General features: G+C 40.6%; 4 protein-coding genes across 4 annotated transcripts; 3 read left to right on the top strand and 1 right to left on the bottom strand.

Moving 5' to 3' along the window:
* Positions 1-24,464: 24,464 nt before the first annotated feature.
* On the top strand, positions 24,465-27,629 carry LOC147889190 (pentatricopeptide repeat-containing protein At1g03540-like). The gene is made up of 2 exons (XM_087391146.1): positions 24,465-24,642; positions 24,729-27,629. Exons 1-2 carry the CDS (start codon positions 24,526-24,528, stop codon positions 26,910-26,912), a joined length of 2,301 nt encoding a protein of 766 aa, XP_087247272.1. The 5' UTR covers positions 24,465-24,525; the 3' UTR covers positions 26,913-27,629.
* Positions 27,630-49,933: 22,304 nt separating this feature from the next.
* LOC147889189 (pentatricopeptide repeat-containing protein DOT4, chloroplastic-like) lies at positions 49,934-52,937 on the bottom strand. The gene has a single exon (XM_087391585.1). The coding sequence runs from the start codon at positions 52,443-52,445 to the stop codon at positions 50,214-50,216; it is 2,232 nt and encodes a 743-aa protein (XP_087247711.1). The 5' UTR covers positions 52,446-52,937; the 3' UTR covers positions 49,934-50,213.
* Positions 52,938-73,204: 20,267 nt separating this feature from the next.
* On the top strand, positions 73,205-74,054 carry LOC147889188 (uncharacterized). The gene is made up of 3 exons (XM_087391999.1): positions 73,205-73,596; positions 73,718-73,780; positions 73,861-74,054. Exons 1-3 carry the CDS (start codon positions 73,524-73,526, stop codon positions 74,052-74,054), a joined length of 330 nt encoding a protein of 109 aa, XP_087248125.1. The 5' UTR covers positions 73,205-73,523.
* Positions 74,055-82,858: 8,804 nt separating this feature from the next.
* RFC3 (replication factor C subunit 3) lies at positions 82,859-93,550 on the top strand. The gene is made up of 9 exons (XM_087391610.1): positions 82,859-83,286; positions 83,595-83,811; positions 85,403-85,482; positions 85,572-85,731; positions 85,848-85,929; positions 88,573-88,702; positions 89,761-89,824; positions 89,908-89,976; positions 93,035-93,550. The coding sequence occupies exons 1-9, from the start codon at positions 83,103-83,105 to the stop codon at positions 93,132-93,134; spliced, it is 1,086 nt and encodes a 361-aa protein (XP_087247736.1). The 5' UTR covers positions 82,859-83,102; the 3' UTR covers positions 93,135-93,550.
* Positions 93,551-123,405: the final 29,855 nt, after the last annotated feature.

Here is a 123,405-nt window from a genome sequence, read left to right as displayed (position 1 = left end):
TCTCTCTCTCTCTCTCTCTCTCTCTCTCTCTCTCTCTCTCTCTCTCTCTCTCTCTCTCTCTCTCTGTGGCCCTTGTGCCTTCTGTCACACACTGCACTACATGGCTTTCTGTCACTCACCCCGCATGCTACGCAGCCACGTGGTTGATGATGGGATCGTTTAGCTCTCTCTGACTTGCAGTTACGCTGTGTCGTTAGTCGCCACATGCGTGTGCGTGTGCGTCGCCCTACCCCCTCATACACGTACCTTCCTACCTCTTGTATACGCGTCGATGTGCATTTACTCCCGCCTGCTCTGGTTGGTGGGCCCTCCAAATCTCTCCTTCGCATTGTCATGTGGCTGGCCACGCACTACAGTTGTTTGCCAGCGTGTCCATCCATATTTGTCTACCAAACTGCTGCCACTTCAGTAGCCCCATAGCACGATGACACATGATGTGATTGGAGTCACCGCTGGCACAAATTGTAGTGTTGCTACCGGTTCCCGTCACATGGGCCATTGCCCATATATCTTGTGCCCACACCTTTGCATCACTGTGCCACATGGCATTTTCATGGCAGTCACTCATCTCTGTCTCCATGTGGCACTCTAGCCCTCTTCGCCTATCTCTGTCTTGTGCCATGTGGCACTTTTGCTAGCCCCCTAGTACTGAGCAGATTGGCGGCGTCAGACATACCAGTTCTACGTGTCAGATTGGCGGCATCAAACTGCTCAAACTGCCCTCATCACCGCACATCCTCGCTCCACATCAGTGCCCTGCCTCTGTGACATGGCTACTCGTTTGCGCCACCACCTTCAGCATCTTTGCCCTACGTTTGCCACGTGTGGCACTCACCAGTCTCGTCGTTGTGCCATGTCAATAATTGCACCGTGCCCCAGGGGCGACTATGGCGATACATTTACTATCCTCTGTGGCGCCCCATGCAATCGTGCCATGTGGTGTCGAGTCACGTCAAGCCAACAGTCGCTTCCACCCTTCAGCCATCGTTCATTTACTCACCCAGTGTCCTCTATGGCGCCCCTTTGCCATTGTGCCAAGTGGTGCTCCAATGTTCTCTCCTTGAACCTCCTTCCTCTGCCTCGAACCTCCTCTCTTGTTGTCGAGCCTCCCTCAAACCTCCGCTTCATGCCGAGCTGCCTCTGCCAAACCTCCCTCCTTGCCTGTCTCGAATTAGCATCCATATAGAATAGAATAGATGTGTGATAAGAAAGGAAAAATATGTATTTTAAAGGCATTTCTTTTTAATTTAAGGTGATTGGTCTATGTATGCTCCAGTAAATTGTTTATAGGCTGTTTCAATGCATGTATTCAGTGACTCAGTTTTCTTTGGCCTACCCCCCCTTCTCTCTCTCTCTCTCTCTCTCTCTCTCTCTCTCTCTCTCTCTTTGTTTGTGTGTGTGTCTCTCTCTCTCTCTCTCTCTCTCTCTCTCTCTCTCTCTCTCTCTCTCTCTCTTCTTCTTCTTCTGCCCGAAGGGGAGGTCTAATTGGAGATGAGAAGTTAATTCCATAATTGGAATTATTGATTTTGTTGAGTTTTTTGAGGGCCTTCCCCCGTTTTCTCCCCCTTTTTTGGACCTGCCCTGGGCTACCCTTTTTTTCCTTCCCTGGGGAGTAGGCTATAGGCTTTTTGATTTGGAAAGGGAAAATATGGATTTATTCTGTTTGCATTCTTCATGAATTGTGATTGGTGTTGCATGCCTCTTGCTTAGAGCGCCGTGTGGCATCACACGTTGTGACTCCTTGTGGAATCTTTCAATTCCACCGACTTTATGTCTGGTTGTGCATTCATGCATTTTTTACGTTGATGTCACTCGCTTCCAGGTTTCATTATGTGTACGTGCGTTTATATTGAGGCGGGTGCTGCTGCAGGGCATCAAGATCATTGGAGGTCTCCGTGATTCTCTTTTGGCATACCTTATCGTGCGGAAGTAAAACATAGGCATCTCCTCATGGCAACGCCGTGCTGCTGTGATGACACTCAAAATTAGAGGCGAGGGAAAGCATTGTTTCTATTTGATGATTCTTATTTGTAAGACCTTGCACCCAGAAGTGCAGTGGAGCAAGCTCCTGATGCCATCGCTCTGCTGTTGCCTCGGTTGCCCTCTGCATGTAGGTAGGGGAATACTATGCGCATATTTCTTGGCAGAATCATGGTGAACTCCAATTGTTTCCCTTTTTGGTCGTGTCATCAATTGGTTACGGATTGTGCTTGTCATTATGGATGCCTTTCGCAAGTGTCCATCCTCGATACTCCCATCTGCTCTATAATACGCAGTCCTCCTTCTGCTTTAGCCATGCCTTTTGCTCTTGAGGTCTACATTGAATCCATGGAGACAAGTATCATCCACCTCAAAATTGGGCAAGTTCTTAGATCTATTGCATGTAGCACCGACTCACGGAGAGTCCTCATTTGTATGCCCTTGTAAAACTAAATGTTTGAAAAATTCTCCAGGATTTGAAACTTTTATGTAAAAAAATTTAAAGTCTCACCAGGATTTACATATTTTAATTCAAAATTCAAAAGAAAATACATAGAAGTGTAGTACATCTTGTCAACTTTGTGAAACTAAAAAAAAAAGTTTGATAAACTTTCGCCAAGGTTATATTAATATATAAGCATAGCTTTGATAAAAACATCCATGGAGCTCAATGCTTACTAACAATCTTCCAAACAACATCACTTAAAAAGAATAGCAACAATTAACATTTGCAAGCAACCAACAACAAACATTAACATTCTACTAAGAAACCTGCAGACACTTATTAAACAAATAAGACCAAAAATCCAATCATACACCATCGATGACTTTAACATAGACTTCTTTAAAAAAAGCAAACAACTTTCCAATTTACAAGAATTCATGGACAAACAACACATGAAACAACTGATTACATCACCAACTACAATACATGACACAATTGATTACATCACCAACTACAATACATGGGTCAACATTAGACCACATATGGACAAATAATCATTTGCAAAGTGATTTTAATGGGACAAATTTTATTTACAGAAGTGACCATTCCCTTATTTATACAAGCACCTTTGACACACTTTGAATGTTCAAATACTTAGGGCAGGCCAAGTGAATAAAATTCACCTTGTTCTCTGTCTCTGTCTCTGTCTCTCTCTCTCTCTCTCTCTCTCTCTCTCTTTTTGTGAGAATCTCTCTCTCTCTCTCTCTCTCTCTCTCTCTCTCACTCACACACACACACACACACACACACACATTGCCTTAATTGTAGCATTGACCATTTTGGTAAAGGTTGAAGCAATATGATGTTTGGGATAGCATGGTAATTTAAGGATAGCCTAAAAATAGGTTGTACGAGGCCTTCTATTTGAAGGGAAATTACATTTGCAAGTCAAGTTTACATCGATCCTTTTGTAAAGATAAGTTCGAGAGGGTATTTGGAAAAGAACACTTCTCTTGATAGGTGTGTGATAAAACGCCTAGCGTAGAAGCTTGCGTGAAGTAAGGCTAAGATAGTTTGCTTCTATTTATCTTCGAGTTTTATTCACCACTTTTGTGATCACTCACAGTGATGTTATATGGTGAGTTTCTATATTGAGAATACTTTGCTTATTTGAGGCTTATTTAGCCTGGTCATTCCAACCTATTAGAAAATCATTTGAAGGTTTCCTCCCGCTATATCCTATAAGCTATATAAAGACTCTATTGCTCATACTAACTAGTAACTACAATCTTTCCAACATCAAAACACCAAAAGTGTGGAGATAGCTATAATGAGTTGATAGAAGAATTGAGTGATTGTTGTATCTGTGAATGCTCGCAATCAGATAAGCACTTCCATGACACTATTGAATTTGATAGTTTTCTTTCCATCGACCTTGCAAAAAAGAAAGCCATGATTTTGCAAAAAGAAAATTTGCTTGCTTTCAAAACAACCTACTTCCACGACAATGTCTATGCAAATTTTACGCTCCCTTTGCTATTGTAATCTACATATTCTTTTGCATATTGAATGCTGTGCCACGGGAGGCAAGATATACCAAATTGGCCAATTAAACATAGGGTAATGAGCGACGAGTAATAACATGAGAGAAGTAGTGCTCTGTTTCACTTGCTCTAGACAAATGACTTGCAATTTATATTGATTTGTAATGAGTGGCATATGATGAAGTAGTAGATGTTTAAATCAGTAGTGGTTTTGGACAAGTGTTCTCCTTGAAGTGATTTGTTGCGCGGCTAACTTGTGTACAGGCTTGGATTCTTACAACGAAATGTGCTATGACCTTGAAGAATGTAAAGGAAATATTGGTGAAGTTACACAATGGCCTTCAAATTTTCAAGGAGGAATTAAAGCATAAATGCTCCCTTTTTTATTAGCATCAGGAGCTTATCTTGACGTTGGAAAGGCAATGTTGAACAAATATGGAGAGAGGAGAGGAGAAGAGTGAAGATGAGGAGAGAGGGCACAACTAGAGAGCACACCACAAATGACTAAGTTTACACTAGATTTAGTTGAAAATGATGAATATATAAAAACCCCTTTAGGGTTAGGGTTTCTTATCCTTTCCATCACACATGATGTTGAGATGAATCCTCAACACCTGCCCTCAAGGTCAACATCATGAAGTAGTTCCCTCCTACAGGCACTTTTCCTTCTACTACAGCAACTCTTTGCTCTCCTACAGGAGCTTTTTTCCTCTTTCTTTTCCTTCTCATATAGGATACAACTGCTCTTTCCTCTCTTACAACTATTGTTTTCCCAACAGGCATGGTCTGGAACACAATGACACAAGGTGGTAATGTTGTGAGCTCCTGTGTTCTGGAGGCATGGTCAGGAAGAAAGTGACACAAGCTGGCAATATTGTGAGCTCTAGTGTGTTATAGAGGCATGGTCAGGAACAAAGTGACCAAAGTGGCCAAAGATGGCAATATTGTGAGCTCTAGTGTGTTCTAGAGGCATGGTCAAGAAGAAAGTGATAGAAATTGACAATATCACAAGCTCTAGTGTGTTCTAGAACATGAAAAATGCATTGGATGACTTGAACTTATAGTTTGACTAACTAGATAGTCATGGAAGGTTTTGCCAAGGGTCCACATAAGCTTCCCAAGAGGAGGGATGTATTTCTTAGACTATGTACCTTCCTTGCCTATCTTCTTTACAAGATCCTATTTCAACATAGGAGTGGGAAGTAGTGGAATCTTTGATTTAACTGAAAGAATACCATTTAGTCATGGAAAACGAAATGTATAGTCCTTTAACTTTACTTGAAATGGTGAAATAGTAGGCAAGAATCTAGAGAAATGCATGAAAATGTCCATTTTATCCCTCGTGCAACATCAAACAATGTGTTTAACAGTACAAGCTATCCATAAATTGTAGGTTGGGCATTTTGGAACTTGCATAGGTTTTCTTCATGACTTGGAGGACATTAAAAGCATTGATCGTTTTATTGTGTGGTTTCAGGTCCAAAGTTTTCAGGTAATATGTATAAAGTTTTCATGCTTAAAGTTTTCATGTCTAAAGTTTACAGATTATACCTATTTGCCTTGCTTGCATCATTAAAGGAGACAATGCCATGATGGTAAGCATCATATGTATTGATTTATATTATATGGTCTTTTAATGTAATGTGCTTTGTTAGGTCTACTAATGTAATGGTTGTTGAATTGATGCAAGAGGCATTTGAGATCACTTATTGGTGCACTATATTAGTCGAGCAGGAGGATACGTTGTGGTCTTCCACATCCAATTTTAAGAATGGCCTACTTAACTACTGAAGTGCATCAAAGTATTGATAGCTTGATCATTGTGCATCACATGGCTTCCCCTATTGCATTGTATCCCATTGGCAATGGTGTAAAAAACTTTGTGCTTGGCTACCCTGAGAGGAGAGCGTTAATGGTATTAGTGTTAGGATCTTACTTGGGGATTTCAAAAGCCTCTTTTTTCTATGTATTAGTGGTAGTAAAGAGGAGGTACAGGCTATGAAGAGTCTTTGTCTTTGAATGGAGAGATTATAATACAAAAATGTACATTTTATCACATTCTCTTCCTTGCAAGATACCATGTCATAAGCAATAATTTTGATTGAGTCATGGTTGAAATTTTGAATGTGTTGTTAATTCAATATAAGGTAGTGTCACTTTGAATTGTACAGTATTGAATACACCACCTCCAAATTTGTTGTGTGAGAGGTGAACTTTTAGATGCAAACTTGTCCCTTTTCCTTCATTTGTATCCAAAGTAATTACAAATTTATGACCCCCTCAACTTGTGACTGATTTTCGAAGGTCTTCTACATTGAATTTGAACATATGGGGAAAAATACCTATTTTCCCAGTCAAATATCATAGAGCTACTCATGCTCTTGATTTTGAACTAAAAAGATTTGCAATCGGAGTTATAGCTATTTTACTATTCTCTTCATATTCCATGCAATAAAGTTCTATTACTTGTATATATATTTTTGTAAAACTAATTTAGGAACATATTATGAATATTCCAAGTCAAAATAATACTCTCGACCAAGTTTGGTAATTTTGGTGACCATTTTTGGCAAATGTAGGAGGAATTTGACCATGGCGCAGAAGGCAAAGTTGGTCAAGACATCATGGGGTGTCCAAAAATGCACAAACCCCTGCCATGGTGTGAATTTGGCCATCTGGAGGCAAAGTTGGTCAAGACATCATGGGGTGTCCAAAAATGCACAAACCCCTGCCATGGTGTGAATTTGGCCATCTGGAGGGTCTCCAGATGGCCAAATTCACACCATGGCAGGGGTTTGTTTTTGGACACCCCATGATGTCGACCAACTTTGCCTTCTGCGCCATAGTCAAATTCCTCTTTTATTTGCCAAAAATGGACATCAAAATGGAAGTTGTCAAACTCCTTCATCTACCTCTTCAAAATCTATATTTCTTCATAAGAAATCATGAAGTGCATCAATCCTTTACAAGGTGATATAGTAGTAGCAAACCTAAAAATTAAAATAAAAGATACATGGACATAGCCAACCTCCATGACTAAGAAAACATAGAAAATGAAAATTTTAGATTCCTCTTCAAAATATATATTTTCTCATGTAATGCATCAAATTATTTCAAGGTGATTAAGTGATATGAAATCAAATATTTCATTGACATAGCCAACCTAAAAGGTGGCTCCAAAGGCAAGATAAACAAAGAAAATGAAAATTTACAAGGTGATGTAGTGGAAGATCAAAGTCTTATGGATTAAATTAAAAATTACATTGACATAGCCAACCTACAAGGTTCCTCCAAAGCCCAAGAAATTATATAGAGAATATATTGCCTATACTAGAGCTGTGCTACAAGGCACATAAGTTGTCATATTGACCAATCGTCATTTGCTAAGTTACTTTGTAAATATTTTCTTTTCCATGTTTATCTATGTTGAAGTTGATGCATCTATAAAGACACATGGATTTCAATTAGGTAGATGAAGGAATTTGATAGTTTGGGCCATTCCAATGTTCATTTTTTGCAAATGTTGAAGGAATTTGACTGTGGCACTAAAGACAAAGTTGGTCAGATTTTTGGACACCCCATGATGTCTTGACCGACTTTGCCTTCTCCGCCGCGATCAAATTCCTCCTACATTTGCCAAAAATTGACATTGAAATGGCCAAGGTTGTCAAATTTCTTTATCTACCCCTTCAAAATCTATATTTCTTCATAGAAAATCATAAAATGCATCAATCCTTTACAAGGTGATGTAGGAAAATCTCAAATTTTGGTTTTTAAACACTCCATCTAATCAATGTGGTGCCATGGTCAAATCCCTTCTACATATGTATTGGAATGGCCAAACTTGGCAAACAACATTTTATTGACTTGTAAGTTACATCAAAATGTGATATAACTTTTGTGTGCAAGCTGATATAAAAAAAGATGCAATATTAAAAACAACAGATAATTAAAATACACACAACAAAAGATTCACCATTTGGCCATAGATACATGAAATTTTTTCGCTTGTAAGAGGTGTTTGTATTTCAAATTGTATTACAAAGAGGCTTCATAGCTTGTTTCTCTTCTTCACTCGTAAGTTCTTATAATCTCATGTACAACACATTGGAATGGATCACGTAGGTTGCCTTGGGATGATACTGTGAATTCTCCATGCCTTCTTGTTCCAAATGGATAGATTCTCCATTCCTGCTTGCTACTACACACATAAAGAAACATCATTTTAGAAATTTAAATTTAAACAGATGTAATGCATGATGTGAATTCTTCTTCTTTAATAAACTTTTGAGCTTCAAGACTTACATTAGCAGCATCACAAGCTCCAGGCATCTCATTTGCATCACCATTCCCATCAAGTCCTGCATCACCTCCAAAACAACTTGCTCATGCATGACTGTGTCTTTCGATATGAAGAGTCCATATCATCCATGCCCACCATTCTCATATCATCCTCCATGAAGGTCCTGAAAGAACAACTAAGGGAACCTTAGCAAAAGCAATGCACCACTGTGGATAATCCAAAGTAAGAAATTACATTGAAACACTATGAAATCAGCATTTTATCTCATATTCTTCTCTTTAGAGCACCTACTGAGGTTCAAGATGCTTCTTTTCTTGAAAAAAACAATCAGGGATCACATATTGATCCTGCAACTGTATGGTCACATGGTAACATGGGAGATCTCCACAAATGGTGCCATTAGTAGTCACAGAGTTTACAGAGACTGTGATAGGCCATGATAGAAGGTAGGTGATCTTTGAGGAGGGATGAGAAGGACCATGAATGATTACGAGGGAGGAGAAGCAAGCGGAGGACTAGGTGTGAGGATGAAGGCAAACGAACACACGTGAGTAGGAGGAGTAGAAGCAACAGGAGCAGGCGTGAGCATGAGGCAAGAAGAGCTTGCATGAGTAGCAGGAATGAGGAGTAGGCATGAGCATGAGGGAAGATGAGAATGGATGAGCATGAGGGAGGAGGAGGAGCAGGAAAAAGCAATAGGGGGGGAGGAGGAGGAAGCATGTGGGAGGAGGGAGGAGGAGGAAAAAGCAGCAGGGGGAGGAGGAGGATGCATGTGGGAGGAGGGAGGAGGAGTCGTGTGGAAAAAGGGAGAAGGAGGGGGGGAGGGAGGTAGGAGGAGGGAGGAGGAGGAGGAGGAGAAGGAATGGGACGTGTGGAAGAGGAGGAGGAGGGAGACAAGGAGGAGGATGGGGGGAGGAGGAGGGAATTCAAATTCAAATTCAAAAGTTTGACTTTGGAGGATGGGGGGAGGAGGGAGAGAGAGGGAATTCAAATTCAAAATTCAAAATTTTGACTTTGGGAAAAGTGCCCCTCCTTGGTGTAAGAGGTGGCCCCCTCCTAGGTGTAAGAGGTGGGATCAACTGGGCTTAACCGACCTAGGTAAGGGGGTTAGGACTCCCTTGGACCCCACAAGAGGACTTACATTAGGCCTAATCCATTTCTTAACCCATTCCTTATGAGGCCCTTTTGAGACCCCAATTCTCCCCTAATGAAGGTCGCACAATTCCCAAGTGTTGTTTTTGTACAAAGCTTCCATTTCTTCATTCATAGCAGTTTGCCATTCTGGCTTGTCAACTATGTCTTTGAAGTAGAATGGCTCCTTTGTACCCATGATGGTAGTCATAAGAGCATAATTAGTAGTTTCAATCTGAATTGCTTTGTGTTTCTGAGCATATGTCAACCTCGCTAGTGGTCTACTTTCCCTAGTAGATTCTCTGAGTTGCTGTTCTTCACGGGGTGTTTGGCAATTCTTGTTCTTCTTCCTCAACCTTTTCAATAGGTCACTGAGTGACAAAATATGAAGAGGGGAGAGGAGAAGAGTGGAGATGAGGAGAGAGGGCACAACTAGAGAGCACACCACAAATGACTAATTGTACACTAGATTTAGTTGAAAAAATAGAATATATACAAACCCATTTAAGGTTAGGGTTAGGGGATCTAACCCTTTCCTTTATAGCACTCTATAAGGTTAGTGCTATGCACATATGAGCACATGATGGTGCTATGCACATGTGATCACATGATGTTGAGCGTGAACTCTCAACACCTTCCCTCAAGATCAACATCATGAAGTAGGCCTTTCCTCAAGATGATGATTCTGGGGAATCGAAGAAGGACTGAGCATTACATTCCATCACACCCCTTTAATGGGAATGTCCTTTCTCTGCGTCAAACCAAGAGCTAGTTGGTGTTTCTCAAATAGCTCTTTACCGAATGGTTTGGTAAAGATGTCTGCAACATTTTCTTTGCTATCACAATGCTACAGTGTGATGTCACCAAGTAACACTCTTTCTCTGATGAAGTGCTCTCTGACATCAATGTGCTTTGTCCTGGAGTGATATATTTGATTCTTGGCCAATGCTTGAGCTGATTAATTGTCACCACCTATAGTGAGTGCTCTATATTTTGCTTCAATCGAAGACAAAGAAATAGTTGGTTGTTTGTTTGACAACCATGATATAGCACCTTGACTAAGGAAAAATGCATATCCCTGTGTCGATCTCCTGGTCTCATGATCTTCGACATAGTCATTGTCACAATATCCATGCAACCGTGGATGACTTCCTCTGTATTCTATCCCATACTGTCTTGTACCTTTGATGTATTGCAAGACTCTTTTGGCTGCATTCCAATGAGACTCTTTTGGATTTGCCATAAACTTTGCTAGTGAGCTTACTGCATAGCAAATATCTGGCTGTGTGATTGTCAGATATATAAGAGATCCGATGAGCTGCCTATAGTATCTATCATTTACTGTAAGCTTTTCTAAATCTTTAGTAAGTTTCAAACTCTGTTCCATGGGAGTGGCTACAGTCTTGTAGTCTGCCATATGAAACTTCTTCAGGAGACTGTCAACATACTTGAGCTGACTCATGAATGTGCTATTTGAATCTCTCCAGAACTCAATTCCAAGACAATAGTGCATAACTCCAAGATCTTTCATGTCGAACTCTGCAGATAAGTCTTGTTTCAGTTTTCTGATGAAGCTATCCTTGCTTTCTGTCACAATCAGATCATCTACATACAAAAGTGCAATAGTAATGTCTTCCCCTTGAGCTTTGTAGTAGAGAGTATGATGTGCATTGGATTTCATGTATCCCAGATCAGCAAAATACTTGTCAATTCTGCTATATTAACTTCTGGGTGCTTGCTTTAAGCCATAGAGACTTTTCTTGAGATGGCAAACCTTATTCTCCTTTCCTGGTTCAACATAACCTGCTGGTTGTTGCATGTAGACTTCCTCATCTAGATAACCATTGAGAAATACATTCTTGAGATCAAGCTGATGCACATTCCATCTACTGAGTGTCGCTAGTGATATTAAGAACCATATGGAATCCATCTTTGCTACTGGAGCATAAGTCTCATCATAGTCCTGACCATATTGCTGTGCAAATCCTTTTGCAACTAGTTTGGCTTTGTATCTTTGAATACTTCCATTTGGATTGTACTTCACTTTGTATACCCATTTGTTTGCTATGGCCTTCTTTCCTGGTGGAAGGTCGCATAATTCCCAAGATTATTCTTATACAAAGCATCCATTTCTTCATTCATAGCAGTTTGCCATTCTGGCTTGTCTACTGCGTCTTCGAAGTACACTGGCTCTTCTATAGCCACGATGGTAGTCATAAAAGCATAGTTGGTGGTTTCCACTTGAATTGCTTTGCCTTTCTGAGCATATGTCAATTTGGCTGGAGGTTTTCTTTCCCTAGTAGCCATCTGAGCTACTGTGGCTCTGCTTGGGGTGTTGTTGGCAATTCTTGCTCTTCTTCATCAACCTGTTCTGTAGATGATTGTGAGTCGATGCTTCTATCTCCTGTGTAGGTGAGGCTTTCCATTATGATATCTCATCAAAGATTACATCTCTGGAGATAATGACCTTGTGGTTGATGGGATCATACAATTTGTATGCTTTGCTTTCTTCACTGTAGCCAACCATGATGCATTTGCATGACTTCGCATCCAATTTCCTATGATGATCATCATGTATGTGGGCATATGCTATGCAACCAAATATGCAGAGATGCCCAATGTGTGGCTTGTGTCTAGTGAATGCTTCATAAGGAGTCATACCTTGTATCGGTTCGGTAGAAAGTCGATTAAGCAAGTAGTTTGCTATAGCTATTGCTTTTGCCCAATACTAATTTGGAAGATGCTTTTCACTAAGCATTGCTCTAGCACTGTCTGCTAAAGTCCCATTCTTCCTTTCAGCTCATGCATTCTGCTGAGGAGTATTTGCACATGTGAATTGTCTTCGAATGCCATGATTTTTGCAAAAGTTCATGAATGCTGAAGACATGTATTCGCCTCCTCTATCTGATCTCATGACCTTGATCTTTCAGGCACCTGTCTGGTTTTCTACCATGGCTTTGAATTCTTGAAATCTGGAAAACACTTCAGATTTCTCTTTTAGAAAGTAGATCCAACAGTATCTACTGTAGTCGTCGATGAAAGTCAAGTAGTAAAGTGAACCATTGATGGTGCGGCTCTGGGCATAACCCCATACATCTGTATGTATCAAATCAAGAATACCTCGTGCACGAGAGGTACTTTTGCTAAAGTTGGTTCGCTTTTATTTGCCGAAGCAGCATGCTTTGCAAACCTTTCCAAGAAACTGTAGCTTCAGAATCCCAATTGCCATATTCTGATTCCTGAGATCTAACAAGTACTTGAAGTTGACATGACCATATCTCTTGTGCCATTTTGTAGATAGTGGCATCTGTTGCAATTGAGCTGACATGGCATGCTTATCTGGTACTGTAGCTAGCATTATGCATAAGCGTCCTTCCTTGACACCTTTTGCTACTAGTTGACATCTTTTGGATTTGTCTTTGATAGTGCATTCATCACGTCAAAGATGACTTTGTAATTGTGTTCCGTCATTTGACCTACTAACAAGAGGTTCTTGTTGAGCTTCGAAACATAGAGGACATCTTTCACTAATCCTTTCGTACCAGTGAAATTGTTCATAGGGATAACACATGTCCCTTGAACTGGATTCGGTGTATTGTCTGCTGTGTAGATGACATTTTTCTAACCTTCTAATGGGTACATTTCTGTGAACCATTCTTGATGATTTGTCATGTGAGATGATGCACCGTTGTTGATGTACCAAGGATCCTATTCCACTTGGTCGACTTGATAGCTGAAATCCTCTTTGGGATTATAATTAGTGTCTGGGTACACTGTATTAGTCTGATACATTTCCTCACTTGCAAGAAACATATTTCCATGTTCATTTGCAAAATGACTGTGACTAGAATGTCCATGATGATTTCCTCTGCCTCGGAAATTCCCTCGATTAGTGTTGGATTGACCGCCTTGGTCGTACTACTTCTTGCGGCAATCTCTTTCATAGTGTCCAAAATTGTGACAGTAGTTGCACTAATGTTTGACACGTTGGTGGATGCATACCCTCGTCCTTGAAATCTTCCTCGATTGGAATGATTTCCTTTTTGCTAATTCTGATGTTGTTGAGGATGATGCTAATGTTGATGTTGATGCTGACTTTGATTTTGTCGCTGATGATGACCACTTTTTTGATATGATCTACCTCTGCCTTTGCCTTTGCCTCTGCTTCTGTCTAAAGCTGTGAATGCCTGATCATTAGAATGACCTTTACATGCTTGAATTGCCTGAGTCCCGAGTTCTTCACCAAGTAGGACTGACTGAAGTTCTTCCAATGTTGGAATTTGCCATTGAATGGCAATACTCTAGACTAGATTCTCATATCCCTCTCCTAGTCCATTCAGGATTACTTGAACCATTTCTGCAGGTTCATAGTCTCTCCTGATTGTTGTAGGCTTTTATGTGGAGTACATAAGCATGACCGGTTTCACTGTTGTTGTGGAAACTTTGGTTGATCTGGTTTCTTAGGGTGAGAATCCTAGATGTGTTCTTGGACTCTTAGAGAGCTGCGAACATATCCCATGCTTCTTTTGATGTCTTCACTATGTTGAGCTATCCTAGCATGACATCTTGCACATTCTGCTTAATCAGATGATAGGCGTACTTGTCTTTCTTGTCCCATTCTGCCTGAACTCGGGCAATGGCAAGATCTGCTACTAGTGCAGAAATTATTTGTGTAGCTATAGATCCCGTTGCTGCTGCTGTGACAATAGATGGAGTAGAGCTACTTCCAATGGTCTAGGTGTAGACCCATCGACATACTCCCATTTGTCATGAAGTATAAGAATGGTCTCCATTTGGTATTTCCATGTACCATAATTGGAGTTGTCTAACGTAGTAGATGCCTCCAGATTGAGGTTGCTAGTCGTAGACATGGTGCAGGAAATGTACTCAAAAGTGTCGTGAAAATCTCTGTATGAATCAGCTGCAAATACACTGAATATGCCAAGTGAAATCTCTAAACTGTCGGTGAAGATAGAACTGCAATATATAAAATCTGATCTGTATTACAAGGCTTGTGGCAATGATGTCGGGAATAGCCAAGAGGCTTTACAAGGCTAAAATGATGTGCACGATGCCGTGAGATAGCGAAATAGGCTTTATAATGGTGGCATGTGTGTGTGAAATCAAATGCTATCTGCCCACTAAAAAAATATGCAATGCCTCTGTACTCTCTGAAGTCTGCTCATCGAACTAATGAACATAAGGTTTTAGGTAATGTAATGATGTGAAACCGTATGTGAGTGTATGGACTGACTCCGAGAAGGTACTAGTCGGGAATTTTGGGCATGGCTTAGATTGGCAATTTGGGGAAATTCAAAGCATCCCCTCTATGGTGATCTAGTCTACTTTGATCTAGATCTATACCAACTATCGATCGATGAAAGAACAACAAATAATTCCTTTTCTTTTGTTCTTTTTAAGTGCTAGGTCAGATGCGTTGATGTAGAGGCAAATGTGCGGGAAGGAAGCGGTTTTGTCGGCAAGGCTCAAATGTGAGTGTAACTTGTGCCAAAATGCGCACGTAGAGCATAAAAAAATGAGCGACTTTCCTTTTTGGAGCATCCTCAAATTCTTCCTGGATCAAGAGATACGACTTGATCTAGATGGAGGGACAAAAGGAGTGCAAATGGTGCTCCATGATGATGTGTCACTGTGGGTCACATACAATGATGATGTGGCATTATGCCTGGCAAGAGGTATGCTAGTGAAGCCCTGTGCTGAGGTGGCAAGAGTGGTCACATGCAGTGACTGTGGAGCACTATGTGTGCCTGCAGAGGTCAGTGCTGATTGGACAGATGAGGTGGCACTGATGATGATGTCAGGAGATGATGTGATAATGATGATGTAGTAGCTGACATGGGCTGACATGGCACTGATGATGTAGCATAGGTGATGTGGCAGGTGACATGGTAGATGATGTGGCAATGATGATGTGTCCCTGATGACATGGTAGATAAGATGATATGGCTGATGTGGCAATCGTACCATGTGTCAAGAATTGAGAGGCTTATCTGCCATGTGGCAGATAAGATGACTTGGCATATGACTAGCTGATGTTGACGTGGTATATAGATAGGATGTGCCACGTGTTGTGATTTGGCTAACCAAAATCTTTTCTAGATTCTGATGGAATCAAGAAGATTCTATCATCGAAAGGCTTGAGCATAGATTGAGCGTCTTGAGTCTCCAAAGAGACATTTTGTCACGACGGTGGCATTGAAGCTTCAAGTGGTGAGGCTATGAAGACTGCCCATCACGAGGGCTGCTATGGAGTTAGAGGGTCGCCCATGAAGCTGCTGTCACTGAGAAGCTGCCTTTGCTCATGAGCTCATGCTGCAGATGTTGTGTGCGGTACTGGAGAGGCTGTATGCCTTGGAGGTTGTAGAGGAGTGCGTTGGAGCACAGGAAGCTTGTATATGCTACACACGGGCTATTGGAGCACTACTACTATGAGTTGTGGGTTGTAGAGAAGGGGTTGCCTGCAATGGGTGAGGTCGTCTCTTTCCTGTGCTGTGAGCCTCTTGGAGCTTGATGCAGGTGCACTGGTCTAGTTGGAGAGGAAGCATAGTTGGATGGCTTTGCAATAGCCTTAAGGTATTCTCATTGTTTGCTGGAGGCGTAGGTCGTGATGGTGAAGTTATCAGACTTCGAGACGATGCCACTTCCTTGCAATCTATGGTTTCCACGATCCTTCACAAGCTTGGAGGTCCGTCTCTTGGAGGTCACGTCGACACAGTAACTTCTCCAGCTTGCAGCTGTAGATAGAGCTCCCTATAGACAGTCGCTGTTGTAGAACTTTGTTGATGGCAATGAAGGCCGTTTGAGTCACTTTCTTGGGTTGCAATGCCTTAAATAGAGCCGAGCCCTTGAGTAGTTGAGGACTTGTAGACTTGTTGCCTTGGCCCTTGGTAGCTCATTATGCTTGAGCTAGCCTAGAGCTGGAGCTGGCCGAGAAGCTACAGATCTCATTTCTCTCACTTACACTCCCTAGAATCTCTTAAAGATAGATTTCCTCTCGGAAATCTCAGGAACTCTCCCTCTCTTTCTCTCAGAAAACAGATCTCGCAAGGTGCTGAATACCTCACAATCACTCAAAAGAAATGAACTCACAACCCTCACAACTAAAACCTTTCTCTCTTTCTCTTGAAGAATGAATAACACTAGATATCTCTTTGTTACAATATGGATAACCACTCAATCGCTCAAAAAACTCTCAAGAAAATGAATGGACGGAAATTCATCTCAAATGGATGGAATTTTTCTTTCAACGGAATGAATGGAAACTTTTCTCTACAGAAGTGAACTCTCATAAGAACACTCAAGAAGCTCTCAATCTCTCAATCTCTCTCACAAGAATTGCAATGCCTCAGCGGAAGCCAAGGGAGCTCTGATACCATGACAAAATATGAAGAGGGGAGAGGAGAAGAGTGGAGATGAGGAGAGAGTGCATAGCTAGAGAGCACACCACAAATGACTAACTGTACACTAGATTTAGTTTAAAAAATAGAATATATACAAACCCATTTAGGGTTAGGGTTAGGGGATCTAACCCTTTCCTTTATAGCACTCTATAAGGTTAGTGCTATGCACATATGTATGCTTGTGCAATCATGGGCTTTCTTCCATGTTATCTCCAAACCATGCAAAACATCAGTGGCCACAAGATGATCAATATAGCAAAGCATTGGATCAGCGGCTATTGCATAAAGAAATGCACTAAGAGAGCATCCATGTCTCACGGAACGAAATAAAGTTCATTGATTAGAAATATCTCCAGTTAAAATGCAGGCTGCTTTACTGTCACTGTACAACCAATAAATAACATGTCGCATTCTATTTTCAAATCCCAAGGATTGCATGGTCTGTGAGATAAAATCCCATTGTACATTATCAAAAGCTTTAGTGATGTCTACTTGCAGTTAGAGTACATAATTTTGTTTTTGAACAAGAAGTTTATTATGATAAGTTTGACAGACACATGGTGTCCCAAAAATATTACAAGCCAAAAAATGTGGCTTATGTTGCAAGCCTAAGGGCAGGAGTCGTCTCTTCCATAGGCCTCATAGCCAATTCTCCCTCACATTCTACTCTCTTTAAGATATCAATGGTCTCTACAAGTGGCTTTCTCTGATCAGCAATGTGATGCATCATTTGTTCATGCGCATGATGCTTAATGGCATTAATGACAGGAGAGGGAGGCATTTTTCAATCATTCTCAAGATAACCCCAAGCATCTTCAAAAAATTGAATCATCTCAACAATGATCCATCCCAATGAATAGGTATCTACATGGCATGTATATCTGCCTCTTAAGGCTACTTCTTGTAGCTTGGGTGCAAGCCACTTTTTTCGCCCTTGCTCTTCCTCTTTCCTGTGAACTTTCTCCGCAAAGTCAACCTCTGTCTCCAAAGACTGCTTCTTCATATGCTTGAATGCCTTTTGACTCTCCGAGAAGTCCATGGACATCCGCTAGTATATGATGCCTACTCTGCATCTAGAATTTCCAACAAAATCCAATAAGATGTTGCCTGGGTGTAGGTCTATGTGCATCCACCTTCTTGCGTGCAACCTTGCCAAACCATCCACATGTGCATGGATGATATGGAGGAGATTCTCACAAAAGACATTGATTCAAGCAATATCTTCCTTCTCCAATGTAGCTTAGACTTCCTTGCTTACTGTGGCCATCAAATCCGCTCCTCTTAGAACATGGTAGAAGTAGCATGTGAACTTGCCTTGGTCCATTGGCAGAATTTGAAGGAACTGCAACAAGCTACCACCATTAAAGTATGGCATGATGGTCCACAGTGGCTCTTCTCGGGTTGTTGTGATCACACGTACAAGGAATGAGTGTAAAATTTGCATGAGTTGTTCTCTCCTTGCTTCTCATGTTTGCATCCCAATATTGCCCTTGGACTTCTTTCCGGCGTATTCCACGTGATATGGCAACCCTGCAGCTCCTACCAACTGCACTGCCTTATATTGACATATAAATTGTTTTGTAGGTTAGTGGAGTGCTTTAATTCACTCGCAGCTTGTGGAGTACTCATGTGGTGTTTCTGCTAGCACCCGCATGAGACGAGATCATCACCGACCTTATTGCTACGCTTGCAACCATGTGCAACCCGTTATTCAGACACCTTGCTTGATAGGCAAGATAGTGCAGTGTGTATGTGATGACATTGCCATCTAGTTGTGTGGGTCGCATGTAGACACTATTCTATCGTTGGAGGCCCCTTCTTGGACCTTCATAATGAAAGTGTTCTTCATGTATGATCAATGCTTCATTGCATTACGTGTAGTGGCACTTTCACTGTGAATAGATTTGGCCATGTCCTAGGTTTCAAGAGAAATGTTTAATTGTAATAAGGCTTTCGTAATGCTTTATCATTAATGAAGAAAATGCTTTAAAAGACATCATTGCTTTGGCCGTTCAAATAAAATATCCGTCTCTCTTTTATTCTTTGTTACAAAAGAAAAGGACATCTCATTTGAAAATCAACTTCTTCACAATCTTAATGCATTTGACCTTGCTTCTAACCTTGCTTTCTTACAATGGCACCCTCACAATACATACATTATAAAATGTCTAATTGACCTTATTCCTTCACAATCATATTCTTCTTTGTTAGAAATCCTTACTCAATGCGTTCAAATAAATGCAATCTTTGTCAAATCTCCTTGAAACATTCTTTGCAATGTTGACATTGACTAGAATAATGACGTCACTCGTGTCGAAGAAGTTAAGCGAATGGCAACCACTCTTTCAAGCTCGAGGTCTTTATTATATAGCTTCTTGACTAACTTCTATGGGCAGTTACATTGCTCATTCAAAGTGATTTGTAAAACTACTACACATGCATACAAAAGTTTCCATGTCTGCTTTGTCGATAATATTGGATTGCACACAATTTTACTTGATGAAACTACCACACCAATGCAAATTTCACCTTTGTTTTAAATTCCACGTAAATGAGCATATGTTCCTTGGAGTAAAGAACATGAAATCCAACTTGCATTTGTTCTTGATAACAACTTTCACTTAAGTGCTAAGGAAGTTGCTACCATATTCATTGAAATGCACAAGGAAGCACCTTACACTATGCAGTCCATTATGCGAAAGATATACAGGATGAAAGATGCAAATGTAGTAAAATCCAATACCTCAAGTATTCAAAGTACAATACATGACATACAAAATGATATAAGAGAAGAGTGTTGTCTCTCAAAGCAAACAATAATGCCTGATTCAAGCAATAGAGAACAATCAAACAAGAGAAAAGCAAGTAATAGTAGTGCCCTACACAAGTACATGAAAACAATACAAGGCACTCCTCAACATGCTTGCAAATGTTGCAAAACTTTAACATTAATCTCCAAGCTACACACAATAAGGCCATCTATGACTACATTTTTGCTTGAAAATGAAATCATTACTTGCGAAGTTCCTTCCAAGGAAAAATGCTTACGCCTCAATTTGTTTGAAATATATTAAGAAAAATGTTTTGCCTACATTTTGCCATATTAACATGCCACTTGCTAAGAAAACAAAGTACACAAGTCTTGTAAATGATATTGAAGCACACCTTATTTCAATTCAAATCCCTTTCGAGCAAATACGTGAGTTAACCTTTGATGGACAATACAGCCTCAAGGGAAGCATTGTGAATGTATTCATAGATGTTGATAGAGCTTAGCGTGTACTACCAAGATTCCTTATAGATGGCACAATAGCCATGGTAGGTATTAAGAGAAGGCTTCAATACACACATTATAATATGAGTGGCTTAGTAAGGCCTACTTTGACAATGCGTGCATTGAAGGAGCTTTTGTCGAGTTTCCTCTACAAGGAACAAAAGGTCATGTTAAACCACAATTGGATTGAACACACTGAGTCTTTGCCAAAAGAACAATTAGAAGAGGACTCATCAACAACAACCTTCATAGATTATGAAAATGACAACTTGGAAAGTGAGACACTAATACATGGGATTTACGCTAGCCAACAAGTCGTTCACTTCGAAGACAAAACAATAATTGTTGCACCCTCTGAAGGCTTTTCACCTTTAAGCATCTTCAAAGACAAACATTGCAAAGAGCTCCGTAACCTCTTCTATGGCCACCATCGCATGCACAATATACTTGATCAAACTTCCTACCAAGAGATTGCACAGTGGGAACTCACGAATACTGATCAATGCTTCACATTCTCCATAGAAAACCTTTTTTTTAAACTATGAAAGTATTGGTTCGCCAAGTTTTGTACTCTAGGTGGGTGTGCATGCGTAAAGCACAATTGTGAGCAAACTACAAGGTGAAATTGCAAAAAATCTATTTCCCATGGTAAGACAAATAGGGCCCCCAACTTTCTTTGTTACTTTCTCAGCTGCAGAAAGACAATGGGAACCTTTGCTCCAATGCTTGCAAACTCTTCGTATGGAATCGATAGACAATGCACAAGCTCCTCCTTCTACGCAAATACGAAACTTGATTCGAAAAGACCCAATAACTTCTGCTCAATATTATGTCCATAGATTCCAAGCAATTAAACTATCGCTAAAACAAGATTCATCTATCATAGGAAAGGTGATGGGATTCTTCTTTGTCACCGAATTTCAAAATGGTGGTAGCCAACACGACCATGGATTGCTTTGGATCAAAGACGCACCTACATATGCTACTCACCGGAAGAATTGCCAACAAAGAGGTTAAAAATACCGTTTCATATTTCCTCGTCCACCCATGTGCAAACACAGCTATTAACTCAGCTAAATAGAGAAGAGATCGTAAGTACTTCAAAAGAGAAAATGAAATGTATCACCACCCTTTTGGAAAACCCATCAATATATCAATAAACATTTGATGAGTACCTCAAACAACTTCATATTATTGAAGAAGAATACCTTCTAAGACTATGCTCAAACATTAATCAACCTACAATACTTCTAAAGCGCAAGCCAAAGGATGTCTTCACTAACAACTTTAACCCATCAATATCCAAATTATGGGGAGCTAATACTGACCTTCAATTCATTCTAACTCCACATGGAGCAGCATCATACTGCACTTCATACATGACAAAGGAGATAAAGAGACACTTGAGGCTGTTCAAAAAGCATTTACAAAGTGCAGGCAATCACGTGTGCCTACTAATGAGCGCTCATGTATGCAAGGTTGGGAATGCAATATTGAACACACAACATATAAGTGCTCAACAAGTTGTGTCATGCTTGTCCCTGCCTCTAACTTCCAGCACAAGAGAATTCTCCTACATTAACATAAGCCCTGCAGATGAGAAAACATTCCTATAGAAACGAAGACAAGACTTAGAGAAGTTAGACCCTGAGAGTAATGATATCTTGTTTGCAGATGTTGTTGCGAAGTACTTACTACAAAATGCAACCATGTATGATGTTTGATTGACGTCATTCATTAGTGATTAACAGGGGGAACAAAAATGCCACTAAGAAATGCAAACGCAAGATAATTATACGTTTCAACAACTATAATAAGAACAAGGACACATAAAAACATGACAGAGAATTATGTCTATTGTACTAACAAGAAGATATAGAAAAAAATCGAGCCCTATTTAACAAGCTAATACCATTGAAGGCAACATCTTCAAATTCTACTACCACAAGTTCCACATCATCGTAAAACTACAAACACCCAACAACAAACCAAGAATTTGACTTGCAAGTTGAGCTCACTACAATGCAAAAGCAAAAGCAATTCATTGACAATGTACTTTTCACATACAAAGCACAAATAAATGATGAATACCACTCTAGAATTCGAAGGTTGAATTCTAATCAATGAGCAATAGACTCTGCTTATGCTAGTCCAAGCATTGCTAAGACATTACAATCATAACAAATGTTACTTTGCTAAGAATTCTTGTCCGTGCGTACACTGGAAAAGCTCCATTCAATATAGGAGGAACAACCATACATTTTGCGCTCCACTTGCCTCTCAAGACTTCCACACACAAAACTCTTACGTTCATTGTAGCGGATATGCGCATGCGTGAGATAAAACACAATCACTTGGAGCCATTTGGCCATGTGGACTTATGCCAAGCAAGTCCAACAAAGGATGCATGGATCTTTTCAGACAAAGCTACAGCCGTATCTATGGTACGAAGGACCACATAATGTACTATGAGCTAAAAGAGCCAATGCGCCAAAATGACAATAACTTCCTTAAAATATTGAATCACATACGAATAGGCACTCAAACACATAAAGATCTGCAATACTTGAACACTCTATATCATCGGAACAATCAAAACATGAAACTATATACCTCTACTACACAAATGCAGCAAAAGATAAGCACAATGACGACGTCTTTCACATGTTAACTTCTGAACTACACTTCCTTAAAGCAAGAGACATTAGGCATAAGACTTGTAGCAAGACAATCAACCTACCAACAGACTCAAAAAGCACAGGGGGCCTCCATGCAGAGCTAAGGCTCAAGGCTCAAGGCTGGTATGATTGTAGAACTTTGTACATAAAAGCTTGTCATTGCAGACGGCCTAGTGAATGGAGCGGACACAATATTCATGGATTCTGAAACAGAGAACAAAACATTTATAGTATGGGTGGATTTCAACAACGCTACAATTGGTTCGAAAGCACGAAACATGAATTCAATGTTCTACACAAGCAAAACTCATCCTTCATGGACACCAATCATTCAAGTCACTCGTGAATTTCAAATAGGAAAGAATACAGTTTGTAGGCATCAATTCCCTATACAACCAGCACCTGCTCGAACAATTCATCATTCACAAGGTCTTTCCATGGACAGCTTAGCATTCGATCCTACCGGCATAAAATCACATGGCCTTGCTTACATTGCACCCTCATGCGTGCGAGATCCATCTAGCCTCTTCATGTTGCACACTTTAGAAATGAAATACATCAAAGTCGACACGATTGTGACACAAGAAATTGAGCACTTGAAATGTACATGCGCATGGAAATTTGACCATGTGAACCTCAGTCATCAGTAATAAACTAAATTGCCAATTCTACAGTCCTTAAACACAAGAACATTTGATAGACACAAAGAAGACATACTTTGCAACAATGAGAACATTCTTGCCTCACAAATATTTTGCCTACAAGAAACACACTCCAAATCTTGTCATAACTCTCACATTCCAAACTTCAAACATGTTATTGACACAATGGGCGTTAGAATTGTAACTTGCTATAAAGATGAACTAAATCTAATAAACAAAGAATATTACTTCAATGATGGATTCCAATGCCTTCTAAGAGTTTTCCAACATCAAACCTCTCATAACATAGCCATAATAAATGTATATAAGCCTCCAACAACAAAAACCAATCCACTCACTAGAATGCATATTTGATACAAACATTCCCACATATATCTTAGCATTGACTACAAGTAGTAACATGGACAAACTCATCTAAGAACCCACTACAACTCACGGCTCCACCTTGGATCATATTTGGACAAACGATTACTAAACCCGTGCTTTGCACGGGCAAAGATACATGACCATCCTCAACAACTCCCCATATGAAGGTGGATCTCTCATTCTTAAATTGCTAATCAATTCACCTTGCATACTTGGATTGGATTTAAAATTTTTGGCTAAGTCTTAACCCATGGCTCTAAGATATTCCATCTCCTCCTTATATTGCATTAACCTTCATCTCCTCCTTCCTCCGAAGGTGACCTTCCATCTCCTCTATTCCATTGACCTTCTATCTCCTCCTTGCGTGTAAAGAAGCCTCTTGTCTTTCCACCTCCTTCCCAAAGCTTGCCTCTTGTCCTTCCACCTCCTCCCCCCTCCAAGCCTCCATCCAAGAGCTCATTCTTTGTGACATGTCTTTTTTTTTTGGGTGTCTGTGGTTAAAGGTTAAAGATACGTTCACTACTTGAGGACGAAGGTCACGGGAACCCACTTGCAGGAAGGTACTAGACATATTGGTCTGACCATTCAATAAATTTACACAAGCTTGTCACCAGTACTAGCACTGCCCACTACAAAGCACTCGTGCTTGCCGCATGAAGGTTGATCCTCCGCATTATGTTTTGCTAAGGATTCCAGAAAAAGGTTTTTCTGGCGACACCCAATGCTGCCATCTGGCTTTTGTTTGTGGTCGTGCATCACAGGTAGGTCAGGGACCGAGCTCTTACGGAAGGAGTGCTTCACGAGTCCCTCTCAGTTGTGGGACAACCGAGAGAGCAAAGTGAGTGTGTAACAATTCTGGCCTGAATGATTAGCACAAATTGTAGATTGGCTAGTCTGACGAATCTCTTGTGAATCTTATAACAGACAAATCCAAGATCTCCAGATTTCAAGCATAAGTTTACCAAGGCGTCGCAATGGATTAACGGCTCGTACAATCCAGGTTGGGTTGAAGACATGCTGGAGAAAAAGGCCAAAGCGTCCACTGCTCGGCCTCATGACCGTGGCTTGGTAGAGGAGCGTAGCAAGGCTAGCTGTAGATCTAGAGTAAAGGTGAATGCATCTACAGCACAAGCACTGCACGAGAAGAGTTGCTGGGATACACTCAGCTTAGAGGAGGCACTCACGTCGATGGAAGAGAAGTCCCAAGTTCCTTCAGTTCAGAATCTTACCTGCATCTTGCACAAGTGCAAAACATTGAAAAATATAACGTATACAAAGCGTTTGTATGCTTACATGTGCAGAAGTGGGATGAACGATCATAGATCTCTTGGGAACTACCTCGTCACAGTGTTGGTCCAACTTGGGAGCATGCACGATGCTCAGCAGGTTTTTAACAAGTTGGTTGATCGGAATGAGCATTCTTGGACTTCTCTCATCATGGGTTATGTTGAAGGGGGGGAATCGCATTACAGCCTCGAACTGTACCACAAAATGCAAGAGGATTCTGTACATCCTAGCAAATATACCTTTGTGGCCGTACTGAAGGCTTGTGCCAGGCTGAAAGATACTGAAATAGGTCGAGAAATACACGCCGAGATTGCCAGAAAGGGGCTGGAAAGAGATATATTTGTTGGCAGCACCTTGGTGGATATGTATGCGAAAGGTGGCTCGCTTACAGAAGCACAAGAAGCATTCGACAAGCTGGCAGTTCGAAATGAGGTCTCGTGGAACGCACTAATGGCAGGATATGTGGAGCATGGGCTCGGTAAGCAAGCCCTGAACTGTCTCACATGGATGCAACAGGAGGGTCTTTCACCAACTTCTGTAACATTCGTTTGCAGCTTGAAAGCTTGTGCTGGTGTAGAAATCATAGACAAGGGCCGAGAAATACATGGGGAGATTGCCAGAATGGGGCTGGAAAGAGATATTTTTATTGGCAGCAGCTTGGTCGATGTGTATGCCAAGTGTGGCTTGCTTGCAGATGCACGGGAAGTGTTTGACAAGCTTCCAATTCGGGATGTAGTCTCATGGACTGCACTAATCGCAGGATATACCGAGAATGGGCTTGGTCAGGAAGCGCTGAACTGTCTCAAACAGATGCAACTGGAGGGTCTCTCTCCAAACGGTGTCACATTCAATTGCAGCCTAAAAGCTTGTGGCAGCATAGGAGCCATAGACGAGGGCCGAGAAATACACATTGAGATTACTAGAAAGGGGCTGGAAAGAGATCTTTTTGTTGGCAGCACCTTGGTGGATATGTACGCCAAATGGGGCTTGCTTCCAGAAGCACAGGAAGTGTTTGACAAGCTGCAAGCTCGAAACGAAGTCTCATGGAATGCACTAATGGCAGGATATGCCGAGCATGGATTTTGTGAGGAAGCGCTGAACTGTCTTGAACAGATGCAGATAGAAGGTCTCACTCCAGATGCTGTCACATTTAGTTGCAGCTTTAAAGTTTGTGGCAGCATAGGAGCCATAGACAAGGGTCGAGAAATACATGCCCAGATAGCCAGGAAAGGGCTGGAAAGAGATCTTTTTGTTGGCAGCACTTTGGTGGATATGTATGCCCAATCTGGCTCGCTTGTAGAAGCACAGGACGCATTTGACAAGCTACCAGTTCGAGACATAGTCTCGTGGACTGCACTCATTGCAGGATACGCCCAGCTAGGAGAAAGTGAAATTGTTTTCCGGATGCTTGATAAAATGAGAGGAGAAGGGATAAAGCCAGATGGGGTCACATTCTCTATTGTTCTTACTGTATGCAGTCACACAGGTCGTGTAGATAAGGGCCAGAAGTACTTTGAGGCCATGAGCAAAGATTATGGCATTATTCCAACGATTGAGCACTACACTAGCATGGTTGATCTCCTTGGCCGTGCTGGCCAATTGGACGAGGCAGTAGGGATGGTGAAGAAGATGCCTTTCAATCCTAATCTTTTGGTGTGGCATACGGTATTGGCTGCTTGTCGAAAGTGGGGTAATGTGGAGCTCGGAAGACTTGCTTTTGAACATGCAGTGCAATTGGATGAAAAGAATGTGGCATCTTATGTTTTGATGTCTAATATTTATGGAGATGCTCACATGCATGAAGAAGAGGAGATGATTTAGGCAATGAGAGTGAAAGACAAAACTTGGAATAAGCCAGGACAGAGTTGGTGGACCGACATTGGTGGGATTGTGCATTCGTTGTTTATGGGGGATGAAAGACATTCCCACAGAAAAATATACATGCAATGCTAGAAGGTCTCTCCTTCAAAATGACACGGGAAGGGTCTATCCCAGACTTGCATTGGGTGTCAAGAGACATGTTTGTTGATGCAAAGGAAGATGACGCTGAAAGATAGACTTAGGGACAAAAGGGATGAAGATGAGGAAGAGGAGGATGGCAATGAGGGTGGTTATGCCGAGGATGAAGATTAGCAGGATGAGGATATAGAGGATGAGAATCTTCTCACTGGGCGACGTACTACTTATCCTACTAATCAAAAAGGGGAAGAGCAGCATCACGAGGATTCGAACAATGACAAATTTTCCCAAATGGCAGAGGCCAAAAGTTTTTTGCATTTGATATTTTTTATTCCGTCAAAAAAATGAGTAGAGGGGACTTCACGGAGCCCGTGATATTGCGGCCTCCACGGAGTCATCTTCACTCATTTTTTTCGCCCTCCAAAAGCTGCCTTAGGAGAAGAAAATCCCATTACCCATCATCAACTTTTTGGCAAATTTTTTTGCCCCTTTGAGGGTTGGGTCGAATGCTTAAATGCTATGTAAGTGTCATGGTTGGATACCAAAAAAAGAGAAAAGGCGGTCTTTTGTGTAGACTAAAGGAGAACCTTTGAATGGGCAAAAAAATGGGCAAACAGGTCTCCTTAGAAACCGTAAAATCACGACCTCCTTGGAGACCTATTTGCCCTTTTTTTTTGCCCAACAACTAGCCTCCTTGGAGTACTCTTTGGCCATTTTTTTGGCCATTTTCTTGACCTAAAAGAGTTGGCTTTAGCCTCTAAATGAGCCTGACAACTACGCATCTTTTTAATGTTTCTTTCCGTGATTGCCCATTCAAAGCATTGCTCTCTGGAAGCCTCCTTGGGCCATTGTTTTTGTTGCTTTGAAGAGGTGGAATTACCTAACAGAAGTTAGGGTTTGAAAGCCCAAAAAAAAAGGCAAATGGAGGGTCTAAGGAGGCCGCGACATGGCAACCTCCAAATAGCCTCAGTTGGACTTTCTTTTGGCCATCTTCTTGGCCTAACAGGCCCATCCTCTATGCATAAAGGGCTTCCATGGCCTGTTTGCAAGTTGCACATGCATCTGTAAAGAGTCTAGTGGTTGCCAATTCTGCTCTGTTTCCTTTGATGGATGAGGGCTATAGTTTTTTCCACAAGATCGAGATATCGCGGCATCCTAGGAAACACTTTATGTAAATTTTCTATCCAAACAAAGGGAAAACAAAGAAAGGCTCATGTGGATACTGTGTGGAGGAGCTCAAGTTGAGCTACTATTAGGAGTCATTGCAAGTGAACTCCTACGAGTCAGAGGTAGGTACTTAATACTAAACTAAGAGTAACTTAGTACTTAAGGCTAGCTAATAACCTTGTCACCTCACCAATGGAACTGTTCAAAGTTAACTCTTTTGTATTTTTTTGCAAAATTGTATTATATGAAAACATAGAGCTAGGTAAAAATGGTGGTTTCCATGGGCTGTTTTTGCAACTTGTCACAAAGGCATGCCTTGATGTAAGAAATGCTATTGTAAAGCTTGGGGTCTTTATAAGAGCACCTCTTACACTAGGCTACCTCTTTATAAGAGCACCTTTTCATTGAGTACAGCTTCACAAAAAGTACAAGAGCATTAATTTTGAAGAGCTTCTAGTTTTGCAAAGGTACTACTCAATATGGATGGTGGGATAAGTTTATCTTGGATTTGGTACAAAAGCATTAATTTTGAAGAGCTTCTAGTTTTGCAAAGGTACTACTCAATATGGATGGCAGGATAAATTTATCTTGGATTTGGTAGAGTTTTGCAAAGGTACTACTCAATATGGATGGCAGGATAAGTTTATCTTGGATTTGGTAGAGGATTGACAAATGAAAACTTAATAATATTCAGTCTAAATATCTCACCATTGATGCCATTAGAGGAGATACTACAAAACAATTTGAACTATCATTGTACAAGAAATTGGAGAAAGATAAAAATTATACAATGAAACAAATGGTCACATAATAATAATATCGGTTTCTATTAGAGCATGTTCCAAATAAATTTATCTTTTGGGGGTGTCTTGGATAATATTTTATGTTGCCGTGCATTGGCATGTTCCACTCATGAAACAACCATTTAAGAAATAGAATATTATTCATATTTATTGTCTTCTAGCGTGTAGAAGACCAATGAATCTCTTAAATAGTAATGACTTTATGGGTATCTAATTTGTATGACTTTATGTAAATGTTATATTATTTTATCAACTATGGGCTATGTCCTTCTTGATGATTATGAAAAAGTGAGTGTTTATTTTCATCTCTCTATCTATCTAGATCAACCAAGAAAGGACACAATATCCCATAATTGTAGAATGTACCACTCGAATGCTGCTCTCGTTCAAACGTGATCGCTCAATGTTTTTACTTACTCCCATTGTTATGATAGCTCTTATGTCAACTCATATGATAGCTCTTTTGTTAGTTAGTTTGACATTCCTATTTTTGCTGAGCTGTAGTACTACCTCAGGGTTGTATATAGTTTCTTCTTTTTTCTAGCTGTGCTAGAACATTAAAAAAAAAAAGGAAATTGTGTCTTGGGTTGCAAATAGCGAATGCATTTTATGCGTAGAATTAATTTAGTAGTCGCAAAACCACTTAAGGATTATGAAAGAGATGACTTTGCTACTCACAATGGATAAGAGGGAAACACCGGAGTGGGTTGCAAATAGCCGATGTGTTAAAGTAGTCTCAAACCCACTTAAAGATTACGAAAGAGATGATTTCTCTACTGACAAGAGATAAGAGTGGGAAACACTAAGCAAACTGTTATGACCATGGTTACTATGACCACTACATGGATGTGGTTGTCTAACCCATATGGTTAACTTTTATTTTTTTAAATGACCATGAGTCAATTTTGATAACATGAGATGTATTTCCCATACATAATGCAATGTACCTTCATTTGAATTTCATAATGGAATGTACATTCATTATGATCAAGCAATATGTGAAGTAGCACGTGTTGAATAGAAGGGGTTTATTTTCTTGGAAACTTTCATAATAATACAAATATAAGAGTTTGTTTAATTCAAAGAGTGAAAATTTCCATGTAGAGGGGTACTCTCATAATCTCAAAATTTATATAAGTGTGTATATAGGTTATAAAATCCTTAGGTAGGGAGTTTTTTAAATACCCCTTGAATGCGTTCTATATGGGGCTTTTACACAGTGAACACCTTTCATTGCCAATAAAAACTCTTGAGGGGTGGGAATCAATGTCAAAATTACAAAGAGTTTATGGAAGAAAACCCTTGGATCTAGAGTTTAGAACTCAACCCTTTGCTTGAAAGAAACTTGAACTAAATTTTTTGTTCTTCTGGTTTGTCACATGGGAAACAAGTCTACCTAATTGTAACAAAGTTCCCTTACGTTGGTTACATTGTAACCAAAAGTAGCAGATCTGATTACTATTGTTACCATGATCATCTAGTTAAGTTACATTATAACACAAGACTACTCGATTTGATTACATTGTAAGCAATACCATCTAGTTTGAATTACATTATAACCAAGACCACACAATTTGGTTACATTATAACAAGTACCATTTAGATCGGTTACATTATAACCAAGTTCATTTGGTTCAATTACTCAAAGAACAAGTCCCCAAAACTAGGTTCCCAAACCATGGGAAAAAAAACCATGTTCCACATCCAATAAAGATGCACTTCTTAAATTTTGACTGAAGATTTGTTCTCAATTCCTTATCAACATGGACAAATGCATCACAACCAATGTTAACATCCACAGAGTACAGTCGCTGAATGCACGGTAACCAGTGATTAGAGGTGATTAGGCTTCATGATTTACTTCAACGGTTGCAGTAGCCATGGAAGGAGCATAGTACAAGCTTAGGGAGTTTGAGCCCCAAATACCCCCAACGGTCACTAGTTGCAGGTCCCAGCTGTCTGCAAATTACCATAAAATGTGGTTAGTGTAGTTAATTGCCTCATGGGGGTCAAGCCACAAGTAGCCCAAGATTGGCCTCGCCACTCTAGGTTTTGAGCCTCACACAGGGGGTTTGATCCCCAAATAGCTTAGGGCTTAGAGGCACGAGACTAACACGAGTGCTATTTGGGAGCTAGTAAGGAGCACCTCGCTTGTCCCAAGTGCTCTTATATGGTTAACACAAGTGCTATTTCTGACAGTAGGGAGAGATGGAAAGGATAGAAAATATGCCTTGGCACCCTACGGGCCCAAGAGTCTTTTAATATAAAGAAAGGGAGAGTGCTAAAAGGAAAAGGGTTGGCCCTCCCTTCAAAAGGTGACATGTATAAAAGACCAAATGGTTGACTTTGGTCTTTATTGTTGTATGCACAAGTTTGGAATACAAGCTCCCTCTTCTCTTCAAGAGTGTCTTCGGGTGTTATCTTGTCTCCTTCATAGTGCATTTGTGTTTGGCACTCCATCCCCCTTCACTCTCTCTTCCCCTTCTCCTTCTCCTTCTCCTACTCCTTCCCGTCTCCCCTTCTCCTTCCCCTTCTCCTTCTCCTTCTCCTTCCTATCTCCCCTCTCTTCTTCTCTCTCCCCTTTCCTTCTTTCTCTCATGGAAACACACTGCGACAATCCAAAAGCCGCTTGCGTGACACCAGTGGACGGCTCGTTCTTGCGTTGATCTCACAACGAAGTAGCTTGGAGTGGATGCTCCAACGGCATTCCTTCAACATCCCCATGACATGTGAGTCACCATCGAGACCACATTTTTGGCGTCACTGTCGGGGTATGGAGATATGCTTTTTCATTTGCACTTGATTTCTTTCGTAATTTACCCATTGCACAAGGTTCAAGCTTAACTTGGAGCTTTGTTAGTGGAGTTTTAGTTGAGGAATGAGGAAGGAAGTGTGAGTTGGAAGGAAAAGAGACAGAAAACTATCATTTCATGTTGTAGAGCATTTTTGAGCTTAGGAAGCTTGTTTTTGAGGTTTGTTGAGGCTTCCCCCATTTCAGTACAGCATGATAGGAAGGTAGTTTTTGAGATTGCTAAGGTGTGTATGTTGTCAAATCTCATAAAAAGCAACTAAGAATGAAGAATCAAGATGAATTTTGAAGTTGTTTTGTCTGTTAATAGTCACCCCTCAAGAAATCTTTCATTTTGGCACTCATATGTTGTTTTTCTCTCAATTATTTTGCATTGATGAGTAGGTGGAGTAGGTAGTATAGCATCCCCCTAGCATAAAAAAATCTGAACAGAAACTCCAAATCTATCAAAAATCATCAAAAAACCAGTCAGCAACATAGTGCATTTCTATCCCCATGGGTCGGTAGCTTAGCGCTATCTTGTCGATCGTCACCATATCCGTATCGCACCGGTCAAACTTTGTTGACCCATCGCCATAGCGCCTATCCCCATAACCTAACTTTTGACCACGGTTTAACCCGCCATCCTAATTAATGCATGTCAAAGTTAGCTATCTTGCCGGTCTGACAGTCGTTGACTCGTGGCCTTAGTGCTACCCCCATGACCATTGCTATAATAATATCCCGCCAATCAATGTCTTCAGTTATCCCTAAATTCGTGGCCATATTTGTATCTCGCCGATCCATACATCCGACTGACCGGCAGGATAAGCTCATCCCCACGACTGTTGCCATCTTGTTACCCCCACGCTCGTTGCTATACCTATTCTGTCGATCGGTGCATTAGGCATTATCCCACCAACCCCATTATCCATCAAGATGTTGTCTTAGCTCATCCCTACAATCGTGGGAATACCACCTATGTCCTATCCCGTCGAGCACATGGCACTATCTATCCCACCAACTGGCATGTTAGGCACTATCTTGCCGCCTATTGCTATACTAGTATCCCACTGACCGATGCGTTAAGCTATCCCTACGATCGTTGCCATAGCACAATCCCTACGACAGTGGGGATACCTCTAGGGTAGTCTAGAAAAAAATTTATAGAATTACAGTTTAGCCTGAGTGTGCTCTGTTAGAGGTCTCATACATGCACTTGCAGTCTGGAAGAATTTTGTCCAATGATCTTGCGCTTGAAGATAGTGCTTCAAGCTACGCTCATCCCACCTTTCACCCTAGCTAGGGATCAGTCTGATCTGGAAGCTCGATTCCTAGCTCCCACTCCATAATAGGACCCCGACAAGAGGATCCATCTAGATAGAGAGCTTGGACGAGGTGATGCAAGACCTCGGGTCCAAGGGCTTCTGAAGCCCCCTTCACTAGTATGGTCTCTCCCAACTGTCTTGCTTCTTCTATAGCGTCCAGGTTAAGACCTACATTCTCTAACATGTTTGGACGTTTAGGCCAAACATAGTCGGCAGACATCGAGAACCCCTTCACCAGCATGTCAGTGGGAAGTGAAGGTCAGCAAACAACCACCTCCTGAAACACAGACAGGGACTGAAACCACCTTTGTGGACCCACGGCCCTCCTCCTTCATAAGGCACCCTCAATGGGAATGCATGGATGATGAAGATGCATGGATGAGGGACTTGCGAGGACAAGACCCCAACTGAGGAGATGCAAGTGGCTCTCAAGGAGGGGTGTCTTATGAACCCCCAGCTGTCCCTGTGCCACCGACCTTCACCAACTATGTGGCCCCACAAGTTCCACCCTATTGTCCCTTGCATGGAACCTTCGTGCCAATGCCCCATGACCCACCCCCCTCCAGGAGTCTAACTGTTTCCACCTGTACCTATTGCTCCAATGAATGTAGGCCTTGGCACATCCGTCCCAATGCCGCTACCAGCAACTCAATGGATTCCCCCTAGTGCCAGGCTTAAGGCCCCCTCTTAAATTGCTCAGTATTGAACAAGGCCAGGTGGCCGTAGTACCCTTAAAAGTCATCACAAGGATGCAAGCCAAAGCCATAGGTAGGGCAATAAGGAAACAGGCTGGGAAGGATAAAGGCCCCCTACCACAAGACCTTGACGTTCCTCAACATTCATAGACCTGGTCCAAGAAGGCCATATAGATAGATGATGGGTCTAACCAGGTGCTCATCCAAGATGGTTCCGATGAGGAGACAGCCACCCTCGCCATCTCGTCTGCCTCAAAACATGCTTCCACCCAAGGTGACCTAGAAGTACTTCCAAGCTCAGGTGTAAATAAGCCATTGCAAGCCCAAGGCCTAGCACCCCCATCCCCCTATAAGGTAACCTATCCTAACCCAGTCCTAGAGAAACAATATGTCATAGAGTCTGAGAACTTGGTACAGGACTGCCAGGAAAAGTTTGAGCATAGACTCAAGGCAAGCACAGGTTCAGATACCATCCATCCAGCCCACCTAACTAGCCACTAAGGAGAAAAGGCGCTCAAAAAAGGGTGGAAGAAGAGGAACATTTTAGCTTCGATAAGTCAGAGGCTCCAGATCTGATGCAAAAAATGTTCCAGGAGGACCCAGTATTGCAAAACCTACAAGAAGAAGGAGATCTTTACAGTTTTGAGGACTTGCTATCAGTGGGAGGAGAGTGCTCACAGGAACCCTGTGATAGTGCTGGGTTGGTTGCCTTCCTCTTGACCAAGGTAAAAATGCCGATCGTGTCCTTATTGAGAGGGAATTCCATCCTTTGTGAGACCTATCCAACTAGATGAAATGACAATTCCTACCCCCAAGCCCTATTAGCCCTAAGGCCGACCAATCACCACCAGAGGAAGAACAAAACTTACCCAAGGTTCCCATCAATAAGCTAGGCCAATACTTCGAGGGTGATGACACGAATGTGAATGCTGTGTAAAGTGGGGAAAACATGCGCTCGAGCAAACCCATCTAGTGGCAAAATTGGCTAATGGTAAAACTGTAGAACCCTTGGGAGTCCTTACTGGTATTAACATTAAAGTATTCAGATTCATGTACCTCGTCAAGTTCGTAGTCATGGATTTCACCCCCAGCAGCTAGGATATGAGGCTATCCTAGGTAGACCCTTCTTATGAATGTCCGGGCTCGTACATGACTGGCGTACCGATAACATCGATTTGCAGCACGAGGAACAATCATGCGAGTGGACTTGCGCACCTACAAGGCCCACCCATTGTCAGGACACCTTTTTGCCACCACGAAATCTGACACAACTGTCCAGCCTGCATCCCTGAATATGTTCCAACACTATGAGAGGGAAGAGGATGAAAAAGAGTCCGATGAATTCTGGTATGCACCTCTTCCCAAATTTTCTCAGAAGTGGATGCACATCCTAGCCAGCATTGATGTTCCAAAGAGAATAGGGTCCCAAATCACAAACCCCGAGCTCAAGAGAATGACCCCGGTGGTTCCCCTTAGAATGTTTAATATGCTCATTGCTCAAACCCTATGAGGTGAGCAAAGGGATAGTAAGGGTCAAATCAGACCTCCATTGGCTAGCATACGTGGGTGCCATGACCGCTGACCATGAGTTGTCTTCCAATTGGGGAGCTAGGGTGAGCAAGATAACCTCCCCATTGGCTCTATAAGTTGGCAACAAGTACAAGGTGGCATATGGCAACAATAATCAATTGTTGCTATCCAAAGATGCCTAGCACATTAGGCAGTCCACCTTAACATTGCCACATCACCTATCACAATTTTAGATCTACTCAAATCTGCTTGGTTCCATTGTATTTGCTTGAATTTTGCTAGTTTTCTTGGATTTTCTTGAGATTGCAATTTTTTCTCAAATTATCCTAGAGTGTAGCTTTTCCTTGAATTTTCTCAGAGTTGTAGATTTTGCTCAAATTTCCTAGAACTTTCTTAGGTTTACCAGTTTTTCCCGAGCTCATTTGTTTTCTTAGATTTTCCCAAATTTGTTGGGATTTCTTGAATTGCCCAGATTTTGATTTTTGCTAAATTTTTAATTTTCTTAGATTTGGTTCTGAAATGCTTATTTGGATCTAGATTTTCTTGGATTGGCCTAATTTTGATTCTTTGGATTTTCATTAGTTCACACCTACTTTATCTCTATCACTTTTTGCCAGCTCTATTTCAAATAGCAAAGAGCAAGATTCCTCCTTTCTTGGATCAAAATAGCAAGCTAGATGATCATAATTATATGACCTGGAAGTACAAAACAGATAATCTACTTGATCTACACAAATTTATTTACATTGTCAATGATCTTCAATTTGTCCTACAATTTGATGGCTCAAAAGAATTATTTTCAAGCTAGATTTGAATGAAGAATATATGCTTTTGACAAATGCCCAACAACATTTGGAGATTTGTGTCGAACTATCAATCCAACTATCATAGGTGGAAGTTGCAAGATCTTAGCTCTTTCAACATGGTGAAATTGCACCCTACTATTAACCTCTAGTAATTTTGGCTGCCCCACCCAAGCAATCGAGTAACTAGGTACCACCAAGTAGCAAGTCATCGAGTGGCTATGAGCAAGTAAACACCACATAGGTGAGTCAATTAGTGAAGATGGTTTGCAGATGATTGTGGGTAGTTTTGGAAGTCAACTAATATTAGTGCCCAAGTCTGGATACTTGTTTACATTATCTAAGTGTGAAGATTGATTTTGAATAGTTGTATCTGAGTGTTAGATCATAGGCATACTATCGACCCAATGTTTCTTGGGAGAGATAGATTAGTGCCTCAAGATGAAGCATGTGAGAGTTTTGTTGCACTAGCACCTTGTTTCATGAGAACAAATATTGCAGCTACGATTGTTATCAATGTAGAAGGTGCCCCTTCTTTCTTATAGTAATACATCTTCATGCTCATCTCGTTGTACTAGTTGAACTAATCATTCTCTCATCTCCATACAATTTTTGTCCATGCTTTTGCGACCTATTTAGATGATGCTCATTTCCACACATCCAAACATTGATAGGATAGTGAGTGTCAAGAAACTAAGGAGTGCAAGAGAGAGAATCGACACAAAATAAGCAACCTTACAAGCACCAAGCACCAGACATGCTCAAGGGGCAAAGCTATCACATAAGTCAATCATCAGCAGGTGGGGGAAAATTGCTAAAAGAATCATGGTTTGTGAAAGAATCCCTAGAGGTTAAGGATGAGTGTGCACATGGTCCTCATGAGATAAGGCACATGAATCACACATGGGTCTCATAAATGTTCTCACATGGAGCATGCCCAATGTACTATGTGGTGAATAATACAAACAAGTGTGTGGATATAATGGTACACAAGTGTGTGGTGCATAAAACAAATTGGTGGAGCTCTTGGATTTATTTAAGGAGCCTTAGAGAGTCTAACTTCTATAAAGAACTTAACCTTTGTATACACATAGACTTATCCTATGTGGTCTCTATCTCTCTCGTGTGAGTCAACTTCTACAAGATAGCCCTTTCAAGTGTTCTCTCTCTCTCATAGTTGTAGCTTCTATTGTGTTTTACCATTGATGTTGAAACTCCAACATGGTATCAAATCAAAGATCCATGCTTGAGTGTGCGCCTGCTTAGTCTATTCCATAGACTTCTCTTTCCCAAAATTGGTCACATTTCCCTTGCCAATCATTGTGTCCTCTTTAATACTTCTTTTTAGCTCTATAGCCTTTCTAAGTAGCCATAGTGCAAGCTACTTATAGCAACTATAGTATCTATTAGAAGCTTAGAGGCAACTATAGTAGCAGCCTATTAGAAGCTTATTGGAACTATAGTAGCAACCTATTAGAAGCTTAGAGGTAGCGATACAAAGACATAGCAAAATTGCACAAACTCCTCCTTTCCATACTCAATCCTTAATTTTGTTACCATCACATGAGCCTCCTTTTGAACTTGTCGGTAGCCAAACTGTACCTTGGGATCCACTGCCACCATAGTCAAATGTTGTTCTATTGTACTGTCCACTTAGTGACTCTAGCCTACAGTGACCTCCACAAAAGGTCTATTAGCACTACACAATAGGCTGAGATTAAGGTGAGAAGAGGAGTAGCAAAGCTTCAAGCTTGGAAAACCAAGAGAGGCGATTGGAGAAACATGTGCGGAATTATGACTAGAGGTAGAAGCAGATAGAGTGCTTATAGAAATAACATATCCAAGAGGAGAGAAGTGTTAATAAATGAAGCAATGAGCAAAGTAAAAAATTATTAATCAAAGCAAGCAATGCAAAATTGATGAGTAGTGAAAGAGAGAATAAAAGTATTAAGTAATGCAAGCAACATTGAAATGCACAAAGAAGATAAGCGATTCCAATGCCAATAGCTGATAGCATTAAAGAAAATTAGAGTGCAAGTAGAAATTCAAGAAATCCTATAACAAAACTTTGCACAAAGCAAGATCCTATACCACAATGACAACAGTGAGCAATGCTAAGAATAAATCAGCACAATGAAGCACAACAAATAGCAGTGACAACAAAAGAGAGCAGCCCAAATCAAATAGCCAATGAAGCAATTGAATCAAAGCACAACAAAGAAAGAGAAGCTGAGAGTTTAATTGTTTGTTGGGAACTCGCATGTACAATCCACCATTTCTAAATCTATCTATTCCATTGGATCCAAAAGGGTCTAAAATCCTTTATTCCAATCTCAAATCTCTAGTTTGTGAAAGCTCCTGGTTGATGAGAATTTGTGAATAATCCACGACGTGTAGATTATTTTTTAAAATTTTGTGAAGGAATTGCTAAGTCAGAAAGAAAAAATATATACCATTGGTCAGAGAGAAAAAATATATACCATTGATCTAAATTCAATGAAATTCTTACATGTGGCAAGGGGATTTCGTTCCTTTTCACCTCTCCAAAATGTATGCATGTCTTATAGCATATGTCCAAACAGGCATCCACATGCATTTAGGTGACGTATTGAATCTAATGGGATTTGTACTCTCGTACTTCTTTATGTTTCATGATGATGACATTGACAATAGTGCTCTTTATCTTTTTGGATTCAACACTACCCTTGCTTGTCAAATGAGGCAAGAGGTAAGACTCTTCTTTCTATACCGTATAAAAAGTAGCAAGAATCATGTCATATACAAGAGACCAAGTGATGTCAAATAATGAAACCACACCACCCTCAAGTACATCATTCAAACCATAATTGTAAAATACCACCTGGTATATGTCTAAGATATAAAGGCATTAACCTTGTAATCTACATGCATAAGATACAAAGTCATTAACCTTGTAATCTACATATGCATGATCCTATGTAGCTATTGTAACTCTCTCCATGTGTTACATTGAAAGAAGGTGTTGAAAGAATCATGGTTTGTGAAAGACTCTAAGGGTGACTATGCACATGGTTCTCATGAGAAGAGTCACATGAATCAAACATGGGTCTCATAAATGGTCTCACATGGAGCATACTCAATATACTATGTGGCAAAGGATACAAACAAGTGTGTGGATATGGATGTGAAACCAAATGGGTAGAGCTCTTGGCTTTATTTGAGGATCCTAATAGAGTTTATTTTTATGGAGTGAAATACAAAAGAACGTACTCTTTGTATACACATAGCCTCATCATGTGTGGTCTCTATTTGTCTCATGCAAGTTGACTTTTACAAGCTAGCACTTTCAAGTTTTATCCCTCTCATAGTTGTAGCTTCCATTGTGCTTTACTCTTGATGTTGAGATTCCAACAAAAAGGCCATCAACATTTGGCAATCCTACTAGGGATTACTATAAGAATTAGTGGAAGGAGTGAGTGGAATGAGTAATAGTAGTCATTAGACATGAGTGCATATTCACAAGAGCAATTTTAGTTCATGTTAACGAGCAATGAGCTACGACAGTTCCTTGGAATAGCACATTATGATGAACAAGTAATCTGAGTGACACACTTGGAACGAGGCCAACTATATGGGCTAGGTGAGAGGAGCACCTACATCGAGGTGGTATAAGTTGGTGGAATTCAACTTAAGAGCTAGAATGAATTTAGAGCCATGGCTGATGTTAGAGAAAGTAAAAAATCCACATCACAACAAAGAGAACAACAAGTAAAAAGACCTGGCCAACCTAATATATATAAATAGCCCCTAAATTGAACCCATAGTATGCCAAGGAGCTAGCTACGAAAGGGCCATCAAGGCAGTTCCATGAAGGCTCTAATCATTCTTCCATAAAAGGCCAATTTAATGATTCATTCTTCACTCCAAAGAATATAGAGAGACCTTTTGCAACTATATGAATTTGATCTAATGTTCGCAAGTCCTTTCATTTCCTTAATCACATCGATTGGATTGTGGACGATCTGATGGACGTGATGAAAGTGGGATAAGAGCATATATGTGATGCTTGATCCGACATCGGAGATGGATTGCCATGGTGATAGGTTGGTCAGGAGAGCCATTTGATCAAATGAGGATCAACATTTGAAAATAGGCATCGCATGCGAGTCATTGGATTAGGAATCACGATCTACAATGGAAAAATGGCATTCAACGCGAGTGATTTAGTCAAGTTCAAAAATAAGTCAACCCTCATCATGACACGTTAAATTCCCCTTTACCACAAGTGCTCCACAACCTTTTCCCTTAGAGATTCATGCTTTAATCTTTTTCTTGATCTCTCCCTTATAAGGCCCTTTTTGAATCGATATTTCCCCTTATGCATCCTTAAACCAAGCAGTCCTTGTATAGTAGTGGCAGTAGCTAGTAATGCTTGCATTGAAGTCTACAATGTTTTAATATTATAACTTAAAAAAATATGCTCTTTATACAACTTTTGAGTGTTTACTTATGAAATTTCATGTAAGTCAACTAGACCTAAAGATAGAGAAACCATCCAATTATCTTGGCCCCTCCCAACATAATTTAATGATTATAGACATGGTAATCTACCTATAAAATATGTGTGGGATGGCTTGTCACCTTTCCCTATATCTTGCTCTTCCTTGAGTATGCATCTATTTGCACTATGATTATTCACAACATCATGCTCTGTTGATGAATGCCATTATTTCACACACACTAGTGCAATATATAGCAATACCTACATTTATATAGTTTTATACTCTATATATAACTTTTCATCATTACTTGTAACATTTCATGTAAGTCAAGTCAACCTCAAGAATCCTAAACCATCCATTCATTCATTTCTCATCTTTTTTTCATCTTCAAAACACTCTAACACAATTTTGATTATTTTATTTTGAGTTTTGTATCATGCGTCAAAAACCTAAAAAAGCCTATAATTTTTATTTATTTCATGTTTTTTTTACATGCAATCTATATTGCATGTATACTGTAATCTGTATAGAAAGATTGCTTTCTAAACAACTATACTAGATTGTAAAATGCCACATGCAATGTCTGTTTTATAATATATTATCACATGCATACATACATATATATATGTATCTTACATTATACAAATAAATATTGCATCTATGTGTGGGTTATTACAGGTTGGCATAAGCGAACCTCCTAAACAACACACAACTAATGTTTTTTAAAACCATTTTATGTGGATTTTTACTATTAATAATTATTTTGTATTTAAAAAAAATTAATACTATGAATTAAGTGCTAAAATATCAAAGTGCAACATGTTCAACTTATTTGAAAAAAACCTTCTCTAGCTATAAAAGAATTTCAAATTAAAGAAATAATATTCAATTAACAACTAAAGAAATCAAACACTACAATGTACTAACCAAAAACACTAAAATAAGGCTACTTATGTCTATGTGTGGGTTGATACATGCCAACAAAAGTGAGCTACTCAACGAACACATGATACTTTTTATGCAGGATAGAATAAAACTCTTAAGTTCAATTTGAAGCTTTGTTAATCCTTTTTGTGTTTTTTGTTTAGACCAATTTTATTTATGTTTTTTCCCGTTTAGACCATAGTGGTTGATCCAAGCCATTTCCCAAGTTCCTTCTTTGAAAGGATGCATTGTTCTACATGACGGTAACCAAGTAGCCATGTAGCTTCAAGGATCACACATTAACAAGGTGCTTGGGCTCCACTACCCCTTGTTGGACTTCCACAGCCATAGTGTTGTATAGCAATTTGGTTTTTGCTTCTTGAGAAGAGGCCCACCAGTGAGTTTACGATCAATAGCTCGGGGTTTGTGATGTCATTCATAGAGACTGCCTAGAAAGATGCTTTTTCCTCGTGCCACCACTCTATATACATGTCCTACAAAATCTTTGGTTTCCATGTTATCCTCCATCTGACATCATGCTTCCTAGCTACTAGTTAGTTTCTTGCTTTTGTGGATATGTTGCCCTTGGAGATTGCATTGTACATTCCATGCGTAGGCCTAAAACTCTGTTTTGTTGCATATACTTCCATCAATTAAAAAACTATGTACAAATGTTGTGTGATAAAAAATTTTGCCTTTTGCAGGATACCCATGTCTTCAACCCTGCTTTTTTCTACGCTTTCTTTGGGTAAGGTTTCTTGTGTTCTCTTGTGCTTTTATCTAAATATTCATTGCAAAGAAGGGTTACTTTCCCATGTAGTTTGCCCTTACGCAAAGTCAAAATCCATTACTCGTACTACCAAGCAAGAAGCTCATGTCTCCTCCCAACTACACTTGCGTCTTTGTCCATAACCTTTTATGTGTTTTCTCCAGCCCTTATCAAAATCTATAATGTAGTGCAATGTTGCTTTCGAAGGTTTCATGATCCTGCGAAAACGAGCATTATTTTCAAGAAGTGCCACAACACAATCCATAACTGTTGCAAAGGAATTAACATCCCCCTTTGCTCCTAGCCCCTATCAATATTCTGCAAGCTATTTTTTCCTTTTGCTTTGGTCTGCTTGATGGTGCAGGTACTTCTAACCACCTAGATAGTTTGATCCATTCACTCAAGCTTTCTGGATCCACGAATCTTTTTGACACGATAATTTTGGTTCATCTGAAAACTTAGACAACGGACCACTGAGTCACCAAAATGGAATCCACATTGAGCCTAGGCTTCTACAACATAAGGTTGGATGATGGGTTCATAAAGAACCACCCATCAAATATTGATTTGGTTTCTTGTTGTGTCGCACTATATCCTGCATGCACCCACGCCATGATATTTGATACGCTACGATTGGAAGCCATCAGTCATATCAGTGAGAAAAACTTGATGTCAAGGAATTCAAACCATCCAATCGACACTACAAAGATTGATGTTGCAGAAGAAGACATCGTCAACCATGTGCTCCAACATTGTGAAGACTCCATTGATCTAATCTACCATTGTGTTGCAAGACTGTAAGAAACTCTACAAGATTAATTCACCATTCTTTTGCATGATGCACTTTCGATATGCCCGATATTTGATTTACAAGTAGCCAATGGAGGTCAAAGCAGTGTCCTAATGATTGACTAGTCACATGCTCCAGCCACAATCATGCCCCTCTTACATACCCCGAAAAAGAGGGCCTACAACATTTGGACACAGGATGATGAGCTCTATTTGATGCATCTTCTTCAACAAAATATAGACTTGCCAGCAAAGGACATAGTCTTTGAGGAAAAGGGAACAACTTGCAACTTTAAGGCTACGTGTAACAAGATCTACAAACCGAAAGCCACAATGTCCCAAGCAAGCCACATAGCCCTGGCAAACGAAGTGCTTCCATCTATCTAGGAAGTTAGCCAGCAAAGGAGCGACAACTTCATACACCAGTTGCCAAGCCCTAGCACCACTAAAGCCAACCAAAAAAATTGCAAAAGGAGCAACATTAAAGCCCATTGAGCTTACCAGCATAAAATCAACAACACACCAAGTTACGCATGTTGCTCCTACAAGCCCTTGACTTTCAAGTCGAAACTGACATCAACAAACAATGAGTTGACAATAGAGGGGCAAAGGGATGCCAACTCCAACCTGGTGGTAAAATCAAACAAGCTGGTTTGCTCATTGTGTCACGGCTAGCTTTGGAGCAACAAGAAGCCCAAGTTCTCAAAAGACAACATGCAAATGGCCGAGCCACAAAAAAGCATTGTGACTCAATAAAGTCGAAGAGCGGCTGGTTTCAATTAGAATACCTTTCGCACAAATCAAAAAATTGACATACGAACGGCAAATGGGACTGCATGGTAGCATCATTAATGTTTTGCAGATGTTAATAGGGCACAACACGTCCTTCCCCGCTTCATTGTTGATAGTGTGATGGTCACGATCACAATCAAAAGGCACATGCAACATAAACACAACTACATCAGCAGTTTGGTGTGTCCCACCTTGACAATTCATGCACTACAAGAAATGCTACACACTCCTCTTTACTTGTAAAACAATGTGAAAATAAACCAAGCATGGCTCGAGCACATTCACAGTCTCCAATTTGATGGAGAGGATCCCCAGCCAGAGTCGCCCAACACCTATGATAGCCCATCACACATAGATGATGGAACGGACAGTCTTGTTCATCATAGCATTTACACATCCCAACAAGTCATTGATTTTGAGAATGGCCCAATAGTCGTAGCACCTTTAGAGTGGTTCTCCCCACTCAACCTCTTCAAAGATGAACACTGTGAAGAACTAGCTTTCCCAACTCTCTTTTTTGGGTGCCCTCGTGGTGGGTACAACATACTTGCAAGAACAAATTATCAAGACATAGTCAAATGGGAATTGCATAATGAGGATCGGCGTTTTGTGATGTTGGTCAAGAACTTGTTCTTCAAGGCAACGTAAGTGCTAGTGTAGCATGTCATGTCATCTACGTGGGTATGCATGAGGAAAGGGCAGCTACTACAAGGAAGGAGACTTGAGGTGAGAACTGCCATGGTGGACACAAACATCAAGAGACTATGACAATCTAGGATAGGATTTCATGACTTCATCTGCATGAGGACATCTGCTGACTACAAGCTACGGCTCGAGCGACATCTTTTTGCCATGATGTGGCAACTTGGGCCACCAACATTCTTTGTCACTTTGTCTGTAGCTGAGAAACTATGGGAGCCACTACAATGGTGTCTCCGAGAGTTGAAACAAAGCAGCTTCCCTACGGGCAACAATTAAGACGGTTGCAATGTATAGGAGCTCACTAGGTTTGATCCTGTCATGACATCACAATACTATGTACACAAGTTCAAAGCTTTGAAGACATTTTTGCGAAATGATGATACCATTTTGGGCCCAATACTGGATTTCTTCTTTGTGACGGAGTTCCAAAATAGAGGCAGCCAACATGACCATGGCTTAATATGGGTGGGCGATGCGCCAAGTTGCAACATCTATAGTGATAGTGGCATAGAACAATTCATCGACAAATACATCACAACAAACAACAATGAACTTAGCATTGACCAAAAGGATTTGCAAACTCACAAGCACAAGAAAACTTGCAAGAGGAAAAAAAGAGAATGCAGATTTGGGTTTCCACGACTGCCTATGCGACAAACAAATTATCCTTAGGTCCCTACCCAACAAGATGGACAATACCTTGCACAAACAAAAAATGGTAAATGTAGTGCGGAGTAAATAGTGAGCCCGTTTATGTTGTATGCAGCTTTTCTTGTGTAAGCTAACATTAGCACATGTAGTAATTTGTAATCTATGTTTTGGATTGTCTGGTTGTAAAATCACAGTAAACCTTGTATTATGCGCAACAAAAGATATGGTTTCCCTATTCCAACCCCACCTGTTAGGGACAGGTGTATTTTTTCATTTGGTTTAGTTCGTTTTCATATCATAACATCATCAAACAGTTGTCTTTGATCAAAGTTCAATGATCGAATCATTTTGAAGTACACGTCATTTAGTATTTGTTTTTTAATAGGAATGATGAATTTATCATTCAATGTTTTCCATTGTTTTGCTTTCATGTCTAATGCAATGTTGTATTTGGGAAAGTCGTGCTATTGTGTGGGCTCTTTTTTGATTGTTGTATTACCGTTGTTGTCAATTAATAGATTGTCGCTTATATTTGTTGCTTGATTGTTGTCATCGTCTTTTGTATACAAAGTTGTGTTTTGTATAATTCTTTGATATCAAGAATTGTAAGCTTCTTCCCAAGATCCATGTATTGATAATTCATGGTCCCATGTATTGATAATTCATGGTCTTCATCATTCTTGAAAGGATAGTATAGTAATAATTGTTCACGGTAATAATTGTCCGGATCTTTTGCTATGTTGAACTTTACAAATCTTATGGTTCTTGTTTTTTTCATTTTTTTTGATTGTGTTGTCTTTTTGGTTGTATTCTACAACAAATGTTGAGATTGATTTGAAGAAGACATATGGTATATTTTGTGAGAAATGAAGGGATGTGTGTGTTACTTCCCATTTTTCTATGTCTTGGTATGTTAGCTTGACATTTTTAAATTTTCTTTCGTGTCTGAAGAAGAGTGTTGGAAAGTTTAGTTCTTCACTGTGCTTGTCTTGGAACAAACCCAACAGTGTATTATCTTCACAAGGAGCGATGTACCTTATGTCTATTTCGAAATCTATGACTTGCTCAACTGTAATAAGATTATGAATTAGTGTATCTGTGTAGGTGTCATCATTTCCTTCATCATTAACTTCGTTGTTGTTGTTGTCTTCCTCCATTTTTTGGTTATCATGTATTATTTGTTTTGCAAATGTGTAGTCCATTCGTTGTTTATTTCAATGTTGTTAGCTTTGTAAAGTGGTGTTTGAATGAGGGTATGTACTACTCGCATCAAAACATTCGGACGAACTTTTCAAGGAGGTATGTGCTCTTATGTTGTATTTTTTTCTTGATTTAGAGAATTATGGATGAGTCATCGTTAATGAATCGTGGGGTAAGATATGTTGCACTTTAGTTGTGTTTGGATACGACATTAACAATGTTGCCTTGCATGCCATACTATCCACCTAAATCTGGAGGGGGATGAAATATTTTGGCAATGTGTTTGCACATATAGCTTTCTTACACTCTATGCAAATGCGTTTCGTTTTTGCATAAAATGGCATCTCGCACTGTCTTTCAGCCATTATCCAAGCATGCATGTCTTCTTTAACATATAGTGTTTGTTTTTTGAATAGCAAACGCTCAGAAGATATACGTGCATGTGTTGGAGTATCTTTAATTGCATTATTGTATGCACATATGTACTTTGTAGGAGTTTTGAATGTTTCGATGCATGCTTTCTTTTTTTTTTTTTTTGAAGATGTTTCTGTACTCAGAGTTTGTTTTGCTAGTGTTGTTTCTTGGAATACAAGGATGATGCTCAATTTTCTCAATATGGTCATTGTTCTAGGTTTTGGGCTCTTGTGTCAATACCTGAATTGTATCATGGATTCTTTTTTTGATGTCCGAGATTTTACGTCTTGTAATATTGACACGTATTGTTGTTGAGGAAACTATTTGCGTAAGGTAGGCACTATATCATTTGTCGAGGTGGAGATGTTTCTTTTAATAATGTCCTCCGATATAAGCACCATGGCTTCCATCCAACGAGTCTTGTTCTTCTTGATTAGTTGTACCTTGCCTATATAAGTAAACATTTTAGGATGTTTTATTACAACTTGTATTTGTTTTAGTTGCTTGAGATCTTCATAGGTATTGAAGTATCGTAGTTTATTTTATCATGAACATGATATGTTTTGAATTTGAAACCCAAAGTATCGAGTAGAATGTGTTGCAAGAATAGATCTTCAGCATAGTAATAATAACCATCATCTAGCAATCCTTCAAATTATTCTTTAATATTATTGATGTGCAAGTAAAGTTGCTTAAAGAGGTACAATTTGAAGAATTGTTGTCCCCATTTGTCATGTGCGAATGTAGTTGTTTGTAGTAATTTGTTTCCTTTGGAGTAAACCATCTTTTCAGTGCTGCAAGCGTGATATGAAATTGCAACATATAAGATATGCATGTAAATACTCATTTGTTTTGCGGATAAAGCTCATAGAAAGAGTTGTTAATGTGTATTTCTTTTGGAGCGTCGCAGTTGTGAGTACTGATTTGCCATAGCGCGAGCTTTTAATTATAATATGTTGGTGCTTCAGAGTTGATTGTAGATGTTGCGAGATGCCTTCTGTGATGGCTCCACGAATGTGCGTAGTGTCTTTCGAATACTCTATGAAAGCAATAAAGTAAAACGATTGTATTGTATCGTAGCATGCTATTTGAAGATAACATGATAATGAAATTTAATTTAGAAATGTATTGTTGATATATATGTTCTTTGTGACAAAGTGAGTATTTTCTACTTAAAATGTGTAGCAAACTAGACTTCGAGTATAAACAAAATACTGTCGACAAAGCATATAATAGTACGCATTAGAACCAAAGAGGAAATTAATGCAATTATATAAGTACATGTTGCAAATGTTTTCATATGTGGTTATTTTCACTTACGCGTGTTTTGTTATGAAGCACATCTGCTATTCTTCAATTCTGAGATTTACAATAATGTATACGAATCATATTGTTAATAACATATTTTTCAATTTGGTACGAGTGCACAAAAAATGTTTTTTTGTTTCAGTATTAGGTAATTAAAGTGCAATAATCAATTCGCCGATAATATGGTAGGAGTAAACTTTAATTAGAAAACATACGCATGATCTCTTTTTTTATTGTCATCATAGTATAACGTCGTACTTACACTATGGAGTGTAACAATATGTGCAATAATTCTACATGGCTATGATTTTAATTTGTTTTAAGGTGTCGAGGTATTTTACTAGTAAAAAACAATGAAAACACATAATTATTAATTTTGTATGGTTACTTTCAAGCGATTTTTACAATTTCCTTTTAACATGTCGATGTATTTTGCAAGTAAAAAACAAGGAAGATGCATAAGTATTAAGTTTGCATGAGAATGAAGCTCATGTGCTTGTACTAATTAATAACATTATCACTAATTAATGAGCACTTATTGAAAAATCTAACTTCTTAGAATACAAAAGTTACGAGTATGAAGTTTCTATAAGTGCATGATTTAGTATTACGAGAATGAACCATTGTATTTAAGACATTAAATAGGAGACATTTAAGGATAAACTTTATATATTTCCTATGACACTTGAAACAAGAAGAATATACCACCTTTTTCTATATACAATTACAACAATCAGACAAGGGGCAGTAGAAGAGAAGCCAAACTTGATAGGATTTATGTATCCCAAGACCTGATTAGTCAAACAAGCATGATGACAGGTCAAACCTTCTCCTCTCTCTGCCTATCCGATCACAAACCTGCCATGCTATTTTGTGACTTTGGCAGTGGGAGGAGAGCCACTTCTTGACGTTACTATAAGGAGACAAAACAAGGGTTATAGTGGGAAATATTATCCATGTGTTGGTGGTTATAAGGATGACATGAATTCAAGGTAAAATGCATCCCTTGTGGAGGAAAGAGCTGATAAAGAAAATCTTAGGATATGTGTACGGATGATTGAATGGCAGCCAGATCTTGAGAGTGATTATGCGCAACTTGAAACCATCAGCCCCATTAAGGAGTTTCCTAACATTAAGCTTACAAGGATACACTGTGTTACATCTGCAGACTTGTGTTAATATAAATTAGCTCTCATATGCTGATATTCTCATCACTCCTGTAGAAATTATATGGTTCACTTCAATAATTGTATAACACGCATTTAATGATGTCACACATGATTGCATTGAAACATCTTCGATTTCTTTTGAACCTTGAGAAATGTTTCAGAGTCAAAGAAACGTGTGTAAGAATCCCAAAGCTCTTTCTTTGTCACTTTTTCAAAATTTATTTTGTTTCACAGGGGATAACCGACATGCACGTGTGAAATTTTTAGGCTCAATTTGTTTCTATGTTCATCAAAATGTCCTTAAGTTCCTCTTTGAGTGAAATTTGAAAACATCCTTGAGCTTGCTGCTGAGAAAGTAATGTGTAGTATGGTGTTTACGCAGTTATGCTTTTCATGATTAATGTTAAGTTTAAAAAAATTAAACTTCCTACGTTTCAACACTTTCGAAGCTTTGAAACCTACTTTTGAGACCCGATTCACAAAACCCATTTCAAATGGATAATGATGAAAATCACAAGTAAACTATCAAAGAAAATTTGCAAGAAGCACCGTGTCCACAAACATCACCACAAAATCTGCCACTAGGATATGCAGAAATCGGAAATATTTTGAGGTTTTCTTCATTTTTAGAGATCCCCCCATTACAAACCTCACTTGCCTTTCCAGTATCCTAGCAATAATTTTTTACAGATTGAATCGACACTACCACTTGTTGATGCACTAGTACCACTTTTAGTCCCCACAAGTACACTTTCCTACCCTGAAGATACGAAAGCAGTCCCATGTTGGACAGAAATGGTTCGCTGTCTCTATCTTTTAAGTTTTAATGTAAGGGCAGTGGTAGCATGAATCACCAACCCAGAGTTTTTCGTTGCTTAGACACACAAGATAGCCAGCTTCTCACTCTGCTAACATAAAGCATTTTTGCATCCCCAGATACGTCCAGTGACACACAATGTAAATCTGGGAGATACCCTTTCTCCCCCATTTTGAGTGAAAAGTCTTCCAGCTGTGCATATGTATCTTTGCTCTGCAAATGTCTTGTATTGCCCATCACAAAAGTAGGCACAATAGAGTCAACCTTAGTCCAACTCAGCCCTGGCTTCTTCCATGCTTGCCCTTTCACCCTCATTGCATCAACCTTCTCCTCCTGTCGCATGTGAGCACCTGCATAGATGTGAGACATCAAAATATGAGCTGCAGCATCCTTATCATCCAATAGCACTGCATGTTCAAAGGCCCGTCTTCCAAGGTCCACATCACCCCACTTTCGACAAGCACCCAACACCGTATGCCACATTACAAGATTAGGCTGGAAAGGCATTTTCTCCACCATTGCTGCTGCCTCATCTAACTGGCCTGCACGACTGAGAAGGTCCACCACACAAATGTAATGGTCAATAGTTGGAGTGATGCCATAGTCTTTGTTCATGATCTCAAAGTACTTCTGGCCCTTATCCACTAGACCCGCATGACTGCATACAGTAAGAACCCAAAGGAATGTGACCCTGTCTGGAGTTATGCCAACTCCTCTCATTCTCTCAAGCATATGGAAAACAAATGTACTTTCTCCTAGCTGAGCAGATCCTGCAATTAGTGCAGTCCATGAGACTACATCTTGAACCGGCAACTTCTCAAACACTTCCCATGCTTTTGTGAGAGAGCCACATTTGGCATACATATCGACCATTGTACTACCAACAGAAGGATCTCTTTCTAATCCCAGTCTGGCAACCTCAACATGTATTTCTTGGCCCTTTCCTGTGGCTTCTACGCTGCCACAAGCTTTCAAGCTGCAAACAAAGGTGACGGCATCCGGAGAGACACCCTCCAGCTGCATCTGTTTGAAACAGTTCAGTGCTTCCTCAGCAAGCCCATGTTCAGCATATCCTGCGATTACTATGTTCCATGATACCACATCTCTAACTTGCAGCTTGTCAAACACTTCCTGTGCTTTTGCAAGCACGCCACATTTAGCATACATGTCGACCAAGGTGTTGCCAACACGATAATCTTTTGGCAATTCCTGTCTGCAAATCTCAGCATGTATTTCTCGACCCTTATCTATGGCTCTTATGCTGCCACAAGCTTTCAAGCTGCAAACGAATGTGACAACATTTGGATAGACACCCTCAAGTTGCATTTGTTTGAAACAGTCGAGAGATTCGTTACCAAGCCCGCATTCAGCATATCCTGCAATGAGTGCAGTCCATGCAACTACATCTCGAACTGGCAGCTTGTCAAAAACTTCCTGTGCTTTTGCAAGTGAGCCACATTTGGCATACATGTGGACTAAGGTGTTGCCAACAAAAGGGTCTCTTTCCAATCTCTCTCTAGCAATCTCTGTGTGTATTTCTCGACCTATATCTATGGCTCCTATACTGCCACAAGCTTTTAAGCTACAAATAAACGTGACTGCATTTGGAGAAACACTGTCCAGTCGCATCTGTTCAAAACAGTTTACTGCTTCCTCACCAAGCCCGCAATCAACGTATCCTGCAATGAGTGCAGTCCACGAGACTACATCGTGAACGGGCAGCTTGTTAAACACTTCCCGTGCTTTTGCAAGCGAGCCACATTTGGCATACATGTCGACCAAGGTGTTGCCAACAAAAAGGTCTCTTTCCAACTCCTGTTTGGCAATCTCAGCTTGTATTTCTTGGCCTTTTTCTGCATTTTTTAGCCTGGCACAAGCCTTCAGTACGGCCACAAAAGTATACTTGCTAGGAGGTACAGAATCCTCCTGCATGTTCTGGTACAGCTTGAGGGAATGCTGTGATTTCCCACATTCAATATAGCCCATGATGAGAGAAGTCCAAGAATACACGTTTCGATCAACTAACCTGCTAAAAACTAGCTGAGCATCGTGTACACTTCCACATTCCACCAACATTGGGACAAGGTAATTCCCGAGAGATGTATGGGATTCCAACCCACTTATGCATATGCAAGCATGCAAGCGTTTGGCGTAAGCTAGATTTTTCTTGTTCCTGCACTTCTGCAAGATGCGTATAAAGTTCTGAACTGAAGGTAACTGGGGCCACCGTTGTACAGCATTGAGTGCCTCCTCCAACCTCAGCATCTGTTAAAACGTCGCAGTTTAGACAAGTCTTTCCACGACTTTAATTGTGCAAATGGTTTATGAGACTCGTTGCGCACTTCGGCACTTCGGCTGTATCACCACTGGGAGAGATCCGTGAAATACTCCCACCATTTGCCAGAACGCTGAGACGGAACGCGAACGGTTTGTAGCACTTCGAGTAGAGCCAGCCAAAGGATCCATAACCATCGGTGCCTTAATCCAGCCAAGGCCCCTCTACATCTGAAACTGCTGCGCAGAGCCAGTGCCCAGCTGCGTCTGAGTTCCTGCTCCATGCAGATATTTGCTACGCAGAATTGAGGAAGGCTAATTGCGCCAAATCGCCACCGCGTCCACAATTGTTAAGAAGCCTTCGAACTTCCATCTCAACACTAATCCAACTAGTTGGCGGGTAATTTTCCTCAAACGATTGGGGTGTCTTTCAGGAAAATTGCCAGGAAAAATCTATGATGGAGCCAAGCAGGTGGAGATGCCCTCTAGTCTACGATGGGTTAGAGACCGCGCTGCTTGGGATCATACAATGTAAGTGCCTCATCATCTCACATAATCATGGGTTCTCTCTCACATAATCATGAGGTCGACGAGCCCAATGTCGGCAGCCAATGTTTTGATGTCAATCAAAAAGAGAACAAGCATAACGAAATATGACTCCTCGAGCTTAAGCCCAAGCACAGAGTCTATCCATCGCAAAAATATGATTGTTTATTGCATGCTCATCATATGTGTAGTTTGCATGTAGGCAAGTACAAACTGTGGTAGATGATTTGTATTTTGACGACCAATACAAAACCCATGCCGACCATCAAGTAAGGAATGAATATAGCACATAGAAGAAGTGCCATGTAGCAGTGCCAGCATCAAAAAATATATGCTCAGATAGTGCTGATATCACCGACTGAAGGAAAAACTGCAACTATCATAATGAAAGGTTGTTCACGAGAGTAGCAACACCAGCCATAAGAAATCGTAATCAGCATATGAAGCCAGGATTGTGTAAGTATAAACCTGAAAAGAAGGATCGGGTAATTGTCTAGTCAATCATGGGATCGCACATGAAGTATGCATATCCAATCGATAGCCAGCCCAGAGAAGTAGTACACAATCCGTACTTGTATAGTTTGCAATTTTGGATTGTAAAACACATAAGCTTTGTAGGTGCATGGTACCTCAAAGACTTAAAAAGAGCGATGCTTCTTCATTGTACAAGTATTGCGCAAAAGATTCTAGTCAAGGGAGGCTCAGGCTCAGAAGTGTGTACCAACAAGAGGCCGGCCCAGATCCAAAGAGGTGCAATACCGAAACTTGTAGTCAGTCAATACAAGCACATACCCTTTGCAACCACCCAACGTATATAGATTCCTCCCCCTGTGTGCGTAGGATACTAGGTATGGAGGTTTCAAAGCTGGTTACAACTCTTACTTCCTTGCTCTTATGTAGCACAAGCAAGTCGGTTGACCTTCTCACCGACCTCCAACTATCAAATGAAAAGTTCGTATATAGTCGGTGTATTAACTCAGTCAGCCAAACTCAAAACATGCATAAACTTCAGGTATACTTTAAGTATATAAGGAGAACATATATACTGCCAAAATCATGCTGCTATAATAAATGGCTACAATGGTTTCTTTTAGAAGGTGACAAACCATGAGGTCAATCAAGGGGTAAACCATTGTATGGAGCCAGATTTATGCAATATATCCAGTCGTGTGGCGATCCACAAGCTGAGTCCCATGCACTTTATATCACGTAAAAATCTCACACGCAAAGCTATTCCCAGCACGAGCAATTATGTAGGTCTTTCCAAAACTGTGCGTTGGCAAAGCAAGCATCAACGAAGCCGAACAATCATCACCGCCATATAGGAATTCGTAAGCAATTCTCTTGGTTATGGCCAAGTAATGTACTCAGAGCAAGCATTGATTGTAAAGCTGCTTGATGATTTTGCCATGCAAAGCCCATCTTATCTTCACAGGATAAAGCTCGACGAATGAGGATTTAATAGAATAAGGAGCTCGAGAAGTGTCGACTAGTAGCCAAACTAGCTCATAAAAACACACAGGGATTTGACGATTAGTTGCGTGGAGTATCTCCAGGAGCCCAGGGCCAAGAGGTAGATGATCATGGAGCCTGAGTACAAGCAATATTCTAAGGAGACTGGAGCAATGGATTGCAGGGTAAATCGTGAGCTTTATATAGCCATTTTCCTTCATAACAGCTGACTTAGTCGGATATCGTTGGTCTTGAGAGATCTCAACAATGGAAGCGGAAAGAGAGTGAGAGAGAGGGAGAGCAAGGAAAGAGAGAGCCACACAAGTTTTGGTGGGTGCAGAACACCCTAATCTTCTATGTCATCCATATATATGTGTGTTTGAGTATTGTACATAACCAGGGTTAAGGTAGTAGTTGCCTTTAACCCCCACAACCTCCCACTTAAAGGCCAATGTGCCTTTAAGGGAGAACAACCAGTGGACATAGTATCCAATGCCCATCAATACATGACAATACTCAAATTTCTGACTAGGTAGACTCTTCGTCAGCATATCTGTAGGGTTATCATCTGTATGAACCTTGACAAGCTCTATGCGCTTGTCCTCAAGTACCTCCCTGATGAAATGGTACATGACCTCAATGTGTTTGGTCTTTGCATGAAACGGATTCCATGCTAGCTGAATAGCACTCATGGAATCACTATGTAATGTCGGTACACCTGTATGAATCCCCGAATCTCCCACTAGTCGATCAAGCCATATAGCCTCCTTGCAACCCTCTATGGTTGCAACATACTTGGCCTCTGTGGTAGACAAAGCAATGCACTTTTGTGCACGAGACATCCATGACACTCCACCACCTGCAAAGGTGAACACAAAATCAGAAGTGGATCTCCTGCCATGCCCTGCATAGTCTGAATTTGTGTACCCAAGTACATGCATCTCTCCTCTGCCAAAGTAGATACACATCTCCTTAGTACCCTTCATGTACCTCATGATGCACTTAACTACCTCCCAATGCCTCTTTCCTGGATTAGCCATATATCGACTAGCAACTCCCACTACAAATGCAATGTCCGGTCTAGTAGCTATCATAGCATACATAAGACTCCCAACCGCTGATGCATAAGGAACCTTGGCCATCATGGCCCTCTCCTCATCTGATTTGGGACTATCTTTCTCACTCAATTTCACATATGGAGGCAATGGAGTACTTACTACCTTCCCCCCCCTCCATATTGAAATGCTGCAATACTTTTGTAACATACTCCTTTTGTGAAATCCAAAGGAGTTTCCTACTCTGATAACGCATGATGCGCATACCAAGAATATGACCTACATGTCCCAAATCCTTCATGTCAAAGGCCTCATGCAACTTGGCCTTCAATGCATCTAGCTCATAAGTGTTCTTGCTAGCCAATAGCATATCATACACATAAAGTGCCAGGAGAATCAAGCTATTATCCTTAGCCCTTTTAGTGTAGAGACAGTGATCAATCTCACTTCTTCTGAAACCCTAGGATAAAATGAAAGCATTAAACTTCTGATACAATTCTCTAGGCGCTTGCTTAAGACCATAGAGACTCTTTTTTAGCTTGCAAACCAAATTCTCTTTGCCCTTTTCTTCAAAGCCTTCCAGCTGTACCATGTAAATTTCCTCATGCAAATCCCCATGCAAGAAAGTTGTCTTGACATCCATTTGCATAAGGTCCATATTCTCTACTGCCACAAGTCCAAGTACGCATCTAAGTGTGGTCATCTTCACAACCGAAGAGAAGATCTCATCAAAGTCCACACCCTTCTCTTGCTTGAACCCTTTAGCAACCAAACGGGCCTTGTCCTTAGGCACATCATCACCTGTGAGTTTCATCTTGCAGACCCATTTACATGGCAATGCTTTCTTTCCATGTGGCAAAGAAACCAAGTCCCAAGTCTTATTCTTTATGAGTGAACTCAAACTGATTGAATAGCATACTCCCACTTGCGTTGATCCTCGCACATTATAGCGTTCTATAGCAAGAAAGCTCCTCGCAATCAGTAAGCATCACATAGTTTGCCCTGCAACAAATCTCTCAGGCGGTCTAGACACTCTAGATGTTCTTCTCAAGGGCATTTCAGCTTGCTGTCCTGCCTTCATATCAGCCACATTTGGCTCATCATTGCCACTAATAGATGATCCATCATCTGCCCTTGATTGTGTACCTATGGGAGAATCTGGTGGCACCATTTCTTGCACATTCGGTGCATGGACAGCTTGTTGTCTATCAACATATGCGGGTGGATTCACATCCTAGAAAGTGATTCTCCTCATTTTCACATCCCTGATGGGTTTCTTATGCATCTTCTTGTCATTGAAGACCACATCATGGCTTCATGTGATCTTCTTAGCTTTTGGATCCGAGAGACGATATCCCATCTCTCCACTGAAAAATAATATTGAACTCATTCAAGTGAGAAGCAATGGACACCCCTTCCTTCATCTGTAGCTCAAACCACCTTTTCATGAGGTAAACTTTATTAGAGGTAGTTTCCTTGTCATAAGTGGCACATAATTTCTTCCACGAATCTTTCGTAGCCTGCTCATTTACTACTATGAAATAAACTGACTCTGCAAGATGAATTCTAACATTAGACTTTACACCGACTCATTCCAATCATCCTCAGACATATTTGCAGGCTTAGCTCTAATCCCTGCCAAGGGTTTAATCTACGTCTTTTGAATAAGCACATCCATTATCTGATATTTCCACAAAGAAAAGTTTGTCCCATCAAACTTTTACATGCTAAAAAACTCATTTTCATACATGGAAGAGGATACCATGATGCAAATGAAACAAAATCTCAAATGCTAGTGCCTGTAAGAAAGAAATCACACCAAATACCAAGTGCACCCAAATGTGTATGCGAAAATGGAGAGTAATATCACCAAACCTCAAAGGCTCAAAGCATCAAAATCCATATGACTCATGTGCACATACTATGCATCCATATGAGCAATGATTGCTAGTGAAAATAGAACCTGAGATGCCTCAAAACATGGGCGTCACTACATAATTAGACTCAGCAAGACAATCTGCAAATATCTCTCTTCTGCTAGAACTCCAAAATCCTAACCGATGAATGGGAAATGGGGAGTCAACCCTTGCAATTGACCTATGTTCCAAAAATCACCTTTGAATGGATTTTTGACAAAGAAACAGACAATTCGACACCTCAGTGAGATGAAACTTCTCCTAATCTCAACGGAATCGTGCAAGACCTTGCAGGTAGGGGTTTCTGGGCCTCCAAAATGCAATGGAACATACGGTTTTGAAAATCGTGGTCCCAATCACTGAGTCCAACACACAGACCAAAAAATGTTTTTGCAAACAAACCTGTTTGTAAACACCACTGGAGGGCAAATGATGAGCAACATAGAAGTTTTAGGACCTCTTGAGTCCTTCAAACTCGAGTTCCAACACACTGGCAGAAAAACGTTGAAGCAGAGACAATGAGTCAGAAATCCAACAAAATGATGCCAAATTCAAGATTGAAGGTGTTTTTAAACTCACGAAGTGTAATGGACACCAAAATCGGGCAATGGTTGCCTCTACAAGTTATTCTGGACTCTTAGTAGTCGAAACGAATAGGGGAATCATAAAAAAACGTCTTTTTCCTCCAAAACCATCTGCTGGCTTGCAAAAAACCACTCAGAGAACTTCCAAAGGTTTATGCAAGGTCTTTGCACACCAGGATGCAGGTAAAGTCACCAACAGAGATTATCCTTCCTCCCACAGAGCTGCACTAGGAGACTTCGAGCTCCAGGCTCACCCCCGAGCTCAGTAAGAACACCCACGCTTTGATACCCATTGAGAGATCTCAAGAATGGAAGCGGAATGGAAGAGAGTGAGAGAGAGGGAGAGCCACACAAGTTTTGGTGGGTGCAAAACACTCTAATCTTCTATGTCATCCATGTGTATGTGTGTTTGAGTATTGTACATAACTAGAGTTAAGGTACAGTGCACTGCCTTTAACCCCCACAGGTCTACATGCAAGCGACTTTCCAAGTTCCAACCATGTATGAATAACATTACTACTCAAGGTTCGACTTGGTCGATCACTCTCAGTAGGCGTTATTTTGTCCGCCATGGTCGGTTTTCTGATGTTGACATTATCTTTTGAAGGATGGATTTTAATGTCATTTAGGGTGATAGCCATAGATAGTTGGTCAAAGTTCAAGGCTTTGTACACACGTGCCTTAAGTAATAGCCATAGTGTAGGCTATACATGCAAATAATACATAATATGGCCAATAAGGGAATGTGTTTTCCCTACAAATGCTCATATGAAATTAATCCTTGAGGCATCACTTTCAAGAATTGTCAGGGGATAAAAGAATATATACTCAAGGGTTCTTTCGTAAAGCCCTTTTGGAGTCAACACTAATATTGGTATAAAGGGATTTTATTCAAAGGGGAAAAATAAAATTTAAAGAAAATCTATATATATATATTTTAATTAAGTGTATATAATGCCAAGGATGCCCATGTGATGTATTAATCATACAATCACATTGTGTACATACTATATCCACATGACATCTCAATCAAACCTCTAGAGGTGGGAGCAATAGTCGAAGGTGGGAGGCAGGAGCGAGAGTCGGAGTGGGTCCTTGATTCGAAGCGAGAGTTAGAGTTGTTGAGGGTCTTTGATTGGAGCGAGACATCCCAAGAATGTTTCTGAAGGGAAAAAGGGAAAAAAGGAGAACCAAGTTAGATCAGGGAGTCAAAAAGCCAAAAAAGGCCTTGATGACTTAAAGGTCCTATGTGCAACCCTCCAAAGTTGCAGGGGAAAGCGTGTGTGTGTAGAAGACATTACAACACCGCTTTCCATAGTGAAGAGAAGACAAATTTAAAGTAGGAATGAGAAATGTTAAATGACAAACTTTAAAATACAAAATCCACTATGAATGAAGATTTGTTTATGAAAAAAGGAAATGTGAGAAATCAAGCTTTGGTAAGTCATTGGCATCATCATTTTTATTGAAGAGAGGAATATGCCTACCTGCCATTATCCAACAAGGAAAACATGATGAGAACCAGTTAAACCTCAATTGGGAAGATAGGTGTCATAAACACCCCTCCCTTATTATTGGGATCACAATAAAACTAGTTGCTCACACTACAAACTTATAAAGCTAAATTTCGACATTATGCTTTAAGTGTAAAATGAATTGGGGTGTGTTGAAGGGACGGTGAATAAATGGTTATGTAACAAAGAAAATGCTTAATGCCTTTGGGATGAGAGTATAGAAAGAGAAAGGGGAGAACTTTAAAAATTAGAGCATTAAATGTAACCTTAAGACTTCGAGCATAAGGAGGGAGAAATTATAAGAAAGAGGAGGGGAAGACTTTAAGGTTTTAGATCCAATGAATAGTTAAAGAAGGTAAGGTTGGGGGTTAGGTTTGAGATAAATTAATGGGAGAGTATTTTCTTAAATTTTGAGAGGTTGAAAAATATAGAAAGAGAAGGGGCGAAAATTACAAGGTGAGTTTTAGAAGGAAACTATAATGAAGTAAAAAGAGAGAGAAATGGTGGGGGGGGAGATGACAATAAAAAAAGGGGGGGGGATATAAAGGTAAAATTTAAAGGAAAAGAGATAGAAGGGGGGTTGTTTTAAAGGAAAGATAAGGGGAATAATTAAATAAAAGAAGGGGGAAGGAAAATGGAAGTAGGGAAGATGAAATAAAAATATATAGAAGAGGAGGGGGGGTGAGAGATTAGCAAATAAAGTTAGAGTCAATTAAGTGAAGAACTAGACATTAAGAAATTATATAGTACAAAGGGGAAGAGGTAAAAGGACAGGACAAGGGTATATTTAAAAAATTAAAGCTAAGTGGGGGGTAGGAGAGGGGGTCAAATAAGTGAATGTGAGAGAAATGAAAGGGAGGAGGATGGGAAAAAAGGGGGGGGGGGGGCGGGAACCCATGTATTAAAAACGAGGGGAGATCCCACATGAAAAAAGGACCGTCGTAATGAGGCAAGATTGAAGAGAAGATGTGTGAGTCCATCATCCATGTTTAAGAGAGGATTAGATGAAGCGACACATGGTTTGAAGAAGGTCACGGAAGGTGCACGAGGGCCGAGATGTACTAGCGAGAGGCGAAGTAGTCTGCATATCGTAGTAAAAGAGAAGAGGTTGGCCACAAGTGTGGCACAACAGAGGCCACGGGAGTGGCACAGCAGCAGCATCAGAGGGGGTAGCAAATATGTTACGTCAACCGCATAATCCTGGTATTATCTAGTGTGGTTACAGTGAAGCAGGAAACTAGGGGGCTCAACAGTGCTTGCATCAATATGGAGTGCAATATTAAGGTCTAAAGCGCACTAAGGTTCTAAGGTCCTTATTGGACATGTGGCACTCAATTGGGCTCTAAGTGGCAAGCATTGGGTTCAAGGGAGATTCTAGAGAGAGGCTCCAACAAAGGAAAAAAAGAGAAGGAACTCGGGGAGAGTTCACGTATGCAAAAAGAAGAGAGCACTCTGGAATCGTGGCTGGGTGGAAGAATCTTTGATGAGCCCTTTTTGTGGGGATGTAACACTGTTTTAGAGCCAACAATTGTGAATTCATGGAGGAATGTATTTGACATTGCTATCTCTCATCTTGTCCGTCATGCTGAGTCATCTTTTTTCGTCCTTGATCTCTAGAGAAACATCAACTTTCTCATCCTTTTCCCTTGAATGTTCCAACTGCTCCTCTCCATGCTTAACCTCCATAGAAGCTAAGACTTCTTTAAATTCTCCCTTGCCAGGCATAAAATTCTATGTTTTCTTTCTCGCGGCTGCTATAGAAGTTTCAAAGGAAACTAAACTCAGGAAGTGGAGAGTTGGTCTACTGCTCAATACGTCCCATGGTTTTGGGCAGCGGAGACTTCGTTGGCATCAGAGTCACAGAGCTTACTAAGATGATGAGGGTTGATTGGTTTGTCAATTGGACGCTTGAAGGGAAGAGATTCACCATTTTGGCATTCCAATAGACGTCTAGCCAAGCCATTCGAGGACCTGATCATAGAATATACAGAAAAATCTTATGAGAGAGCTTATGAACTGGAGGCCTAACTCAAATAGAATCGGCACGACAACCCCGAAGTTCAGAAGCCAAGATCAACATGGTCTTCAAGAATCACGGGTGCACCATATCCCTAGCTTCTACTCTTATGCGCACTTGTGCAATTGACAAGGAGATTGCTCAAGAAAGTGAAGTGACCGGGTGATGCAACGCAAATTCATGTAGCAGTTCTCGAAAGGGCATGTTTGCAGGCCATGTCATACAAAGGTTCTTAGACTTTGAAGAAAGCCACATCATTTTTTTTCCAAGGTCCCTTTTTTTCTAAGGTCCTAAGATCCTTTTTCACCCCTCTAAGGATCTATATCTAAGGTCTAGCCTCGCCAATCTTAAAGAAAAGCAAGATGGCGAAGATCAAAGAAGGGAATCAAAGATTGCGTTGACGAGTTTAAAGTCGAAAGAAGGGAAAGAGCAGAATTGAAAGGCTAGGACATGAATCAAAGAAAGTGAGATGACTTTCAAGATGAGAATCCAATGCCTCGAACAAATACCAGGGAAGTGGGCATCACATTTTTCTCTCTGACATAAAGCGCTTTGCTTTATAATTTTTGAAAAAAATACGTCTTTAAAATGACAACTCTAGAAAGGGATGGTATGATTAGGGAGGCCGAGGAAAGGACTAGAAAGGGAAAAGTAATAGTTGGAGAGGAAATACATGAGGAGATACAAACTGAAACTCGAGGATAATGTGGAAATGGAGGATATTGATTATAGTGACTATGGAATTCCATATATGGAATTCACTAAACTTGAAACTCGAATGCAAAATATAGAAACATAGCTAGGAGTTATCAATGAAACATTAAAAACCCTAGCTGAAGCTATAACTAAGGTAGCCGATTCTTAATCGGTATCTATTACTGAAAAATCACCGATTCCTCCTAATCAAGTTGAGAGATCCACCTCTCGATTAGAGAAACCTCAAACATCCTTAAGGACTTAAAATCGCCAGTTTTCAATGGGAAAGAAAAGGAGTGTAATAAAGATGCGATTAATACGTTCTTGCAAAAATGGCAAGACTTCAATTGACTCAGGAATACTCCTTTTGAAAATCAAGTCATGGGAGCAAGTCTTTCCCTTGGAAATAAAGCCTATAAATGGTGGATGAGCCTCAGGGAGAGTGATAGAATTCCTAGGTATTGGACTAAGTTTGAACAAGCCTTCCTAAAAGAGTTTTTACCGAAAAATGAATTAGAAAGAGCATGGGAGGCTTGGGACAATTGCACTATGGGTAAAACACTCTAGTCCAGTACATAGCGAACTATAGGGAGGCAGTCCTTAAGCTGAAGGGAATTGATGAATTCCAAAAGATAAGGGGTTTCATGAGAAGTCTCAAAGACACTTATTAGGTTGAGGTGAAAAGAAATTCTCCTAAAACCTTTGAGGAAGCCATTAAGTATGCCCAAATATATGATGATACGATGGGGAAATTCAGAGTTGGAACTTCAGAGCAAACAGGTTTTGTTCCAAAGTTCAATAAATTTCCCAATTTAAAAAGGAAGGGGCACTTTAAGAAGGAGGTTACTCAGGCACTACCTAAGAAACCTCAAACACAAAATTATCCTCTCTTGAAGAAAGAGGATTATGAAAGATCCAAGCAAGAAAATCTTTGCTTCAAATGTTTAGGCAAAGACCATGCTGCTTGGAACTGCCCTAAAAATAAACCAGTGAGAGCTAAAGCCCCAAATAGACCTCCACAAAAACAAGTGCATGTGGTGCAAGTGTTGCCGCTTAATGGTACTAAAAAGTACACTAAGGTAGAGGTCTATCATGAGGATAGCACCCATGTGTGTTGTCTATCATCGGCAATGTGGCAGCCCACCTTTGGTCCTTGTGATTTAATGAGGATGCATGGAAAAATTAAGAGGCAAAGAGTAAGAGTGATGGTCGATGATAGTGCAACACATAATTTCTTAAACTACTCGTTAGTTAAGAAATTAAAATTGCATGAGAGTCCCAATGCCCATAAATATGTGGTCTCTTTGGCGAAGGGCAGTGATAAAAAAGTTTGAGACACCATGATATATGGTGTAGAGGTGGATATTTAAGGCTATCAGGATGCCTTGGATTTCCACATCATGCATCTCAACCGAATAGATGTAGTGCTTGGTCGAGAACGGCTGCACAGTCTTGGGCATAGCTTATGGAGGAGTTATCTTAATAACTCCATTATGTTTGACAAAGAGGGTAGAGTCTTCCAGATTCAAGGAGAACATGATGTGCCTAACTCTCCTCTTATTTGTTCGATGGAATTGGAACAACTACTACACCAAGAAGAATGCGAGGTATATCTTTGTGAACTTACTTTTATTGGTGATTTTATGTCTTCTGCATCAGAAAGAAGTAATGTTGTTTTTGATAATTTTAAAAAGCATAAATCTTCTTTCAATGATTTAATGTTTGAATTTATAGATGTTTTTCCATTTGATTTACCTGATGGTTTACCTCTTGAGAGAGAAGTAGATCATAAAATAGATTTAATTCCTGGATCTACCCCTGTTTGTAAACCCCCATGTAGGCTTAGTCAAACGGAGGAACGTGAGGTCGAAAGACAGTTAACGGAATATCTTTGGAAGGGCCAAATCACAAGTAGCTCACCTTGGTTTGCAACAGTTTTACTGGTAAAGAAGAAGGACGGTACTATGCGTTTATACATAAGTTACCGAGCACTAAATAAAATCACCATAAAAAATAAGTATCCTATGCCTCGCATTGATGAGCTCTTTGATCAATTGCAAGGGGCAAAATACTTTACTAAAATTGATTTAAGATCAGGATATCACCAAGTACGAATTAGGGAAGAGGATGTCCCTAAGACATCATTTCATACTAGGTATGGGCATTATCAATTTAAAGTAATGCCATTTGGATTAACAAATGTCCAGCAACTTTCATGACACTTATGAATAGTGTCTTAAGGCCATATCTAGGGAAATTTGCTGTAGTATTTTTAGACGATATCCTTATTTATAGTCAAACCAAGAAAAAGCATTTGGAACATTTGCGAAAAGTGTTCCAACTACTTAGAGATAATTCACTCTTTGTTAAAGAATCCAAATGTGAATTCTTTGCAAAAAAAGAGAAACACTCAGGACATATAATATCCCAACAAGGGGTTCGTATGGACCCTGACAAAGTAAGGGCCATATTGGAATGGCCACATCCTACAAATCTAGAAGAATTACAGATATTCTTAGGTTTGTCAAGATTCTATAGGAGATTCATTGTGGTGTTAAATTGTTTTTTTCCATTATGTATAGAAGTCATGAACCGCTTGGTCTTATTTTTCTCACCAATAGTTAACCCACATGTTGCTGTGGCATGTAAAAGACACTGAAATGTAAATCCTCCCTTATCTCTATGAATAATCCACTAGTGTCCTCCAAGTTATCACATGTAAGCTTTAAATAATCTATCGAGAATGCAAACGTTGTTCCAGATTGCTTGTTTTGGTAATGATATTGTAGGAGATATGGTCGAATCATGAATTGTAGATCGTTGTTACTCCTTGGAATTGTGGTGTTAGATTTTTTTTCCCATTATGTATAGAAGTGATGAATCACTTGGTCTTATTTTCATCACTAATACTTAACGCATGTGTTGTTGTGCAGCATGTAAAAGACATTGGAATGTAAATCCTCCCTCATCTTTATGAATTATCCACTAGTCTCCTCCCAGTTTCCACATATCAAAAAATCTTCCTTCTCATTGTCCCTAGGTAATAGGTAGAGTAGATAGAGATAGAGACGACATAGAAATAGAGATAGAGAAGACATAGAGATAGAGATAGATTGTTTGCATGAAGTTTAAATACTTGTTAATAAATTCCTGTCAAGATGTTGAAACATACTTCATATTATTGCTAGTTCACTTCTTCATAAGTTTTAATTAAAAATAGCTTAATTATATGATTTAAATTTCACTCAAATTTCATAGGAAAAATTATAGGGCATTTTAGAATAGGTTGCACATGTATTCCTTCCTTGAGACTATCAACAATGTTATAAGGGCCTTCATTCCTTGTGACACTCAAAATCTAGCTTAGAAATGGAATGGAAATTCTCATGTTAGTGCCTCCAATAGCTCTACAATCCACTACAAAACAAACGGAACTCTCTCTCTCTCTCTCTCTCTCTCTCTCTCTCTCTCTATTTTTTGGTGACACACTGACAACTTCTATGTGGTTAGTTATAATGCTTCCACATAGTTTTAAATCCTAGAGCTTCATCTAGAGCTGCCTATTGCTGATAGAAATGAACTACATACTTTGAGACCAAGCTAGTCAAAATTCAAGTCCAATTAGAACTTTGTAGAAGTGTGATTTACCCATAACAATGTTAAATGTTTTTCCCATTTTTAGAGAAACACTGCATTACCAGGGAGAGTTGAGGGAATTTTATTATAAGGTAAACACTACCACCTGAGAACAACACAACGTAATATGACACCTTTTGAGATTGTCATGCTCACACCTTTTTGCATATTACTATGTATTCCTAGAGCTAGGTTTTCATGATGGAATCCTTTTTCCACTACTTCCATGTAGCATTTCATGGATTTGATTCGTGAGACAACTTATCTTTCTGGTCCTCGAAGCTCTTGGTGAGCATCCAATAGAATAGTTACTCAGACCTTTCCTATGGAATGCACTCCATAGCTACAATGATGTAGCTAGTATTGGTTATGACCTTCATTCTTTTGAGTCATCGAGTCTCATTGCATAACATTGCTAGTTTTATACTACTTGTTGAGGAATCATTCTTTTCCTACTTGTTGTGGATCCCTGGCTGCATACTATGTAATGGACCATTCTTTACTCTAATTTGTGATTGCAAGTGTGGATTCTTCTCCTCCACTTCTAGCCAAGTGTGATTTACAAGGGATCTATGCAATAGCCTATAGAAAACTATGTAGACACAATCGAGGCTAGCAAGATCTGAAAATGCAAGTTCCCATGTGTATCATCCATCAAGGACCTTTAGCAGCAGTTGCTGCCAATTCAGTATGGGCACACTAGAAGTTGTCAACTTCAAAGAACAAATTTTCTTTTTATTTAGAAGTGATCCAATCAAACCTCAAGAATTTATGCTTGCTTATTTGCATATATAAAAAATAGTATGGAGTAACATCCCAGTAAGACTTTGGCTGGAGGTTGAACGGCGGCCAAATAGGGATTCCTAGTGTTTGTTTTGGAAGGATTCACCTTGATGAAGACTCCAAATTGATATCTAACTCCCTAAGTTGGGCCATGGAGTTCATCCTAGCTCAGAGTGGGAGGAGGAGGTGGAGGGAGTCCTATCCTCCCAATCAATCTTTGATGCATATTTTTCATCTTTATTTGTTTTTGCATCCCCTATGTGTAATTACCCTCTTTCATCTTCGCCTTGAACTCTTCTTGTTCATCTTCATTCACCAAATCATCATCTTTTAATGTAGCTATCCCTTTAGTATATACCTCATTAAGGTGAGGAGTCTTGCAATGGATGCACAAGACTCAGTTGGAGATGTATCTTGCTCCACCAAATTGCATGTCACCTCCAATTATTTTGCCTTAGCATCATCCATAGTCATGGTGATTCATACTCTTCTTGTAAGTAGGCTTTCCACAAGCATAGTCCCTCTAGCCAAGACATCAATGACGATATTTGACATCATATATAAGCTTGATTGTCTTCTCCTCTTGTTGGCTTGAGGATGGACTCCATAAACTGTGCAATTTTTGAGCTAGCTCACAGGCCTTGTGAATGCTTTCAAAGGTATCCACTTTGCTTATGAAAAGCACCACAACTACAACTTCAAAGGCTTGCACTTGTCCACTTTGGAGTTGCCAAAATCATAACCTCCTATCTCATAATATGGAATGTAGATGCCACTCTACCCATAGCTTCATGAGGCTTCCAATCTATGCATATTCCATAAACACAACAAGCACATATTCCAACTCCACATTGAGGTCATTAAACCCTTCAATGAGGGATTTTAAAGAGTCCATAATCCAGAAAGATGTTTATGAACGTGGATATCTAATAATGATGGAAGCACACAGAGCTGTGGTAAAATTATAGCAAGAATCATAGATCTTCAAGAGCTATATTAAGCACAACAAAGTAATGGAAACCATCTTCTTTTTGCATGAAGAATCTACCACTACCTCCATTCTTCTTCAATGAGGGCATTTTATGCATCTTTCTCTTTGCTTAGCTTCACACATTAGTTGTAGGATTTGTTTATTTTCTTATTCTATGCATTCGGGTTCATGTTTTATGTAGGCCTTGAAATAACTTCTTGCTTAAATATTTATGCAATTTCCTATAGTTTCTTAGAAGGAACAAGATATTAGATGTTCCACGTAGTCCATTAGGTTGATTGTTTCTCCTATAAGGCTTTAACCAACATAGTTATTGATAATAAAATGGATGAATATGTGACCATATTAATTTACATGTAAAGGTCTAAAGTTGGTCCAATTTAGCCACTTTTAGAACTGGATCATTTTGAAAATTGAGAAGATGTGATCCTTGGGAGTGGCCCAACATCACATTGGTTGCTTGCACCAAAGCACATAGGATGAAGTTTTACTCTACCCATGGACAACCTTTGGAAATTTGAACAAACACATCCAAACATTAGAGGTAAACATTTCATAACTTTTCACTTAGTGTCACATTATTTACTTAATAAAAACCCCGCTTAAAGGCCCAAGCCTCCCTTCAACCCTTCACATGGGAGAAAGTAATGTGGTTGAACTCATTGGTATGAAATCCTTAGTAAATTGCTAATGGCCTATACATCACAATTGTTGTTCATGCAAGGAGCAGTAGTGGCCACTTGATCTTTCATATTCCACTTGATCTTTGTATATCCCACAATGATATGTTTGCATGTCACTATCAATTGAATTCATCATTTATGCTCACATGCTCGTATGCTTCAGTTGCCTGCATCAATTGCCAAAAATTAGCATGGCAACCTTAAGTTGCCCAAGTTGCTTTTTCATCTTACTTTTGGCTACTGTGACACTGGATGCTTATGTAGAGTATAACAAGCATGGTGGGAAATGGGGTTGTGAGGCCCTTTTCCTTTCTAAATGGTGGAAAATGGGGTCCCCAAGGTCCTTCCCCTAGTACATGAGAGTGTTTATTCGTTGGGTGCTACAAAAAATGATTGGATGATACACGAGGGGGTGGGGAAAACCGTGGGCAATTGGATCAAAGGTTTATAGTGCTAGTAAATGGGTTGGTGAGAGCACAATTTAAGAATGGTTTATCTAGATGCTTCTATAGTTTTTCACGGGAAAAACGTCATGAGCTACGCATGTCCATCCTTGAATATAAGCAATAGTAAGCTTTGAAGTTTAAGCTTCTTGTTGCATGAAGAGCATCACTAGCTATGCACGTCCATCGCTGAATCTAAGCAAGAGTGGGCCTAGAACTTTAAGCTTCTTGATAATAGATCCTACTTTGAGCTTCTAAAAGATTAGCTTGTCGGTACTGCAGCACATGAGATACATCAGATAGTAAATCTTGATCAAATTTTGGAAATCATTTCAACCCTAATGTTGTTTGTGCCCAATGCTACTCTCTACCAATAATCGATTCACAAATCATGTATTATGACTGCTGCCAATTCATCCATTTGCCACAATATATATATGGTGGATAGGGGATGCCTATCTTGCACTCATTAGACTACCAAGCATACATAGGTGAGCTACTTACATGCACTAGCCCAAGCATTGAAGGACTATAACACCTTTTGTCCTTATATAAAAGGTTTGCAAGGTCAAAGACCATGGCACATGGTTCATGACGTGGGAAGAAGAAATTGTACAATTGAAGGAGATGGCTTTTAAGCATTTGCATTGGAGAGCTTTCAAAACTAAGTCAAGAAAGGATTCCAAACACAACTTTTGTGAAGCCTTGTTGCACATTGGGGATGTCTTGGGCACTTGACTTCCATGGTCCCATAGGCATGTAGATAGAATGTTGATGTATGTGCAAGGTAGATTGGTCGATGGACAAGAATTGGAGATGGAAATGGAGAGGCAGCAAGTGATCACATCTAGTTCATTGAAAGGTTGTATCAGGTCATGTGCTCACTTTAACTGCCTTGCTAGGACCAATCAAAGAAATAGAGTTCATGCAATCCTTCCTAGAGAAATGGTCCCTGTTGCCTTATATTTTATTGCTGTTCCACTATTTAGACACAAACACTAACCCTTAGGAATTAGACTATGTCATGATAGCATCTAGCTCCACATGTTGTAGCTTCATTCCTTTGAACTTAATAGCAACCAATACAAGTGGTGTCTTGAGATTACAATTTGAGTTCCACTAGTCTATTCACCATGGTAGCTATAGAGGGTACTATTGCTCTGTCTCTCTCTCAGTGCATGTGTGGGTGTGCATTATATTATAATATATAAAGTATATAATATACTACATATATAATGTATAATCTCTCTCTCTCTCTCTCTCTCTCTCTCTCTCTCTCTCTCTCTCTCTGTTTCTCACCTTTGCATGAGGTAGGCAAAACAATATATGGCCTATTAGACACAAATTCATAAGTTGTGATGAGGTGGGTGGCACTGGGACATTTCTTGAAGCATGAAGAGGTGGTCAAGCAACACTATAAAGCTTGCCAGTGAGGAGGCTTTAGGAAGAATGAAGCACGCAAATAGCAACAGAAGAGACACTAGATAGAATGACACGTCAATATAAGATTGGCTAGATTTTTAACCGGTTTCACAACCTTGTTGTTAGTGCATGAATGATAGAAATTATGTCAGCCTCCCATTTTATACCATGCAAGAACAATCTTTTGAATTTGCCTCTCACTATGTATGAGTGTGAACCCCAAGGCACATGAGAGATGTTAGTAGGACACGTAGAAGGATTATATCAATGAAGATTTATTATTTCATATTTTCATATTTTCCGAGCTTTGGTTTTTTGTTTGCTTGAAACCTGGTCACTTTTGAAATAAAAAATCTCCATGTCTCTATAAATTCATGATTTAATTCAAGAAAAACTTCAAGCAAGAGCAAAGTTCCCGTTTAGCTTTTTGTTACAACTATCCATCAACTTGAATACGAGTATTACTTATAAGAGGAGCATACAAGCAATCCATCAAAGCTAATCTTTTTGCATCTAAACTAAGGAAAGTAGATCAAAGATCTGAGTAGAAAATAGAGTAGAAAGAAGAGCTAAAACAAAAAATTGATGAGAGAGGGGCACATTCTCTAATATTATAAATAACTAGAGAGGAAGCATTGCGACATCTCCCTATACATCACGTCGTATGCAGTTCCATTCTTTGGTTTTCTTATTTTTATAACTTTAATATTTTTCTCACTTTTTTAAATTTCAAAATGTCACTATTTTGGGTTTTTTTTTAAGGGGAAGGGGCCTTCACCTTCATTAGTTTAATAACTACAGCTCCCTTTTTACAACACATTCATATTTTAATCGTATAAATTTACTATTAACTTAACTAGTCATCTCTTTTTTTAATGCATGTTCTTGACGAACGAGTGAGCGCTAGGGAATCTAAAGAAAGGGCCATTTTGCATGCAAAATCCAAGGCCAATAACACCATCATTCATATGATCATAGTCCAACTCATTACATCTCAAAGGTAGTATTGATGATTACTTCCATGTTATCACAAAAAGAACTCACAAGTTTATTCAAGCAATGCCTTATTCATGTATTTGTTGGGCTTCAATTTTCCAAAAATGCTAATCTTTGTCCATCATAAATAATAAAACTTGCTACCCCTGATTTTTACAAGGATTATTAGCTCACTAAACCTTGTATCATGTCTCATCTCTAAAATTTCCCTATTTCTTTTTCTACCATTTAAAAAATAATAATGATTTAGTATATTTCAAATTAATGATTGTGTGCTAAAAAACAAAACAAAACTATGGGACATCTACTTCAGTCAATAAATAAATGCAACAAGATGCAAACCTATTAAGTATGCACCCACTGGCTTCGTGCTCCATAGCAGGAAAGAAAATATAAAACATTGGTTTTACATTAAACTAATGCAACAACATGTCAATCTATAACGTAATGCACATTGGAGTCACAATTGAGCTACATTTTTACACAAGCAAGATAAGAGGGTTGTAATCTAGCTATCCACCCTGCCACGAGCTTCAGAGATCTCCTTAGGTGGGATGTGGGAGTCATCTTCTTTCACTTTCTCTCTCTTCTAACTTTGAGTTCTTTCTAAAACTCTCCCTCCAAGCCCAATCCTTACAAATGGGATTCTCCTTACCTCCTTAGCCCTTTCATGGGCCTATTAATGCACCCTTACATGAATGCTTAGACATAGGGAACCCACGCCTAGATCTTAGGCCTTGATTTTGCAAGCACTATCAAGCCCTCTGATTTCCCACCTCACCATAACTAAGCCATAGGCTTAATATACATGCTATCTATATACTCTCCATCAAAACTCACAAATAACCCTCGATTCTGCAAGTACTCTTAAGCCCTCTGATTTCCCAACTCACCAAAACTAAGCCATAGGCTTCCATGATTATGACTGACATAATATACATGCTATGTATACTCTCCATCAAAACTCACAAATAAAACTATTAAGGAATGAAGCTACAACATTGGACGCAATGGCCATTCTTATGTAGTATATATATATTTTTTTTCACGCCTACTTTGAAATTCAAAACCATCACCATGTGTGTTTGTTCATAGAAAATATTTTTCTCTACAAATTACAAACTTGGGGTTTTAAAAATTTGACGGTTGTTCTTGAGAATTTGTAGTATTTTCAACTAAAATATGACTAAATTCCCTAAAATTTTGCAAAATTGAGAGAATATTTTTAAAAGGTGAAAATAAGGTTCATTGTATATAGTTTATAGGTTTTATGTGAACACTTTGTGCAACATATATATAATATGTCTTTCATAAATGCCGTCATAATTATAGGTTTCAACAAGTGTGCATTATAAAACTTTTAATTTTATCATTTACAATGTGATGGGGAACACATCTTCTTTTTTAAACCCTTTGCCTTTCTAATTAAAAATTTATTCTGGGCAAATCAGGTCATGTGCTACTATTGTTGTAGGTTCATTGTATTATAGTTTGCACGTTTTTTGGCCTGCCGTTGCAGGTCTTACGGGATCAAAAATGAAAATTAATTTCGGGCATTTATTTGTTGCACCCTTTTATTATTTGTGCATCCTTGTCCAGCTACATTTCTGGTTACGTGTCCATCCTTGGCCACCCACGTGTCTCGCAAGCTAACTTTCGTCGCTGTGTTTTGCATCCTCATTCGCCTCCGCCCTGCTTCCTCCATCTCTCCTCGCCGTCGTCGCTTGTTTAGTCTGGTGGAGGCTTGCTTAGTCCGGTGGACGTGGGGCTGAAGTTCTTGGGGCTGATTCCAGACAGAAGCGAGGCTCCTCCTGCCAGTGCAGAACCGGAGGCTGTTTGGATGCTTAGCCAACCGACGTAGGGCCATGGATTGAGCAGAGTGATTGTCGCCCCTGCATCCATGGAAAACCATCACCATTGATCAAATCGTTATGCAACAATCTGTTCAATTTGTTCGTCACAGTCTACAATTGGTCAATCGTCATCCCTATCTATAGCTGTGTGCATCACAATCTGTTCACAGTCTTGAATCAACTTCGTTAACCGGATGACTCACAATAGCTCGCATGCTGCGCTTAGATCCAAGTTACCCGTTTGGCCTTGCAATTTCCCGTCATGTCCAAATTCTGCGCTGGCGTTGAACAATTCTCCTCCTGGCATATGTAGTATGAGCATGTTGGGCAACGCCCAGACGAGTATCTTCTATTTTCCTCTTGGGCAACGCCCAAACGAGTAGATGCTAAGCTGGTTGTTGTGTACAAAATACCCCAGGTTGCAGCAGTTGACGTATCGTGTTTAGAACTTCATCCTCTTGGAAAATTGTTTTCTCCTTGCCATGGGTAGCTTTGACTATGTGCATTCTGGATCCGATGACTCCATGGACACCAGCAGTGGTGAATTTGAGAAAGGTACCCCTTTATCCGTGCCTCTGTTGCAAGTATTCTGATTTCGTCCAAGTTTCGTGATTCGTTCTTTCAAACTTTGCAATATTTCTCCTTGCCTGCATAATCTTTTCGTGTTGTTGCGTAGGAATGATGAGCATTGCAGAGCCCCACCCTGGGAGCGCACAAGAAGCAACTTCCCATTGCCAAGGTCATAATAGTTCTTCGCTCTGCGTTCAAGGTTGTTTCGGACTGACAATTGCTGAAAATTTGACGGGTATCCTCTTGCAGACACAACCAAAAAATCACGCAACGAGGCAAAAGCCAATTCTATCGCCCACGGAAAACTAAAGATCACGGAGGATAATTTGGTCAGAGCGCTGGAAGCGCCAAAGAACGAAGGTCCTCTCCCTTGCACTGCTTCAGTTCAGATTCCTCGCACGCTTACTTTGCTCTCTGGGTTGTTCCAAGACTCTGAGGGCTGAGTGAAGTACTTATTTGCTTAGCACTCGGTCCTTGACGTACCTGCCAGGATTGACCTTAACAAAAACCTGTCTCCTCCTCTACAAATGTTCAATTCCATGTGTGTCTGTAATTCTCTCGCTTTCTAGCTCCCGCATGATGTCCACGTTTGAACGTTTTCCACGGCAGGTAAATTAGCGGGCCAATAGCGAATCGAGTCGGGACTGTATGAACTTAGGGGGTCAAGCATGAGAGCGTGAAAAAAAAAGTATAGAATCGAGATGAGTTTGGGTTCAGGCCTAGCGTTTCAAAGTATTATAGCTTCTAGGTGACATTTTCCAAGGATAGACTAAAGACTGAGAGACGCTGGACCATGTACCTGCAAATAGCTTCCCTGGAAAGTTCTCGAGACGCCCAAAAACTGCCTGTAGACAGTATATGGCGATGCCTGGAGAGAATCTTTGCCAAATCTTCTTCACTAATTCCGATAGACAGCACAAAACAAATCCGCTCTTGGAGCGTCTCAGACTTGAAAGAAAGCACACGTCCGTAGGTGTGGAAGGGAACTCCGACTAGGTCGAGGAAGGCGATTCTACGGTCAAGGCTAGGATTGGGTTTGCATCAGTGGTGCGTCTGACTGCGTGTTTGTTTGACATATTCTTTTGGGCTTGCGCAGCCCAAACGTTGCATCCTTATTGATGGCCGCACCAATATTCGAGAAATTAATACATTGTAAACGTTTTAGCATCCTGATCCATATTTCAAAATTTAATACATTCCCTTTTAAACTCTATGCCTCTAGTTTCAGATGCTCAATCGTTTTTCCCTTCTAGTGTGGTGGTTAATGGAAACATCCGTGCTCTAGCCAGCTAAGGATTTGTTTCGATATCTAGGGATTGTTTGCTAAAAGCAACAACACCCGGACCGTCTCCCACCGTCGACGTACCTATTGTATTCACAGTAGCAAAAGAGTTTGTAAAAGAGACGGGTCCCTCTTGAAGCTCCAGCATCAAGAAGTTAGCAAGAAAACACTCAAGACTGCCTTCAATGTGGCCGCAAAACTAGCCTACATCGAAGGTAAACGCTCACTTGGCATAAACGCATTCCATACACCATACTCATGGTTTGAGGGCTGAGCCTTTGTAGTTTTAATCATTCAGTCAAGAAAGAGGGGTGCAAGCAAGGATGCCTGCTGAAGATGTGTTGTAGGATCGAGCTCGACATCGAGCCCCTCTTCAAGGTAGACGAAAACAATTCAGAAGACACAACAAGCCACACTAGCTCCACAGTCAAAACTTAGCTAATTCATTTTCTACGCGAGTTGGCAAAATGAGCGCGTGTAATGAAATTTACAACCCAATAGCCAAGGGCAACCGTTTATTTCAATGCATGTTAGCAATGACTAAAACTTGCACGCTTCTCTGCTACTTAAGTAGTCATAATAGCATTGTGGGATGGCAGAAAGAATGCAACACCATGGTGGAGATTGTTTTGAACTTTTATTCTTGCTTTCGCACTTTAGAAGGATTGGATAATCTTGTTAACAACGTTTTAACACTTCATTATGGTTATTGCTACTCTCACAAAGCTCTAATACAATAAATCATTTGCATTGCACTCATACAGCTTAAATTTATCTCATGCAACCATTAATGCACAACAAGACATACGCACCATCGTTGTACGACTTCGACTATTCTCACACGACTACAACTTTTCATTTTCCAGCAAGCTCCTCGATTTCACAAAAGCTAGACAAAATCAATAAAAAACAGCAAGCCGGCCTATCGAACAATGCAAGTGCTGAAGTGCACCAACTTGGAGCAATTGTGCCAATAGAGCTAGCCTTGCCTTGCTCTAGTGCTCTCCCGACTTTTCTCATAAACTCATTGTTGGAGTATGTGCCATACCGTTTTGCCTTCGAGGGCAAGGTGCTGTCAAAGTATGGAATGTTTAAGGCACAGGATGTCTCGTATCCTATCTTCATGCGCGTTGACATGACAAACATGGAATATTGCAAGACCATAACCTTGCACGTCCCACATGCTTACGCGCTTCAATTAAAAGATGTTCTGTAGGTCGATGGCTTCTTTCGGGTAGAGGGCCCTGCCATTGCTAAGCGAGCACTGGGAAAAGGTGGCACTTCTTTCTTGTCTTTGTGAGTGGAAGCCACAAAAACAATAATCAAAGCCAAGCCCTTTGAAGGCATCATATCATTTGTTCTTGAGAAGCCAATACGAATCTATGCACCGTGGGTAGCGAACCAGATGGAAACAAGCAAGACATCGTTCGCGTCGTTGATGGCAACCATAGCTTTCGTCATTGTAAAGGTGGACCTGGACAGACCTCCATTAGACCAAATCATCATTGTGGACGGCTTGAACATTAAAGACCGCCGAGCCACAATAAGCACTAGTTGTTCTAGACGGCCAACCTCCAACTAATTGTTGCTTGAAGATCTCTTGAGTAGTAACAACTTTTCTTGCAGCTAACTTTTGTGGCGAAGAGGAGGCACATGCTAGCACGGTTGGTCGAAGAATTCATAGACGAAGGCATTGTCATGTACATTGCCAAGACACATATCCTTTATGTGCGCAAGGCACGCTCTTGCTGTGTTTAACTTTACTATCTTAGTGGCAGTCCCAGAGGGAAGTCTTTCGGTGGCACTACAAGAAACTTTCATAAGCCAAGTATCACAATTGGGCTACAAAAAAAAGGTGAGGTGAAAATTTCGCATTGAATACCATCAACATAGAACCGTGTTGACAATCTGTCTGTCAATTGGTTAGGTTGTTGGAGTGCTGCACTTTATCGGGCTGAACGGCCCACTAGTCGAGTTCCAATGTGGAGGTTGTGGCTGTGCACGCGTGAGCAGAGAGTCCATTTTGCTACTTCTGTGACTGTGTTCAGACAATCTCGCACATTCCCTCCTTGAAAGGATGCGTTGTGGACCGTGACGGACATACAACTCTGTGGGAACCATGTTGACGACATGTTGAAGCTAAATTGCCCCTTTATAGAGTTTCAGAGTCGTATTATTGTGGCCACGAGGAACATGTTGTTTGACAAAAAGCCTTTAGGGGAGTTCAATGTAAATAGCGTCGAGTTTGTGATGGATTTCATGATGGGTGGTTGACAAGTCTTCCTTGCTTGTTCCGTTGTAAATAGTTCTCAAGTTTTTTTCAAGCATTTCAAGTTTTGCATTTCCAAGCACTCCTCCTGGGAGACACTGCCCTCCTTCCAATACTAGAAATTCCCATTGTAAATCTCACCATGCAAAATAAAACTTCCATTGTACATGCCACCCAAATAAATCAAGACCTCCTTGCTTGGTGCAACTCTTGTGCAACTCATCTTTTCACTCTTACGTTTCATTTAATTTGGTGTCTTCGTGGGCTCTTAGGCTTTGTTTAGAGGTGAGTTTCACTAAATTGGGCGCCCTTAATAAAACTCTTGCTTTCCTTTTCAAGGTAAGTCAACATAGTATACAAGTGATAGCAACATGCCCAAACAACAAACCCAAAAAAACTACCAATGCCCTCACAACCCTTTGTTGGAAAAAAAAATCATGAACACCAACACACCATGGATATACAAGCCGTTATTGCACCATACAATGTTCGCCGATGATGGTTTTATTGCTCACGAGTCACAACCCGAGCAACACAGATGTTCTTATTTGCGTGCTAGCTCTGCACCCAACAAGTAGATATGATATTCTATAGTCCATAATGGAAAGCTACAACGTGTGTGTCAATGCATCCATAGAGCCAAAAAACAAAGCGGTTGCCAACACTAGAGCAAGCGCATGCACATGACAAAGAGTAATCGACACCTTGAGGATTGTCCAACATAGTTTAGGTGGTTCCTTCAGATTGTTGGTGCACAATGGCAAGGAGCTAGCTAAAGAGCTTGCCCTTGGGCATCTAAACGATAAAGGAGGGCATGTAATGATGTTGGATGAAACAACATTGCCATCAACTATTGTCCCATTAGTTCCTTTCAAGCAAAAGCATACCTACAAAACTTGGACAATCGAGGATGAGGTAATACTATTCCAAGTGATGCACTTACATCCAGGACAGCCGGCCAAGACTATTGCATGCGCCTTCGAAGAAAAAATGGGCCATGGGAGGTATGAGGGAGTTAATTTGTGGAAAGATATATAGAACAAGGTCACGCATGGCTACCATACCTACCAATGACCACTTAAATCTCCGCGCTCACAACCCAACCACAGCTCATGCGAGTGCCCTACAGTCCTGCCCTGGCAGCAAGAGGAAATGCACTGACCCTACTATGGGATCAGCCATAAAGCAAAACAATTACTTGGCCAAAGTCAAAGACACACTGAGCTTTGAGGGATGTGGTTGCCTCACGCTTAGAACGAAGATGAAGCTTGCAAAGGACATCCACAAAGACTTTATGAATCGAAACAATCTTTGGGGAGAACAAGTCAAGGTCAACACAATGTGGACACAACATATCAAAAAAATGTAGGAGGATGGGACAAGTGCAGGACTATTTGGTCTTGACAATGAAAATGATGAGGCGAAAGAAATCGAGGGGACAGACACACTAGTGCATGGCATCTACACAGCACATCAAGTGGTGGATTTCGAAGGCAAAACCCTAAATGGTGCTTCGTTGGAGGGGTTTTTCCCAATAGGGCTTCTGTACGACAAGCACTGCGAGGAACTAGCATTCCCTACCCTTTTCTATGGGCAGAAGAGAGAGTACGAGCCAACAACAACAAGAACATACCAAGACATTGTCAAGTGGGAGCTCAGACACAAGGACCGATGGTTTGCACTATGCATCGAGAACTTGTTCTTTAACTCATGAAAGTACTGGTCCAGCAAATTGTATCCTTGAGCTGGGTTAGATTGCACAAGGGACAACTCCAAGGAATTTGCATAAAAGCACAAGCGGCGCTTGTCGATACAAACATAGAGCAGCTGTTGCAGTCAAAAATTGGTTCTGTGACTTTGTTTGCCTGTGCACATCAACCGATTACAAGCAAAGGTTGAAACAAAATGTGTTTGCAATGCTCAGGCAATTGGGCCTGCCAACATTATTTGTGGCATTCTCAGCTGCAAAGAAACATTGGGAGCCCCTGGTCTCTTGCCTGTGCAAGCTCTCTGCAACAACCCGAACAATGGTGGCCACACTGAGGCCATGGATGATCTCCAAAACATGGTTCGGTCAAACCCTATCACAAAAGCGCAATACTATGCATATAAATTCTGAGCCATGAAGACCTTGTTGAGGCAAGATGACAGCATATTGGGCCCCATAGATGATCTTTTTTTCATCACTGAATTTCAGAATAGAGGAAGCCAACACGACCATGGACTTATATGGGGAAGGGGTATGTGGATAGCCACATTTCCACAGAGTCCTCACAACTTCCACTGCATTTGAGAGATATTCAGACGCACTGGCATAGGAAAACATGCACTAAAACAAACAAGAAATGCCGATTCAGCTTCCCTCATCGACCTCTTAGGGAGACACGTGTCCTTCTCCCCCTACAAAGCAACGATCGTAAAGGCAGGCACAGAAAAAACTCAAAGAAGGTTTTTGCAGTGCTTGAAAAACCCCAAGCACAGACACTAGCGCTTGAGGATTTTTTAGCTAACATAGGAATAGCAGAGGACGAATACATACTTGCGTTACGAAGCACCATTTCAGAACCTTCCTTGCTTCTACAAAGACAACCAAAATATATATACACAAACACTTTCAATCCCACAATCTCAACATTATGGGAGGCAAACACAAATGTGCAATTTGTAATGAACCCACATGGGGAAGCCTCCTACTGTACATCCTATATAACAAAGATCGACAAAGAAACAACAAACACAGTCAAGGAAGCAATCAAGCACAGCATCAAGAACAACTTGCCAATGAACAAGCGCATATGAAAAGTTGGGAACACCGTACTTAACACGCAACATATCATCGCACAACAAGCCGTTTACCTATGCTTTTCAGTACCCCTCACAAGCGCCACGAGAGAATTCATCTACATAAACACGAGCGCAGTAGAGGAACGAACACTTTTACTGAAGAGAAGGTCGCAGCTTGAGGGGCTAGAACCAGACATCACATAAGTGTTCTTCGATGACATCATCAACAAGTACATCAAACGGGCAAACAACTCAAAAAACATGTGCCTGGCAGTATTTCCAAGCGAATTTGACACAAAAAGAGGTCGAGAGTGGAGAAGGAAGTGCAGCAAGATAATTCGATTCAACAACTACAACAAGCATACTAAACCGAGGAGCACTACAGAGAGAAATGCCTCCTCTACCTGCCATTTAGAGAGGTACAACATTTGCTGGATAGCATACACCTGACATGGCATGACATGCACTCTGCATGCAACAAGATAATCTTGGAGAATGAGGCTTTGCTCAACAAACAAGGAACATTTCGAGACATCTACGTGTCCAACAAGACTACAGACACTTTGAGTTCAACTGACGCATCAAGCGTGGCGCTTGATGTCGACAAGTTTGACCTGCAACAAGAAATGCGCAACGTAGGCAACATGAGCACACCAAAAGCAACGCAACATCATCCAGTTAACATCTTGACAAACAAGGCATACTATCGAATGTACCACCAAACAAACAAAGAACAACTCGCCATTGTGGATGACATCTTGTTGAAAAAATGGCTGAGACCAGAGGAGAGGTTCCGAATATTCATATCTGACGATGTAGGGTATGGGAAAACATTCATAGCAATGCTACTTGTGCAAGTGTTGTTGCTGCTATACTCACACAAAGAGACAACAAACGCCGACTTGCCAAGAGCGCTTTTGCTAGCTTACACGGGAAAAGCAGCCAGAGGTATAGGCAGAAGCACGATACACACAACCCTTCACCTACCACATCTTGCAAGCAATTACATAGCCCTTTTGGCAAAGAAGCTACAAACACTGTCATCCTTATATAAAAACATCGAGCTAGTTGTCATCGATGAAGTTTCAATGGTGGGTGCAAACACGTTCATCGGCTGCTGATATGTGCATGCGAGAAATACAACACAGGCACAGTGAGCCTTTTGGCGGTGTGGACCTCCTTTTTTGTGGAGATTTCTGCCAAGCAAGCCCCATTAAAGACTCATGGGTGTTCTCCCAACAACTAGCGGGAACTTCGATGCTAGGATTGTGCTGGATGACAAGAATACACTACTATGAACTAAAACAACCAATGAGACAAAACAACGAGCCTTTCCTTGAAATGTTGAACAAAATCCGCGTTGGTGCGCAAACAAATGAGGAGCTCAAGGAGTTTAACAATGCATATTCCAAACAAGCGCGAGACATCGCATCTTTTTTACACAAACGTAGCCAAGGACGAGCACAACAACCTCAACTTCCAAACATTTGAAGGGGACCCGCATGTTCTAACGACAATCGACCACAAACACAGAACATGCAGCAAGAGGATCAAAATGCCTCCAGTCTTGAGAAAAACAACAGGCTTGCATGAACAATTGAGGATGAAACCCGACATGATTGTGGAAATTTGTTCAGGGAATTCGACATAAAGGACGGAATAGTGAACGGAGCAGATGGGGTCTTCAGGGTCAAGACAAGTAAAGCAAACCAGCGATAGCTTGGATTAAACTATTCGATGAGGCAACAAGAGCAAAAGCTTATGCACTAATTAGAAACACAAGGCTTTTGACCATGCACCAATATCATGGACACCAATACTGCAAATAACAAGAGAGTTCCAAATAGGGAACAACTCTTTAAACAGTGTAAGTAGGACACAGTTTCCTACACGGCTTACATAAGCAAGAACTATACACCGTTCCCAAGGCTTAACAATGCATAGGCTAGCATTCGACCCTACTGGCATAAAAGCACATGGCCTTGCTTACATAGGTTTAAACGTCAAGGGCGAGGGACCCAACAAACCTGTACCTCCTTGCCCCTTTACAACGGGAAAATATAAAAGTGGACCCAAGGCTCAGCGAGAGATCACTCGTCAGAAAAAAGAATGCTGGTGGGAGCTCGACGACATGAACCTATGGAGCAAGAAGGACAGTACAAGGGTGGACCTAGTTAGCCTAGGCACAAGGGGATTTAGTAGCCATAGAGAAGAAATCCTGCAATGCTCGTATGTGCTGAACGCAAGCATAGTATGTTTGCAAGAAACAAACGCGAGAAGCGCCGACGAGGCGACATTAACAGATTGGGACAACAGATGGAGTGGGGCTCGCAACATACTACGATAACACTTTCGAACTTAAATATGCGAAAAAAATGAAGGCAAACGGTACAGAGTGCATCGTCACAATCCTTAAAACAAAGGACAACAAAGAACAAGCAATAATTAATGTATACAAGTCACCGTATGCATCGCACAGAGGCTCATTGCAGCACTGCAAAAAACAAAAGCAAACCTTGCAAGTGCAATCCAAACTTGCGCAGCAGTGGGTGACTTTAATATTGACTACAACAATGATAGCAACAGAAAAGAAGCCTCCAAGAATACATGACAACAAGGGAAATGGAACAACTGATCCTTGTGCCACAACAATCCATGGAACTACTTTAGACCACATCTGGACATCATCACCAGCAACGCACACAGACAAAGGAACAAATTTTATATTTTGGTCAGACCATTCACTGACACACCCATCTCTTCGATGATTACTAGGGTATCACGATGTAAGGCAGGCCAAATGAACATCGTTCAGCCTTGTTGTGAACAATGGTGGGTTTATCTAAAATTTTTGCACGGTGGTTCTCTTGTGTGTAAGGCCCACCGAATGCCTGGCTTGCAATAGGGGTGTCTGGCAAAGGTAGAATGAACCCATTGGTTGGTACAGGAGGGGAAGGGCCGCCTCAACTGCGCCAATCGAAACTCGTTCCGGAAATATCCTGGGCCGCGGTGGTGTGAACCTGGGTGTGAACCCGGGTGCACTAGGCTGGGGTTCCCAAATTATTTCCCGCGCACCTTCTCTCCTAAGTCATTCGTGCAATACAAGCTCAGCAACAGCTGATCATACAACAAGCGTAGGCTGTATATACAGGAAGAATGGAAGGCGTCCTTCCCATGGACGTGGACACATTGGCTCCTTCGAAGCTCACAGCTGCCCAGAAGGGAAAAGCGAAATCGCCCACATCGCATGGCTCTTCTGCCAGAGATGGTCCTTGGGTGGAGAAGTATCGTCCCACTTCCCTTTCGGATGTTGCCGCGCACAAAGACATCATAGAGACGAGTGAGTTGCCTTGTTTCCTCTAGTGATTTCATGCATTGTTGAGTGTCCTTTATGCTTACTCTCTTCTCTGGGCAATTCTTGTAAGCGGCGTAGCCTCTTGCTCAACTCTGGTACTGTCAAATACACAATTTTCGCTCTAAGGAAGGCTTAGTAAAATCTTGCACAATTTGATTATTACAGCCTTCTGGACCGTGTTCGGCTGCTGGGAGCTGTTGTTTTGTGTCAGTTGGCTATTTTATGATGTGTGTGTGTGAGAGAGAGAGAGAGAGAGAGAGAGAGAGAGAGATCTCATCAGCTTCTTTGTGCAGTTGATAGGTTGACAGGTGAGAATAGGCTGCCCCATCTGCTTTTATACGGTCCACCGGGTACAGGGAAAACATCGACAATCCTAGCAGTGGCTCGCAAGTTATATGGAAATCAGTTTCAAAACATGATTTTAGAGCTTAACGCCTCAGACGACCGTGGCATCGACGTGGTGCGGCAACAAATACAGGATTTTGCAAGCACTCAGAGCATCAGTTTTGGGTGTGTTTTGGATTTGGTTAGGCTTTTGTTTTAAATAGCAGAAACGTCAAGGGAGTCAAAAGAATTGGCTGGATACTTGCATGATTATTGATGTGCCATTCTTTGGGTTCCTGTTTGCATGACCTTATATTTCATGTCTTTGTGGCTAGAACTCAGGCATTATCGTCTGCATCAGTTGTACACTCAGTGTACAATCTGCATCTTCATCTTTTCCTGGCCTTTCAAGAATTATACTGACGTGCTTGCACAACTGCCACTCACAAGTATAGCCTGCTTGAGTGTGAAGCTATGCCCATTATGCCACGGACTCTTGCCAATCACTTGAAATACTTAAGAGCAGCATGTTTGGCACTTGCACAAGGATCGAGGCTATGGTACAAACTCAACTCAAGCCTGTGCAACCCCTGTGATTCATCCTCTTCTTGATAGGCACCAGCCCAAAAGTTCCATGATGCATAAGCTAAATGGACACAAATCCATAGGCTAGAGTGCAAATTTTATTGTGCCTGGCTTCCTGCATACAATGATGGCAGAAATGAAGGTCTTGGTTGGCCACATTCAATGTAGAAGTGTCTAAATCTGACACGTTGGTAATGGTGGGCCGAGAATAGTGGCAAATCTTGAAGATTTTGAAGGTAGCTTTGATATAATTATTATGTGTGGGATATCCCAAAGGCCGGTCGCCGTGTAAATTGATGAGGGAAAAATCATGATTCCACTTGATGGTAATGCTTGCTCATGCTGTTCCTTGATAATTCGATTATTATCAGGGCTGTGACGAATTGTGGTTGCCACACTTGCATGTCAGAATTTTTCAGAAGTTGAGTGCCAGCAGGCTCTCTTATGTGCATGCTTTTTGAGGTGAGGGGTTATGCTGTTTGTGGATGAGCACACCTTTTGTTATCCATATCATTACATTGTAAATGGTTGATGCCTGAAGTGTCCCCAGCCTATTTTCTACTGGCACACAGGTCAAATTAGGTCCGTGTAGGCCATTATGGGATAGCACAGGTCCAAAATCACATGTTTGCAGTGGGGTGTTGCCATGATTAGATCAATAGGTGCAAAGGGGCGCCTGCCCACGTCCACATCAAAGGTTTTCTTGAAAGGTGCGAAGGAGTATGCTCTAGATCTTGTAAAGATGTTACTAATGCAAATTCAAGTGAACAGATCAAAGCCAGCCTGCCTTAACACAAGAGGACACATTCATATATAAATAGATACAACTTCTAGTGTTCTCAAATGTCTTTTGGATGAGGAGCTATGTCCCACCAGTAGAGGGTGGTAGCCCTCAATGTGCAGGGTTCCGAGCCAAGCATTGGTGCTCAATCGCCTGGGCTCTTCAAAGGTCCTTTTCTCTGTAATTTGGTTATGACAGGTTTTTGGATATATTTCGGAGGGCTTGCAGTCATGATTCAGGCGATGTGTGACCTAATATCATGATTATGAACTTTGATTTACAGATGCACCTTTTCTCTGCCTTTTTTTCTCTTTCATTCACAGTTATCTGGTTGCCACTGATCATGTGTGGTCTTGCCTTGCGTTCTCCCTTTCATTTTAGATATTGTCTCATGATAGATCTTTTATGCAGTGCAAGAACGAATGTGAAACTAGTCATATTGGATGAAGCAGATGCAATGACGAAGGATGCACAGTTTTCTCTGCGTAGGGGTAGGTTCGCTATGTGTCATTCTTTTCTTCAAGATCTATGCATTAATCATAATTACCATAATCGTTAATGCATTGTTTCCTTTTGACAGTTATCGAGAAATACACCAAGAACACTCGATTTTGTATTATCTGCAATTATGTCAGCAAAATAATTCCCGCATTGCAGTCTCGTTGCACAAGGTTTAGATTTGCACCACTAGGTGCAGAAAATGTCACGGAGCGTTTGAGATTTGTAATAAAAGAAGAAGGGTAATCACCTTGTGACACAGGCCTTTTGTTGAGTCAATTATTGTTTTTTCTAGTTCTATACTGTTTGACACTGTTGATTGGGCCAGCACTCAGCAGCCTCATACATTTGTCAACAGGCTCACTGTGACAGAGGCGGGACTTGCTGCTGTAGTGAGACTAAGTAACGGTGATATGAGAAAAGCACTCAATATTCTGCAGGTTTGTTTGTAAATGTTGTTGAATGATAAACAAAGTAAGTAGTCAAGTTTGTTTTTTTATTGATGATGTTTTACAGTAGGCTGCACGAGTAGCTAAATTTTGCTTATACGAAACTCAAAACAGTAGGGTGGATGCAATTACTAAATAACTTACCTTTGCTCAAATCTATACTGACTTGGAGCAGAATAATATGGTAGTGATGCTGCTTCTCTAATTTTACAATGTTGACAAGTGACAAACTAGTGCAATATGAGGCAAATATTGCACCCTTGTAATATTAGATCCACACTTATTTAAGTGGTGCAAATTGAATACAGGAATGGCCTTTGTAACAAGGTGCAGCTCTTTAATGGAATAGAGTGTGCTTATTAGAGTATGCATTTCCATTGGACATATGAAACACAGGACCAAAGACAGTAGCGGAGAGAGAGAGAGAGATAAATGCTCTCAGAGAATGAATACAGTTCCATTAATACCCTTCCATTGAACGAGTCCTTCGTATTTATGTCAGATTTGGGTATATTAAATATTTCTACTAAGGCTCTCGGTAGGCTCTTCTGCAATCCCACAAGTGCAGCCATGGCCTAGACCTACATTATTAATCCATATGTTGAGTGATGTGTAGCTCGGTATGTTTATGTGCAAAACCTACCTCTAGCTTTGGGTGTAACAAATCCTTTAGGAAGACCCTTTTAAGGTTCTTATGCAATGCATGCATGTGCTCCCATCGCCTAGACCTACAGCCATTTATCCATATGTTGATTAATACAAATAACTGAATACATCATAGATTGCCAAGTAAGCCATCATCCCTACTTGTAAAACCTGCCTGTAGTCTACTGTAGTTGAGTACACCATGTTTTGTATCTGTTACCTAATTAGAAAGTCATGACATAGCATGCACACCATCTAAAAATCCAGCTATGCTTACGTGATACCTTCACCTTGGTTGAGCTCCGAGACATACGAGCTTTCTTTGTCTCGCATATAACTTGCATCTATGAAAAGAAACAATTGGTTTGTTCTCTCACATCCTAGATAATTCTTCCAGAAGCTACATGGAGTCTTATACCAATGGTGAATCATATTTAGGAACATAAAGATTGAAAGAAAGCTCTGTACTTGAATTTGATTTATGTCCAAGAGTCAGTTGAAAAGAAAATAGAGGTAGTATTTTTGTGGATTTTAGAGAGTTTAACGATGAGTTTCCTTCATGACTTACGTAAGTCTTTACCTCTCGAGATACTAGAAGATTTAACTATATATTAAGTAATTGGTAGCGATCTGCCAAACAGACCTCCTTATCAATTCAGTAAACTGCAATACTATGAGATTTAGAGGCAAGTCCAAGAATTGTAAAAACATGGGCTGATTAGGCCAAGTAGTTCACCCATAGAGTAAAAGCTAAACATAATACATATGAAGAGTATGCATCAAATACTATATTAAGCCAGCTTAGACTAGTGATCCGGAAGTGATGCTAGAAAACTAGATTGCAGGGAGTTTCCCTTGGAAACAGTGTTTTATATCTTGTGAGGACTCTTATCTTCCATTTTATCTTTTATTTGATGGAGGGCTCACAATAGGAATGTTCCATTGTTCATTCCATGCATCAAAAGCAAGGTTTGAAGATGGATCTTTGTAGAACAATAGATCTAAATGACATATTCGATTTTCTCTTGTAAGGTATGGAGTTTCCAATCACATCGAATTCTTTAGAATGGTGCATGACGAAAAGTTTGATAGAAGTACTTTTGTGAGTGTCACATGCACCCTTGCACTTGGGTGCAAAGTGACACATTGGCTGCATCGACAAGTGTGTAATAGTTCCCTAATAGGAGATTTTTTCGTATGCTGTGACCCCTTTGTGAGCCCTTGTTTAGGGACGGTCAGGCACAAGCTACGTAAGTCGGTCTCTCAGTTTTAGGTCAAGTCGGAAGATCAGTCCTTGTTCACTAGTACCCACTGGAGAAGCGTAGGGTAGTGTTTCCATTTTAGGTTTAGGAATAGGTTTAGGTCCAGCCTAGGATAGGAGCCTTTCTGGGCCCCCCCAGGACTGGAACAAGTGAAGAGAATGGCAAGGGAAGGGCTGCTTTTATAGGCTATCCTGCACCTCTCCCTAGGCTGCCATTTATGGGGCCTAGGGCTGCCTTTATGGGGCCAAGGGACCAGCCAACCAGCCCCAAAAGCCCTATAAATAGGGGGCCTCCAGGCCCTCCTTCCTCATTCAGTTCTCCCAGCACTTCAGCCTCCTACAGCTCCTCCTCAGCCCCCTCTAAACAGCCTGACACTGGCCCCTAGTGGCCCTCTGACCAGCCTCAGCCTTTGGCATCAGTTCAGCCCTCTAGGAAGGTGTTCACGCAGCGCATCAGCGGGGAGTCGGGACAGTGAATGGAGTAAGGTTTGGGGTCTGTTTCAACAGCTGTTTTCAGTTATCTTTTACAGCTTTACACAGCTCACTCTCAGCTCTATATTTCAGTCATCTCTCAGCTCTCTTATAGGATCTATCACTCCTAGCTTTCACTCTCACTCACGCAGTAACAATTTTAATGTGTTTGTTGAAAAAAATTGTAATTCTTTTGACTTCAACATTGCACCCCTTTCCTCTTGTCATGTTCTTGTTTTGTTTTGCTGAATGTGCAGTCTACTCACATGGCATGCCCAGAAATCATGGAAGAGGCAGTTTATTTATGCACTGGTAGCCCAATGCCTCGTGACATCGAGCAAATAGCATACTGGCTTCTTAATGAGCCCTTCACAAGAGCTTATAATTGTATCCTCATAAATTGTAACTTCTCAAATTTTTCTAGTACTTTTGAATCTCTTCAATCAATGAATGAAGGAATGGCTATTGCATGTCTTCTAGATGGCTCTTTTCAGTATTGCTACATAGGAAGGCACGTGCATGTTGAGAAGCTAGTCCAGTAGTGGATGCTGCTAAGAGTTTGTTTGCTTATATTCGTAGCTTGGAGCTTGTGGTAAAAGTTGACTTGTACTTTTTCTCTGTAATTATTTCTAATGCATGAGCTGATTTTTTGATGTGACTGCTAAGTTCACATATGGTTGCCCTTGGGAACCCTTATGTGAGTATTTGTTGCCATTTTCTTTTCCAAAGAAAAGACTTCTATTAAGTACAAAATCAATAGTTTCTGGTCAGAAAGTTCTCTGGCCTGTGGATCAGCCACTCTCCCTAGTACGACAGGGACGACTCTTGCCGATGTCTTTAGGCTTTTTCCGATCCTTAGAATTTCTGGTCCTTCTGGGGCAATCGGCAGCCAGGTGCCCCTCTTGGCTTCCTTTCGGAAGGTCTCGATCTGCTCTGGACTGAACTTGGACTTTCCTTTGTAGGACTTTGATCACCCCTCGGCTTCTGAGGATGAGACTCTTTCTTTTCGAAACAAGGTGGCATAGAAGACTTCTTTCCCGTTCCTTCAGGTACCTTTTTCTTCTTGTTTGATCCCCCTTTCTTGACTTTCTCAAAGGAAGGATGTACATGTGAACTCCAAGTGAAGCTGAATGCATGAGATCTTGGATCTTTGTGCTAGGCAGGATGTTGACGAAGGTTCTTACTTTGGGTGGTAATCCTGCCCAATACTTTCGAAGCTGCACCTCATCTGAGATTTTCGAAGAAGAAGAAACCAGTAGATATGCATCCCAAAATCTCTTGTTATAAGCTTCGATAGGCTTCATCCACAAACTGTTTTGGGAGAAACTATTGATAGAATACTTGAGTTTAGATAAGGGATTTCTTCTTGATAGACTAGTAATGTCTTGTCTCTTCTTTATATGAGTGGTCTGTACTTGAATTGTCCTCTTTGACTTCAGAAAAAGTAATTTCAGAGCTGAAGACAAAGAAGGGACTCGCACTTGTGGACGTGATTAGAGAGCTACATCCGTAAGTAGTGTGCCTTTGTGTTGATTCTCATGTCTTAATACACAATTCTTCATAAAATTTAATTCCATGTGCTCTCTATGCAGGTTCGTTTTCTCTATCAATATGCCTTCTGCCATTCGAATGCAGATTGTGAACTCTCTTGCAGATATTGAGTAAGTTTTGGATTTCAGCACCCAAATTAAAGTTCTTCACCAAGATCTACCTTCCCCATCGGATTCACAAGTTTTCTTTGCTCATTGGTTGTGTGATGTTTGGTATTACCTAGATCGCCTTTGTGTGCACCCCATGACTAGGATAATCATAGACTTCTGCTTAAGGAACATCATGCTGTACCCTATGCAGATCATCTTGGTATTTATATGCATATTCCTCAGTGCCACTTATTATTAGCCTCAGATGAAAAATGATGTCTATTGGAGGGCTACGTTGCCTTTCTTGTCAGGAAATAAAGGCAAGCAGAAAGCTTCTCTTGGCCTTCTCCAGCCCTTAGCTGCTTCTACGAAATGATGGGAGAGCATTGCTATGGATTTCATCACCACCTTACCACGATGCTCTTGAGGCAATGTCCAGATTCTGATATTTTTGCATTGCTTGCAAGAAAAGTGGTCAAGTTCTTGATGTCACTCGACTCTTCATTGTTTTAGACATTACTCTTTCAGTCCTTGGGAACAGCTTTGCTTTTCATTTTTGCTTAACATCCAGAAACTGATGGACAGACGGAACATCTGAATCAAGTCGTCGAAGAAACTCTGCGACATAACACTTAACCGGGGTTCAACTTAACTCCTATTTTCGTAGCATATAGGCACACTCCTTTGGTATCAACTAACTTTGCGAGTAGCCCTTGCTGATCAAGTTTGATCAATTAGTCCAAGATAGGCATGGCATTCTTTTACAAGTTCGGGATCACACGAGTAAAGTGCAATAGCGATATTGCATCACCATCAGCAAGAAACCCGCTGCCGACTTGTGACAAAAATCCTTGTCCAATGGGGAGATCCTTATGACTTTAACACCATCTGGCAGGTGGATGAGGATACACAACAATACCTATGTGAAAGTTGTGCATGTGCGGGAGCATACAGGAGAAAGATAGACAGAGAGGTTGACACAGAGAAATAGGCAATAGCAACGGTTTAGATCTAGGGATACAATTACAGCCAAGGGGCTGGTGAGGAGAACAACTCCAAGTGACCTCCAATGTTAGACTTAAATAATTGTGGAAAGGAGGGCCATGTTAGGTTGGGTAGACCTGACCAGTCAGGTCGGGTAACTTGACCTGGTGGGAGCCCAAACTGGGCCCCAACACAGCCTTGACCATGGGTCAGGTTAGCATGTTCCTGCCCACCTAAAACAGGCCACCAACTAGTCCAGATACCCTCTCTTCCCGCATGCTAACACCTTTGCCTTCCTTTCTTGGGTCCTGCTGCACATGCCTCATCGCAATTGGAGGACTTCTTCATCTTGCCCTGAGATAACACAACCAATTCCTCCTCGAGAAGAGGGCAGCATAGATAATTCAAATCTAGGGGACTTGTCATGACCTGGCACCGCAATGCTCGAGAGACCATCGTGTATTCTGATGGGAGTCTGGTGAGAATCAGGGCAGCCAGCTGAGACGAAGATAAAGGACTAATAGCAAGATGGTTGTGAATGACCTTCACCTTCATTAGGAAGGGTTGCATTTGGGGGAATCTAGACAGTAGAGTTGCCTTTGCAGGGTGACAGCCCTCATGGATGAAGCCCATGCATTGAGATCCTCCAATTTGGACCACACCTCTCTGAGGCACTGGTCAAGGTCTGCACTGCTGGAGAGACCTCTTTCGAAATGGTCCGCACCATAGCAGAATCCGCCTTGGAATGATGCTCCTTCCAGTCTTGTAATTCTTCCAGAAAGGCATCCTTGTGGTCTGCATCCCAATGGATGGAGATCCATGATTGCTCAGACTTTCTCTTGAATCCCTGCACAATCTCCCACAGCCCTTTGTGAATGAACCATAACTTCATGTTCGCTTCCAGTGGGCATAGTTTGTGCTGTCGCGCTTGTCCACCTGGTGAGAGAGAAGAGGCTACCTTGCTGCCTTCTCCAAGTGTTCCTTTCCCCATGCCAGTCCATGCCCTGGAGAAAACTGCTCTGAAACAGCTCCTTAGGCTGTTGTGCCGTCCACGCCTAGGACAGACTGCCCCGAACAGTCCCCTACACCTTCTGCCTCAGATCCCCTTGAAACAGGCCCTGAAAACACTGATCAGCAGCTTGGTTTTCTTCCAGATCTGTGTCAGCCTGCCTGGATTGGATCAGCTCTACGCTCTCCTGGTCCCTTGTTGCACTTACAGATATGCAATCATTGGCCATCCCGTGGATCACGATGTATCTTCCATGGAAAGATGGGAGTGCAAGGAGCACTTCATAGTCAACTGTCCAATTTGTTACAACATCAAAGGGAGATCTCATGAATTTTTATAGAATATAGAGATTCTCTCTGAATCTTTATACCTATCCAGAGCAGAGGTGCTCTTTTCTTGGGGAAGCCTTCCAATACAGGAATGCCTTTGAAAGATGTGATTGGGACTCTTAAACCCTTTATACTACTACTTGAACACAAATGATGATCCCTCAGGTTACTAGACAGCTGGTGTCCAATTGCATCTCGGTTGTGAAGTCTGCCTTGACCAAGCAGACAGCGAATATCCTGCATCAGCAGGGCATATCTTCATCGTGCCACATTAGTTTGGCTTCAAACTCAAAACTCCTCCCACTAAATATAGAGGGCAAATAACACTTGTGAAGGTGGACCTCCCAAAACAGACTCAAAAGCTGAGCTCAATTGACAATCTGCGTAGTCGTGAAGTTTGTTGGAAGAATAACCATTCCCAGCACGAAGGTTAGTCCACCATAGAGCAAACTATCTTTTGATTGTGGCGAACCTCTGCCATTCTGCTGATATAGGGGAGAAACAAGCCCATATCTCACCCATATGATCTTCACTCTGCTAAGGAGTGGTGCCAAACAACTCCAAAGCATTGATGTAATGATGAAATACTTGGTGATGCTAATGCATAGCATCGAAAAGGCATGTAGTGTGGCTCCTGAGATGTTTGTGAGCATTTTAAGCCTCAGGTACAAATTTATGCAAGTCCCTCACATTTGATGTTCTCCTCTCTCATGTTTCCCTAACCTCCTGATTGGTGAAATTATGGGTGATTTTGCAGGTATAGGTTAGCATTTGGGCCGAGTGAAAAGCTGCAGCTTGGAGCAATGACTGGGGCCTTCACTCATGCCAGGATAGCCCTTGTTGCAGCTGCAGTATAAGGCTTTCCGGGAGGATTAATGGTTTTTGTTGTGAACAGCCTAGCTATAAATGCAGGAGCTGAAGAAGCAATTGGTCATTTTATATCCTTTGTCACTACTCACGGCATTTGTATTTCCTTGTTATGTAGTTATGTGCATCCACACTCAGTTGCAGTTTGAAGGGGCAATTGAGATGCAGTATTTGGTGCTATTATTAGGCTCATGTAGCCATTTGGTGTCACTACACGTAACAAGGGTGATGGTGTAAGCACATGTGGACTTCCTGCTAAATAATTTTGGTTTGTGTGCCAACATCAACGATGTAATCAGTGGGCTGTGAACTCTTGGTTGGTCTATTTATATTCACGCTTTCTCTCAGGCCAGAAGAAATTGTATGCATTTGCATTCTAAATATGCTTAGGCAATGGAAGTGTATCACAAACGTCATTATTTTGTAAGACTCGTGTAAAGTTTCTGTCTTTCGTATCTTTAGTACTTGAGTTATTCCATACCCATAAACTTGAGGTAATATACAAATTTGCTTCAATCTAAAGTGTTAGAAATGCAGATGGTCTAAAATATATACTAAGGTTAAGACTAATTAATGCATAAGTTTAATAAATAAATAATTTGGATTAAAAATTATCCTATACCTTGGTCTCATGGGTGCTGATAATGACCAGCGAAACATTTTCACAGCGAAATTATGAGAACACACCAAAGTTACTTTATTTGATAATGTGATAGATCTTAGATCAGCATATCTAATTTCAAGTAGTAGAGGCCATATTGAGACTCAAAATATTAAGAATCATTGTCTATGCAAAAAGTCCTTGATTAAGTTGCATTGCTCCATCAATTTTCCAATTTCATAAATACATATTGATTTTGATTGCTTCATTGCAAATTCAAAATTGGGTTGGCGTTTGGTCCGATGAGTTTAAAGTTTGAAAATGATGATGACAATTCCTAAATGATTTTTAGGGGCATTTGTCATTGTCATGGGTAGACTTGACATAGTTTGTACTTTTAAAAGACATCAATGCTTTAATGCAAAGGTGGCATAATTGTTTGATTGTATTAAATGAGCATTTTATTGTACGGAATCCTCAAATATCACAATGAAAATGAGTGATCGAAACTTCTTTAAGTTTTGATAGCATACTTGTTTTTAGAAGTAAAGGCACACGACCAACGATAGACAAAAGTTAAATAGGAAACAATGAAAGGATGATGCCCTTCAAATATTTATTAGAAGGGTAGTCAACCTTGGTAAAATAGACTAATAAGAAGAGAGGTTTGATGGGAAAAAGAGACATTACTTGTGGGCAACATTGCTATAACACATTCAACTTCCATCTAAGGTGGGAAGAACTATCCTTCAAATACACCTTGAGTAGGATCATTGTAGCTTAACCATAACCTAAGTTGTTAGGAGGCCAATCCATAGAAGACTATCTGTCCCTCGTACCCAAAAGAATAACTCTTTAATTCCCTTTTAGCTTAATTGCATGATAAGCCCATCTAATCACTTTCTACACATGGGACAAAACTCCTATAGCAAAGCATGATCAAGACACATGATCATTGTCATCCTTGGTAACGTCATCCATTGGGCTACCTTTTAGCTTAATTGCATGATAAGCCCATCTAATCACTTTCTACACATGGGATAGCAAAGCATGATCAAGACACATGATCACTGTCATCCATTGGTAACCTTATGCAAAGAACTTTTTGAGTCATCCACTGGGCTAGGCACCCTTTCATTGGAAAGTTTCCACGATTGAACTCCTCCCCTTCCATTTTGCAATTAACCTAGGAACTAACAAATTTGATAGTTGATTCTATTACTAGTGATTGTTGGTTCATCTTCCATGAGCCATTGACTATATAATTAATTTGTTGTCCTTCACCAACAATCTCTATCTTTTGAGTAATCAATTGTAAGTCCTTAAAATGTAGTTCAAATTTCCTCCTCAATGTGTCATGGTACTAGATAGTTAGCTTTCCACTTATCCCAAATTTGCTCCCAACTTGTGATACCCTTCGAAAATTGTTTGGCCATGGCCAAATCAATGATAGCCAAGAGCTCACCCTCCTTGCAAATAGCCCTTCCCCATCGAGATTTCAAGTATACTTGTGTCACTTGTAACACCCTTTCGAGTTGACCACCCAACCACTCCATCGAGTGTCTTATAGGAACCCAACAATCAAATTCAAGCTGTTGCCTTTGAGGGGAAATAACATTAACTTGTCAGCCTGTCTTATTACTAAAGGGCTTCCCACCTTGTGATTCCTTTTTTTTAAAAGCTCTTCAACTCATGTTAGCCTTATGAACATTTTATCAGCCTTCACCATTGACTCTTGCTAAAATTATGTGAGGATGCTACAAAGTGTGGATGTTGCTACTACAAGTTGGATCTGTGAGACTCTAGCATTTCACCCCTTGCCAAGCTTGCATTTCTCCTCAAATTTGTGGATGAATGAGCTAACCTTTGATTTATAGTACCATCCAGTCCCAAGGGGGCACCATGGTAGCTAAAGACAATGCTGCTACTTATCCATTTCATTGACATAGTATTGGTCCAACCTTAGTTATAATGTCATTTGGAAAAGAGTTGAAGAGCTTATTGCTTGCCAGAGGCTTATCCCTTCATGGTCCCATTTTTCATAGAAATTAAATACATTATTGCTAGAGCAAACAAGAAAGAAAAAACCTTACCTTATTGGCTTCTTGAGTGGAATACCTATTAACAATGTTGGGATTTAGGTATGAAATTGTAGCAACATTCCCCATCAAAGCTTGTTACCTAAAGGTCCCCCAAGTTCCATGTGCTTATCTAGATCAAATCCAAATTGTATATAAATTTCCTTGGTTTCAGATGCATAGTATAGGGCTAGAAAATTTATTCTTTCTTTTGGGAAACAATTTTAGAGGACCTACATTCACATTGTCAAAGATAGTACCCATGGAATAGGCATGATTCACCATTTTCATCCTATCAAAATCCCAAATAGAATTCTATTGATATCTGTGATTCAAAATGATAAGAGCTTCCTTAAGTTTTTGTTCACTGAACAAACTAACAATAGAAGACTTGTCAATTATAAAAACCCTCCCTTTTACAAAGTAGAGAACCATATGACAATTCGTCTCCCACATTGCATCATGCTTCGAGAGAGTACCCATGACCATCCTTAGCTTTATCTAAAGAGTTTGACCATGTGCACCCTGTCAATCAATTCCCTTTTGTATTTGTGCTTGATGGTTTAGAAAATAGAGCTAGGAGCAATCATCCTTTTGTATTTGTGCTTGATGGTCTAGAAAATAGAGCTAGGAGAAATCATCCGGGACTAGATGTATTTTCTCTTTACCAATTCCTCCTCCAATTATGGTTTTCTTCGAGCCCCTCGTATATGTAGTAGCTACCTAGGTACCTATGGGTCTTTATGCTTGATAGTTCAGAAAATATTGCTAGGAGCACTCGGCCTTAGGTGACCTCTAAATTCTCCGCGTCCCCTAATTAAAGTCCTTCCCCTTTCACTAGGGTAGTAGCTAGGTACTGGTCTTTAGGGTAGTAGCTAGGTACTGGTCTAAATTCTCCGCCTCCCCTAATTAAAGTCCTTCCCCTTTCACTAGGGTAGTAGCTAGGTACTGGTCTTTAAAGTTTTCTTTGAGCCTCTCACACAACCCTTGTTTAATCCCCTCTAGTTTCTCTCTTTTGCCTTGCCCTATGATTCTTGTCCCACTTGACATCCAAATTGACCATAGCTCTAATGCTTCAATCTCAATGGATGTTCTTTTCCAAGGTTTCTTACAATAGATTCTTTCCCTAAACTAGAAATTTTTGGAAATTCACCTACAAAACTTTGCATCCCTTAGGAATCTATGATTGAACTTGAAAGAACGAAGTGGGAATTTAAAAAAAAAGAGAATAGCTCTTGACACATGGGGAGCTTCTTCCTCCACTATCCACCCTTAGATGTATAAAACTTGTCAATTCTACTTGGTCTAAATCTATCCCCTATTCGTTTAACATTTTATAAAAACCCACCCATAACATCAAGGTCTACCTCAATACTACTCACCAAATCCAAGGACTCCACTAGCTTGTCTCAAATCTTAATCTCTAATGAGCATTGCTATTTCTTTCTATGACATGGTTATGTCCTCCCTTCCAATCGTCTTCAAATCACCAGCGAATGGCCCTTCTCACCTTGAACTTTTATCTTTTAGCTCATGCCACTCTCCTTTGAGCCATTTGAAGTATACATAGAGATCACCTTAAAATCCAAACCCTTAATGTCAGTCTCAAGAGCCACAAAAGCCCATGAACTATCCTTGATACACTCCTTACCCTTAATAATCTCATTGATCATGATGGTGGTGGCCGCTTTACACAATTCATGAAACATTCAAACCAATCATACATCACATCCCTCCAAAAGGCATCGACCACATCTTCTTTCTTCTTGAAAAGATAGAACATTTGGTCTAGCCTTATGATAAGTTCAATGCATATATTCTATTTTCCTTCTAAAACAGTCTCAAATCCTAAGAATATGCAATGATAACATGATTGTTAATCCTAAGAATCTGCAATGATAACATGATCATTACTAGGAAACCTTCTTCCCCCTTTTAACCATTTGGGTTAATTTGATGTTTGTTGCTTGCAAGTATTGTATGATACATGGGGGTCTTCCCTCATGGTACCCCCAGTTCTACCTAAAGGGAAGAGTAGATGCATTTCACAAGAATGGGATTCATACTACTAGGTGCACTTGCACCCAGTTTATGTATTAGGAATCTCTCCATTTGTTTTTTTGGCACAAGTTCCAACTTCCAACATGGGTGGTATGCGCTTACATTTTCTTTTTTGGGCATTCACACAGATGTTTCTTGGGATGGAGCTAGGATGGAGCCATGCATGGTCCCCTAATGCACTTGCACACACATGAGAGATGCGATGGAAAATGCCATAAGAGATGTTACAAATATGATAATTATTGGAATTCAGATTACTAGATGTTCCTTATTAGATGATGAGGGCATGTGATGTTGGTTCATGATTCATGTGATGGGGTTAGGAGGTGTTGGAGATATGCTGATGGGATGTTGATCCAACTAAATGGGTTAATATGTTTATTGGATGGTGATTTGGAAGGTATAGGTTTATACAGGTATCAATTGTGGATACCATGTTGAGAGCTGGTCAGTGGCTCATTGAGTTGCTCACTTATGCCTTTTGGACCTATGTGATCTGAGGTTCCAATGAAGGATTAAAACTTCTCGATAGTTTGATAGGTAGAGGGTTGTATTAACTAGTTGTATTACTTTTCATTGATATGAGGCTACTTGCTGACTCCAATGTGCTTCAAAAAGTGCAATTCATTTACCACTTTTACTTTTGGATGAGATTGGAACATGACACCTTGTTTGTCTAGCATGTTGCTGGTTAACCAAATATGATCCTCAAGTATAAGAGATAAGAAAAAAACGTTAAATGTAGCTAGATGTGTGTTTCATGGTTTTTTTGAACTCACATGGTCTTGGTTAATGCTCTGGCAGCAAACTGCACTTCTACTTTGGGTAGTTTGAATGGGGTTCTCTTTGCATTAGAACTCTATGCATTGCTATCAAGCATTGGAGTTGTTTGCTTAGGCATTGCCTTACTCCTAACCACTATGCGTATGCTTGCATGCTTGTCTCTAGACCCCATTGTACCTGCCCTTCTTTTAATTTCTATTACCTTAAAGGCTTATGCATTGTAAATGCATTGGCATATCCTATGCTTGCATTTCTTTTCAATATTTGATTTCATATTGCAAGGGAATACACATTTTTCCTCATGGATCACATAGCCCTACTTAATTATTAAGGCTCTATCACACTCTATGTGAGGTTATACTATGCTATTAGTTGAGGCCTCACCAATCCTATGTCGAGGTTATACTATGCTATCATTTGAGGCCTTGCCAATCCTAGGGTTGTAATTGTTCTCGGTGCTCAACCTTAAGAGATGCCTTTGAAATGAGGAAACAACTAGCACAAACATGGGAGAGAAGGCATCAGGCATACAAAAGTACTATTCACAACGAACATGATGCAATATTTACTCAATCCAAACTACAGGTTTCCTTAAATCCACAAGGGCCATTCACACTATGACTAAGGTCACTTTGGGTTTCGTAGAATCCTAAAGCTTCCCCTATATTTGCAATATGTTATACCATATTACAAGATTACCTAACTACCAAAAGCTACTAACATTAATAAGCATTGCTAAAGGTACTTTTCGAAATTGTACTAATAAGTGTAATATATTTGTATCATCCTTTTCCGCTATAATTGCTCTATGTTTGGATTCCATGGATGAAAATGTGATCATAGGTTGTTTATTATTACACTAAATGAAACAATAGGATTTAATTAATATTTAGCTCGTAATGTTTTTGGAATAATTTTAGCAAAATAGGCTTTTACCAAAAAAATCTCAAGTCCTAGTGTATTACAATGCAAAATAATAGTATTTCTAAGGTATCTCAAATTCTCTTGGAAAATATCCTATGAGATTCCTTAAATCATGTGAATAACCATAACTACATGTATCAAGTAGATTAGACTTCTCATTAGATGGATATAGAAATATGAATCTACTTTCTATGAAGTGTGATCCTTACTTGCCTTAGTTGGTTTCCATAAGAGTCTCCATGAACATGTCAAGTTTCAAAAAATTCTTTCAATATTTTGTCACACCTCAACATCTAGGAATGAATAAGTTGGAATATTTGAGCTCTTATTTCTAGGAAAGAATAAGCTGGAATATTTGAGCTCTTATTTCTAGTAAGAAAATAAACATGCACTAATATATAAGTTTGTGGAATGTAAACACTCAAAATTTAAGATAGTTAAATAACACACACATATTTAAATAAACCACTAACCGTGTTTGGAGTCTATTTAGTGTTTTAATCTCAATGGAATTATTAATTTGCAAAGGTAGGGAAATGATAGAAGGGTGACAAGTCATACTTATAAAACAAGGGGAAAATTGGGGTATCAAAGCCTTCTTCAGTAAGAAAATCCATACATGGTTTGAAGGCCAAACATCAACCCCTCAAAAGAAGGAACGTTAATGGAAGGTGAAACATGAGTTAGGGGGATCCAAAATCAATAAGAGCCTTCTCCATTTCAAATCTCAATAGATAAGACTTGAGAATACAAGAACCTACTCCATGAACAAAAAGCATACATAAAAATTCATGCCCTTAGAATAAGGCAAAAAGAACATTAATTAATTAGCCCCAAAATCGATGTTTTTGAATCTTACTGACTAAGATCAATGTATCAAATGTCTTCACTAATTCAGCCATGACTTCATCTTGAGGGTTCACTCTAATATAGCATGTGCATTCAAGGAATCAATATAAAGACCCTTATCTTACATAGATGTTCTATTCTAATCCTTCATAAGCTTTATTTCTTTTATGAAATGACATTTTTAAATTCGTTTTGCAAGTAAAGGTGTAAATTATTTAGTTTAAGGGATTGCACATGCTATCTTACATATACCTTTGTCGACCCCACGAGGATTTTATTTAACAAGGGCTTGTCATGGATAACACTGGTTGTTGTTTCAATGAGCACAAGTAAAAATCTACTTCAAATTTGACAAAACCTCTTTTTTGGTGTGCATGAAAATGAAATTCTATAAACTATGACTAGTTAAGATGAAGTCCTATGAAAACCCTCAAATATATCAAGTAGGCATGAAGCAAGCTTGATGTAAGTGGCATGAAGTGAGTGTGAGTAATAAACCATGGTCCCACTCTCTCATGAAAGCCACTCTCTTGGCCACACTATTGCATGTGAAGAATCTTGGACTTTGGTCTAAGTTTCCAAGAGGGCGATATCCCATCAAATCATGACAAGTGATTGGAAGGAAAAATAATAGGTCCCTTCCAAGACTTCAATGCATTTTTATCTCAAAATCTGCTATGCATTGAGAATGGAAACAGCCTTCCAATTTGAGTCTATGGGCGGTACCACAAGTATAGATTATGATTGCTCAATGAATGGACATGCGCTCTTAGCTGGTTCATAGAAGCTAAATGCATCTCTTGTACATCAATTGGGGATCTATGGCTTGGCTCGCACAATCTAATCCATAGGTCTTTTACAAGGGAACAAGTTTTGATAGGGCTTTGCTCATAAGACACATACCATAATGAGCAATCACAATCCCTATGTAGCTTGTCAGCTAGGTCCTCCCATCATAAAAAGAAACTAAAGTTTGCACACAGCCCAAGACCTTGGTTAGTCAGACAATAATTATACCTATAGACTTCCTATTGAGATCATGGATTGAGCTCTCCTTTGTACTAATCACATACTAATCTAACGTGGATGAAACTCAAGAGCAACCATGATTAGAGTAATGAAGCACAAACTCAAGTTCAATTAGTTTAGAATATTGCTCAAGACTGTATTCATAAAGAGACTTTAGTGCTTTCATTATGTTATTCCATGAAAATGATTTGGATGTTTTATAAGAGTAGAGAGCACATGTGGGATAATGCCTCCTTGCCATGTGGCAGCATGTTTTTCCCTTATTATTTTACTCATACCTTGCCTTTATGCTCATGGCACCATAACTCTCAACACCTCTCCTTGGTGCCATGATGTATTGGCTGTTGTTGCAAGGTGGTTAGATGTGAGTATTGATGCATGATGCTTTGTTCTTCATTTCTGTATGTGCCTTAGATGCATTGTGTATGTTATGTGATATGGATATCTCATGCTGCTGTTGCAAGGTGGTAAGATGTGAGTATTGATGCATGATGCTTTGTTCTTCCTTTCCGTATGTGCCTTAGAAGCATTGTGTATGTTATGTGATATGCATTGTGTATGTTATGTGATATGGATATCTCATGCATTACGCTTTTTAGCTGACATATACTGATTTGTGTTTTTTCCATTTGTCGAGCAAAGGCCTTACTAGATACCTTCAATATTGGTAGTGTTTAATTGCCTATAATGATATTGATGTGATCACCATGTATACTCAAAAACTTGATTGTTTTTCCTTTTTGGATTATTTCCTTTTAGGATCCCATTTGGCAAATTCATCATGGATCAAGAGTAGCTTGCCAAAGTTTTGATCAAGAAGAATTGTCCAAATGATGATGTGGTGGTATGTGGGTGATCTCGGAGTGTGTGTTGACATGCTACTTATCAAGGTGTGCTAACAAGGCACTATGTGTGCTTATGTGGCATTGATGATTGGTGACTCATCTAATGACGTGGCAATTCCATAACCTCCTGTTAATTTTTGGGCTTTGGCTGTGGTGAGGAGGAAGAAGATCTGTAAATGGCGTCCGTTGCTGCACCGCTACTTCGAAGTAGGTCTCTTGTTTGCTTGAATCGTCGCTGCCTGTCCTAATTGTGCTCCTGGACCGTCTGTGCATTGTTGTCTACTATCTAGTTCATCGGAGGAGTTCGCCTTTCCTTGTCTGGGTCCTGTGTGGCTCTGTTGTTGCAGCTGTTGGTTGCCAAGTTGTTGTAGATTGTTTACTTGCTGTAATCTCCGCGCTGAGTGTATTCTCTGCTTGTTGCTATGTGTGTGGCAGCGTGGTCATTTGAGTGTTGTCTATCAATTGGCTGTGTTGTATGCTTCCTTACGTGAGTGTTGCGTACTTAGTATATCCATCGGCTCACTACTTGCTATCGCGGTATCTCTCTGGCCCTTAGCATCGCGCGGTCTACAATCCGATGACATTGGAACGCAGTGAATATTATGCCTTGAGATCAGAAGCTACTTCCCTGATGGAGCAATACGTTGAGCTGTGATGGGATTGCCCTGGCTATGAGAAAGTAACATTGAAGAAAATGAGGTTAATGGGCAAAAAGGCGGGCAGGCTGCGCAACGTTATAGTTTTCGGCCCGCATGAAATCAATTGGTCACTCTTGGATGGAGGAGAGTTGTGCTGCTCGTTTGCTGCTTCGTAGATGCCTCAGGAGCTGCGCGCTTGTGTTCACTTGGCTGAAGTAGGACTAGAGTGTGTTGTTTGCAGGAAGCTAGATAGTAAGAAGCTAGATGAGGCACATACTAGGATCTCTCTCACACTCACAAGTAAGGGCTCGAGAGTCACAATCATTTAAAAGGGAGAGGATAGGATAACTCTCACAATGCTCAGAAAGGACTCTCACAGCTAGACCTAAAGCTTGCTGGAGTCTCAAAAACACAAAAAGGATTAACAAAGCTTCAAAATTTTCTATCCTTCATATAAAGTATCATGTATCCGTTGAGTAGCTCACTTTTGTTGGCATCTATCAACCCACACATAGATATAAGTAGCCTTATTTTAGTGTTTTTGGTTAGTACATTGTAGTGTTTGATTTCTTTAGTTGTTAATTGAATATTATTTCTTTAATTTAAAATTCTTTTATAGCTAGAGAAGGTTCTTTTCAAATAAGTTGAACATGATATTTTTGTGCTTAATTAATAGTATTAATTTTTTTTAATACAAAATAATTATTAATAGTAAAAATCCATTAAAAACATTAGTTGTGTGTCGTTTAAGAGGTTCACTCATACCAACCTGTAAAAAATGCAACATATATTTGTATAATGTAAGATACATACATATATATATATGTATGTATGTGATGATATATTATAAAACAGACATTACATGTGGCATTTTACAATCTAGTACACTTGTTTAGAAAGCAATCTTTCTATATAGATTATAGTATACATGCAATATAGATTGCATGTAAAAGAGACATGAAATAAACAAAACCTTTAGGCTTTGTTAGGTTTTTGACGCATGATACAAAACTCAAAATAAAATAATCAAAATTGTGTTAGAGTGTTTTGAAGATGAGAATTGAATGAATGGATGGTTTAGGATTCTTGAGGTCGACTTGGCTTACATGAAATGTTACAAGTAACGATGAAAAGTTATATAGAGTATAAAACTAAATAAATGTAGGTATTGCTATATATTGCACTAGTGTGTGAAATACTGGCATTCATCAACAGAGCATGATGTTGCAAATAATCATAGTGCAAATATATGCATACTCAAGGAAGAGCGAGATATAGGGAAAGGTGACAAGCCATCCCACACATATTTTGTAGGTAGATTACCATGTCTATAATCATCCAATTATGTTGGGAGGGGCCAGAGAATTGGATGGTTTCTCTACCTTTAGCTCTAGTTGACTTACATGAAATGTCATAAGTAAACACTCAAAAGTTGTATATAGTGCGTATTTTTTTTAAGCATAATATTAAAATATTGTAGACTTCCATGCAAGCATTGCTAGCTACTGCCACTACTCTATGTGATATATTGATAGAAAATGATACCTCAAATGGTTATAGAAAGATAGATAAAAAGAGTGGGATGTGGGAAAATACGACTCGTGATCATGTACCTATTTTTATAGGTATGTAGATTACCACGTACATAATCATCCAATTATGTTAAGAGAGGCCAATACAATTGGTTAGTTTCTTGATCTTGAGGTCTGCCTAGCTTACACAGAATGTTACAAGTAAAGTGTTTTAGATGTATGGTGTAGAACTTAATGAGAATGATGTAGGCATGAACATGAAATTTCGTAATCTAGATGTGTTGAATAAAAAATTTTTAGTATAATGAATTATAAAAATACTATTGGCTATCTTCAATAATATTAATTTTTTATAAATATCTCTTTCAACCTTGAAAAAAATCATGGCACCAGAGAGATGAGGTCAAAACTCGGACATGCCACATATGTATATAACTGTAATTGGGTACAATGTGTGGACTTATAACATATTTTATATGCCATTCATAGGATCTAACACAAGAATTTGTTTGCATTTCTTAGGAGATCCTGCTAAGAAAATAATAAAGTGTCATGGGCTAAGAGTCGAGGTAGTCACAGAAGATCTTATAAACAAGAGACAAAATGTTGATAATATGAGGGATGATAATACTATAAATATCTCTTTCAACCTTGAAAAAAATCATGGCACCAGAGAGACAAGGTCAAAACTCGAACATGCCACATATGTATATAACTGTAACTGGGCACAATGTGTGAACTTATAACATATTTTATATGCCATTCATAGGATCTAACACAAGAATTTGTTTGCATTTCTTAGGAGATCTTGCTAAGAAAATAAAAAAGTGTCATGGGCTAAGAGTCGAGGTAGTCACAGAAGATCTTATAAACAAGAGACAAAATGTTGACAATATGAGGGATGATAATACTACGTCGAGAATCCACCATATTGTCAACAAGTTTAGCAAGAAATACTTGATCACACTATTATTCATGTGGCCACCAATGCTAGAAAAAGTATGTTTAGCTAGCTCTTCACAAGAAGTCCATGATCACACTACTATTGGTTTGGCCACTAATGTATGCAACGTATCCAAAGAATTTTGTTTGGGAACTTTACATTTGGTTTGCCCCAATCTTGATAGATTCAGTGGGAAGCTCAATCTCTTTGCTTATTTTTTGCTTGACCTTGATCTTAGAAGTCATGGTGCTCCTCGGCCCTAGGTCATCCTTGTTTATCTCTTGATAGGTAGTTGCCATCAACTATGCATTTGTTCTTGTACTAGCACTGAATGCTATCATGTCCATGTTTGATACAAATTTCATACTATTAGGTGTGGCAATTAATATTGATGAGGCTAGATCTAATGCACTTGTTGCACCAATTTTCAAACTTACACCAACTCGTACCCATATATCTAGCTTTTGGAGAGCATTCTTCACCTTGTTCATCAATGCCTCTTTCTTGAACTTTCAAGAAGATGCTACCTCTTCTTCCTTATCACTATCTTCCATTTTCTTTTTAGCTTTTGGCTTGGCTACATTTCTTTCTCCCAAGGCTATTGCTTTGTTAAGCAACTCATCATAAGTTTGCATGGGGTTCAAGACCAAAGATCCATCAATGCCACACAATAGCCATATTATCATTGTCTTATCTTCTAGAAGACTATCACCTTGATTGAGGAGCAGTCACATTCTTAAACTGAAGTCCTCGATGGACTTTTTTAGGCTCTTGAGTTTTGATCACACATTTTCCTGATTGACCTCCTGGCAAATCTCTTAACAAAAAGTGCTTATCAATAGTCCATAAAGAATTGGTTGAATCATCTTTGAGCCATTTTACTCAAGATCCAAAGAAAATAGAGGGAACATGGTACATTAAGTCTTGTATAGTACCCCCATTGATGGTGCAAAGTCAAAGGAATATTTGGAGGTGGCTATAAGGATTTTCTCCCTCGGCCCCTAACTTATGACTTTAACTATTTGCACTTATTAGTCTCTAGCTTAAGCATCCATACTCATGGCTTGAGGCATTCCTAGCTCCAACCTCTTGGGTGGAAGACGACATGGTGGACTTGTACTCATTGCCTAGTGCTACCTCCCTTGGACACTTGCCTAATAGCTTAGGGGGGTCACTCATAAATATGTAAGCATAGCATATGGATTCAACAAAAGGGGTTTTTAGATCTATGTTCTGTAACTTTTTTGAGAATGGTACCATTTATGATAGAAAAATGGTGTTTTATCCATGAAAAAATCATAGATAAGAGACTTTTATATTAGTCCTTGAACGCTCATGATACAGATGATTTACATATAGTGAACCCCCTAAGCCTACAAGATGCTCTCTTAAGGGCTCTCTTGATCTTTCTTGCAAGGTCTCTTTAAGCTTCCTTGGTCTCGAGGTAACTAGTATAAGGTCACACATATGTCCAACCATGGGAGTCCTCCTATTCAAAATCACATTGAGCCTCCTTCTGCCTTGCAGTACACTTAAATTTGTGCCATTGTCAACTTTCTTTGTTGGTCCAGACTTCCTCTGCACTAGGTTCTTGGAGTGCTACTTGTCAATCTTGCTCCAACTCACTCGTCTAATATTCACCTACGCAGCAATCAAATTCTTTGCTACTACCTAGTACTCCCTAGTTTAAGTGCCAACAATAGCACAATTGGCTTTGCTACTACCTAGTACTCCCTAGTTTAAGTGCCAACAATAGCATAATTGGTGAGAACATGCACATCACATGCACCACTTGGTAAAGTCTTTGGAAGTAGTGAGTGAATCCTAATAGTAGGTATGTCTTGTGCTTGGAAAGCATGGAAAAAGTTATCTATGCACTCATGACATTCTAGTATCCCTCAAGTGATCTCTAAATGTAGTCATTTTTTAAAAATCATTATTTTCCACCTTATCCTCTCTAATGTATGTGCAACCTCACATGCCACACTAGTCATTCATGGGACATTGTGTACTTTTGCACATGGGGAAGGGAAAGATCATTAACCTACTCCATTTTTCATGCTACTGGGGGAGTGTGCAAGCATGCAAAATAACCATAAATGTCAATGTGCTAATTATGAACTACTAATAAGATCTTGAGCTCAAGAAATGAGAAGCAAGGATTCTATATGACTACAAAGTATCATTCTATTAAGTGGGTGATGTATGGGACATACAAACTTACTTTTTTTCAATATGATAACATGACCTATGGCAACATTGATGTGTATGAAACATTAAGGAAAGAGTGTTCAAGGTTCTAGAGTATATCTGAGAGAGAGTGTTTGAGAATTTCCAAGAATGTGAGAGACATCCTAGAGTCCCACAAATAGATGTGTGCTTGTGTGTTTCTAGCCTATTCCCTAGATTTCAAAATCCCTGATGTGGATACAAGGATTGCTTGGTTTAAGGATGCAAAAGGGGAAATATGGATTCAAAAAGGGCCTCATAAGGGAGAGATGAAGAAAAAGATTAAACCCTGAATCTCTAAGGGAAAAGGTTGTGGACCACTTGTGGTAAAGGGGAATTTAACGTGTCATGATGAGGGTTGACTCATTTTTGAACTTTCCTAAATCACTCGCGTTCAATGCCATTTTTCCATTGTAGATCGTGATTCCTAATCTAATGGCTCGCATGCGATGCCTATTTTCAAACGTTGATGCTCACTTGATCAAATGGCTCTCCCCTGGATCTCAGATGCAATCTAAGGGCTCACAGAGAGCACCTTTTATGGCTCATTGGATCCATCCTCCCATCTAGGGGCACACATATTGTGCCACTTGTGGATGGTTGGATCTTAGGCCCAACCAAGGGCTCTCCTTATTAATACAAGGCCCCTCCTCCGCCACGCGGCCTCCAAGACATTATTACCGGACGTAGCCTCTAAGCTCTCCTTAATGCAAGGGCCAACATTCACTACGTGTCTTGAACAACCAACCTGTCGCCACGGCAATCCATCTCCGACGTTGGATCAAGCAACGATCCAACATCACATATATCTCTTATCCCACTTTCATCATGTCCATCAAATCGTCCACGATCCAATCAATGTGATTAAGGAAATGAAAGGACTTGCGAACTATTGGATTAACTTCATACACTTGCGAAAGGTCTCTCTCTATATTCTTTGGAGTGAAGAATGAATCATCAACGTAAGATTGTGCAATCATAAGCTTTCTTCCATGTACCTCCAAACCATGCAAAACATCAATGACCACAAGATGATCAATATAGCAAAGCATTGGATCAGCGGCTATTGCATAAAGCAATACACTAAGAGAGCATCCATGTCTCACGGAACGAAATAAAATTCATTGATTAGAAATATCTCCAAATAAAATGCACGCTACTTTACAATCTTTGTACAACCAATAAATAACATGCTGCATTTTATTTTCAAATCCCAAGGATTGCATGGTCTATCAGATAAAATCCCATTGTACATTATCAAAAGCTTTGGTGATGTCTACTTGCAGTTAGAGTACATCTTGTTAAGTGTACTTCACATATTCTATCCCAAAATAATCATTGGCAATATTATCAGTGATTTGTTTACAAGCTATGAAGCAATAGTGGGTAGGATGTAGACACCTTATAAATGACTGGCATGAGTGTAATAGGCCGACAATCTGCAAATGACTCAAAAATATGCTTTTTGGGATCAACTTAACCAACCCTTCTTCCAAGCATCTAGCATTTGTTGATTCTACTAGGCATTATTAATCATATGCAATAAAACATGTTTCAAGGCATCCCAATATGCCAGGAAAAACTCCACTGTAAGACCATCCAACCTGGGGAATTTCATTTGCCACATGATTTTAAACCATCAAGGAGCTCCCTTCCTTTGAAAGATGCCTCAAGCCATAGAGCCTAGGCAGGGGTAATAATAGGAGAGACATGCTGTAATACTTTTGTCTTGCTAACAGAATCAGCTGTGAATGAGAGTACATATTGCCAAATTACCGGGCAAAGTGATTGACACAAGCTTAAGCGAGGTGTGCCCGCGAGGAAGTCCAACAACCATCAGATGTCCAAACCCGACAAATATTCTAAGCCTAACTTTTATCATGCAAACTTTGAAAAACTCTTTAGAGGAGCAATCTTTGTCTAAAGGAGCCTTTGCTTGGCTTTAGTTTCCCATTTGGCTATTTTCTTGTGGTCATTCCTTTGTAATAGATGCTTAGTGTTGCATAAGCATGCAAGCTCAGGTTGAGTTAAAACCCTGACATGGCTGAGTTCAATCCATGACATGGCTGAGTTCTGTCAAATTTTGATAGTCGAGTTTAGCATCAACAACTGCTTTCCTTAGGTCATGCATATAGTCCTTCCCATAGTCACGAATTACTAATTGCATGCAAGAAGCAAAGGCATTCCAAGCATAATCAAGACTGAACAGCACAACAAAGACTGTGATTGGCATGAAAATGTTTATTTTGCATATTCTGGATGCAATTCTTAGCCATAAGGAGTAAACAACTTGGCTCTATAGCTCTCAGTCATATTACCTTGAGGAACTGGCCAATCAATGGTGTTCCATGCTGGGAGGTCTAGTTTTTTCAACACACCATGTGTGTTTCTAGAGGGGTGCATTGGCGTTACCATCCATTTGCTTATATTCATCATGCTCCAAATAACCATTATTAACTATAAGGAGTCTTTTATTTGGCAACTTGTCATGTGGCATCTCATGAGAAGACCACCTCAACCATAATAGAGCATGATCAGAATGGGAAAAAGTATAATTCACCAAAAATTTGGCATGTAGGAGCATCATACTGCTGTACATTTATCATGTACCAACGGCCAAACTTGATCCGGGCATTATGCTAAAAAGTATATCATGAAAGCATAGGCTTCACTTCCTCCAAAGATCTACGAGTCTAAGCTGAGAAATTAGTAATGTAGACATTCAGTGTCAGCATATGGGTGTTACCAAAAGTGTTATCCCCTTGCTGAGGTGCATTATTAAAATCCCCACAAAGAAATGGATGTTGCCTCCAGGGATATTGCTACATGACTTCCCAAATCAACGCTCTTTGATGAGAAGATTGAGGACCATAAGCTAAGGCAGATTTGGGTATTTGATCCTTGAATTAGACATTAAATAATGATGCATTTGCCTTCCTTGTCATTTAAAGCCACAACAAGGTGAAAAGCATGCTTCACCAGAAAGGCAACGCCTACAAAAGAATGCTCTCCAGCATAGAAGATATCATAACCAGCAAAGTGACCTGTCTTGCCTGCATACATATGCTGATTGTGCTCTTGCAGAGCCAGTATATCAGGCTGCAACTCAATTACATATGCCCACACAAGCTTCCATTGCCGAGTGTCGCATAAACCCGATACATTGAAAGTCAAGCAATTGATTTGTTCAAGCATATTTACAGATGTTCTATGCAGTTGTGTACAGCTGAGAATCTTCATGAAAAGGAATGTATTAATTTACATGTCCAGCTCAGGGTCTGGGCCTGTTCCCTGAGGTGTGACAACAGCCTGATGAGAAGACAACAAACCGACAACTTCTTTTGGGAATAGAGTACAACTCGCTGTTACAGTAACCCAGGTAATGCCAATGTCTGCAGGAGTATGATGATTAGAAGAAGTACCATTCCATGTCCGATGAGGAAAGGTCTCCTAGTTGAGATAATTTTCCTCAGAGTCTGCCCAGTTTCAGTAGCATTCTTTCCCTTAGCTTTACGCTAAGACATAGAAGGAGTATGCCTGTTTATAGACCGAAAAGAAAGTACAACAGGTTTTGCATCTTGTGGGACAGAGATATGCCCACTCCAGATTCTTACTCTGTTACAGTTAATATTTTGGCTCTGGAAAGTGCCTTTTATAGGCTGAAATGGGTTCTTTTTGCAGGAGTTTGCTTTGAGTGAAAAATTTGGGCACATGGCTTTGCAATGTCCTTTGGTTCTACATAAAATGCCCTCGGATGCAATGCCTCCTCCAATGCAAAACAAGGATGCCCTGGACCTTTTGGGATAAAAAATAAAGGTAATAAACCAGCAAATGCAGAACAGGATAAGGGGAAGGCTTAAGCCACAACAATGGGAATGCCTCTAGCCTGCTTTGGAGTTGGGACAGTTCAATGCTGGTTCGTTAGCAGGGCCAAATGATTCGTTGATTGGCCCTACAATTTGCTGCTGCTAGCCGTACGCTTCACTGCTTGGATGGGGCGTTAGCTTATAGGCTGGATCATTAGCAGAGCTCGGGACTTTGCACAGTCACTCCAATGCTATTACCAGAGACTCGACCAACCTTCTGATTGCTCTGCGGTTTGCCTTCACTTCGTGCGCTAGAAATGGCTCTCTCTATCCGGAAAGTCTCCCATGTCTTACAGTTTACAGCTTTCTTTCCTTTGGGTATTCCTTTATTGGTTTCTCTCATGGCGATACAAGCAACCTCCCTAAGTAGGATCAGAACATAACGAATTCCAATCAACCCTCCCCTATGTCTGAACGGGATATGGAAGGGGATAACTATGATGTTTATGAGAATTTGGTTAAAGGACGCTTTCAACCAATTCCTCATGAGATTGGATGAAAAGTTTGCGCTCCTAAATTCGAATCATGTTCCAACAAATTTTGCTATGCAGACCCAACTTCAGACCCTGACCCACATGGATGCGATGGCATTGTTCTTGGGCCCAATATTACCCTAGCACAATTCTCGGGGGAACAAAAGGATCGAAAGAAAAAGGTTGTGGATACTTGGCTGCATAAATGGCAGGTCCACATCAATTTTCACTCCTATCCGCAGGACAAGCGCATACAGTTACAAGTTGGATATCTAATCTACTCTGGTGGAGCAAATTGAGGCCTCAGCCATCCACCTGGCCAGAGTTCGAGGATGCCTTTAAAAAAGGAAGATGATTATGACATCATGGCCAAATTCAAGGCCTTGGATATGTTGGGATATCTCAAGGTGTATGCCCCAGGCACACCTTGGTTTCTATGTGTGTGTGCTAGAGGCACAGTTAGGTGCCCATAAGCACTGTTAGGTGGTGGTAGAAGCCACATAGGATGATTGAGAGAATCTAGGAGCAGATTGAGGAGATGATTGTGGAGCTCAGAGGTCATCAGTGATGTCAGTGATCATGTAAGAGGTGCCTACTTAAGGACCGCATCTTTCTTCATTCCATAAGCAAGAATTCTGAGTTTGTGTTCACTCCATGCTTTCCTTTCAGTTTACCAACATGGTATCAGAGCCCTATGATCCTCCTTAAGCCCTAGTTACGTGCCACATCATCATCTTCTTCCTCACCTCCATCTTCCACCTTCCCTTCCAAAGTTGATTTTGGAAGTGAGAGTTCTCTTCAAACTTGCATTCTCAGCATCTCATCTTTCAGAAGAGTCTTCCCAAGGGCAGGGCGAATCTGCAGAACAAGCCCCACGCTTTATCTCGCCATTTTCGGGGCAGCATTGTCTCCAGAAGCTGCTACGACATTCTTCCTGGTTCTCACTGTGGAGAGCTACATTGTCTAATTCCTTCCAGAGGGAGCTGGGCGACATCACGACCTTGCTGCTCATCAAGTCTGAGCTCATTTGGAGCAGCATTCGGGTAGTTTTCGTTAAAAAACCAGTCCACGGTTCTTCTACAATGCTGGGCGACATGGCTATCTTCTGCGCGATTCCTTTCTGAGGGAGAAGCTCTACCTATTTACCTTCCTCTCCAGTACAAAAGCCCTCTGAATTTCGACCTCTGCATGACGAATTGAAGCAGATTTCTGAGCTGCCTCTTTGGCCATGAAAGCTTGACTATGCAAGTCTAAGTTTGACTTTGGACAGTCAAAGTTTGACTGGTAGTTTGACCAAGATTTATTTTCAGTCTGCTATGCTCATTTTCTAGCATCTACTTGGTCATTTTTTGCTTAGACATCTTGCATAAATGTTGCTCTGACTAATTGCCTTATGCTTTGACATTTACTTCAGTCACATAGAGAAATCCAAGTCAAAGTATTCAAGTTGTTACTCTTTGAAGGATTACTTTTTATTTCTCATATTTCACCTGTAAGAGAGAAGACACTGCCCAATTCTTGGGTTAGACCCTCTCATGGCTACCTTATTGAATATGGACAAGTTCAATGGTAAGGGCTTCCACACATGGAAGATGAAGGTCAAGTTTGCATTAATGAGGGAAAACCTCTGGGGGCTTGTCAAACCGGCTTCAACTTCTTCTTCAATAGCCTCCAATCCTGGAGAATCCTCAGCTCCGACACACCCAGCAAGAGATCCTGCTAGAGAGGAGAAAGCATATGGCATCATTGCTCTTGCTTTAGGAGATGACTATATTCATCACATCTCTGACTTAGAGTCTCCTTCAGAAGCTTGGCAGAAGCTTGACATTATTTTTGGTGCTAGCTCTCACATCTCAAAATTATCACTTAAGATTGCTTTCTTTGAATTGAAGATGGTTAGTGGCACTCCTTTGGCTGCCCATGTCAATTACATGCGGAGTCTCATGACTCAACTTGCTTCTATCAACTCTCCTATCACTACAGATGATGCTATGGCAGTGTTGCTCAAGAGTATGCCTGAAGATTATGATCATGTTGTCACCACTTTGAAAAATCTTCCTAATCCTAATCTTGAAGGTCTTATCTCTGCTCTTCAAGAAGAAGAAAGGCACATGAACCTCCGGAAAGGCAATGACACAGCCTATGCCATAAAAATCCAAAAGGGCAAGTTTTCACTCATTGTGGGAAGACTAATCACCTCTCAAAAGACTGCTTCAAGATCAATCCATGCAAACACTGTGGCAAAAACAATCATCACGAAAAGTTTTGTAGAGCCAAAAAGGAAGCAACTTCAAAGTCAGAAAATGCCAATCTACTTTTAGTTGATGTGCCTCCACAAGATGAGGCATCCCATGAAGATTATGCTTTTTGAATCATCTCCATATATGCTCCAGATCTCTCTTTTTTTTTATGTTGAGTCAAGGTACTCAGCCTGGATAGTCCTCCAAAATGAATGAAATAAACTATTATGTTTTGTAAACACCTCTGGTCACCATATGATGTAGGCCATGTGTATGTGTTTTTGCTCCATGGTACCTCCTGTAGACATTGTGTGCATGTACATGCAGGGGAGATAACCATTGGAAGGTCTTTTGTATCCCTTTTGTTTACCTTACACCCATGGGAACCCTTGCTAGCTTGAGATCCTAGCCATTGATAGATCCATGACCACCATGAGATGGCATGTGACACCTTGTGCTAGCTGTATCCTTGACATAGCCTGAGGCATTCCCTTGAGGGGGGGTATGTTGGGATATCTCAAGATGTATGCCCCAGGCACACCTTGGTTTCTATGTGTGTGTGCTAGAGGCACAGTTAGGTGCCCATAAGCACTGTTAGGTGGTGGTAGAAGCCACATAGGATGATTGAGAGAATCTAGGAGCAGATTGAGGAGATGATTGTGGAGCTCAGAGGTCATCAGTGATGTCAGTGATCATGTAAGAGGTGCCTACTTAAGGACCTCATAGAATTCCGAGTTTGTGTCACTCCATGCTTTCCTTTCAGTTTACCAACAGGATATGACCAAATAGAGCCTCACTTTTGAGACCTAGCTCCATAAATTTTGTGACCTTCAGACCCGTGCTACAAAGATGAATCCTGTGACACTTTTGCCTTTTTTCAAGGGGATGAGGAAGTTGAGCAAGATTTCCCAGTTCAATTAGAGAAAGATATATGCGTTTCTTTGTGGCCTGCTTGCCCAATTCCTACAAGTTGCAAGTTAAGAACAATAAAAGCTCAACCCTGAAGGAGGGCATACATTTTGTGCGCATATATGATGATACGATGGCCTCCACCAAGAAGTTGACTACACCCGAGACCTTTGGCAAGAACAAGGGAGAGTTCTTCAATGCCACTACTAGCAAGGGTGAAGTGAGATCTTTCAATACTCCTCAAATGAAGCAAAAATCCACTAAGGGTAGCAGGGGAGTGCTTCCTCTGTTCGCTTCGGCTTTGGAAGGAAGGGCGATGCTTCATTTGTGAGCGTGGGCATACTCGGGCTGATTGCCCGAAGAGGCCCAAAGCCTCACACCTACACCGAAGCTCAAAGGACCACCTACGAAGTCAAAGACAACCGCTCAGACTACTTTGACAGGTATTTGTGCCAATGTCCTCACACACCGTCATTCCTGTGATTGTTCTTTTAATAATTCACTGTTTGAACCCCATGATCTCTACTGAGCTTATGGTGAGATCCAAGGGACACAAATTCACATTCTTTTTTACCCAGGTAGTTCTCATAACTTTGTTAATCAAAAACTTGTGCAGAAGCTCCAACTGACTCCAACACCTAGTGATCACACCTACAAGGTGCAACTTCCAGCTAGGAAGCAATTTTGGGATTGCAAGGTGGACTGACTTCCCATCCAGATTCAAGGCTACGAGGATATTTTGAAGTGCTATCTTATGCACTTGGATCGCGTAGACTTGTTGGTGGGGCATTGAATGGTTTAAAACCCCATCATGTCCAATTTGATCAGGAAGCACATACCCTTTCTCTTTTGTACTGGGACACCCGACTTTTGATAGTGTGATGATATACATTCCTCCAAGGGACCTCTTGTAAATGTTATTGAAGTTCGAAATATATTACAAACAACTTCTTATGATGTGTTTTGATTCCATTTTCTTCATTTGTTATATCTATGCCTGATGCAAAAGATATAAGTGTGTTTGAACATATTGAATTAAAGAAGTTGTTGAATGATTTTAGTGATGTGTTTCTGGAACAACTACAAGTAGGCTTGCCTCCAAAACGGGTAGTAGATCATTGCATAGATTTAGTCCCTGGTTCTCAGCCTATAAGTATACCATCTTATAGGATGAGCCAGTTAAAGGAGGACGAGCTAGCTCAACAACTTCAAGAATACTTGAAGTTGGGGTATATACGCCCGAGCAAATCACTCTGGGGTGCTCCTGTTCTTTTGAGAAAGAAGAAGGGTGGATCATAGAGAATGTGTGTGGATTATAAAAGATTGAATAAAATCACAATTAAGAATAAGTATCCTCTCCCTCGTGCTGATGACTTAATAGACAGATTGGCTAGAGCGAAGTATTTCACTTAGATTAATTTATGGATTGGCTACTACCAAATTTGTAACTATGTTAAACATATTGGAAGGACAGCCTTTCGAACTAGGTATGGTCATTACGAGTTCCTCGTATTACCTTTTGGATTGACCAATTCCTGTGACTTTCTAAGGGATGATGAATGAGTTGTTCCAAGAGTTCTTGGGCAAGTTTGTTGTTGTGTTCTTGGATGATATCTTAGTTTACAGCAAGACTTTAGAGAACCATATTGGTCATCTCAAGATCGTCTTAATTTTATTAAGACAAAATAAGCTTTATGCTAAACTTAGTAAATGCGATTTCTTCATGAAACAGATCATTTACTTAGGACACAAGATTACTCGCGAAGGTGTTCGCATTGATGAAGACCGCATTCAAAAGGTTTTGACTTAGCCTATACCTCAGACAATGTAACAACTTCGTTCTTTCCTAGGATTTACAGTCTTTTTGAGAAAATCAGTTCGTGATTATTCCAAGATTACATTCCCCTTGACCAAAGTATTGAAGGGGTCATGGCCTTAAGTCTATGCAACCTATTGCTTAAAATGAAGAGATGAACAAGGCTTTCGATACTTTGAAAAATTGTATCAAAAGTGCCTCTGTTCTAGCGTTGCCCAATCCTACCCAACCTTATGTATTAGAGGCCAAAGCGAGTGATTATGCCATCAAGACAACATTATTCCAAGAGGACCGACCTGTAGCTTTTGAGAGTAAAAAGCTCAATGATACTCAATATCGTTGGCACCATGGAAAAGGAACTTTATGCAGTCATATATGCTCTCAAGGTTTGGAGGCATTACCTGTATGGTTTCAGATTTTTTGGGTTGATTGGTCATCAATTGATCCGATGTGTGTCGATAATTTGAGGGGCAGGAAGGCTCGATGGGCTGAGTTAATGCAGGATTTTGATTTTGAGATTCGGTATAGGAAGAGTTATTTGAATAGTATTGCTGATGCCCTTAGTCGGATTAAGATGGTGAATGCTTTGTCATTTACCGAGAGATCCTTTGACCTATTTCAATCCTTGAGAGAGCTTTGCGTGACTGATAGTCATTTCAGTCATTATTGGCAAAACGTCCAAGATGGAAGCTCTATGATTGACCACGGGATTACAACTTCGACAGCGGGAGGTGAGTGGGATGATTTGAAATGGCTTGCTATTCCGAAATGAAAAAAATTATGTACTAGATTTGTCAGATCTTCGATACGGGATTCTTCGGGAGTGTCATGACACACCTAGTGCGAGACATCCTGGAGTACAAAGGACTCAATCTCTTGTGAAACATAGTTTTTACTAGCCTAAGATGAGAGAATTTGTTCAGGACTATGTAGTAGGTTGCCGTACTTGTCAAGTAACCAAGGAAAAACGCCTTCAAAGCGCGGGGTTGCTACAACCCTTGGACAGTCCTGGTTATAAGTGGGAAAGTATTTCCATGGATTTTATTACGGGATGCCATGAACGCTCAAGGGTCATGACTCCATATGGGTTATCGTGGACCGCTTGACAAAGATGGCTAGATTTATACCTACTAGATCTACGGGCACAACGACTCAGTTGGCTCAACAATTCATTGACCAATTATTTCGTTAGTATGGGTTACCGGCGGCTGACATAGTCAATGATAGGGACTATAAGTTTAGGAGTGAATTCTGGACGCTGGTCTTTGACAAGTTGGATTATGGATACAACTCTTAGCTGGGTTCCTCTAAACATGCCCAATTTGATGGTTAGACGGAAGTTGTGAACCAACTTCTAGAGGATATGCTTTGGGAATATGTTTCCAAGAGGCAATTATCATGGGAAGTCTACTTACCCATGGTTGAATTTGCTTATAATAGTGCAAAGCATTCTAGTATTGGTTTTAGTCCTTTTATGCTTATGTACGAGTTTCCACCTAAATCTCCAGTAATGGTCGGATTCAAGGGAATCAAGAATGATGCTGCGGAAACATTCTTGCGAGACATGCAAGAGATGTTGCAGTTTGCCAAGGAGTCTATTAGAAGTGCCCAAGACAAGGACAGATTTTATGCTAATAGGCATTGTCGCCTAGAGAGTTCTTTATTGGAACGATGGTAAACTTGTGTATTCCCAAGGAATCCAACAGTCTTAGTACTGGACAGGTTAGGAAAATATCCCCTAGATACTATGGTCCATTCAAGGTTATCTGAAGAATTGGCCAAGTTGCCTCCTAATGTAAGGATTCATATAGTCTCATGTGATTAGACTGAAAGAAGTGCTGGCTACTGAGAGATTTCATGAATGTCAAGTTAGAAATAGAACAATCAAGAAATACAAGATTAAGTGGAAGGATCGTGTTGAGGAGGACTCTACATGGGATGATGAGAGACATTGACTAACCTTCAAAAAGTGTTTCCGGACTTTCTTTTATCAGGAGTGAGTTCTTAGACGAAGGGGAGTACGTCATGTGCATGGATTGTATCTTATGTGTGCTTAGGTGCACTGGACTAGCTTTGATGGCCTAGGGAGGCTAGGGGCTAGGCAGGCGATTCTCAAGTTGGGTTGCAAGGGCAACGAACGAGTTAGGGTTTTGTCTATTTTTAGTGACACTGGGTTAGAACCTATATAAGGAGCCCAAGGGGTTCAGTTTTCATTCACCCAAGTCAGAATAGCTCTAGCTGCCCATCGCTGCTCCTGCTCCTGCTCCTGCTCCTTACGTTGCTCTCTACGCTGCTCCATCGTTGCCTCTACGCTACTCCATCGCTGCTCTTGCTCTACGTGACATAGACCCGTGAGGTCTCCCGCCCCCTACGCCCCCTATGCTCCCTACGCTCAGCCTACCTAGCCATACCCCTACGCTCATCCTACGCCTACCCCTACGCCCCCTACCCCCCTCCCTACGCTTAGCCTACCTAGCCACCCCCCTCTCTGCTCCTCCTGCTTCCGCTTCAGCCCCTCGCCACCTTCGCTACCTCCCCTTAAAATAAAATTTAAATTAAAAAATAAAATAAAAAAAAACTCATCGCCATCTTAGCCTGTCCTTCACCACCTCCTGGCTGCCTCTCCACCTCAGGCTTCCACCCCACCTCGCACTGGACTTGCCTCCCAGTATGGGGGGGAAGCCAGTGCTCCCGCCGCTCCCAATCAGACACTAAGACCTGCACCAAATTTATTTATTAATTTTTTTTAAATAATAAAATAATAAAAAGGTCCAAGAGAAATGGGGGACAAAGCCAAGAAAGAAGATGACGACCAAAAAAAGCAAACGACACAACTAAAATTGGAGGATGTGAACACACGTTACAACCGAAGTGGACTCAAGGTAGACAACAAGGCAAAGGCAGGACCTGCCTCAGTTTCTTCAACCTCTATCTCTACCTCATTCTCAGCTCCCACTACCATTTCAGTTTTGGTTTCAGCTCCAGCCTCAGCTCCCTCTATCTCTATCTCTATCTCTACTTCGAATTCAGCCCCCGCTTCAGACTCAGCTCCAATTCCAGTCTCAGCTCCCTCTACATCTACTATCAATGACATACTCATGCCCATGGCGCCGGTTGTTGTTCCCTTCCCCTCCTCTCCTGTTACAGCTCTCGCACCGCTTATGACCCCTACTTCGGAGGTGTCATACACTGTTTCGCATTACGCTTCACTCTCCCCTCTCCCTCTCAGTCAGCCCATGCTCCCACGCCCCGTTGGGACTGCCTCATCCATTCCACTGTCATCTCCGTTCCTCACCCAGTTCACCCAGTCACCGTCCAGTTTCCAGACTCAGTCCCACACTTTCATGCCACAGTCACCACGGTTTCAGCATGGACATGGGTGGGCTGATACACCAAAGGCCCGTGAGACCTTGCTCATGGAGATACATAGTTTCCGTGAGCGTGAGATGGAACTGACTCGCTTCGCACGGGAGCAGGTCCGCTTCAACCAGGAGCAGAACTGCATCATACAGGAGCAGGCTAGGGCCATTCGGGAGCAAGCAGGTCTTATTCAGGGACTCAAACATGATATCATGCAGGTCCGACAGGAGGTCACAGCCATACACACTGTCCCAAGAAGTACCTCGGAGGTCGAGACACAGATTGCAAGCATGCAATCCGCTATTGAAGAGACTTCTAGATGGGTTGACGTGGCCAAACGGGAACCCGCAAGGGTAACCGTTTTCGGCTACCCTCATGGAGCAACAGCAGAGAGCTTGTAAGGCTCTCAACATCAGAGTACGCGGGATCCCACGCACTGAGGCTACACTGATGGTAGATGCGACTGCGTTCGTGGCCGCTACTTTTGGTATGGCTGAGCACAGGATAGAGAGGGCATGGCAGGTGGGGAGAGATCCCAACCGAGAGCAACCCTTGATCATACGGTTCCATGACACTCAGGCACGACTTTCAGCTCTACGACACAGGTCAGTCCTTCAAGATCAGCCAACGATCTCTATGGATGAGGACCTCACACCTCTACAAGTGGAGGAGAGCCGCTCTTTGCTGCAGCAACGGGATTAGGCCCGGAAGGAAGGAAAGTGGACAGTGGTACGAGAAGGACGACTTCTTACAGGCCCCCGTAGGGCACTTGCTCCCTCCCCTACATAGGGAAGCGGGGTCTATGAGACTCAGATATCGAGACCCTGTCCTGCACCATTTGAAACTGTAATGGTACCTTATGGTCAGAACCAGGGAGCTTCTCAAAATCCTATACAGGCCACGACATAGTCTTTTAGAGTTGGAGCCCAACTGACGGGGGTCACAGTAGGCCTAATTAGACGCAGAGCTACAACCACGAGACATGCCAGAACTGCATCTCTGAGTGGCCGACAGGACTCTATTGCCGACTTCATGCCTCCACTACCTCATCCATCCTGATATCTTGCTGCTGCCAATGATGATGATGATATTGATGACGATGCTGAGATTGATATATAGTCGACCATCGACATGACTATGTTGTACTTAGAACTTAGTACTGCCATTCTACATTTTTGCATTTTGCATTGGTATGGACGCTCGTTTAGTAGCTCCACTACCACAGCTTGTTGTATCAGGATTTTCACAGTCTCATAGACCCATCGGTCTTCCGAAGACTTTAATAAACTCTCTTTCTTTTTCTTTCTTCTTTGCTAGTCTGGATCTTGGATCATGTTATGGATGCGCATTTGCTTTCTAGTGTAGCCCCGATCCCAACGCAGTCCTGAGGCCCTATGGGCGCCTTATGGTGGTATGGGAGGCCAGGAGGTTGTGGACTGGTTGGATGTAGATGTTCGTGCCAGTAGCCTGGCTTGTGGCTCGGTGGGATGCTCGGATTCTACAAGTCCTAGACTCGTGAGCATCACCGTTGGGTGGTGAGCATGCCCGCGCCTCTCTTTGTGGTTCTATGATCGGTTGTTTGTGCTTGTGTGCAGGCCCGGATTTCCAGGAGCGATCGTGGTTGTGTCAAGAATGCTCCAATAGCATTTGTTTATGCTGCTCATCCGCCATGATAACTTCAAAGAAACCCTTAGCTGCATAATGCACCTCGCGGACACAACAGCCTCCCAGTGTCCTTGTCAACCAGCTGCCCACAACTGCTGCAACAAGCATACGACCCGAGAAGAAAATAATCACAGCATGCTTGGTATATTCGCGTATTGCATCTAGGATTTCATCAACCTCCTCCACAATTCCACATCAAACACCAACTGTGCCTTGTTTTGAGCCAATCTTTCTTTGTTGAAAGTCTTGTCAAATTCATAAGTACCCATCCTGACTGAAGAGGAAGTAAAAGCCATCCTGTTTGAAGAGGAAAAAAAAGCCAAATCTGAACTTCCTGCAGTAAAAACAAACTTACGGAGAAAGAAATCCTTATAGACAAGCACTAGAGCTGCAAACACAGCAAATAGGAGATGCTAATAACGCGTGGAATACAAGGAAAGGGGAGAGCAGACTAAAGCGCAAACTAAAAAGATGAAAGGAGAGGTATGTTCGCACAGGAATGGAACACGAAGGGAGGAAAAGAAATAAACAAGGATTGCAGGGCTGAAAGGCCTACACCCAGCAGACCTAAACCCTCACACAGCTATTGAACACTCGGCTTCTTTTGTAGAAGCGTCGTGTGCCTGCTACATATGTCCTAACATCTCATAAGGATTGCTGTTTGAGGTTGCACCTTCAAACTTCACAAATTTGTTGGATAACTACTTAAAGGTCCTCAGTTTGTTTTCTCATTTTTTAGCTTGGGTTGGCTCAATGGCAGGCTATGATGACCAAGGGAAGTATGGGGGCTTCACTGCCTTTTCTTTGCCCTAGGATCAACCTTAAGAGCAATAGGGGTTAGTACCCAATCACCTTGCTCTACTGACACCAGGACCCACACACTTTGATGGGTGTCATGTTTGCTTGGCATTTGCCGAAAACCCACAAGAAGTAGATCGCCTTTACTCGATTTTTCTCACAGAATTAGCAAGATGGCCAAGTTGCATACAGTTGCAGCAAGTATGATGGCATGTTAAACTCCAATCCCCATTGTTCCAATGCCGTGGTCACCCATGTTGAATCATAACTTTACAAACCCTCAAGAACATGATAGCTGCTGTCTTCCTCAAGTCTCCTTGTATCAAAGAGCTAGATTGCAACAAATACTGAGGCTGTCCATTATCATGGTGAATGCTTGTTCGTTGATCCAGAGAATCACATGCTCTAAAGCATCAGAAAGCAAGAGAAACAAAGGGAAAAGGCCGATGAAGGAGGTGATGGTACAGAACAGTAGGAGGGGAGAGGGAGCTTTTTCAAGCTCAGCAAGAAAGAGCAAAGGGAGGGCCCGAGGAAGGGATTGAGTGATGCTAGATCAGAAAAACAGCGGGAGGGGAGAGGGAGCCTTTTTGAGCTTAATCCTTGGTCTTTCTAACTTCCGCTA

This window comes from Dipteris shenzhenensis, chromosome 20, assembly GCF_047967505.1.
Source record: "Dipteris shenzhenensis isolate YYH24624 ecotype China chromosome 20, Dip_SZ_1.0, whole genome shotgun sequence".
Classification (NCBI taxonomy): domain Eukaryota; kingdom Viridiplantae; phylum Streptophyta; class Polypodiopsida; order Gleicheniales; family Dipteridaceae; genus Dipteris; species Dipteris shenzhenensis.
This window is presented reverse-complemented; position numbering and strand designations above follow the sequence as displayed.

Excerpts from the sequence above, each read along its gene's own strand:
- LOC147889190 (XM_087391146.1), top strand. The coding sequence starts at position 24,526 with ATGCTGCCATCTGGCTTTTGTTTGTGGTCGTGCATCACAGGTAGGTCA. Across the intron at positions 24,643-24,728 it reads GGGACAACCGAGAGAGCAAA|ACAAATCCAAGATCTCCAGA; the intron begins GTGAGTGTGTAA and ends ATCTTATAACAG.
- LOC147889189 (XM_087391585.1), bottom strand. The coding sequence starts at position 52,445 with ATGCTGAGGTTGGAGGAGGCACTCAATGCTGTACAACGGTGGCCCCAG.
- LOC147889188 (XM_087391999.1), top strand. The coding sequence starts at position 73,524 with ATGGGTAGCTTTGACTATGTGCATTCTGGATCCGATGACTCCATGGAC. Across the intron at positions 73,597-73,717 it reads CAGTGGTGAATTTGAGAAAG|GAATGATGAGCATTGCAGAG; the intron begins GTACCCCTTTAT and ends GTTGTTGCGTAG. Across the intron at positions 73,781-73,860 it reads AGCAACTTCCCATTGCCAAG|ACACAACCAAAAAATCACGC; the intron begins GTCATAATAGTT and ends ATCCTCTTGCAG.
- RFC3 (XM_087391610.1), top strand. The coding sequence starts at position 83,103 with ATGGAAGGCGTCCTTCCCATGGACGTGGACACATTGGCTCCTTCGAAG. Across the intron at positions 83,287-83,594 it reads CAAAGACATCATAGAGACGA|TTGATAGGTTGACAGGTGAG; the intron begins GTGAGTTGCCTT and ends TTCTTTGTGCAG. Across the intron at positions 85,732-85,847 it reads TTTGTAATAAAAGAAGAAGG|GCTCACTGTGACAGAGGCGG; the intron begins GTAATCACCTTG and ends ATTTGTCAACAG.